The sequence below is a fragment of the Magnolia sinica genome, chromosome 10 (assembly GCF_029962835.1).
Source record: "Magnolia sinica isolate HGM2019 chromosome 10, MsV1, whole genome shotgun sequence".
Lineage (NCBI taxonomy): Eukaryota > Viridiplantae > Streptophyta > Magnoliopsida > Magnoliales > Magnoliaceae > Magnolia > Magnolia sinica.
Genome location: NC_080582.1, coordinates 31,816,768 through 31,937,977, shown reverse-complemented (window position 1 = coordinate 31,937,977; position 121,210 = coordinate 31,816,768). Strand labels below are relative to the sequence as shown.

Genomic DNA, 121,210 nt, shown 5'->3' with positions numbered 1-121,210 from the left:
TATAGATATATTTGTATATGTATGTATGTATATGTGTGTGTGTGTGTGTGTGTGTGTGCGTGCGCACGTATATGTAACATATATATATATATATATATATATATATATATGTATATGTGTGTGTGTGCGCGCATGTGTGCATATGTATATGTGTGTGTATATGTATGTATACATATACACTCATACAAGTACATACATATGCATATGCATACACATATATATACACATACATATACATATACATATATATATATATATATATATATATATATATATATATATATATATATATATATATTATATATATATATATCTTGCTTGCTCTATATTGGGCTAACAAAATTCCCCATCGCTGAATCCGGCACCGACAAATAGGGCCAAAAGTTGGGCGGGTTCAACCCGACCGACCCGACATTGGGTTGGGCTCGGGCAAGATATTTCGGGTCCGATCTTAAGCTTGGGCTATATAAACACCAACCCGATAAAACTTGGGTTGGGCTCGGGTTGCCCGACCCAACCCGAACCTGATCAACATATAAGTTACTTATAAATTATAATTGAGTGTGGATCGTTTGTGTCGAAGGCACACTAGTGATGTCGAGTCTCATTTATCCACGTCATTTCTAAGGACTCAAGCTAACAAGATATGCCAGATTTCTCTCTCCCAAATAGACTTCATGCTATGTTACATGACTTTTAAAGGAGTAGTTGTCTTATATTTTAGCTTGTTTTTTAAAGGAAAAAAATGAAGTTCTTTATAATGAATTATCACATATATAATTAATAAAATTATAGATACAAAAAATAAGTCCTATATTGAAATATAATAAACTAATGTAATAACGAAAATATTAGCATGTATATACCCGATCAACCCGACTGAGCCTGCTTGGGTTGGGCATGGGTTGAGAATTCCCAACCCGAGATTGGGTTGGGTTGGGTTAGGGTTGAGGTATAGGAAACTTGGGCTTGGTCAGGGTTGAGCACCAACCCGACCCAACCTGCCCGACTTTCAGCCCTACCGACAGCCTCCGTAGTACCCCATTCTCGGCTCCTAGTACCCATACGCCAGATTTCTGATCCTGGGATCCTATAAGGAGATTTTTTAGTGTAAAATTTTCGTAAAGGAGTATAACCACAAATGTACCTAAATCACAAGAGCAACATCATCATCACATATCCACTAATATAAATCGTTGATTACAATGATGTAAGGAAATACATGTATATAATAAAATCTCCACAAAGCTCCGCCACACGCTCCTGCCTCAGCGCTACTGTGTCCTGGTGTCACCTGCACATATCTATCGTGCATAAGCTTATAGAAAGCCTAGAGGGTGATGTACGTGTATGCGTAATGCAGATAGCAAGTATTCAATACAAGTCCACAATTCATACAATATCAGAAATACTAGCAAGTTCATGGGTTATAAGATATCAGAGTAAGCAGAAATACTGACAAGTCCATGAGTCATACATTATCAGAGTAAGCAGAAATAATGACAAGTCCATGAGTCATATAATATCAGAGTATGCAATGCAGATCGTCTATGTAATGCAGGGTCGTGGTAAATCAAATGACCTGTGCTGGGGATGCAATGCAATATGCGGTGCGAAAGAAATGACCAAGCTAGGGCATGAAGTTGGGATGATAGTACATAGTATCGCAAGCTGTGGGGTCCATCACAAGGGACTTCTATCCAAACTAGTGCCGTACCTAAATTTGGATAGCTAGACTCAATGTGATAAACTCCTTATCTCAGGTTGGTCGCATGCCCCAATTAAAATCCTTGCCACTGCGAAGGTACACATAATGATTTGATTGCGCACCACCAGCCTGAGTGGATAACGAATGAATGAATCAATCAAATGCTGAGTATGCAATCTCCTGCTCAGTAGGTCCATATATTAGTACCCTACATCTCTGGGATCATCACTGGTGTTACGCCCCAAACTCAGAAACTGGGCTCACAAAATTCCTGATCGCCGAATTTGGCACCGATAGCCTCCATAGTACCCCATTCTTGGCTTCCGCACCCATATGCCAGGTTCCAATCCTGGAATCCTACAAGGAGGATTCTAAATATGAATTCATTTCATAATAAACATAACCATAGCATAACTCACGAACAATAACCATAAGAACACCATCACAAAATCTACTGATAAAAAACTTTTGAGTACAAGGTGCATAAAAGGAAATACAATGATAATAATAACCAAAAACTCCTGAAGCTCCGCGGCACGCTCTTGCTCTTGCTCAGCTAAGGCCTAGCGTCACCTGCACGCATAAATCATGTATAAGCTAATAGCATCAATCATGTATAAGCTAATAAAAAGCTTAGAAGGTAGTGTAAGTGTGTCCATGATATAAGCATGCTCAAAATGCAATGTCAGAGTGGTGCGGAATATGTTGGCAAATCCATGAATACTGTTAGCCGTACCAAGGATATGCGATACATGGCATGAATGCTATCAGCCATACCAAGGCTATGATGCGATGCAAGGCATGAATGCTATCGGCCATACCAAGGATATGATGCGATGCAAGGCATGAATGCTATCGGCCATACCAAGGCCATGCGATGTGAGATGTAACTCAAGTATACCAATCCTCATCAAAATTCACATAATCATACAGCTCATTTCTGGGATATCACCGGGGTCTAATACACTATACACCACATTGCCGCCCTACAGTGGATGTTCAACCGTGCAAGTGGAAGAGACCTCATTATAAGCATGTCCAATAGTCAGCCAATATCTATCCGGCACATCGATAGCGGACCCATTTACGAGCTGGTCAGACTCAGCCTAGCATTGCCCCCTCCCCTCGGGCAGGTAAGGCCACATCCCCCTACAAACCGACCACGATACAATGGGAGATGCGGCCTCCTGATATTCGACCATCATGTGCACATACATCCACTCGGTCTAGGCATTAGAGCATCTTTCATGGTACCATAACGGTTTGAGGACTTTCACCCTTGGACATCCTATGTGCTCCCGTGCTTAAACAATATTTTCAGTATCTTACCATTCATGCTATATCTGCGGAGGCTACAACCCTGATACCGTGCACTCATGTGGGACAACTTCGCCTATTAGGGAGTCCCACAAATAACCTACCCAACAGCATATGCAATGGTCAATCATATCTCATAATAAGCATGCAGATGGTCTGATGGGCATGTATTATGATGTTTTGCTGTCACATACTCATAATTGGCATCAATAATTGGGGTCGATAACCAGCATTGATAATCAGCCTCGATAATCGGCCTAACTGTAGGGCGGGATCTATAGATGAACCGCCAATCTAAACCACAATATAAAGATTGGCCCTCTGTAACGCCCTGAAAATCGGGGGTCGAGCATAACTCAGCTCCCGAGTTCCAACACATTACTTATGCAACATATTTAATGATGGATGTATATTGTTTGTATGAGTACATAAAACCTGGAATAGATTAAGCCAAACTGCAATATAATTCAGGGATAAGTGAAAGAACGCAAGCGGAAGACTTAAAGGAATATAAGTGCACATGTGCAAATCCCTGAAATACATATACATACCAGGTCATACTTACAAGTATTACAAGTGTTACTATCAAAATTACAAGTATTAAATACATCATCTATTTCCAAAAAGAAATTCCAGAATCCCACGCATCAGAACAAGGCTCACTAGAACCCGCCTGAAAACTGCATGAAAGAAAATGCAGCCTCATCATCATCGAAATCCTGCTCTACCTCAGGAGTCGAATCAATATCTGTATCTAAGACAGAGTCTGGTGGGTGTTTAAACACCGCCCCAGAACGTGAGAGTGAGTGATCAACTTAGTGGAACAATAATGCAAAGGTTAACATGTTATCAATTCAATTAAGCAATAATGATAAAGCAGAATAATCAAACATGTCCTAAGTACTCTTGTTAGTGCAAGGATGTATGTAAAATGATGCGTGCCGTTGCGCGTACACCCTCAGCGTCTTCATCTTACGTTACGCATGACATTGCCTCAAAGTGCGCCACCTCTTCCAGGCACATGCAAATGCGGTGCATGAATATGATTACCAATTGTTATTAGTCCTTTTCATACAGCAGGATTGGGAAGCTAAGGTACCTTCCTTATATCAACGTCTAAACAGTGATCCATTCTAGGGTCGTCAGTCCTAGATCATCTCACACGGTCATATGGTTTAGGTCGTTGCAAATGGCTCGTCACCAATCAATGCACGCTTATCATACCTTCGTTACTATACTAAGGCTCGTCACCTCAGTGCGGTATCCAGGTATGCTCGAGGTTACTACAAAGGGCTCGTCACCAATCATTGTAGGCCGACAGCACGAATATAGTATCCCATACTACCATAATTGGCTCACGAGTTTGGTTGCTCACTGGTCACTACGGGGAGGTTTGTCACCCCAGCGTAGGTCGACAGCTCGACCACGGTGTCCCATACCACCATGTCCGGCTCATGAGTCTTAGCGGATCGAGGTACAATGGTTAACAGGATTTGCACTGGTAAGTTTGGTACCTTAGATTCAAACAATAGCGTCCATACATGGTGAACATACATCGGACAATCGGGTTACTTGACGAATTTGACTAGCACGAGCGCACGTTGGGTTGAACGACATAGAGTGCGCAAACACTCCGTGTGGCCAAACCACTGCCGACAACTCTAATACGACTCGGGTTCGTCAAATTACGTCCTATGTGGCGAAAGCAACCTCAGCCACGAACTCAAGGCCGATTACCGATTTCCTGGACTATTCATAGTCCCAAACACATTCCCCTACAACAGATATTCATATCAACAATTTAGAATAGTAATGGAACAACAACTCAAATCATGTGGTACGTAAGCATTTGAAGAATATCAACTTAACGTGAATTTAAACGTAAATAATACTGGAAGTTAAACAACAACGAATGTGACTTGCATATAGGAAATCATACACACCAAGAAGAGAGATAAGAATCACTTCTCAACACCAATACTAGGTTGATATATCACATATCAGATCATTCAGACATTTCTACAAACACTTAGACTACAAGGTTCAACATACATGACGAATGTTGAAATACACGCATTTGGACAATTCCTTTTGCCAAGGAGTCGTCACACATACATCTATCACAAATACACGACAGATAATCATGACAATCACATGTTCATATTTTATACGTATACGGTACTTTATACATATACAAAGAATACACAAATCTCAATATAGCACATGCATATCAGGAACGCATAATAAACATAGCATTAGGCATGTGAAATCTCATCCATAACAAGAATAAACCATTAGCTGACATTGAAAGCCTTGAAAACCATAACCTATACAATTAAAGTCCGCACCTTAAACCAGAAATAGAGCACCGAACTGATTCAGACGATATGTCTTCGTCAACGGCGACAGGATAACCTAAGGCAAGAATAGAAATGAGCTAAAACAACACATAGACTATTCTAAGCTCTAAAACAGATTAGGGTTAGGTTAACTTACCTAAGGATGAACTCAGAATCGCCGGAATAACGATTCCAAAGTGAAGGTTTAAGGATGTAGAGTAATAGGAAAGAATATGAAGATGATTCACCAACTTCTCTCTCTCTCTCTCTCTCTCTCTCTTTTCCTCTCTCTTTCTTAGCTAGGGTTAGGAAATTCGTATGAAAAAGAGAGCTAGGGTTTTAAGGTCTATATATAGGGCTAACATTGATGAAAATAACCCCAGGGCCAAGGTATACTTAGGTTATAACCAAAACAGGCCTCTCTCGATCCAACGAAGCACTTCTGGTGGGCCTTTTTTCACATGCGGTCGGACTTAAGCTCATTAACCATAGATCTAGGTCAGACTGAGTTTTCGTACCGATCGGCCTTACAGATCAGACGTGGTGGACCACACACAATTCAACGGTCACCGAAACTCGATCAGGTCCACAAGCATCATGATATGCCTGGGCCACCTTCCCTGATCAGAGGGTGAAATTGGGTCAAAATCCAACGGTCAGATTGCTTAAAATCATCGCGTAAGCGACACGACTCAGATTTCATAAAAGTACATTTAATTTCTCACCGTTCTCACACTCTTCACTCCGGACTCAATCAAATTGACCCAGAACATCATCTGGACTTGATTTTTGAGGTGATGACCAAGTCCAACATGGTGACCAATACTGCCTAAGATCATCACTATCAGACTTTCGACGCACGGTCCAAGTCCGATCCAAAGTTTCCAAAAATTCCCAAGAACAATTGGATTTAGTGATGGATCCCAGATTTCAGAGTAACGTAGCGCTAATGATTCTACAAGTTTTGAGTCATACAGATCAAATTTAAAGTTCTTGATGCTAATTTCACAAGCAATCAAACTTAGCGCTAATTAACTCACAAATAACTTCTAAGGAAAATAGAGGTAGTACTCGAGTCTTGGCATAAAATTTTTCGGGTCATTACAATCTACCCCCCTTAAAGAAAATTTCATCCTCAAAATTCATACCTTCTCATATTCCTCAAGGATCTGAGGGTAGCTCTTTCTAACCTCAGCATTAGTTTCTCAGGTAGCCTCTTCCTCACCATGATGTGTCCATAGAACTTTCACAAGAAGGATGATCTTGCTACGCAATACCTGTTCCTTTCTGTTTAGAATACGCGTCGGTTGCAGTGCATATGTGGCATCCTCCCTCAACTGCACCTGCTCCCAACTGATAATATGCAAAGGATCAGGAACGTACTTCTTCAGCACAGAAACATGAAATACGTTATGCACGCCCGCAAGTGGTGTGGGCAAAGCAAGACGGTATGCTACCGCTCCCACTCAATCTAGAATCTGAAATGGACCAATAAATCGCGGTGTGAGCTTTCCTTTCTTACCGAACTGCAGAACTCCCTTCATAGGAAAAACCTTAAGAAATACATGGTCTCTAACCTCAAACTCAAGCGGTCGCCGCCTCGTATCATCGTAACTCTTCTGCCTACTCTGGGCTGTCAGAAGTCGACGTCGAATAATGTCGACTTTCTTTGAGGTCGACTGCACCGACTTCGGGCCAATCAAACTACACTCGCCAACTTTTGCCCAGCAATGCAGTGCTCTGCACAGGCGACCATATAATGCCTCGTAGGGAGCCATGCCAATACTTGCCTGGAAACTGTTATTATACACGAACTCTGCATACTGGAGACAATCATCCCAACTGTCATTGAAATCCAAAACGCAAGCTCGCAACATGTCTTCCAGGATCTGATTCACACGTTCCGTCTGCCCATCTGTCTGCGGATGAAACGCGGTGCTAAACTTCAATTTCACACCCATCGCTTCCTGTATACGAGTCCAGAAGATAGAAGTGAAACGTGTGTCTCTATCAGATATAATCTCCAAGGGAACTCCATGCAGACGTACAATCTCTTTGATGTACAACCTAGCCAACTCGTCTGCAGAGTTTGTGACTTTGATCGGTAAGAAATGAGCCGACTTTGTCAATCGGTCGACAATCACCCAAATAGAGTCATGTCCCTTCTTCGTTCTCGGCAACCCAGAAATGAAATCCATAAAGATGAAGTCCCATTCCATTCTGCTATGGGCATGGGTTGAAGCAGCCCAGGGGTTGGCGATGCTCTGCCTGGACCTGCTGGCACGTGAGACAACGAGATACAAACTCAGCAATATGGACCTTCATGTTGTCCCACCAATGAAATTTTCTCATATCCTGATACATCTTTGTGCTACCTGGATGCATCGCAAGCTTAGAACTATGGGCTAACTCGAGAACCTCCCGTCTTAAGTCAGGAATGTCTGGGACACATAACCGCCCACGAAGTTATAGGCCCCCATCTGAATTAATACTCCACTTGGAGTTCTCATCTGTACCAACCTGCTTTCTCATATTTACCAAAAAATCATCATCTGCTTGAGCTGCAACGATTCTCTCATCGATGAGGGGTTGTACACAAATGTGTGCGATAACCTCATACGGCTCTTCCACCGTAAGTTTCTGCTCAAATTCTCGCACAAACTCCAACATGTCCCATTCTGTTATCATTAGCGAGCTGCAAACTCTATAGTCTTTTTGCGACTCAACGTGTCTGCCATAAGGTTCGCCTTGTCCGGATGGTAAGAAACATCGAACTTAAAGTCTTTCAATGTTTCCATCCATCTGCGTTGCCTCATATTCAAGTCACGCTGCATGAAGATATACTTAAGGCTCTTGTGGTTGCAAAAGAGCTCGAACTCCTCTCCATAGAGGTAATGTCTCCAGAGCTTTAATGAGAAAATGACAGCTGCCAACTCCAGGTCGTGTGTAGGGTAATTTTCTTCGTGTTTCCTCAACTGTCTCGAAGCATAAGCAATCACCCTGTCCTTCTACATAAGGACACAACCCAGGCCAACGCGAGAGGCGTCAGTATATATCGTATACTTAGCCCCTGCTCTGGCAACACTAGCATAGGGGCAAACGTCAACTTGTCCTTCAGCTCTTGAAAAGCTATCTCCGCCCTCTCATTCCAAGCAAACTTCAAATCTTTCTGCGTCAACTGAGGCAACGGTCTGGCTATCCTTGAGAAGTCTCGAATGAAGCGTCGATAATAGCATGCTAGACCTAGAAAACTCTTCACCTTAGTAACTAAACCAGGCTGCTTCCAATCCTGAATTACAGCTACCTTGGCAAGATCGACAACTATCCCTTCCTTGGACACCACACGTCCCAGGAACTTGACTTCCTCTTTCCAGAAATTGCATTTCTTGAACTGTGCAAAAAGCTGATTCTTCCTAAGAGTATCCAAGACCGTTCTCAAGTGCTCCTCGTGCTCTTCACGACTCGCAGAATAAATCAAAATGTCATCTATAAAGACAATGACGAATCGGAACAAGAATGGCCGAAATACCCTGTTCATCAGATCCATGAACATGGCCGGTGCGTTCGTAAGACCCAACGATATCACAAGGAACTCATAATGACTAAAGCTAGTCCTGAAAGCGGTCTTCTGCACGTCCTCATTCTTGACGCGCAACTGGTGATACCCTGATTGCAGATCAACCTTCGAGAAGTACCATGCCCCTTTCAACTGGTCAAACAAATCATCGATCCTAGGCAAAGGGTACTTATTCTTCACAGTTACTTGATTCAACTTACGATAATCAATACATAATCGCAATGAACCATCTTTCTTCTTCACAAACAAGACAGGTGCTCTCCAAGGAGACACACTAGGCCAAATAAAATCCAAATTCAGCAAACCATCTATCTGCTTCCTCAATTTCTCCATTTCACTCGGAGGCATACGATAGGTGGGCAAAGAAATGGGCACTGCACCAGGCATGAGATCGATAGTAAAGCCAATCTCACGCTGAGGAGGTAATCCAGGAATCGACTCAAATACATCTTCAAACTCCCGAACTACAAGAGTGCTTTCAAACGCCGATCTAGCCATACTCTCCAATAGAGAAGTATAATAACCAAGACAAAAAGGGTAACTGAGCTGAGCTGGAAAAGTAATTATCTCGCCCTCAGGTCCATGGATTATCACCGACCTTGCTTCACAATCAATCTCTGCTCGCATCCTTGTGAGCCAATCCATACCCATAATAACATTGTAATGGTAAAGAGGTGCAACAAAAAGGTCAACAAGAATCCATCCACACAGCATTCTCAGCACAACTTCAACAATAAACAACATGCATTCCATTTAACAAAATTTCTCGCAATACAAGTAGTGCAGCATTACATGAATCACGACAGGGAAAGCATGTAAACTAAAACATCTAAAACTTCAAACCACAAACAAGTACCAACAACTATGCCAACAACGACAAACACAACAAAACAAAGCAAAGGATGACTACAACTGCAGCTACTTATCAAAATCAGGAGATGGAGGCGGGGCACCCTTATCCTGCAAGTAACACAGGATAGACTTCAGAGTTCAAGTCACCTTCTTGAACTTATGCTTCACAAGGCCTCGAAGATCCACAATATCCTGGTGTAGAACAGCCTGCCCTTCCTCAAGCTGAGCAATACGGGCATCCCTGACAGCCTGATCTGCGCTCTGCTCTGGTGCCACATGAGGAGAACTCTCACTCGTATCCTGTGCCTCATCCTCTTCCTCGTCCTGCTCTATTTCTTCTTCAATTTCAGCTCCACCTTCGCCATAACTCTCTTCATCATCGTTCTCTGTCTCATCCTCACTTTCTGAGGCTTGTCGACCAGAACCAATTTCCATATGCTTAAGGGTCGTCAGATTAATGTGGCGAACAGGTACCGGCTTTTCTGCCCCAAGCCTATAGCCAAACTCATGTGCAAGCTTACAGATAAGTCGGCCAAATGGGAGCGATTCGGTCCTCCTAGTCGAACAAGCGATGAGAATAATCTAGCGTAAAATGTACGTCGGCACACATAACTTCGCTCCTTGCCCCACTTGAAACAGAAAATCTACCATCAGGCACATACACTCGCTGCGGTTGTTCCACCTTGGATATACATTGAATGTACACATGTGGTGAAACAAGTGAAAGTCGTCCGTCATGTTGGTAGCTAGAAGACTTCTATTAGGCTGCTATTCGACCAGACGACCACACAGGAGCCGGGTGCGACGATCCCTCTCGTGCATACTGTTCAAATTCTTCTCATTGGCATGCACTTCACCAAGTGGCACATTCAGGAGTCGGGATATTAAAGCGACGTTGACCGTGGCCTCCCGACCGCTACCATAAGGAATCTTGAATTGCAGAGGCTCCAGCGAAGGATCACGAATATTAGCATAAAAAGCTCGAACAGTTCTTGCATTAGCGCGATACTCGCCCTCAAACAAGGGACACCAACCAGCCCCTTCCACACGCTCCAGCAACAGAAATTTTCCATATAGACGCGGATCAACATAAGCCTCAAAAAGGACCCTACGGCCTTCATAGACTCCATGCGATAACTCCGCCAACAAGGTTCTTCCAATGAGAGCTTGAGGATCAAGGTCCCGCTTGGTCTGAAATTCATGGGTGGCGGTCGTGCTCACGGTGGCACCTCTCGGCCTCCGTGCACGGGTTGGACGGCTAGGCCCGGCTTCATCCATGGGCGCTCTCTTCTTCCCCATCAAAGAAAGAAGAGTAGAGATGGAAAAGATGGCCATGATAAACTCAAAGAAGGCCATGGAAAATGAGAGAAAAAGGAGAAGTGGGAAGGATGGTGGAGCTTCCACACACTTGAGATCCCAAAGAGGGATTTGAGAGCCCAAATGAGAAGAAAAGAGAGTGAAATCAGCAATGGGGTGAGGTTTTGAGTTGGGTTGAATGGGTGTGCATGAAAATGGAAGAAGAAGGAGTTTGGGGAGAGAGTTTGGTGGAGTTTTGAGAGAAACTTGGAGAAAAGGAGAGCTTGGGAGGGTGTTTTGTGAAGGGAATAGGGTTTAGGAAGGGTTTTAATCAGCAAACCATGGAGGGGTGGGCCACACTAGGCCAAAAAGTCATCGGCCCGAGCTGGCTTGCTGATCGGCGAGGGCTCACCGAACCGGCAAGGACATCGCCGGTCTCTGGACCGTCCGGTGATGGCTCGCCATTTGGACGAGGTCCTCCTGGCCCCTTAGCTCTAAAATGATGTGGGTCCCCCCTGGGCCCCACTGAAAATGCCCCGATCGGCCCCTTTGTTCGATTCGACGCCTATCGGGCCATTCGGGTTAAAATCTGATACAAATACAGATTTACTGACAGTTGAAGGGTTAAGATGGAAAGATAAACCATACAGACTCATTACTAGATGGTCTAGAAGAGATTTTGGGTCGCTGTGTGTGATCAGGAGTGAGCACAGACTCGATCTCGGTGATTGTTTTTAGTAAACTTTCGCCGATAGAAGCAACGGAACGCATATAGAAATTCTACGATAAAATCGTACCCAAATACACTAAAGTGACGACAGCGTGCGGTGTGTGACCATAACCTAGGTCTGGTTTAATCCAATTCATGCTTTGATACCAACTTATAATGCCCTGAAAATCGGGGGTCGAGCATAACTCAGCTCCCGAGTTCCAACACATCACTTATGCAACATATTTAATGATGGATGTATGTTTTCTGTATGAGTACATAAAATATAGAATAGATTAAGCCAAACTGCAATATAATTCAGGGATAAGTGAAAGAACGCAAGCAGAAGACTTAAAGGAATATAAGTGCACATGTGCAAATCCCTGAAGTACATATACATACCAGGTCATACTTACAAGTGTTACAAGTGTTACTATCAAAATTACAAGTATTAAATACATCATCTATTTCCAAAAAGAAATTCCAGAAGCCCACGCATCAGACCAAGGCTCACTAGAACCCGCCTGAAAACTGCATGAAAGAAAATGCAGCCTCATCATCATCGAAATCCTGCTCTGCCTTAGGAGCCACATCAATATCTGCATCTAAGACAGAGTCTGGTGGGTGTTTAAACACCATCCCAGAACGTGGGAGTGAGTGATCAACTCAGTGGAACAATAAAGCAAAGGTTAACATGTTATCAATTCAATTAAGCAGTAATGATAAAGAAGAATAATTAAACATGTCCTAAGTACTCTTGTTAGTGCAAGGATGTATGTAAAATGATGCGTGTCCTCGCGCGTACACCCTCAGCGTCTTCATCTTACGTTACGCATGACATCGCCTCAAAGTGCGCCACCTCTTCCAAGCACATGCAAATGCGGTGCATGAATATGATTACCAGTTGTTATTAGTCCTTTTCATACAGCAGGATTGGGAAGCTAAGGTACCTTCCTCATATCAACGTCCAAACAGTAATCCATTCTAGGGTCATCAGTCCTAGATCATCTCATACGGTCATATGGTTTAGGTCGTTGCAAAGGGCTGGTCACCAATCAATGCATGCCTATCATACCTTCGTTACTACACTAAGGCTCGTCACCTCAATGCGTATCCAGGTATGCTCAAGGTCACTACAAAGGGCTCGTCACCAATCAATGTAGGCCGACAACACGAATATAGTATCCCATACCACCATAATCGGCTCACGAGTTTGGTTGCTCACTGGTCACTACGGGGAGGTTCGTCACCCCAGCGTAGGTCGACAGCTCGACTATGGTGTCCCATACCACCATGTCCGGCTCATGAGTCTTAGCGGATCGAGGTACAATGGTTAACAGGATTTGCACTGGTAAGTTTGGTACCTTAGATTCAAACAATAGCGTCCATACATGGTGAACATACATCGAACAATCGGGTTACTTGACGAATTTGACTAGCACGAGCGCACGTTGGGTTGAACGACATAGAGTGCGCAAACACTCCGTGTGGCCAAACCACTGCCGACAACTCTAATACGACTCGGGCTCATCAAATTACGTCCTACGTGGCGAAAGCAACCTCATGCACGAACTCAAGGCCGATTACCGATTTCCTGAACTATTCATAGTCCCAAACACATTCCCCTACAACAGATATTCATATCAACAATTTAGAATAGTAATAGAACAACAACTCAAATCATGTGGTACATAAGCATTTGAAGAATATCAACTTAATGTGAATTTAAACGTAAATAATACTGGAAGTTAAACAACAACAAATGTGACTTGCATATAGGAAATCATACACACCAAGAAGAGAGATGAGAATCACTTCTCAACGCCAATACTAGGTTGATATATCACATATTAGATCATTCAGACATTTCTACAAACACTTAGACTATAAGGTTCAACATACATGACGAATGTTGAAATACACGTATTTGGACAATTCCTTTTGCCAAAGAATCGTCACACATACATCTATCACAAATACATGACAGATAATCATGGCAATCACATGTTCATATTTTATACGTATACGGTACTTTATACATATACAAAGAATACACAAATCTCAATATAGCACATGCATATCAGGAACACATAATAAACATAGCATTAGGCATGTGAAATCTCATCCATAACAAGAATAAACCATTAGCTGACATTGAAAGCCTTGAAAACCATAACCTATATAATTAAAGTCCGCACCTTAAACCAGAAATAGAGCACCGAACTGATTCAGACGATATGTCTTCGTCAACGGCGACATGATAACCTAAGGCAAGAATAGAAATGAGCTACAACAACACATAGACTAGTGTAAGCTCTAAAACAGATTATAGTTAGGTTAAATTACCCAAGGATGAACTCAGAATCGCCGGAATAACGATTCCAAAGTGAAGGTTTAAGGATGTAGAGTAATAGGAAAGAATATGAAGATGATTCACCAACTTCTCTCTCTCTTTCTCTCTCTTTTCCTCTCTCGTTCTTAGCTAGGGTTAGGAAATTCGTATGGAAAAGAGAGCTAGGGTTTTAAGGTCTATATATAGGGCTAACATTGATGAAAATAACCCCAGGGCCAAGGTATACTTAGGTTATAACCAAAACAAGCCTCTCTCGATCCAACGAAGCACTTCTGGTGGGCCTTTTTACACGTGCGGTCAGACTTAAGCTCATTGACCATGGATCTAGGTCAGACTGAGTTTTCGTACTGATCGGCCTTACAGATCAGATGTGGCAGACCACATACAATTCAACGGTCACCGAAACTCGATCAGGTCCACAAGCATCATGATATGCTTGGGCCACCTTCCCTGATCAGAGGGTGAAATTGGGTCAAAATCCAATGGTCAGATTGCTTAAAATCATTGCACAAGCGACACGACTTAGATTTCATAAAAGTACATTTAATTTCTCACCGTTCTCATACTCTTCACTCCGGACTCAATCAAATCGACACAGAACATCATTTGGACTTGATTTTTGAGGTGATGACCAAGTCCAACATGGTGACCAATACTGCCTAAGATCATCGCTATCGAACTTTCGACGTGCGGTCCAAGTCCGATCCAAAGTTTCCAAAAATTTCCAAGAACAACTGGATTTAGCGATGGATCCCAGATTTCAGAGTAACGTAGCGCTAATGATTCTACAAGTTTTGAGTCATGCAGATTAAATTTAAAGTGCTTGATGCTAATTTCACAAGTAATCAAACTTAGCGTTAATTAACTCACAAATAACTTCTAAGGAAAATAGAGGCAGTACTCGGGTCTTGGCACAAAATTTTTCGGGTCATTACACCCTTAGCCGTGGATATACTAAATCCGATAGCATGTATCCATCTGTTTATGGTGATGATGGACTATGCAACATTTATGGGGCCCAATGATTTGTGTTAACCCACTAAGAGAATGATGAGAATGGGCTTAATAAGGTCTGAGGGAAGGTCACAATGTGGACATTTAACCATCATTGTCCATCTATGTAGACATTTAACCAACATTGCTCCCTAGTAATGGCCCACATAGAGCCAAACATATAGTGGGCCCATGACCTCTCAGAAGGGCATCTTACACAACATAGTGGGCCTCACACATGGGCTACATATACATCACATTGGACCTCATTATACGGGCCTCATATACATCTCATTGGGTCTCACATACATCACATTGGCCTCATCATACAGGCCTGGTATACATCACAATGGACCTCACATATGGGCCATATACACGTCACATTAGGCCCCACCAAATGGGTCACAAATGCATCACATGTGTGGTCCACGGGCTAGACATAGAATACTTACATCAATGTGGGTCCCACCTATTTAGAATGGATGGACGGCTGGATACACAATACATGTGTCAAGGTGGGTCCCATTTCACACATGCAGCACGTGTGGGATGGGCCCCACACGAGCGGGAATGGATGGACGGTTTTGATATAACACATACATCGTGGTGGGGCCACCTAACTTGATGATGTCGGACAGTAGTGGGACCCACTTGGTAGATGGATGGTGTGGGTACATCGCATCTTCAAGGTGGGCCACACGTGTGGCCCACAGTTTTGGATAGAGCTGAGATATGTGTTTTCTCCTTGTCCAGGTCTGCTGGACGGTACCAATAGCGCTAGTTCGTCCAGCCACCTACTGAACGTCAGCAAGGTGGGCCCCACGGATGGCCGACATGAATATAAAATACACACATCATGGAGGTCCATTAGGGTGGGCCACACAGCCCCGGAATTAGGCTGATACTTGTGGTTTACCTTCATTCAAATGGGCCGGGAAATGGACAGCAAGGTGGCCCCAAAAATCTGAACATCCAAAAAAAATCTGGATGGTGTGGATACCTCATACATGCAACAATAGGTGGGCCACACACACATCACCATCATTATCAAAGGAAAGGGAGAGAGAGAAAGAGAGAGAAGAAGAGATAGACAATGTGATGGAGGGGCCCCGCCACTATGGGCCCCTCTAGAACCCACAACATACATCAATGGGGCCCAAAATAGGTGGGCCATACATAAAAAAATCTCGTGGGGGAAAATCCTATTCCCACCACATAAATCCGGCCTAGGTGGCTTTCATGCATTAGAAGATCAAATCAAACATCATAGTGAGGTCCATGGAGAATGGCCCCACCATGGATTCATGCATGCAAGCCAAGGTGGGCCATTGGCCACACCTAGAGGTCAAGGTAGGATCCTCACCATTGGTTGATGGGTCCTAGTTGCCTTATGCTAGAAAAATTAGAAAATCCATGCAAGAAAACACAATCCAATCTTAGAAAAAGCACTCACCTTCAAATCTTCTTGTTCTTCTTCCACCAATGTCTTCTAATGCTCCAAGGGGTGAGATTGAATGGTTAGGATTGATTTTTAAGGGTTGGATTGATGAGGAGGATGGGTGAAATGGGCTGGAATTTTGGAGCTCTCACGGAGGGTTGGAGGTTGCTAGCAATGGAGAAATGAGAAGGAAAGGAGAGGGAGAGAGTGATAGGTAGTTTATAGGCAATAATGATGGTAGGGTCATCATGACTTGTAAGAGGCTTACTCATGGGGAAGAAAAATAATCATTTATGGGCTAGGGACTAGGGTGGCTATGATAGGGTAGGTAGGGTGGCTAGCTGTAGGGGTGAAGTCACCCTCATAATGACTTCGGGAAGTGTGTCATGGGATAGGTGGGTCCCGCAACGTGCCATATCTCATGATCTAGATGTTGGATCGGTGCATGAGATGTGGCGTCGGAACCACAGCGACGGCGTGGTCGCAATGGTGTAGGTCTCGGGTCGAGCCGACTCGGGTTTACAGGATGGGACTCAGGGTTGCGCAAAAGTGAAATTTATGGGTCATGGGTCACCGAAATTTGATCGGGATGACCGCGGGATCCTATAGAACAGAACGGACACTAGGACATGGGCCTGACAACTGGGGTCTAGTACACTCTATGCCAGCTTACTTCCCCATCAAGCGTACAACTGGGTAAGTGGAAAAGACCTCACTATCTGCCTGCTAATATCAGCCCGACTCATCAATAATGGACCCATTCCTCAAGCTGGGTCAGACTCAACCTAGTCATTGCCTACTTCCTCGGGCGGGTAAGGCCACACCCCCTTTCAACCGACCATGACACAGTAGGAAGCGCGGGCTCCTGGTATTCGACACTCGGCGCTCAGGCATCCACTTGGTCTAGACATTGAAGCATCCTTAGGTACCATGAGGGTTTATGAAATTTTACCCAAGGACATCTATCGCGCCCCATGTAAAAAAAAGGATTTTCGGTGTCCCATCTGACCATCCATGATATGCCTGTAGAGGCCACGACCCTGATGTCGCTAGAGTGTATGGTGGTTATATCACAAAATACAAAATGCATGAGTTATACCATCCAGTCATGCATCAAACCTACGCATACCACGTGCTCATATGGGGCAACTTCGTCTCACAAAGAGTCTCATAATAAACCAACCCAATGGCATATGCTATGTCAATCACTCCTTATAACAAGCATACAGATGATGCGTATGGGCATGTATCATGATGTAATAAAGTACATAGGCATGATTATCTGATAGGGCAGACAACAATAATCCACAATCGACCATCACCGGCATACCACATACAAAGAGCAGGGGCTAAACGACATGCCCCTTTTACAACTATAGGAGTCCATGTGATATGTCCTTTGTTAGACTAACATTAGCCTCCCAAAGCACTAATATATCATATATCCCAAGACGGGGTCCACTGGAAGGACGACGGGTCTAACCCATACATCGAGATAGTTCTACACAATGGATATACTAAATCTAGTGCCACATATTCTCCAAATTACGGCAAGAGGTGATGGTGTACTAGCGTCAAAGATAGGCCTCACACTGGTCCCAAAGAAGTAAATTGACGGTGTGGATGATATATACGTGACACCGAGGTCCTATGTAACACCTGGTCCATTCGGTACTATTTTCTATGCATATGTGCATGATGATCGATGCCCTTAGCTAGACCTGGATTGGCTGTTCATAGTACACACCCAACTGACCGGAACCCCTAGACCTCGAAACCTATCTCATATTGACCGCCCCGTCGCCGCGATCGTGGAGGTACCACCCGTGCGTCGGTATGATACTCCGTTAGTGAGATACGCCGTGAAGAATAATAAGTGTATCATGTGCGCATGGCACCATGTATTTCATTCCACACATGTGCACAACACATGTCAAGCACATATGTACATGCCACACATGGTTGAGAGAATCTCTACCCATGTGTGTGATGTCACATACCCATACCTCTTCTCTCTCCTGTGCATGAAAAGTCAACCTTTCCCCATGCCATACACTATGCATGACATCACCACACCATGCCATCCCATGCTCCTTTAATCCACCATTAATTGCAAAGCATGAATTAAGTACCATAATCCTAGCCTAAGCTAATATTAATCACATTAGCTTAACTTAACCAAAATTTTATCCATTTCTTTATAAATACCCCTCCATCCCTTAGCATTTCACCATTTTTCCATGAGAGAGAGAGAGAGAGGAGTGATCTTAGTGGGCCATCAACTCCATCAATCCCATCCCTTCCATCCATCTCAACCATTAATTCCATCCCTTCCATCCATCTCAACCATCCATCTAATTCATCAAGGTGAGTACACCCACTCCACTCTTAGTTTGTTTCTTTTTTTATTATTTGTGGTGACGATTTGATATGATCAATGGTGTGGATACATAAGGAGAATGATGTGTTTAATAGTGTGTTTAATGGGGTGGATACATAAGGAGAATGATGTGTTTAATAGTGTGTTTAATGGTGTGGATCCATGAGAGAATGGTGATGATACATACAATAGTGATGATAATGTGATAATGATGTGTTTAATGGTGTGGATTCATGGGAGAATACATATATAAAAATAAATAAATAAATAATAATAATGAATAATAAAAATAATTTCATAAAGAAATGATTTTTATAGACTTTGTGTGAGACCCACTGATTGTAGGCCCCACTAGAATTTTTGTAGGCTATCCAAACCATCCCAAAGTATGGCCCATTGGGCTGGCCAAATACACACACATGCCCATGCACACACGTGCACACAACACAAAAATAAAAAAAAAATAAAAAAATAAAAATAGAATACACTGGACGCTGCTGCCAGCGTCCAGAAGCAGGCAGCGCCTGGCTGCTTAAATAAAGGGGTTTGGACCGTGGGTCCACAGCAGGCCCCACCCATGATGTATGTATTAAATCCACACCGTCCATTCAATTTTTTAGATCATTTTAGGCGTTGAGCTAAAAAATGAAGCCAATCCATTTCTCTAGTAGGCCACACCATCAAAAATCATGTGAAGACATGCTAAAACATATAAAAGTACTTGCTGGGGCCAATTGAAATTTTTATGCATTTGAAAGTTGGATTGAATGCTCCACCACGTGGGACACACACAACAGATGGACTGGATCGTCCTGTTGTGGGCCCCATATATGAGAAAAAAAATAAAAAAAAAATAAAACAGCACTCTGACGCTGCAGCAAGTAGCGTCTCTGTTGACGCTGGAAAGAGGTGGGCCCCACCACAGGCCCTACCTTGATGTATGTCGAACATCAGCACCGTGCATTTGACAGGTCCCCTCTTAAAAATGGGTCACACCAAAAATCAACCGTACAAAGAACTTAGGTGGCCCACACCATCTAAAATAATGTGTAGACATGGCTAAAACATATAAAAGCACTTGTTGGGCCACACCTGAAATTTGGATGAATCTGAAACTTGGACTGACCCCTCCATCAAGTGGGGCACACATAATGAATGGACTAGATCTCTCAATTGACACACCTTATTAGAAATATAAAAATACTAATAATAATAATAATAATAAAATAAAATAATGGGTGTGAAGGCGGTGGCGTCATCCCTGGAAGTCCACATTTGGGGTAAAATTTTATGGGCCGATCATGGCCACACCATGATGTATGCGCTAGATCAACACCATTCATTCATCTTACTAGCCCCATTTATTGCATGGTCCCAGAAATCAGGCCGATTAGAAGTTCATGTAGGTCATGCCAATTGGACAGTGGAAATTGTACTTAAAATACTTAGATTTTTCTGAGGCCACCATGGAGATGAAAAGTATATTTGGGCTATTCATCCACTCCTTCAGACCATTTTAAGTCATGAGTAAAAGAATGAGGCAGATCCATACTTTAGGTGGACCACATTATAAGAAATAGTGAGAATAAAAAATCCCTACTGTTAAATCCTTTGAGTTCTACGGTGATGTGTGACTGCCACCAAAGTTGGGTCAGCCATTAGACTGTGGAGCCAACTCGTTATATGTATTTTACATCTAAGTCGTCCATCATTGAGACCATCCATATGTTATGAGCCCCACTCGACGTATGTACCTTATATCCATGTCATTCATCTAGTGGGTGGTATCAGATATGATGTTGTTTGTTATATGAACTGTTCATGGGGTGAACCCCACCATGTCAATGAGACCCACAATTATACAAAATATAATAATAATAATAATAAGGAAAGGGAATTGCATGCTTACCAATGAAAGCTTCCCTGGACATAATGTGATGCATGTGAAGCCCACCTAGGTGCATGTGTTGTATACCCACACTGCCTATATATATTTTCCAGTCACTTAGGAAGTGAGCCCACCTCCTGCCCGTGGACACAAGATGAAGTAGAACTCAATTTTAGGTGGGCCAGGCCATGCCATAAGTAGAAACAGTGTAATAACCATTGGAAATTCTTAGGCTCTAGCATGCCCTTATATGTTGGGATGCTTCCTTGGCCATGGACTCCACTTTGTAGTATGATGTAGATCTATGCCTTTCATCGGTTTATCCTCATCATTTTAAGGTATGGTTCCATAAACTAGTCAGATCCAAATCTCATGCCACGGGAGCAATATTGATCACTTGTCTACCATTAAATATTTCCTAGAGTTACAATAATGTTTGTGAGAAATCTATCCATCTATTCCTTTTAATCGATCATGCACCACCTAATATACATGTTTTACTAGTCATTCATCTATTTTGATTAGTTCATTTTAGAGTGTGGGCCTGCCTATATATTTACGGCATTCTAAGTCATTTTCATGGTGCCTATTGTGATAGTTTTTCCTCATTTAGTCCGCCAGTTGGTAGGAATCATGTGGATCACTACACTATAGGAATTTGGGATCTTGGGTGGCCCAACTAGTAGTGTGGATTGGTGGAAGTTGTGTGGACTACCACATGTGAGTGCTTGATTTTTATAGCCCACCTAATTGTATGAAAATTGGGGCAATCGTGTGACTACTTGTTTAAGTAGATTTATGATTGTTGTGACCATTAACCATATGATCACTGATGGGATGAGTGATAACTAGATTTGACAAAATTGTGCCAAATATGTAGCTCATAAATCTTGTGATCATGCGTGATGTGGATAGCCATAAATCATGTGGGTATGTGGGGAATGTGTAGCCCAACCATATAATCAAGTAGTGCTTTGGTGACTACTAAACTATGTGAAATTGTGGTACTGGCGGCCCGGCTACGTGAAAATTTAGTAAAGCGGTTGCCCCATTATATGAAATATGGTATAATAATAATAATAATAAGTAACCATCTCACCTTAAGTCCCTTATTATGACAAAGTAGAGTGACATTTGTGTGGCCACTCAACCATACGGACTTCTGATAATGGAGTGGCCATAAGACCATGTGGACATATGAGAAATTATGTGATTACTCAGACTCATGGACTATGCCGATGGTGTAACTTCCTGGGTACATGAACTTAGGACTTGTGACAGATTGATCATAGGCCCATTGAGATATATTTTCGGCCCATATGATGAGGCTCATTGTGATGTATTTCCTGCCCATGTGATATGAATTAGGCCCAGGTATGTGGCGTACTTGTGAAATAGATTTAAGGCCACTTGCAATGTATTTGAGGCCCATGGGCGAGGCCCAATGTGATGTATTTGAGACCCATGGGCCTGGCTCATTGAGATGTATTTTAGGCCCATGGGTTGTGGCTCATTACGATGTATTTGAGGCCCATGTGTAGGGCCCACCTCTTGTGTATTTGAAGCCCATGGGTCGTGAAGCCTGATGTGAAGTATTCATGCCCCATGAGCCGAGGCCCATTGCGATGTGTAGTGTACATATGATACAGCCCAATGTGATGTATACGCGGCCCATGAGTGAGGCCCAATGCGATGAATGTGCGGCCCTTATGTGAGACCCAAAGCGATGTATCTGAGGACCGATGTGAGGTGTGATTTCACCATGATGTATGTATTGATGTTTATGTGGACCATTCCTTGGGGGTAATGTTGGTTAAATGTCCAAATTGTAGAAGCTGATTGTTGAGGCTGGTTATTGATACTGATTATGAGTATGTGACAGCATAACATCATTATATATGCCCATACACATCATCTGCATGTTTGTTATGAGATGTGGTTGACCATTGCATATGTCATTGGGCAGATTATTATGAGACTCCCTGATAGGCGGAGGTTATCTCACATGAGTACACGGTATGCGTAGGATTGATGCATGACTGTATTGTATGACTCATGCATTTTGCATTGTGTGCCCTAGCGACATCAGGGCCGTAGCCTCCACAGGCATATCGTGGATGGCCAGATGGGACACCAGAAATATTTGGTTCTAGCATACGGGCGCTATAGATGTCCTTGGGTGAAAATTCCTAAACCTCCGAGGCCAGGAGATGCCCCAACGTCGAGACTGAGTGGATACATGAGCGCCCGAGTGCCGAATACCAGGAGGCCGCGTCTCTCACTGTGTCGTGGTCGGTTGGGAGGGGATGTGGCCTTACCCGCCCAAGGGTAGGGGCATTACTAGGCTAAGTTTGACCAGCTCGTGAATGAGTCTTCTATCGACGTGCCGGATAGGTATTGGCAGACTATTGGCTAGGCGGATAGTGAGATTTCTTACGCTCACTTGGACTGTGTTGCTAGGAGAGAGACAGTGCCATTTGGAGTGTACTAAACCCCGGTGATGATCCCAGAGATGAACTGTAATGATATGTGGACTTATTGAGCAGGAGTTGCATACTCGTTCATTCATTCATTCACGATCCACTCGGGCTGGTGGTGCGCAACTATTTGTTACGTGTATCTTCGTAATGGTCAGGATTTCGGTTGGGGCACGCGACTAACCTGAGATCAGGAGTTTACCACATTGAGTCTGACTATCCAAATTAGGTATGAGACTAGTTTGGATAGAAGTCCTTTGTGATAGACCCCATAGTCTGCGATACTACGTACTATCATCCCGACTTCACTCCGGCATAGTCATTTCATTCGCACCACATATTGCATTGCATTAGTAACATTTAGAATTTCAGGTTACTATGTTTCAGTATTTATATATGGCTGACGGTATTCATGAACTTATCCAGAATTGTATATTACATTGCATCCTCGACATCTGATATTTGGCTCTTTATAACTCTTCATTGGTATAGCTAATTTATATTGCATACTCTGATATTGTTTGACTCATGGACTTGTCGGTATTTTTGATATTGTATAATTATGGCATAACAATATGATGATGATGATGTGATTACGGATGCATGTAATATGGTTATGGCTGTGGTATGATTTCCTTGTAGCATATTTATCTTGCTTACATGTAGGACACACTGCACACACTTGTGTACTCACTAGGCTTTTTGCCTAAGCCTCCTATTTCTCTTTTTTTTTCAGGGCTGGAGTAGCTTGGAAGACTTTGCTTTCTCGATGCGTTGCATCTATTTTTCGATTTGGCAATGTTGACGTTGTGTACTTTTGGAAGGCATTTTACTTGTAACAATCAGGATTTCTATTGGAGAGTGTTGCTTGGTAATTTGATCATGGATCTTTATGCTCAGGTATTACTATGTATATAAAAAAAATTCAGTCAAAAATCTTCCTTGTGGTGCGCCGAACTCGGGACTTGGTGTATGAAAGTCGAGTGCCGAATTCGGGGCATCACGGAAGCTGTCCGTCCTCGGATTTGAGGCGTGACATCCTAGCACTAGATACAAGGATAAGATACGTCTCATGGGGCAAGTCAAGTGGGTATACAAAAAATGGGCTTTCCTTTCTCATGGGGCCCAATATGAATACAAGGTGGGCCTCGGTAGGGTCCATACATCTAGGACTATATGTCCTTCCAAATGATCTGGGTAGCCCACTCAATGTCTAACTGGGCCTCAGGTTTGGTCTCTAAACTTGGGCAAACACATGTACTTAGGCGGGCCACATTTCCAATGGGAGGCCTGGTATGAATGCAAGATGGGCTCCAAGGTCTGGGTAGTCCTATAAGGTGAGGTAAAAAGCAACAACATCAATGGGGGCCCAACGGTTTAGGTTAGCCTACTAAGGAAGGATGGGAAATTACTATCATTGATAGGGGCCCAATGATTTGGTATAAACCCAATAAGGAAGGACGGGTATCGCTAGCACCAATGGGGGCCCAATGATTTGAGTAGCCCACTAAGGCTAAATAGGTAACACTATGGGGGCCCAATAGATGAGAATGGGCATGACAAAGGGCTCTAGGGAGACTTACAATGTGGACATTTAACCATCATTGCTTCTAAGACATGGCTCATTTAGAACCTATCCTATCATTGGGGCCATGGTCTTTATACTAACTAGGAAAATGAATGGATATCATAAACATCATCATATACATCATGGTGGAATCACACATCACAATTGGGCCTCATCACATAGGCCTCATATGCACTACAATGGGCCATACATCACATTAGGCCTCACTCAAGGGCCTCATATACATCACATTGAGCCTTATCACATGGGCCTTACATACGTCACATTGGGCCTCATGCAAGGGCCTCATCACATGGGCCTCATATGCATTACATTGGGCCATACATACATCGCATTGGGCCTTACTAAAGGGCCTCATATACATCACATTGGACCTCATCACATGGGCCTCACATACATCACATTGGGCCTCATACAAGGGTCTCATATACATCACCTGGGCCTTACTACTTGGGCCTCATATACATCAAGTGGGTTGCATCACGGGGCCTCATATACATCAAGTGGGCCGCATCACATGGGCCTCTTACGTACAACAAGTGGGCCACATCGCAATGGGCCGCATCACATGGGCCTATATACATCTCAATGGGCCTCACACATGGCCTTATACATTAGGTCGGCCCTGCACATACGGTAGGTGGGCCTTGCACGTACAACAGGTGGGCCTATGTCCAGCAAAGTGGACAGATGCGTGGATATAAAACACAGACATCGCAGGGGTCCCCACCGTCCAGACCACTGGACGGTGTGGATATAAGACACATGCATCACATGTGGGCCCCACAGATGGACGGTGTGTATACAACACATACATCATGTGTGGGGTCCACGTCCATGGACTGGACAGAGTGGATAAAATATATAATGGTGGGTCCCACTTGAAATTTAGATCTATCTCATTCTCTTTGTAATGCCATAAAATGATATCTACAAATGATTGGACGGTATGGATACAACATGTACATCTAGTGGGTCCCACCGTCAGGACCAGATGGTGCAGATAAAGAGTCCCACCGTCCAGATGGACGGTGCTGATGCATTACGTGTAACGCCCCAACTTTTCAGGACCCAAGTATATGACTCGTTTCCCAGAAACCCGAGTGTTAACTTTAAAGGATGGTCAAATTCGAGTATATATATTTTTCAATTATCAGAGTAAGCAGATGAGCGTAGAATGGACAAGTAAGCATAAAGGAAAAATTACAATTATATTTAAAATAATACAAGAGGTTGCCCATAATGACTTATACAAACTAATGTCTCAACATTAACAATTACAAGATTTACATACATGAGAAGTATAAAAGAAAATATATAAACGAAAGTACGCAAGATCGCGTAGCTTCCTTGACAAGTACAACCATGCATCCTTGACCATCATAATAGCTCCTCATCATTTTGAACCTACACATCACTTAAGCCACCTGTACTACCTGTACGTTCGTATATTTGATGGATGAGTGACCAACTCAATGTGAATTCCCCTCAAGATTATACATTGCCACATTAGGTAAGCATAATTATAAAACAAAGCATACAAAATATTACATAATGCAGGTCTTGTTAGATGCATGGATGCGTGAATGCAGTCATCGCCCCGGGGATGCACATCCGTACGAAAGTTGGGCTCGTCACCTATGTAATCATCGACCTGGGAAAAACATCCAGTCGGACAGAGGCTAGTCGTTAGCGAAAGCATACTACGTGCAGCGTAACGACTGCTTATCGTACATCACATATGTTAGCGATAGAAGCTGGTCTGTGCCATGTATGCATGATTAGCAGAACCATTATTAGTCCAGTTACAATCGGCCAGTTTTAAATAAGCTCAAGGTCACTATGGGGGCTCGTCACTAGCGTAGGCCGACAGCTCGGGCATAGGTCCCATACCACCATCCCTGGCTCATGAGACTACCATCTTAGGATGTTTAATGGAAACTCGTCGACTAGTGGTCAATCATATTACAGTATATGGGGCTTACCACCGCAAGATTGTATAAAATAAAATGTCAAACCCATCTAAGGCAAGTACCAAAACAAAACCAATAGGGCGAATATCCAAAACTAAGTCATATAGGGCGATTAGTAAAACTAAGCCATGTAGGGCCAATATTGAAACCATGCGATAAGAAACCATTCTTAAAACCATTGGACATAACAACCTTAGATGGCAGGCCCATATCATTGATTAATTTAAACCACCACTCAATAACCACTAAGCCGAAGGTCCATTACAATCACAACCAGTCGGGTTACATCCCAAGTATGGGTGTACATTTATAAGTAGGGGTTTCCCATTGATGTACCAGTTTAAGTTCTATAAATAATTCACAAATAGTCCAAAAGCATAAGGAAATATGCAAGATAAATATTTAAGCATGTGATCTAGCAATTCAATCCCAACAATTTGCACATGTGATTGTAAGATAAAGATATCAAATATCAATCAAAATTAAATTAAAACTATCACTTAAGCTAATGGGAAATGGAAAGCTCAAGGGGAAGAATCATCACCTCGTAGTTTGCATCACCTACTGGCATCGTTAGGAAGTGTGCGTTCCCTTAAAATCAACTCCTACCATGAATCAGGATATACAATTAGATCCAAGTTCTACATACTACCTAGGGTTTAAGATCATAGCCTAGGGTTATCTTTTAGGGTTTTAGTGTAGAATTTGGGTTTCCATCCTAGGGTTTAGTCCTAAACTTAGATTCTAGGATTTGATTATAGAATTTGGACTCTAATTGGTGTGACCATTAATGATATTGTTAATGAGAGTAATAATTGAGTAAAATTAATAAATAAATTAGTTATTAATTTTAGGAATATTACAACGGCTAATATTATATTAAATTATCTAACAACCCGCGAGTAATGATACTAATAGTGACTCATAATAGTAATGACATAGTAAAGGAACCTGTAGTGGTACCATAGGGAATAACTTATCAATTACGATCATAATTTATGGTTTAGGTTACTTAGATTTAGGGTTTTATCTACTAATCTAACTTTAGGCTTTGGCGTAGAGTTTTGAAATCAAATCCCTGTAATTAATTTAAAACGATACTAGCAGTGGTGACAATTATCGGTTAAAACTATCAACATAAATTTTAAGATGAATAATTTACTAATCATAATGCTAACCGCTAGTATCGAGTATCCATAATCGCTAATTCTAGCAATTTAACCTACTAATGGATTACCACCACTAAGTGGGCTTATGAACTTGGGCTCAACTTATGCAAACTAGGCCTGAACCAAGCCTCAAACTGGGCCTTTGTTTTGGCCCAAGTGTTGGGTCCAATACAAGCCCAAAAATGGAGTAGGGTAGCCCCATTGCTGCCCCCACCTCAGGCCCATTCATATGGCCCTACATGGGTTGCTGGGCTGAGCTCGTCCCGGCCAATAGCACGGTTGAAAGGCGCTGGTCCACTGTGATTTTTATGGCGAGGCCCACTATGTGGCCCGCATGAAGGCCCACTGCTGGGCCGTTTTCAGATGGAATTCTAGCCCAACAGAGGCCTATTTTCTGGGGTGTTTCCCAGCCCAAAACGCCATCCAATGCAAGGCTTGTTTGAGGCCTGAACCTAGCCAACATCAAGGCCCATTATTGGCTGATTCTGGGCCAATTCTAGAGGCCATTTTCAGTCCAAACGAAAGTCTTGTTGAGGGATGGTTTCAACTTAGTTTGGGGACTCAAGGAGATGGAGGCTAGGGATTACCTGACTCGGCCCAACTCGGCTCGGTTGAGCTGCTGCAACGACGCATCCACCCCGTTCCTATCTCCCTCACTTTCTCCTTTCTTCTCTCCTTTTTCCTGCTGGAGGTCCAGCAACTGTTGACTTAGACAGGGCCCGCCAAACGCGCCCAAATGCATTGACTCAGGCGGCATCTCGGTCGGGTTGAGCTGGTCGCAGCAGAGCTCTCCTCTTTTCTTTTTTTTTTCTCTTTCTTCTTCTCTTTCATTTTTATGCTCTCTTTCTACTTCTCCTGCTATGTTGGAACGTCCAGTAGTGGACATCTACCACGTCCTTACTTGGGTCGGACTTGGCTGACTCGGCAGTGAGTCAAGGTGCAGCAACGCACCATCTCTTTCTCTCTATTCTTCTTCTCTCCTCCTTTCCTTCTTCTTTCTTTCATTTTATTTCCTTTATTCCCTATTTCCCTGAAAACTCAGTCGTTTCTGGCTTGAACCAAGTCGAGTCGTGTCAACAAGCCATCGGCTCTGTGCAGCCAAAAACCGCACTCTTCCCTCTCCTCTCGCACCCTGTTTTCTTCCTTTGTCTTTTCGTCCTTCTGTTTTCCTTCTCTTTTTTTTTTCAGTTGAGAACGTCCAGCAAGGGACGTTTGGGCCTGACTCAAGCTCGGTCGAGTTGAGTCGCGCTGGTGTGCAGCAGAAGGGCAAGGGAGAAGACGACTGCCATAAATGATGTCCTTGCCATCACCACATCTCCTTTAAATCCGACCCGAGCAGGCTGTCCGTGAGGTCCCTAGAGAGCTTGCCACCGAGCTTCATCGGAGCTTGGAGGGAATTTGAGTGGTGGGTTCTCATGGAGCTCTCAGCAGGTTTCCTTTCTCTCTCTTATTCTCTTTTTTTTTTCTTTTATTCACACATCTGGATCAGCTGGCATTGGAAGGCCAGGATCTTCTTCTCATGGAGAGCTGAGATCTGAGGATGAGAGCACACGCAGATTGCTCAGCTAGCAATGGACAATTTCCTTTTTTTTGAAACTTTGTGTTTCTCGGTCCTGTTTGCGCCGGTGTTTGTGTGCATGAGTGGTTGCACGGATGCGTATGGAAGAAATGGTTTTGGTTAGAATGAACTTCTCGACATGATGGACAGTTGGGATCATGAACGTGGGCCCCATGGTGGGCCACAGTGCAATCAAAACGGGCATCCTCCATTCAAAATTTTACTGGCGGGAGAAAAGCGTAAGACGCTTTTGCCTCTTTCAGCTAGACATGGGTCAGACTGAATTTGACCAGGCCCTTGGTCTGGTGCACCTGCAGTACACCACTCTTGGTGCTCACACATAATAGGTGTGGGGTCCACAGTGATGTTTGGATGAAATCCACTCCGTCCATTAGGTTCTAGGGGTCCATTTAGGGCCTTTAGCCAAATATCAAGCAGATCAAATGCCTAGGTGGGGCCCACAACCTGATTTGGGCCCCATTTATGGATTTCCCGCCGATCTGTCGGTCGGATCATTCTGAATTTGAATATAAGCAGTTAAAAGGTTCTAATGGCTCATTTCATAACAGGTTATTAACCAGTTACTAATATTAATATAACTTTATTATTATCACTATCTATTACTATCCTTGTTTTATATTAATAAAATTACATTAATTAACAAGTAAGAATGAAATTTGTTACATATAATTTATATTATCACTGATTGTTAATATGTTTTATTTATATGAATATTAGTGAGAAAGAACGAAGATTAATATGTATTATTTGGGTGTTATTCGTATAGTCGTATATGTTTTAAGTTTTAATTTTTATGTAAAATGTTAAGTCGTTTGAAATATGTCATTTATCACACCTATATGTAAGATGTGGGCTCCTTATTGTGCGTTAGTTAGCTATATACCCTAATATTTGGGTTATTTGCATCAAAGTGGGCCATGCCATATGAATGTTTGGATATTAGTTCTTGGTTCCCTGGCCATTCTAAGAATCCGACGGTTGGATTGACTCTTACTTAGCCATCGGTAACCTTAGGGATCCTAAAGAATGTTTAGGTGTGATTTGGTGAATGGTGGACTTCATGATTTAGGGTTGTAAATCCAAAATGGTTGGCTAGATTTGTCCAGTAATGAGATTTGGATCCTAAGGATAGGTCTCTCTAGTGGCAAGATGATCCATCTTGGAAATCGTCGGATGGATAACTTAATATACGGATGGAAATTGCTCCTGATGGTTGGATTTAGCCTAGAATGAGGGTGAACATTCAAGTAAGCTAGGTTATTATTCATACTAAGTTGGGTGACACGGTAACACCCGAGTACCGAAAAGTACGGGGTGTTACATCACGTCAGGGCCCCACCATTTTAGACGGTCTGGATGAAACACAAGCACTAAGGTGGGGCCACGTCCAGCAGAACGGATGGACGGTGTGAATACAATACCTACATCATGTGGGTCCCACTATCCATGTGTGGACAAACCCATACATCACAGCAGGCCCTACTGTCTTACACATTTGGACGGCAGGGATGAAACACATATATTAGTGGGTCCCACCATCCCATCTGCTGGACGGTGTAAATATAGCACATACCTCATGGTCAGCCCTACAGAACTTGCTGACGTCAAAACAACAGCTATATAGCTGGGGTAAGGTACTCCAGCCAATCCGGTTCCACATCAGGTAGGTCCCATGTGTGGCCCACAAGTATATATAATATTATATATATATATATATATATATATATATATTATCTGACCTGCTCCAATGTCCATGCCTGCTAGACGGTCTGGACAGTAGCCGTCCAGCAGCTCTTGGCCCATCTGGCTGTCAAGTCTGGACAGTGTGGATGCATCACATGCATACAGCAAGGTTAGGTCCACATAAGTGCGGCCCACCAGCTGTTAGATCAAGCTGATATTTGTATTTTCCCTTCATTTAGATCGGCCCAAAAACGGGCAGCGAGGTGGCCCCCGATTTGGACAGCGTAGATAAAATTCATGCATCATGATGGTGGGCCATCAATAGGGAAAAAGAGATAGGGAGAGAACGTGCGATGGAGGGGAGGGACTCCGCGACTATGATCCCTCGCTAGGTGGGCCATGTAAATACAATACATATATCAAAATGAGACTCAAATCATATGGGCCCTAAATCATAAAAAATCAATGGTGGAGATCCCTTCCCTCCAAGAGATGCAAGGTCTAGATGACCTTTCCATAAATGAGAGAAATAAACATCATGATGGGGTCCATGGATAATGGCCCCATCATGGGATGATCATAGGAATCGTGGTGGGCCATTGGCCACACCTAAGGTCCAAAGTGAGATCCATACCATCAATCGGTAGGCCCCACTTGGCCTATCATCAAAATATAAATCTAATCCTACAAAAACACCCACCGATTGTCTTCTTCTGGGTTCTATGGCTTCCTTAGCTCCTTGGCTTCAACTTTGATGGAGGTTGATGAAGATTGAAGGGTGGAGATGAGAGATGAGGGGGTAGGAAGTGGGCCACACTTTGGGTTTTTTCTCCTTGGAATGCTTCAACGTCCACTCCTTTTGGGTTGCTTGGGGAATGGGTGGAGAATGAGAGAGAGAGGGTGATTATAAGAGAGAGGTGATGGGTGATGGGTGGAGTGATGGGTGTGAGTGATGGGTTTGAGTGACATGAGAGTTGACTTTAGGGATGACTTGTGTGAGAGAGGGATGTGTTGTGATGGGATGTGTACTTGACTTGACTTGATTGATTGATTTGATGGATGGTAGAGAATCTCGCGGGATTCGCAACGCGCTGCACTTTTCTTGAATTAAACGCAGGCCCACAACTCCTAGCCCGGGTATAGCATTGGTGTGCAAGACGCGGCGTTGGAATCGAGGTGACGGTGCGGTCGCACTGGTATAAGTCTTGGGTCGAGTTGACTCAGATCTACGGGATGTAACTTAGGGTCGCGCATAAATGCCAATTATAGGCCACGAGTTGTCGAAATTTGATGGGGAGTATTGTGGGAGTCTAAGGAATGATACGGACTAGGATACAGGCCTTATATATCCTGATGCAGATCGTTGTCCTTCCAATCGGGAAGTTCATGGCATCTTCCCTCCCCACCAGGCAATACAAGCTAATGGGATGGAGATTCCCCCTCAATCCTGGACCGTTTAATATGAAAGAGCACGTGATCATCACCATCTTCGCCAATTGTGGCATATCCTACGGTGGTGGGGACACCTACTCGATCGGCACTATCACAGTCATGAAGGCCTATTACAAGCAGAGATTGGGTTTTTTCCTTACCCTCTTGATTGTCTTAACTACACAGGTTCTCTCTCTCTCTCTCTCTCTCTCTCTCTCTCTCTTTTTGAGATGGGTATGAAGATAGAAGTAGAAGGGCATGAGTGGGGCCCACTTTTTATTAGGTAATCCTGTCCATTGGTTTGTTGGGTGACTTTAGCGGTGTTTGGATGCCTGTAAGTTTTTTAAGTTGTAACTAAGTTACAAGTAACCTACTTACATGTGAAAGAAAGTTACTGGTAAACCTGTTTGGGTGTAAGTTGTAACTGACTTACAGGTAACTTAGTTTCTGTGTTTAGATAACCTGTAACTTAGTTACATGTAAGATGTTTTATATTCACACCAATCGAAGTTTAAAGTATGGAATTATTAAAAAATCAAATTGTCACATAGAAAAGTTCAGATAAAAGTATGTAATTTTATTGAAACCATTTCGATGAATAGTTGGACTGATTTTAAAGTTAAACTAATCATTATGTGAGAAAATTATATTTATTATAGAATATATGTCACATCCTAAACTCGAAAACCGAGCTCACAAAATTTCTGATCCCCAAATCCGGCGCCGACAGCTCCGTAGTACCCCATTCTCGGCTCCTTGTGCCCAGTCACTAGGTTCCGATCCTGGGATCCTATAAGGAGGATTTCTAAATCACAAGTCTGTTTCATAATTAACATAACCAAGATCTTAACCACAAAAAATAACTACAGGAACACTATTACAAAATCCACTAGGAATAAAACCTTTTACAATATAAGGCGCATAAAGGGAAAGGTACAATGACTATAATAAAACTCCAAAAGAAAGCTCCACTGTATGCTCTTGTTCCTACACTACTACTGCCTAGCGTCACTTGCATGCATCTATCATGCATAAGCTTATAGAAAGCTTAGAGGGTGGTGTAAGTGTGTGCACAATATAAGGGTGCTTAGGGTGCAATATCAAAGTAATACGAAAGTATACTGGTAAGTCCATAAATACCATATAATGTAGAATCATAACAACCTAAATGTCATATACCGAGGGTGCAATACAATATGCAATGCAAAGGAATAACGATACTGGAGTGTGTAGTCGGGATGATAGTACATGGTATCGCAAGTTGTGGGGTTCATCACAAGGGACTTCTATCCAAACCAGTCCCATACCAAAATTTAGATAGCCAGACTCAATGTGGTAAACTCCTGATCTTAGGTTGGTCGCGTGCCCCAACCGAAATCCTGGCCATTGCGAAGGTACGTATAATGATTTGGTTGCATACCACCAGCCCGAGTGGATAGTGGATGAATGAATGAATGAGTCAAATGCTGAGTATGCAAACCCCTGCGCAGTAGCCTACCAGCACAGTAGCCTGTCAACCACTTATAGCTCGCCCAGGCCCTTAGGCCCCACCCACATTAGAGTCCGCCCACATGTGCAATAGTGACGGGGTGTCATAATACCAGTACCGAACATCTCTGGGATCATCACCGAGATTTAGTACAATGTTGTCAGCCATACTAGGGCTATGCGATGCCGGGCCTATATAGCTAAATGCTATATGCAATATGCAATGCGATCATGCCATTCCTCATATCAAGTCCACATATCAGTACAGTTCCTTTCTGAGAAATCACCGGGGTCAAATACACTCCACACAGACTGCCGCTCTCCTAGCCGTACAGCCCAGTGAGCGGAAGAGACCTCACTACCTGCTTGTGGTCAGCCAACACCTACAAGGCTCGTCGGTAGAGGACCCATTTCATGAGCTAGTCAAACTCAGCCCAGCTTATAGCCCTCTCACTCAAGTGAGTAAGGCCACACCCCCTTCCAACTGACCACGACACAGTGGGAGACATGGTCTCATAGTATAGGCATCGGTGCTCATATTTCCACTCGGTCTAGACATTGGAGCATCTCCTGGTATAAAGAAGGTTGTGAAACTTTCACCCAAGGACATCCTATGTGCCCACAATGCCAGAACTAAATATTTTTGGTGTCTAAATCTGACCATCCACGATGTGCCTGTGGAGGCTACGGCCCTGATGATGTTAGGGCGAATAATAATCGTGTCATGAAAATGTGAGATGCATGAATCATACCATCAACCATGCATCAGTCCTGCGTATACAGTGCGCTCATGTGGGACATTCCCGTCTATCAGGGAGTCCCATAAACAATCAACCCAATGGCACATGCTATGCTCAATCACTCCTCATAATAAGCATGCAGATGATGCGTATGGGCATGTATCATAAGTGTACCAAGCATGAATATAATCACATGCATCATGGTGGGCCTGTATAAGGCAGCCCATGGCCCGTAATAATGAATGGGTGGTGTGCACATAATCACACACATTTGGTGGGCCTCACGTGTCACAATTAGGCCTCACCCATACAATGGGCCTCACGCATATGATGGGTCTCACACAAGGGTCTCATACATCACAAGGGGCCTAATCACATGGGCCTTGTACAACTAAGATGGGCCTCATATAATCACAATGGGCCTCGTACAATCCCAATGAGCCTCATACAATCACAATGTGTCTCATACAATCACGATGGGCCTCATACAATCACAATGGGTCTCATACAATTGCGATGTGCCTCATACAATCACAATAGGCCGCATATAATCACAATGGGCCTCATACAATCCCAATGGGCCACATATAATCACAATGGGTCTTACACAATTCTAATGGGCCTTATAAGATCATAATGCTACGCTACCACATACTCAGTGCGTGTACTAACATAGTCGTAATCGATAATCGGCCTATATAAATGGCGGGGTCCATAGGAGAACAATAGATCTAATCCATAACATGAGGAACGGTCCTCAACAGTGGATATACCAAATCCGATACCACTGATCCTTCCATCTACGGTGATGATGTACTCTCCTCATATCAAGGTTGGGCCTAGGTAGCCTACCTATAATCCTAAGGATCCGGAACGGGCTTCCTTCACCATACTATTATATGGCTCGTTAGATGCCCTAGGGGGCCCAAATAAGTCCTAGATGGACTCCAAGATTAAAACAATCCTACTAGCAACCAATGGGGGCCCAACATCTTGGGTTAGCCCAATATGAATAAATGAATCATGTAATTATCAATGGAGTCCAATGATTAGGGTCAACCCACTTAGAGAAGGATGAGAATGGGCCTAACAAAGGCCTAGGGAAGGTCATAATCTGCACATCTAACCATCATTGCCCATCAATGTGGACATTTAACCAACATTGCTCCCAAGGAGTGACCCACATAGAGCCAAACCTACAGTGGGCCCATGGTCTCACACATGGACCTCATACATAACATAATGGGCCTCGCATAAGGGCCTAATGAAACAGCCCATAGCCCTCAAATGGCTGGGAATAATATGGACTTCTCTCATGTTATCTATACATTATTACGACCTCACCACTTGGGCCTCTCATGTATGACAGTGGGCCTCATCATATGGGCCTCTAAAACATTACAATGGACCACACATATGGGTCTCACATAATCATATTGGGCCGCACATATGGGCCACACAAACTTCATACTGGGCCGCACATAAGGGTCACACATATATCTCATTGGGTCACATATCATGGGCTTCACATACATCACATTGGGCTCATCACATAGGCCTCATGGGATAGCCCATGGCCGAGAAAAATAGATGGGTAGCATGCACTGAATCACATACATCATAATGGGCCTCATGGGGGCAACCCATGGCCCAAAAAAATAGATGGGCAGCATGCATATACACATAAATCACGGTGGGCCTCACAAGGCAATGGGGCCCACGGCCTTAAGGATAAATGGACAGTGTGTGTAACACACATTTATCATGGTGGGGTCTAGGTACTTAGACAATTTTACATGGAATGAAAGGAGCACAACTACTAGTGGGGGCCAACAATTTAGGGTAGCCTACTAGGACTAAACAAGCAATACCATGGGCCTAAATAATAAGAATTGGCCTAATAAAGGGTCTCGGGTGGACATTCAACCACCAATAGATGAGAATGGGCTTAACAAATGGGCCTAGAGGGGTCCACAATGGAGACACTCAACCACCATTGTCTCTTAGAAGGCGGCCCAACTAAAATCTACCTATAAGAAAGGCCCAAGGTCCAAGTACTACTATAAAAATAAAATGGGCAACAACATGCATATATGTTATCCCACATAATGGGCCTCAAGGAACATCCCAAAGCCCTCGTACAACATTATGGGCCCATAGGGGAAACTATGGCCCAAGAACAAACCCACCGAATCCATGCATTATGTTGGACTTAGTGGGTAGCCCATGAGCGTAAGTACATAGGCAAACACATATCTAAGATGGGCCAAATGGGCCTTACAACATCAACCCAAAACTGGGTAATTAGGTGGGCAATCAAGGACCCAATCACACATATAAATCAGCCCACAAGTCCAGCATGATGATGAAAACAACCCACATACACAAACGGGCCAAGGCTGGACGTCCCCAGCCCATCTGGGCCTGCTGGACATCCCAAAATCTGGTCTATTTATTTGAGGCCAAACAATCAACTAAAAGGTAGGCCTTACTTGGCACTAATGAAGCCTAAAAAGCCTTAGAATAAAAAAAATATAGTATATGCACACAATACTTCTCCATTTGGTGGGCCCCACTTCCTTCAAATATTCAGCCACACACAATTTCTTTCTTAATACCTTGCTGGACTTTTAGCCCACCCAGCTTCCTGGGCCTGCTGAGGTCCAACATATAATAATTTTTGGGTAAAAATATATTTTATAGTGGTCCCTGGTCATCATGGTGGGCCCCAACAAATGGAGAGGGTGGATACAACACACAAAATCAAGTGGACCTGTCCCAGGTGGGCCTGGACGGCCAGTAAAATACACATCAAGGTGGGCTCTAAAGGTGGATGTCCCACCAGGGAACGGTCCACATATCAGTGGGCCACACCAAGGAGGACGGTCTGGAGGAAATACATACATCAAGGTGGGCCAGGGAGGGGAGGACGGCTAGCCCAGCTAGGCGTCCAGCATGGTGCTGCTGTTCCAACCCCTTAAACCCCCCCCCCCCCCAAAAGAAATAATAATAATAATAATAAAAATAAAAAATTTGCAAGTTCAAGTGGCCCACATGTATCTGAGATGAGTCCCCACAAGGTGGGCTACAAAATATGTAAGGAGTAAGGCCATAAACTCAATTAAACACATTTTATAAAAATGGACAATAAGGTCTAGAAATAAATTTCTGTAGAAACAATGTTGTTGTCCCCCAACTTGTACACCTCATTAGAGTGGGTCTAGGTCTGCCAAAAATTAGGAAAATATGGGGCCAACCTCCCTCTACTAGTATACATCAAAGTGGGGTCCACAAAAGTGGTCCACCAACTTAAGATCAAACTGATATTTTAATTTTCACAACATGTAGAGTCTCTGGACAGTCCAGAAAATCAGAACCGTCCACCCCTCTCGGCCCACTCTTTTGGGTGATCAAATAGGGATGGATGGAAGTGAAATTTAACATACTTCTAGGTGGGGTCCACACCTCTAGAAATAATTTAACAATGGGGGTAAAACATCCCTCTAATCAGTCCATAATCCATGCCAATAACAACCCAAAAATAGTCCAGAATTTTTCTGGATAGCAAGGTATGTCTGAAAATAACTGAATATAACTACTGAGTAAAGGGGGAAATACCCCAATTTTTTTTTGTTATGGGCCACCTTAGTGGGCCCTACAAACATCCAGGCCATACCCCCTTCATAAAACCTATTACATGTATCCAATATGGAGCAAATGGGATGCCAATGTCCATATAATGGACAGCAATAGGTGTCCACCTTGCTTGGACGGTCTGGATATTCCAGGGCCACTAAGTGGGCCACACACATCAAAAATCAAGAATAAAATAAGGGGAAAATAAAAATCTAGCCACAAGAGAGGGTCTCCGCCACTATTGAGGCTCTCCCTTCATCACACACATACATATCATCCATTATATCATTTACAACCTAGATCTAGCACATGCATGCATCGAAAGAATCAAATCTAAGGTGGGGATGCCATCCCCACCGAGATCTAGGGTCTAGATGACCCCAAAATGACATGCATCAAAGAAAAAAACCATGATGGGGTCCATGGAGAATGGCCCCATCCATGGAACATGCATGCAAAAGGGGTGGGCCATTGGCCACACACATGGAGACTTGGAGAACTCCATCATCATTTAATGGGCCCCACAAGCTCCTAGAGATGAGATGAGGAAGATCTACAAATAAAAATCAGAAAACCTAAGCTAAGTGTGCACCCACCTCAAGGGATCTTCAAGATTCTCCTAGCAATGGACTCCTTAGGCTCGAAGGTGCATGGATCTATGGTTGAGATTAAAAGTTGAGGGTTAGATGAGGAGGGAAATGAGGGAAATGGTGCTGGAATTTTCAGCTAGGGTGCGACGGCCATGGGTGCTCTAGCAAAGGAGAAGGAGAGAAATGAGGGAGAGAAAGAGACATGGAAGACTTGTAGCATGGGAGCAATGATTTGTTTTCTAGAGAAGGCAAGTAATGATGGCCTAGATAAAAGAAAAGTCATGATTTACTTGGGAGAGATCTCCCATGCCTTGCTAGGGGCTAGAGCCTAGGCTAGCTATAGGGTAGCTAGGCAATTATGGATGGATGATGTCATGTATGCATGGGAAAATGTGCCAAGCTAGGTAGGTCCCACCAAAACACAATCAATGGTTCGAATAGAGAGTGACCTATATCTTTTGATGTACACGTCGGATTTACGCACGAGACGTGGCGTTGGAACCACGGCGTCGATGCAGTCGCAACGGTATAGGTTTCGGATTGATCCAGGTTGGGTTTACATGATGGGACTTAAGGATGATTGCAAACGAAATTTACAGGTCGCGGGTCGCCAAAATTTAACCGGTAGGACCGTGGGACCTATCGGAATAGAATGGATACTAGATTATGGGTCTGACAATATAAGTCTGAATAAAAGCTTTCATACATGCTAGGTATTATATACTTAGGTGTTTTATGCTATACCTGGAGGATTTGAGTTTCCACGCAAGCGGGTATATTTATGTATGTATATATACATATGTGTTTGTATAAGCATGTATATGTATATGTGTGTGTATGTATGTATATGTATTTATATATATATATATATGTATACGTGTGTGTGTATGTGTGTGTGTGTGTGTGTGTGTGTGTGTGTGTGTGTGCGTGTATATGTGTGTATACATATACACACACATACGTATATGTATATGTATGTGTATGTGTGTGTATATGTATACACATATACATACATATATACACACACATACATAATATATATATATATATGTATATATATATATATATATGTATGTATGTATGTATGTATCCTGATGCAGATCACCGTCCTTCCGATCGGGAAGTTCATGGCATCTTCCCTCCCCACCAGGCAATACAAGCTAATGGGATGGGGATTCTCCCTCAATCCTGGACCGTTCAATATGAAAGAGCACATGATCATCACCATCTTCGCCAATTGTGGTGTATCCTACGGTGGTGGGGACACCTCCTCGAACGGCGCTATCACAGTCATGAAGGCCTATTACAAGTAGAGATTGGGTTTTCTCCTTGACCTCTTGATCCTCCTGACTACACAGGTTCTCTCTCTCTCTCTCTCTCTCTCTCTCTCTCTTCGAGATGGGTTTGAAGATTGAAGTAGAAGGGCATGAGTGGGGCCCACTTTTTATTAGTTAATCCTGTCCATTGGTTTGTTGGGTAACTTTGGCTATGTTTGGATGCCTGTAAGTTTTTTAAGTTGTAACTAAGTTATAGGTAACCTACTTACCACATGAAAGAAAGTTATTGGTAATCCTGTTTGGGTGTAAGTTGTAACTGACTTACAGGTGACTTAGTTTCTGTGTTTGGATAACCTGTAACTTAGTTACATGTAAGATGTTTTATATTCACACCAACCGGAGTTTAGAGTATGAAATTGTTAAAAACTCAAATTGTTACATAGAAAAGTTTGGATAAAAGTACGTAATTTTATTGAGCCCATTTAGATGTCTAGTTGGACTGATTCTAAAGCTAAACTAATCATTATGTGAGAAACATTATTTTTATTATAGAATATAACAATAAATAAAAGCTTTCATACATGTTTAGGTGTTTTATGCTATACATGGAGGATTTGAGTTTCCCCACAAGCGGGTATATTTGTGTGTGTATATATGTATATGTGTGTGTATGTATGTATATGTATATTTATATGTATATGTATACGTGTGTGTGTGTACACACACACACACACGTATATGTGTGTATGTGTGTGTGTGTGTGTGTGTATACATGTATATGTATATATATATATGTATATGTATATGTATATATGTGTATGTATTTATATGTATATATGTATATGTATTTATATGTATATGTATTTGTGTATCTGTATATATATGTATGTATACATGTATATGCATATGTATATATGTATATATGTGTATATATATGTATATGTGTATACATATGTATATGTGTGTGTATATGTCTGTATATTTGTGTGTGCATGTGTGTGTATATGTGTGTGTATATGTATGTATACATATACACTCATACATGTACACACATATACATATGCATACACATATATATACACATACATATATACATAGATACATATACATATATATGCACACATATACATATATGTGTGTGTGTGTACACATATACATACATATACATATACATATATATATATATATACATATATACATACACATATATATATATAATATATATGTATACATATACATATATACATTCATATATATACATATATATTCATATATACAACCATGTATGTTAGTTCATCTTATAGGAATCATGACCGTTAAGAAGACGCGTGGTGTTCATGATTTAATATCCTCTACAAGTGCACTTCTTTCAGATAATTCTTTATCAAATCCTCATATTGCCGAAGAATCTGTAACAACTCTTAACGAGCAAGATGAGAATGAAGTCAATGAAGTAGGGCAAGCTGTTCCACCACCACCACCTCCAATTAACATGGCGGATGCTGGACATAGCACGCAACTCCCATTTATCACAACCACTATTTGAGCTAACATCGCAGGACCAAATGTTCAGTCATGGGACGCTGCCTTTGTGTTAGTAGTGCAGATGGCAGCAATGCTAAAACAACAGCATGATTAGTTCGCCGTTCAGTGGGACATGTTAGCCACCTTGAACCAGACATCCCAACACCACCGGAACACATCTCCACTAAGGTTTGATCAGCCTCATGAGGTAGACTTAATTGAAAGGTTTATGAAGCTGCGACGACCGGTATTCAATGATGCATCTCACCTATCAATAGCAGAAGATTGGTTGAAGCAGATTGAGTAAGTTGATGTACTGATTTGAATGTTTTGTTGTAATATTTTATGATGTAGTAAATTATACGGTAATCTGTGCCAAATCGTAAAAAATTATAATTGTACGTTAAATTTATTTGTCAAGACAACTATATATAGCAGTTATGAAAATGATACGTTCATAGATCATCTCTCATTCATTGCTTTTACGTAATGATGGTTGATCCTAGGGGCCCTCCCTGGAAGAAATATCGATCCTGGTAGAGCGTTACTAGATGAGGGCTATGCCCAAGCCTACCGAAAAGTGGAAGCCTACCCAACGGGTGGATGTGGATTGGCGACCTCTAATCCAAGTTTAAAATCAAATTAATATTTTTTTCCCCTTCATCTAGGTCTTTATGTCCTAATCATGAGGTAAGACATTAAATAAACATTATAGTCGGCACTAGGAAGTTTTTAATCATGAACACCTAAGATTGAGATCTGCCTATGCTTGATCATTTTGGGATCAAACCCTAAAATGATATGAAAAAATTGATGAATAACATGGATAAAACACATGCAACATGGTGAGAACTACAAAGCACCAACTAGTAGTGATATAGTTATTGTCACACCCCGAACTCGGATACTACGCTCACAAAATTCTCAATTGCCGAATTCAGCGCTGATAGCCTGAATAGAACCCCATTCTTGACTCCCAGCGCCCATACACCAAATTTCGATCTAGGGATCCTACAAGGAGGATTTTAAAATAAAATTTCATGAAGAGAAGCATAACCAAAAGCATAACCCATGACAATAACAAGAAAAATCATGATGAGTTTGGGAGGAGAAACCAATGTGTTAGGGGTCTAGGAGTTAGAGCCTAGGCTAGCTATAGGGGCTAGGTTTTCTAGGTGATGATGTCATGGATTGCATGAAAAATTGTACATGAAAAATCATACAAGCTAGGTGGGTCCCATCAAAATGCGATCAACGGTCCAAAAAGAGCGCGACCTACATTTTTTGATGTACATATCGGATTTATGCACATGACGCGGCGTTGGAACCGCGGCGACGATGCGGTTGCAATGGCATAGGTCTTGGATCAATCCAAGTCGGGTCTACTTGACCGAACTCAAGGATGACCGTAAACACTTCCCGAGGGCTGTGGGTCACCGAAATTTGATTGGTAGGACTACAGGACCAAAATGAACGAGATGCATACTCACACACACATGTGAACTCGGGTCAGGTCTCACAATTCTTCCCACCAACAAAGAAATTTTGTTCTCGAAATTGACAAAACCGAAACAATAAAATGCATAACATCATCATATATATATATATATATCGCAATCATCAATCACAATAGAAGGCAATACAAGTAATCAATCATTGAACAAATGTGGATAACGCTCCCTAATCTTGGCCTTGCATTCCTAAGACGCCTTGGCCTCCGAATGATGACCCCATTGCACCTTCACCAAGGCAATGACCTTGGTCCTGAGGTAAGCCTCCTCACGGACCTCGAGTAGCTACCAATTGATCATGGGAATAGTGTCCGACTCACATTTCCACAACATAGAAACATGAAACACGTCATGGATCGCAAACAACTCAGAAGGTAAGGCAAGCCTATAGGCCATAGCGCCCACGTGCTCAGTAATCTCAAAAGGTCTAATAAATCTCGGGGCAAGCTTTTCCTTCACACCAAAGTGAACCACGCCCTTCATAGGCGAGACCTTAAGATATATCATATCCTCGACTGCGAAATCGAGGGGTCGACGTCGACGATCAGTAAAACTCTTCTGCCGGCTCTGAGCTATGCCCATCCTTTGCCTGATAACATCAGTAACTTCTAACGTCTGCTACACAAGCGCAAGACCTAAGAGATGACGCTCTCTAACCTCGGTCCAGCAACTAAGAGATCTGTACGATCTACCATAAAGTGCCTTAAAAGGAGCCATGCCGATAGTCGCCTGATAGCTGTTGTTGTATGTGAACTCGGCGAGGTGCATATGTTTATCCCAACTGCCTGTAAAGTCAATCACACAAGCTCTGAGCATATTCTCAAGGATCTTGACCCTTTCGGTCTGCCCATCTGTCTGCGGATGATAAGCGGTGCGGAGATGTGAAGTGACCCCCAGCGCCTGTTGAAAAATCCTCCAAAACTGAGTCGTAAATCTGGAGTCTCAGTCTGAAACGATCGAAACTGGGACGTCACGCAGTCTCACTGTCTCTTTAATAAACACATTTGCAAGCTAGTCCATAGACCAGGAAGCACGCATTAGAATGAAATGAGCCGAATTCGTCAGACGATCAACGATAACCCAGATTGTATCGTGACCGGGCTGAGTCCTCGGTAAACCTACGAAGAATTCCATCGATACGTGCTCCCACTTCCACTCTGGAACGGTTAACGGCTGCAAGGGACCAGGGGGTCTCTGATGATCAGCGTTGACATGCTGGCATGTGTCACACTCGACCATAAAACTTGTAATCTGGCACTTCATCCCCTGCCAGAAGTATTGCCTCCACATATCATGATACATCTTCGTGGAGCCCGAGTGAATAGTAAGTCTTGATCGGTGTGCCTCGATCATCAGATCACGACGCAACTCTGGCACGTCCGGGACACACAATCGGCCTCTAAAGCGTAATCCACCATCAGAACCAATTTGCCAGTCTGACTGCTTCATGGATGTGGCCTCTACTCAGTACTCCTGAATTGACTCGTCCGTCTGCCAAGCCTTGATCACCCTGACCACCAAAGAGGGTTGAATCGACAAGCTCGAAAGCTAAACAATGGAAGACTGCAGACTGAAATCAAAGTCATACTCTAAAACATCCTCAAGCATCTGCCACTCATGCACTATCATCTCCGCCACCACGTTCGCCTTGCCCAGGTGGTACTGAAGGTCAAAATCATAGTCTTTCAACAGCTCCATCCATCGCCTTTGACTCAGGTTTAACTCGGATTACGAAAATAGATACTTCAAGCTCTTATGATCTGAGAAGAGCTCGAACCTGACCCCATATAGATAATGCCTCCACACCTTCAGTGCGAAGACAACTGCTGCAAGCTCCAAATCATGATTGGGGTAGTTTAGCTCATAGTCCTTAAGCTGGCATGAGGCATACGCCACTGGCTTCCCGTGCTGCATCAGTACAACACCCAAGCCAACTCTAGAGGCATCGGTGAAAACAATAAAACCCTCAATCCCATCAGGAAGAGTGAGAACATGAGCGGACGTGAGACGATACTTCAACTCTGTAAATGCCTCCTCATAGGCGTCACTCCAGACAAAATCGACGCCCTTCCGCGTCAACTGGGTCAGCGGTGCTACAATACGGGAGAAACCCTCGATAAATCGTCAATAATCCCCACTAGACCAAGGAAACTACAGATCTCGGACACGTTTGTGGGCTGGCCCCACTGACGCACTGCATCAACCTTCGAGGGGTCCATAACAACACCCTCCCTTGTCACCACGTGACCAAGGAACTTCATCTCCTCCCACCAAAAATCGTACTTCTCCAGCTTTGCATATAGCTGGTGGGTACGAAGGGTCTTCAGCACAATTTGCAAGTGCTCAGTATGGTCCTCTCGAGTCCTTGAATATACAAGAATATCATCAATGAATACCACCACGAACTGATCAAGGAACGACGGAAAAACCTTGTTCATTAGCTGTATGAATATGGTAGGCGCATTGGTCAGTCCGAACGACATGACCAGGAACTCGAAGTGATCATAGCGTGTCCGAAAAGCCGTCTTCAGAATGTCCTCCTCTTGGACCCAAATCTGATGGTAACCGGAGCGCAAGTCTATCTTGGAAAAATACTGTGCACCCTGCAACTGATCGAACAGATCATCAATATAGGGAAGTGGGTATCGGTTCTTAATGGTGACTTTTTTAAGCTCACGATAGTCCACACAGAGCCGCAACGAACCATCCTTCTTCTTCACAAACAATACCGGGGCTCCCAAGGTGAACTGCTGGGACGAATGAAACCTAACTCCTAGAGCTCATCTAACTGCTCTTGTAGTTCCCTCAACTCCAATGGTGCCATCCAGTATGGGGCCTTCAAGATAGGTGGAGTACCGGGCACCAGATTAATCTGAAACACCATCTCTCGACGCGGTGGCAAACCCGGGATCTCGTAGAACACATCCAGGTACTCACAAACAACTGGCACCTGCTCAATACACTATGTCACAGAATCCTTGATGACCAAAGCCAAGAAACTAGATAACGTCTCTCCTTTGGGCTCGGCGACGAACTGGAATACTGGCAAGCCTGGAATGTAAAACATAACTATCATCGCAGTACAGTCTAAGACGACACCATACTCCGTAAGCCAGTCCATATCCAGAATAACGTCAAATCCTGTCATCGGCATCACGAATAGATCAGAAGGAAGGAACATCTCACCCACTAACACCGGGCAAGAAGGTTAGTGACGGGTTAATACCACAGACTTCCTCATGGGAGTCGAAACAGCTAAGGTCTCAGACACGGACTTTGACGGAATACCGGTCGATTGACAAAACTGCTCGGTCACAAAAGAATGGGAGGCACCAGAATCAAATAAAACATGAGCAATGCAGGTAGAAAAGATAAGAATACCCTCGATGATTCCACCAGTCGATGACTACGGGTCCTGGCTTGGCGCCTGTTGCGCTGGATAAATTGGCCCTGAGCTGGTAGAGGAAGCAAACCGGAAGACTGTGGATCCGGAGTATGTGCCTGCTAGGCTGCAATACACACTCAACCCAAGTACTGGACATACAAATATCCCCTCTGCTGGTGTTATGGCTGCTGTTGTCTCTACTGAGGGGGTTTGCTTGGCTGCCTCTACTGCTGAGGAGGAGCCCTAGGAGCAGCAGGTGGAGGCTGTGCTCTTTGCTACTGCTGAGGAGGACAAGGAGGAGGCAACTGCAGTGGCCTCTACTACTGCTAAGGAAGACGAGGAGGAGCCAACTGCGGTGGCCTTTATTGCTGTATGGGGAGAGGGCACTCACGCCTCCGATGCCCGGCCTGTCCACAACCGAAGCAAACACTGGAAAAGGGGCCAAAATATGAAGCGGCTGGCAGTGCTGATGATGATGAAGAAGCTACTGACTAAGCCATAGGCCGTTGATACCCTGATCTGCCCCTCCATCTTTACTAATGGTGCTGCAAGGAACTGATGTAATGCCCTGAAATTCGGGGATCGAGCATAACTCAGTTCCCGAGCTTCAGAACATCACTTATGCAACATATGAAATGATGAATGTATGTTGTCTATATTAGTACATAAAACATGGAGTAGATTAAGCCAAAATGCAAACATAATCCAGGGACAGATGAAAATAAGCAAGTGGAAGACTGAAGAAACATGTATGTATATATTTAAGTCCCTGAGATATGTATGCTCTGCCAGGTCATAATTACAAGAGTTTATTTCAAAATATAAGTATCAAAATGAAATAAACCATTACAATAATAACCCTGAATCCCCGTAGCTTAGGACACGGCTTACATGAACCCGCTTGAGAATTGCATAAAGGAGAACACCTCCTCATCATCCTCATACTCCTGCTCTGCCTCGTGGGTCGCATCATGATCTGCATCTAAGACAGAGTCTAGTTGGTGTTTAAACACCATCCTAGAACGTGGGAGTGAGTGATCAACTCAGTGGAACTATACAGTAAAAGTTAACATGTTATCAATTCAATCAAGCAGTAATGATAAGGAAATATAATCAAACATATCCTAATTGCTCTTGTTAATGCAAGGATGTATGTAGAAATGATGCATGCCCTCGCCTGCACTCCCTCAGCGTCTTCATCTTACGGTACGCATGACAACCTCCGACAGTGCTCCACAACACCAAGGCATATGCAATGTGGTGCATGAACATGATTATCAAGTTATTATTAGTCCTTTTCATACAGCAGGATTGGGAAGCTAAGGTACCTTCCTTATATCAATTCCCAAACGGTGATCCATTCTAGGGTCGTCAGTCCTAGACAATCTCATACGATGTTATGGTTCTAGGTCGCTGCAAAGGGCTCGTCACCAATCAATGAAGGCCTTATCATACCTTAGTTGCCACAAAAAGGCTCATCACCTCGATGCAGTATTATGGTATGCTCGAGGTCACTACAATGGGCTCGTCACCAATCAATGTAGGCCGACAGCACGAATATAGTATCCCATACCACCATAATCGGCTCACGAGTCTGGATTGCTCACTGGTCACTACGGGGAGGCTCGTCACCCCAGCGTAGGCCGACAACTTGACCACGGTGTCCTATTCCACCATGCCCGGCTCATGAGTCTTAGCAGATCGAGGTACCATAGTTAACGGGATTGCACTGGTAAGTTTGGTACCCTAGATTCAAACAGTAGCGTCCATACATGATGAACATCCACCGGGACAATCGGGTTACTTGACGAGCTCGACTAGCATGAGCGCACGTTGAGTTGAACGACATGAAGTGCGCAAACACTCCGTGTGGCCAAACCACTGCCGACAACCCTAATACAACTCGGGTTTGTCAAACACGTCTTACGTGGTGAAACGACCTCAGCCACTAACTCAAAGCTCGTTACTGATTTTCTAGACTATTTCATAGTCCCAAACACCTTCAATTATAATAGATATTCATACCAGCAATTCAGAACAGTAATGAAACAACAATTCTAATCATACAAACATGTGAGCATTTGATGGATTTCAACTTAACATGAATTCACACCTAAGTAGTGCCTGAATTTAAACAAACAAAGAATGTAAATTGCACGTAGGAAATCATACACATCAATAAGATAGTTGAGAATCTCTTCTCAACGCCCATAAACAGGACAATATATTACCCACTTGATCATTCAGACATTTCTACAAACACTTAGACTACACATTCCAACATACATGACGTATGTTGGTGATAACACACATTAGGACAATTCCTTTCGCTAAGGAGTTGATACACGTACAACTAGCACAAACACACGACAATTAATCATGGCAAACACATGCTCATATTTCATACGTATACGATACTTTCTACCTATACATGGAATACACAAATCTCGATAAAGTTCATATATATCAGAAACGCAATATAAACATCGCATTTGGCATGTGAAATTTCACCCACAACAATAATAAACCATTAACTGACATTAAAAGCCTTGAAAACCATAACCTATACGAATATAGTCCTCACCTTTAACCAGATATGGTGCAATGGATTCGATTTAGATGATAAGTCTTCGTCGACGGTGAATAGGTAACCTAAGGCATGAATTAGATTAGCTACATCAATACTTAAGCTATTCTAACTTCCAAAACAGGTTAGGGTTTAATTGACTTACCCAAAAATGAGATTAGAACTGCCGGAATAACGATTCAGATGCGATGGATTAGGTACGTCGGGTAATTGGAAAGAATTCCAAGATGATCCACCAACTTCTCTCTCCTTTCCTCTCTCTCTCTTAGCTAGGGTTTGGAAAATTCGTATGGAATGTGAGAGTGAGGATTTAAGGTCTTTATATAGGCCTAAAATTGATGGAATTAGCCCCATGGCCAAGGTATACTTAGGTTATAACCAAATCGGGTCTATTTCGGTCCAACGGAGCACTTTTGGTGGCCCCTTTTCCACGTGCGGTTGGACTTAAGTTCCCTGACCATGGATCGAGGTCAGGCTGAGTTTTCGTTCCGATCGAATCTACAGATCAGCCGTGGTGGACCAGTTTCAGTTCAACGGTCAGGGTCACTCGATCAGGGCCACAAGTACATCGACATGTGAGGGACATTTCTCCTGATTCGAGGGTGTATTTGGGTCAAATTTTGACGGTCTGAATCCTTATATTTGGTCGGCAAGTGACACGACTCAGTTTACTTAAATTTGAATTTTATTTCTAAATATTTTCACGTTTCTCACACTCTTCGCTCCTGGCTCAAGTTGTGCATTTCTAGACACAGTTTGGAATTGATTTCCGAGGGGGTTGTCAAGTCCAGTAATGTGGTCATAACTGTATAGTTTCGGGGTAATCAGACTTTCGACGTGTGGTCCAGGTCCGATACGGAGTTTCAAGATGCTCCCGAGAGCAACTGGGTTTAAAGATGGATTCTAGATTTCAGGGTAATGTAGCATCAATGATTCTGCACGTCTTGGGCCATGCAGATCAAATTTAAACTGATTAGTGCTAATTTCATAAGCACTCTAGTTTAGCACTTGCTAATATTAACCTAATTTCTAAAGGATTTGGTCTTGGGTGATTTCTACCTAAGGTGATACTCGGGTCTTTGTACGGATTTTTCCGAGACGTTACAACTGCCAAATGAAGCTCTCCTCTTCTGATCTCCATCAGAATTCTGCTCTCTTAATCTCTCGGTCATAGCCCAGTCCTCCTTATAAACTAGTACCAGATGCACAACCTGGTCGAACGTCTCCAAGCAATGCCCTACTACACGGCTGCGAAGGGTAGGATGCAAACCAGTCACAAAATGATGGGCCCTCATCTTCTCATCGCTGGTGAGATGAGGAGCAAATCTAGATAAGGCCAAGAAACGGGCCTCATACTGAGATACAGAAAAATCACCCTGCATTAGGGTCTCAAACTCGATCGCCCGCTGGATCTGAACATGCTCAGGGAAGAACTTCTGGTCGAAATAGACCACGAAATCCTCCCATGTCCAAATGAACTGAGGCCTGACCATCCTGGATACGAATGACCACCAATGACGGGCCTCATCCTGAAGAAGATAGGTCACAAGGGATACTCTCTGATCCGCAGGACACTGTATAGTGTCAAAAATCCTCGCAACCTCAGTACACCAAGCCTCGGCGGTAGAGGGGTTAGGGTCACCGCTAAACCTCAGTGGATCATGCTGCCGAAACTCTCGAGCTATCGCGCTAGCACCTGGTAAGTTAAACTGCCTAGAAACCTCAATCGTAGCAGGCTGATGGGTCTGCAATGCAGTGGCAACAAGCTGCATCAGTTGTTAGAAATGGTCGGCTCTTCTAGGTACTGTCGAAAAGGCCGGAGCGGCACTCACCTCGGGCGGAGGTACGAGTGCTGCCGACGGGGTAGGAGCCTCTATAACAGGAACAAAATGCTGAGGAGGGGGAATCGGCGGGGTAGCTGGAGTAACTGAAGGAGTGGGCGCTACATGCTCAACAGGAAGAATAAGAGCTATAGGAGGAATAGGCTGGATCGGGACCTCAGGAATTGGATCTTCAACAATGGGAGCTGGATGTGCTCGAGTAGAACGGGTATCTCGAGTGCCTCACCCACGGGCACCACGACCATGGGCATCACGGCTACGGGTGCCATGACCTCGGGTGCCACGTCTAGGCGGCATCGTCTACAAAATAACGACGACGCAAGGAATCAGAGCAATTACAGGCTCAATATGGAGAGAAAGGAAGGTCTCGGGACACTACTTGTCCTATGCACTAAGAAGACATACGATATTATCCTGAGTTATTCCAGAATTACTTGTCATGCTTTGATATCAACTCTTGTCATGCTCCAGACTCGGTAATCGGACTCATAAGGAACCCGATGATCGGTTCTGACTGCAACAGCCTCCATAGTATACTATTCTCGGCTCTTGAGGCAGGTTTCGATCCTGGGATCCTATAACGAGGATTTCCATAATAGTATAATCATTTCTGATACGAGCATACCCAAGATCACAACAAGTACATCTGAGAATAACTAAGGGCACACGTCACAAAATCCACTAAGAATTTGAACTATTACAAATTTACACCAGGTTCAAAAGGACATCCGGAAGATAATAAAAAAGGGGAGAAAGTCAGCAACACTGGGTCCTCGAGCTCAGCTCTAATCCACGCTTTACCGCTTTATGGAACCTGCCTAGGATCACTTGCACGCATCAATCGTGCATAAGCTTATAGAAGCTTAGAGGGTGGTGAAAGTGTGTGACAGCTGTGCATAAAATAATAGTAGGATATGTAAGAAGAGAATCATGCTCAATGAGAATATCACTAGCCTTATCACGGTTTACAATGAATACGATGCAATGAGCACTGGGCGACATACCAAGGCAATGCATGGAGGAGCTTATACTGCCAATGCTAATATGATGCAAGTAATGCTAGTGCTCATATCCAAACCACATGTCAAATACATTTCCAATCATAAGGAAATCACTGGGGTCCATTACATTGCAGAATGACCGCAGCTCTACAGACCTGCATAGTCAAACGAGCGCAAGAGACCTCACTACCCGCCCGTGAATAGCCAATCACTAACGAGGCTCGATGGTAGCGGACCCATTTCACAAGCTGGTCAGACTCAACCTATTACTGCCCTCCCTTACAGGCGGATAAGGCCACATCCCTACCCAACCAACTATACGATAGTGAAAGTTGCGGCCTAACGGTACAAGGCCCTCGTACGCTCATAGTTTTCACTCGGTCATGGTGTTAGGGCAGTCCCTTGGTACCATGGAAGTTTTGAGAATTTCACCCATGGGCATCTTATGCACCTGATATGCTTAAGTATCATTTCGGGTGTCCACACATCCAGCCATCCACGAATATCCCTGTGGAGGCGAGGCTCTGATAAAGCAAGGGTGATATCATCATGAAATGCGATGCCAATGCATGAGTCACACATACAGATCATGCACAAGCTTCAGGTGCTCAACGTGCGCAAGGGGAGAAACTTTGTCCCTTTATGACCACCACACAATGCAATCAATTCACATAATGATGTGTTTGGGTCACAACGACGTAAGTGCATTACCTGTAGAATATGTATTCCTCCTTCCCAAGGAGGGACAATGATAAGATATAAATATAGGCAGGTACTCTAAGGAGAATGAAGTTCTCTTAGTGGGGGCCCAACAGTTTGGGATGGCCCACAAGCTAGGGAGTCCTAAGCCTCAAAAAAAGAAACGGGCCTAACAAGGTCCAAGGTGGGCCTTCAACCACCTATAAGGGCCTTAGGGGCCTACCTTAATGCCACCAGGGAGGACATCTAATCTCAACTAGGTCCCAAATGGTAGCCTGCTATGTATGTAAAGTAAGGTCTAAGGCCCAAAGCAAAGCATGGCCTAATGGGCTATACATAAAGCCCAACTCATCGGCAATATAGTGGGCCCTGAAGTAAGGTTTGGGCTCAACCATAAAGGTCATAAATCCATATATTGTGGTGGGCTTCATGGGCAACCCAGTAATTCATCTACATGGGCAAATTTCACATTTTTCACAAGTGAGTTAGACCCCATTTTTTAGCCTAAGTACAGGGTCAATTTAGTGGGTAGCCAGGGGCCCAACTTCTTACATATTATTGCTCATAAGCCCATCACAATAGATAGGAGAGTATAGGCCCAAGATTAATGGGCATATTTAAAGGGACTTAGTCCTTAAGGCCTAACTACCAACACAAAAAGGGGTAGCCATATATATCATATCACATAATGGGCCCTAAGGAAATGGCCCAAAACCCTCTCACAACATCATGGGCCCCAAAGGGCAAACTATGGCCCAAAAAAAAAAAACAAAAGCCACCAAACTTATGCATTGTAGTGGACTTAGAGGGCAGCTCATAAACCCAAGAATACATATGGGAAGGCCTAAACCGACAGTGTGGACCTTACCACATCACCCCCAAAGACTTAGCAAGGCCCTCCACAATATGCATCAATGTGGGCATTGCAAGTCAGCCCATAATTAAGCACTTCATGAGGGCATCAAGGATCATTAATACACATGATCAGCTTATGGATAGCCCATTGGGCCCGTGAATCAATAAGGTTAGCCCTTGCACAAACTTAGGCTCAAGGAAGAGTTTTCCAGCCCATTTGGGCCTATTAAACTATCTAAAAAAAATCTAGTTAATGCTAGCCCACAAGATCACCACAAAGGTGGGCCTCAAGGGACACTCATTAAGCCCAAAATGTCTAAAGAAAGAAGGCAAAGAGTGTGTGCAACACTCCCTTAAGTCTGGTGGGCCACAACGACTCCAAAAAAATCAACTATGCAGCAAATTTGGGCTCCTTGCTATAATTCCAGCCCACCCACTCCCTGGGCCTGCTGGAAATCTAGAAATTAATTAATCTAGATGGGTTACTGACCCATAGTGACCCACACATATCACAATGGGCCCCACCAGATGAACGGAGTGAAAACAACACATATAACAAGGTGGGTCTACTCTGGACTATAAGTCTAGCAGCACCCAGAAAGTTCTGGACGTCCCAGGTGGGCCTGGGCGTCCCAAGAGGGCCTGGATGGCTGGCCCTCTACAAACCTCAAGGTGGGCCTCACTTGTGGACATCCCTCAAGGGGATGGACCGCATCTAAGGGGGGCCACATAAGGGAGGATGGTTGGAGAAACACATACATCAAGGTGGGCCACACACATGGGACGGCCAGCCAATCCTTGGGCGCCCCCAAGGGTGGGACACCTAGCCCATTACAACACTAAGGTGGGCCCCAAAAACTCCCAAAATTTAACGATCCAAGTGGTCCACATGCACCTAAGATGGGCCCCTACAAGGTGGGCTACAGAATGGTAAAGGGGGAGGCCATAAACATTTTTAATTAATTTTTTATACAAGTGGACAGCGAGGTCCAGAAATAATTTCTGCTGAAACAATGCTGCTGCCTTGACTTGTGCACCCCATTAGAGTGGGCCTAGGTCTGCCAATATTTGGGAAAATATAGGGCTAACATCCCCGTACAAGTATACAACAAGGTGGGGTCCAAAAAGGTGGCCCACCGTTTCAGAAACAAGCTGATATTTATGTTTTTACAACATGCAGAGTGGCTGGACAGTCTAGAAAATCTGGACTGACCAACCTTCTTGGCCCACCTTTTTGAGTGATCAATCAAGGGCGAATGGAGGTGTGATTTAACACACATCAAGGTGGTGTCCACACCTCTAAGAATCATCTATCAATGGGGGTGAAACATCCCTCTTATTAATACATAATCCTTAACCAAAAACCATCCAGCAACTGTCAAGAAAATTTTTGGACAGCAACACATATATGAAATGAACTGAGCATGGGAACCACAATAAGGGGAATCACCCCATGAAATCAGTGTTGTGGTCCACCTTTGTGGGCCCATAAACATCCAGGCCAATTCCCCTTCATAAAAATCCATTGCATGCATCCGATATAGAGCAATTAGGGTGTTAATGTCCAAGGAATGGACAGCCATGGGCGTCCACCTTGCTTGGACGGTCTGGATATTCCAGGGCCCCCAAGTGGGCCACACACATCAGAAATGAAAGATAGAATAAGGGGAAAAAAATGAAGGTCCAGCCACAAGAGAGGATCTCCGCCACTATTGAGATCCTCCCTTCATCACAACACATTCATGTCATCCATTAGATCATATACAATCTAGATCTAGCACATGCATGGACTTAGGAATCAGTAAAATGGTAGGAATGCCTTTCCCACCTAAATCTATGGTCTAGATGACCCCTAAAGGACATGCATCAAGGAAAAATGCCATGATGGGGTCCATGGAGAATGGCCCCATCCATGGAACTTGCATGTAAAGGAATGGACCATAAGCCTCAATCATGGAGACATGGGGTACCTCCATCATCACTCGATGGGCCCCACAAGTTTCTAAGGATGAGATGAAGGAGAATCTACCACAAGAAAATCAGAAAATCTTAAGCTAAGTGCACTTACCTTAATGGATCTTCAAGATTCTTATAGCATTAGACTCCTTAGGCTCCAAGGATCATGGATGTAGGGTTAAGATTGAAAGTAGAGCGTTAGATGAGGAAGGAGATGAAGGAGAAGGTGTTGAAATTTCTACCAAAGTGGGACGTTTTGGGTGTTCTTGCAAGGATAAGGAGAGAAAATGAAAAGAAAAGAGAGAAGAGAGAGAGAGAGAGATGTAGCAAGAGGGAAATGATGAGTTTTCTAGGAAAGAGAAGGCATACTTGTCTTGGCAAGAGAAATTCATGATGAGTTTGGGAGGAGAAACCAATGTGCTAGGGGTCTAGGAGCTAGAGCCTAGGTTAGCTATAGGGGCTAGGTTTTCTAGGTGACGATGTCATGGATTGCATGGGAAATTGTACATGAAAAATTGTGCAAGCCATGTGGGTCCCATCAAAATGCGATCAACGGTTCAAAAAGAGCGTAGCCTACATCTTTTGATGTACATATCAGATTTACGCACGAGACACGGCGTTGGAACTGGGGTGACGATGTGGTCGTAATGGCATAGGTCTTGGATTAATCTAAGTCGGGTCTATGAGACTGAACTCAAGGATGATCGCAAATACTACCCGAGGGTCGCAGGTTGCCGGAATTTGATCGGTAGGACCGCAGGACCAAAATGAATAAGATGCATACTCACACATAAACACACATGCGAACTCGAGTCGGGTCTCACAACTTAACACTAAGAACCAAAGGCTTATGGTAGGACAACCTTACTAGAACGTTTGTAAGTATTGAAAACCCAAACCAATAAAGAGGCAAGGAAAATAAATTAAGTTATTACAACATTCACCACAAGTGCATAAAATAAATTACACCATTCACCACAAATGCTCAAAATAAATTACAATATTCACAAACATAAGCATAAGCACATTCAATCATCCACCACAACTCTAGGAATTATAGTGGTTCGTTTGTGTGTACATCAACTGTTAGAAAACAGCCACACATCTACTCCACTCTTAATATCCACTGCCTCGGGATGTTAGCGTTCACTATGAAAAAGGTTTTCCAAGGTTCATCTTAAAACCTTCACAATTATGTCTTTAGTTAGGCTTACACAATTATAAAAACCTCACACTGAGATTTTCTGGATTACCTCAGGTAAAACCGAAATGAGATTTTCTAGCTCAGCCTCACAAACCTAACCATAAAAGATGTACAAAATGTAAATGGTACTTATCTTGAAATTCTCCTTCTAAAGAAGCTCGGTAGAACCAATCCGATGTAGACAAAGATGTTCATTGTCTAGTCTCACAGATGGAAAGGTTCTAGTTTGAAATGATTTTTAATTAAATCAACTCGGGCTACCTTGATTTGATTTTGATTTTAAGAAAGGGTAAAACACAAATCCCTTCTTAATAAAAGATTGGAATGAAGATCACAAAATCAAATTACAAAAGTTAATAAAGAGAATTTAAAATGAGCACAATATATCTTAATAAATTTACAAACTTATCTCTCAGAGTGGTGTCTTTATTTTTCTTAGAATGAATGAATAAACTCTGAAATTTGTGCTCTATTTATAGGTAAAAATACTATTCACTTGACTGGTATAGGGGTCGGTTCAACTAGTTGAACGACCAACCAAATTTTAAAATTTCTAGCGCGATAAGATAAGATCGTTACTCGACTGGTCGAGTGGCCTGCACAACTGGTCGAGTAGGACCAGAAAAGCTTGCTGGACTTTGAGTCAAGCCTGCACGACCAGTCAACACTGTTCACTCGACTGGTCGAGCAGTCTCCAGGACTGGTCGAGAGTCCAACAGAAAATTTTAAAAAATTGTAACAAACCTTGGACTGGTCGAGAAAACTCTTAGATTGGTCGAGCCAGTACTTGGACTAGTCGAACATGGTCTAAGACTAGTCGAGAAAATGACCTATAAACTTATGAAATAACCCACATAAAATATACAATGAATATGACTCAACCTATGGTCAATCTAGGGTCATCTATACCTTGTTTGTGAGTTGGAAGAATTGAAACATCATTTGCTTTAGAACATTGAATTCTTGTGATACGAGAAGATTGAGTTTGATCTCTTGAACTTGAATTTGAGTTACACTTGAGTTCTTGAGTCTTTAGCGTACAGTATTTGAACTTCAAGCTTGAACTTGAGTTCTTGAGCCTTATTTCTTGAATTTGATCTTGAAACTATCAACTTCAACAATCTTCTCTTCAACTTGAAAATGTAGACAAGTTCAAAAAAGATGCAGACAACTTTGAAATGCACAGACCTGATCAATTCAACTCAAAGTATGATACAAATTCTAAATGGTTTGGCACAACAAAATTTGACAATACTTCGGGTGCTAGATTTACACTATAGCACTTACAATCTCCCCCTTTGTCAAATTTGTGACAAAACAAAATAAAGAATCATGCACAATAAAGAAGCCTGCACCAGTTATACACATAATAACGAATCATGCACAACAAATGATCAATAGTCTCGACTCCCCCTCATTCCATTACTCCCCATTAATCCAAGAGAGGAGATTCACAGAACCTGTAAAAAAAAATTCCATACATCCCTACATTCCATATTCCACAATCATCTCCACAATTTCTCCCCCCTTTTATCACAATATGACAAAGGAAAGACATATGAAGATAAGGGAAGTAAATGAAATAAGAGTAGAAAGAGCATCACCATGACAATCATAATATCAACTTAAGGCATAATATCATGTCCACATAGTTAGAAGTAAGAGTATAAGACCAAGAATTATCCAAACACACAAAGAGTAGAAAGAGTTAATAAATGTCCAGAATAAAATAAAAACCTAGTCAGATCCAGATGATGGAGAAGAAATAGATGGATCTATTTGATGTAGTCTCTTGTTAATGCACTAAAGATATTTGCGCATGTTTTTGAATTAATTTTCCTGGGACACATGCAGACCTTCCACCTTTTCCTTTAGGGATCGCAATCACTCATCAAAATCAGAAGGTTGAAAATTTGGATCAGCAGTGGAATCTGAATCTATCTCATCAAATAAGTCATCCATATTAACATCATCAGGAGGCAAAACATCTTCCTCTCCAGTTTCTTCAGTAATTCCACCAACACCTCCATCAACTTGGCTAGGAGCCAACCTTCGATTCATCTTATTAATGTTTGAATTGTTGAAGGGTAAATGGTTAATAGGAGTTTCTCTAACAGGCATAACCACAAGACTATGAAGTGTGGTCATCAGAAATGCAAAGGGAATATCACTATGACTAGGATGGAGATGAAACTGAATGATAATATAACAAATAAGAGATGGAAGACATACAAGAACACCAGTAACAACTAAATGAAGGATGCGAACCATGAAAGAAGTTAGCTCAGTTTTGTTACCAGACCTAGGATACACATTAGAGATGAAAATACGATGAAGAATCGTGTATCTGGGTAACATATATTTGGAGCTAAGCGCAATACCAGACTTCCAATCAGCATCCAAGTTGCATAATACTCAAGTTAGCATTCATTTTTCAGATTCAGAAGGTCTTGCCACTAAAGTAGAATTAGGAATACCTTCATCATTCACTGGAATATCCATTAATTCAGATATTAAGTGACGGTCTACATCAATAGGACCTTCTCTAGTTGAAATAGTAAAAGTTAAATTCTTAGTAGAAAAGTCACTTATACAAGCAAACATGGCCTGCACAATGTAACGACAGCAAGACTGCCTCAATTTAATATGTTAGCCCATCTTACAGTTTGAAGGAGGGGAACAATGCCGAATGGTTCCAAATAATTTGAGTTAATAGTCTGCTCAACAATTACATTACAGAGATGAATATCCCACACATATTCGGGATCTTCTTTGGGTGAACGAATTTGACACACTGTGATTGAAGCGAAATGGGAAGAAGAGGGACCACGAGAGGCTCTCTTCTTATTTCTACCTTCCATAGCACAAAGCATACAAGAAATATAAGGAATGCAAGAAAGGAAAGATGGGTCTCAATGAAATCAGATTTTTTGTTAGAAACCCCAATAAATCACTAAAAACCTTGAAATAAACTATGAAATCAAGGAAATGGAAGTGCAAAGAATCTAAATCTATATGAAAAATGAAAAAGATGCACTAACCATGAATGAATCAAAGGTGAGTTCGAACGGTCATGGTAGGGCTGGTTGGGGAAGATGAAAAAATGGGAGAAAAAGTGCTTTTTGCACAATAAAAAGTCCCAAACCTGAGCAGCTCGACTGGTCAAGTACATACTCGACCGGTCGTGCCATGACTGGTCGAGTGTATACTCGACTGGTCGTGCACCTAATAAATTTTACATTTTCTCATATTTTTGATAATTTAAAAATTTGTAAAAAATAAAAACATGCAATATAGTACAAATAAACACAAGCAATTCAGATCATATTGCACATACCCATATCTAATTTTAATTTAGTAAACCTATTTCTGTTAAGCGATTTTGTAAAGATGTCTGCAAGTTGATTTTCAGTTTGAATATAATCCAAAGAAATAATCTTATCTTCTACTAATTCACGAATATAATGATATCTAATATCAATATGCTTAGTTCGTGAATGCTGAATTGGATTTTTAGAAATGTTAATTGCGCTAGAATTGTCGCAATACAACACCATAGAATCTTGTGTACATCCGTAATCACTTAACATCCTCTTCATCCGCACAAGCTGGGTGCATGCATTACCAGCTGCAATATACTCAGCCTCAGCTGTGGAAAGTGATATGGAACTCTGTTTCTTACTATGCCATGAAACTAGACAGTTTCCGACATAAAAACATGCACCATTGGTAGACTAGCGGTCATCAATATTACTAGCCCAATCAACATCCGAATAACTAGCTAATTGAACATTATTATCATAAGGATACCAAAGGCTGAGTTTGGCCGAACTTGCGACATATCTCAAAATGCACTTTACAGTAATCAGGTCAGACACTTTAGGGTCCGATTGATATCTAGCATAGATTCCTACGCTGAATGCAATATCAGGTCAGCTCGCAGTTAAATATAATAAACTACCTATCATGCTGTGATACAACTTAAGATCTACTCTTTCACCTGCCAAATCCTTAGAGAGTTTAAGTGTCGTATTCATAGGAGTATCGAAATTTTTACCGCTCTCAAAACTAAACTTTTTCACTAAGTTTAGAGAGTATTTGGTCTGAGAGATAAAGAACCCATCAACAAGTTGTTTTACTTGCAAACCTAAGAAATAGTTCAATTCTCCAACCATGCTCATTTCAAATTTGGACTTCATTAAATCTACAAACTCAATAGTCATGTTAGAACAGGTAGATCCATAGATAATGTCATCAACATTATTTATACTATCAGTATATCATCATTGTGTTTCTTTATAAAAAGTGTCTTATCAACACTCCCCATTATAAAGTTATGACTTAGTAAAAACTTAGTCAATTTCTCGTACCATGCCCTGGGAGCTTGTTTTAATCCATACAGTTCCTTTTTCAGGTGATAAACATGATTAGTATGTTTAGGGTCTTCAAAACCAGTAGGTTGTTCTACATATACTTCTTCATGTAGATCACCGTTTAAGAAAGCACTCTTAACATCCATTTGATAAATTTTGAATTTTTTGTAACAAGAAATGGATATAAACAGTCTGATATATTCAAGACGAGCTACTGGGGTAAAGGTTTCATCATAATCGTTGCCTTCTATCTAAGTGTATCCTTGTACAACTAGTTTAGCCTTATTTCTTATAATATTACCGAGTTCATCAGACTTATTTTTAAAAATCTATTTAGTTCTAATAATATGTTTATCATCAGGTCTAGGAACTAAGTACCAAACATCATTCCTTACAAATTGATTAAGTTTTCCTTGCATTACTACTATCCAGTTTTCATCAGCAAGTGCTTCTTTTATGTTGGCCGGCTCAGTTGGATGGTCTTTAACTGATCACAATTCAGTTTTATTTTGACTAGATGAAGAGTCTGGTTTGTCAAATAAAGAGACTTCATCATCTTCTGAACTTGAGATGGGTGTATACAGGTAATCTTCTATAACCACATTAATGGACTCCTAAATTACACCGGCCCTCTTATTGAGAACATGATACACTCGACTATTTAGCGCATATCATAGGAAAATACCCTCGTCACTTTTAATGTCGAATTTTCTCAAAATTTTCCAGTCACGTAGAATATAACATTTATTGCCAAAAACTCGAAAGTATTTGACTGTTGGATTCTTATCGAACCACAATTCATAAGAAATCTTATTATTTGACTTTCTAGTATAAACACGGTTAATGATATAAAATTCGTGTTCACTGCTTCAGCCCAAAGATTTTTAGGAAGTTTCGTGATATTTAACATCACATTAGCCATTTCTTAAAGTAATCGATTTTTTCTTTCAACTACCCCATTTTGTTAAGGTGTCTTGGCTATAGAATACTCATACGATATTCCATGATTGCTACAAAACTTCTCAAAACTAGTATTATCAAATTTGGAACCATGATCACTACGGATTTTAGAGATATGTGATTCCTTCTCAGTTTGGATACACTTGAGTATCCTTTTCACTTCATCAAGAGTTTCTGATTTCTCTCTCATGAAAACTACCCATGTATATCTAGTAAAGTCATCTACTATAACTAGAATATATTTCTTACCTGCTCGACTCTCCATTCTAGTCGATCCAATGAGATTCATGTAGAGGAGTTTAAGGGGTTTGGATGTGGCATTGAAGTTCACTTTCTTGTGAGCACTCCTAGTTTGTTTTTCAATCTGACATTCACCATAAATTTTATCCAATTTATTAATCTTGGGTAGACCTCTTATTACTTCACCTTTGCTCAGTCTATAAAGACTACGGTAGTATACATGTCCTAGGCATTTATGCCATAGTTCGGTCTCATCGGTTTGGACCATGTAACACGATAACTTAGACGATCTTGAATCACTGACTATATAACAGTTCTCAGATGTTCTGCAACTAGTTAATATCATAGAACCATTCTCATTAGAAATTTCGCACCCTTGGTTGGTGAATTTTATGCTATGCTTATTATCACAAATTTGAGAAATGCTTAAGTGATTATGTTTAAGACCTTCTACAAATAAGACATTCTCAAATGGAGGAAGATTAAAGAGTTAAACCGTACCTTGGCCAACAATTCTACAGTTGCTACCATCACCAAATGTGACCGAACCATTAATCATATCTTTGAGATTGGTGAAGAAATCTTTGTCACTTGTAGAGCTGGGAATTGGTCCAGTCCGGATCGGATTGGGTCCAACACAATCCGATCCGAAATCATAATGGCATGACCCGAACGTGATTCGATCCGGGACCAGGTCTAGGTCACCTAACTCGGACGATCCAAAAGGTACATTGCTTGATCCGATCTAAGTTCGACTCGGTCAGGAAAACTGAGTCGGATCAGATTGGACACGGTTCAGATTGGCCCGCACCACCCGACACATACGTGTGGGTTTGCTTGATCAGGTCTTTTGGGGATGATGACAGGGACAAAAATGTCCATTTTGACTTTCTGGTGGACTGTCGAGCTCAGCTTGTACCACCGATACCCACCGTTCAGTATCAGTGCAATGTAAAGGGGAACGATTTGGTGACGGAAGACAGGTTGGGTCTCGCATCGAAGGTCATTGAGAGACTTTCTATTGTAGTTTCATGGGAGCGTTTGGGATCCGTTGTTGGGTCCTCCAAGTTTCGGGTCTATGATACGGATTTCGGATGGGGAAAGCCTGTAAATGTGGAAGTGTTGTCGATTCAAGAAACGAGGTTAGGATTTTTCAACTAATCTGATCTTGGGATTGTAACTTATTGACATTGTGTTACACAATTTGGTCAGTTTGATTTGAGCTAATATCTTCTAATAGTAAAATTTCTGAGTGCCTACGTATCAAGCATCATACGCAACCTGAGCATCATACTATTTATCACTATAGACGTCACCTTTTACTCAGCTTTTTTTTTCACCGATGTACGGACAGGGGGTTTTAACGACGAAAATACCACTACTTTTCAACTGCCTTTTGTTGAAAAGTAGGGGCATCTCCGTCCTCAAGGTCTAACTTGGTACGTAAGGTTTGGGATGTTAACAAACAAGCTGGATAAATGGTAGCGCCTACAGTCACAATTACTTCCCAAAATTTTGGTTTTCTTCGTACATTCCCACTTATTGCCATTTTCACATCGGCATTATAGTCGTTGGATTTGGGGTTATTTTCAAATGATCTAAACCATTTGTAATGTTCCTAGATGATTCCCACCTAAAAAGAAAAAGAAAAAAAAGAAAAATCACATTGGAATCTTTCAACCCTTTAATCATTTAACTCTTTTCGAATATGAACTATCTTCCTTAACCGTTGTTTTGTGGATTATTTAAAGGACATTTCTGATGAATGTTTTCACATCTCTTATCAACATTGAAGGAAAGAAAATATAAACGGTTTGGATCATTGCAACATGTTCAAGGATCAATGGATGAAGTTCAAATGTAAAAAATAAGCAATATGTAAGGGATGTATTGTAGCAAACCTCTTTCTTCTTTAAATGGCAAGTGAGGCTTTGACCTATAAGCGTTGAGACCATGGGTCCCACTCACTTTGGGAAAATAGCTTCACTGAATAATCCGAGTCTAGTGACAAAAAAACATACTTCCACATTCAAGAAACAAGTACTGCTTGTTGCCATCCATCGTAGCTCTAGAAGACGCTTTCTCCTCATCCTTCTCTCCACCACCATTCGCATCTCCACTGGCACACATCTCACCCATTCCAATCTGACCTACCTCTCGGAATCTTGGCATAGAGCTTTTCCAGTACCACATAACAGTGTTGTTGGTGCTGTGTGCTTCACTACATAATCTGAGTCAGGTGCAAAAAAAAAAACATACTTCCACAGTCTACTGCAGCGATTGTGGTTGCCCTGCCCAAATGCGAAATAGACCGATTTACTTCTCTGTTTGAAAAAGGTCCGAGAAAAAATCCATAGCTAAGGGTAAAATCAATGTTCCAGATTCATCTTCGAGGCTTAGTATTTGAGATTATAGTCAAAAGGTACATATATACTACCCGACTCCGGATCGGGTCGGATCGGATCGGTTCAGATCTATTCAGATCCACCACGATCTGAACTTGATCCGAAATATATTTGGACCTGAATTGCCCAACTTGACCCTGACCGATCCAGGTCATTGGTTCGTATCGGATCTGTTTTGCCCAGCTCTAGTCACTTGTCATGTGTTTAGAGCAACCACTGTCTAGGTACCCCTTTGATTGACTCGAAGCCTTAAAAGCGATGTGGGCAACTAGACAAGCAACCTTAGGGACTCATTTCATTACTGTTTTGGGTTTTGGAGCATAGTCGATTGTTGTAGTTGTTATATATTCTACCATTCGAGTTAGATTTTAAAAGCTCCTTGAGTAAATCAATAATTTTCTTAGATAAAGGGTTATGATTCTGATTTCTATAGTTGATATCATTGTTTTTAGGTTTCATAGCCTGAAAAGTTTTAGGATTTTTGAAAGTATTTTGATTCAGACTTTTCCCTTTTGAGTTAGAGGACTCCCCTTTAATAAATTTTGGAGGAGTGTTCTTCTAGTTAGGAGGCATATTCTTATCGTAGCCTAGACTAGATCTATCGCCACATTTTCTTGATCCGGTTAGTAGTCTTTTTAGTTTAGGATCACCTTGGGCATACCTCCAAGTATCCTTCATACTCAATAGAGAAAAGACTTCTAGTTTTAGTTTTTCATTTTCAGATTTTAAGTTTTCAACTTGGGAAGTTTTGAAATCTAAATCACACTTGATTTTTTCAAAACAATCTGAAAGGGGCGATTTTTCTAAAACTAAGTTATTGAAATTTTCTTTTAACTTTAAAAACTTTTCTTTTTGAAGTTTTAGTTTTACAGCTATCTTGCAACTTTCCCTGTATAGGGCATCATAGGCATCTTGTAAATCCTCATCATTTTCAGGATCACTTCTTAGAGTTTCATCACAAGTTGAATCACAACTGTCTAAGTGACTTTGGCTAGAGTCATTAAGGCTTTAACCTCATTAGCAGACTCAGGTTCAGAATCTTCATACTCATAAGAGGCTTCAGAGCAAGACGATTCATCCCATGTAGCCAACATGCCTTTCTTTTTAGATTTATCCCTCTTCTGGCATTTGTTTGTCAGATGCCAGTATTCATGGCAGTTGAAACATTGGTTGTCTTTAATATATTTTCAATTTTTAGATCTAGTTCTTTTCTTTTCTGAAGGTTTTTGAAAATCTACCCTCTTTTTACTTTTGAAAATTTTATAAAACTTCTTGGCTAATAATGTCATAGCATCTTCAGAGTTTTCATAATCATAATTACTAGCATTTTCATGAGAAATTTTTTTAGAAGACTTAAAGGCGATGGACTTACCTTTAGGAGCCTTAAAGTTTAACTCGTAGGTTTGTAAAGAACCAACCGGCTCTTCAACCCTCATATTATCTGTATCACGAAGTTCCTGGATCGCAGTTACCTTAGAATTGAACCTATCAGGTAATGAGCACAGTATCTTTGCACGGACTTTACTTTTTGGGATGTCATCACCAAGACCCCACATAGAGTTGACTATGTCATTTAACTTAATATAGAAGTCCATGAAAGTTTAACTTTCTTCCATATGTATCTCCTTAAACCGAGTGGTGAGGATTTGAAATTTAGATTTCTTGACAATAGTCGTACCCTCGTGTGTCATTTCTAGAATGTCCCATGCTTGCTTTGCAGTATCACAAGATATAATTCTTTTGAATTCATCCGGTGATAGTGTACAAGTAATTACATTTAAAGCCTTTCCATTGGCACTACTCTCATTTTTCTGAAGAGTGGTCCAAGAAAAATATGGTATAACTTTTATAGTTTTGATCCATCAGTGCCAGTCACTTCAGTGGTAGGAGGGGTACATTTAGTCACTGTAGCTTGCCACATGCTCTCATCTATGGACCTTAAAAAGATCCTCATTTTAGCTTTCCAATAGGCATAATTGGAGCCATCAAAAGGTGGAGGCTTAGTGATTGAGAGGCTATCAAAATTTGACATCTTATAAGCTTAAATCGGTTAGCTCAGGAAATAAATCCAAATAAAAAAGAGCTATTAGGCTCTGATACCACTTGAAAAGGCCGAGCTAAACATCCTAGAGGGAGGGTGAATAGGACTATGCCAAATTAAAAAATAAAAGCGGAATAGAAAGAAAGATAGCACAATTAAATAATAAAGAAACACAAGTAAATAACAACCTTAAATGTACTAGTCTTGAGAGGTTGATACAAACTTAGTTCTAAGGACAATGTAACACCAAAATCCAAAGGCTTATGGTAGGACAACCTTACTAGAACGTTTGTAAGATCAAAAACCCAAACCAATAAAGAGGCAAAGAAAATAAACTAAGTTATTACAACATTAACCACAAGTGCATAAAATAAATTACACCATTCACCACAAATGCTCAAAATAAATTACAAAATTCACACATATAAGCACATTCAATCATCCACCACAACTCTAGGAATTGTAGTGGTTCGTTTGTGTGCACACCAACTGTTATAAAATAGCCACACAACTACTCCACTCTTAATATCCACTCCTTCGGGATATTAGCATTCACTATGAAAAAAGTTTTCCAAGTTTCACCTTAAAACCTTCACAATTGTGTCTTTAGTTGGGCTTAGACAATTACAAAAACCCCACACTCTGTGATTTTCTGGATTACCTCAGACAAAACCAAAATGAGATTTTCTAGCACAACCTCACAAACCAAACCACAAAAGATGTACAAAATGTAAATGGTACTTATTTGAAAATTCTCCTTCTGAAGAAGCCCGGTAGAACCAATCCAATGTAGACGAAGATGTTCAATGTCCAGTCTCACAGATGAAAAGGTTCTAGTTCTAAATAATTTTTAATTAAATCAACCTGGGCTAGCTTGATTTGATTTTGATCTCAATAAAGGGTAAAACACAAATCCCTTCTTAATATAAGATTGGAATGAAGATCAAAAATTCAAATTACAAAAGCTAATAAAGAGAATCTAAAATGATCACAATATAGCTTAATAAATTCACAAACTTATCTCTCAGAGTGGTGTCCTGATTTTTCTTAGAATGAATGAATAAACTCTAAAATTTGTGCTCTATTTATAGGTGAAAATATTGTTCACTCGACTGGTCTAAGGGTTGGTTTGACTGGTCGAAAGACTAACCAAAATTTAAATTTTCTGGCGTGATAAGATAAGATCGTTACTCGACTGGTCAAGTGGCCTACTCAACCGGTCAAGCAATGCACTCGACTGGTCGAGTGGGACCAGAAAAGCTTGCTGGACTTTGAGTTGAGCTTGCATGGCCGATCGAACATTATTCACTCGACTACTCGAGCAGTCTCCAGGACTGGTCGAGAGTCCAATAGAAAATTTTAAAAAATGGCAACAAACCTTGGATTGGTCAAGAAAACTCTTAGACTGATCGAGCCAGTACTTAGACTAGTTGAACAAGGTCTAAGATTAGTCGAGAAAATGACCTATAAACTTTTGAAATGACCCACATAAAATATGCAATGAATATGACTCAACCTATGGTCAATCTAGGGTCATCCATACCTGGTTTGTGAGTTTGAACAATTTAAACATCATTTGCTTCAGAATATTGAATTCTTATGATATGAAAAGATTGAGTTCGATCTCTTGAACTTGAGCTTGAGTTATGTTTGAGTTCTTGAGTCTTTAGCGTATAGTATTTGAACTTCAAACTTGAACTTGAGTTTTTGAGCCTTATTTCTTGAATTTGAGCTTAAAACCATGAACTTCAACAATCTTCTCTTCAACTTGAAAATGTAGACAAGTTCGAAGAAGATGCAGAGAACTTTAAAATGCACAAACTTGATCAATTCAACTTAAAGCATGATACAAATTCTAAATGGTTTGGCACAACAAAGTTTGACAACACTTCGGGTGCTAGATTTACACTATAACACTTACAGGGTGGTGTTAGTGTGTGCGCAATATAAGCATGCTTAGAATGAAAATATCAGAGTAATGCGGAAACATGCTGGCAAGTCCATAAATACCAATAGCCTTATTCAGGCTATGCGATATAAAAACATAATAGGCTAATGACATGCCTAGGCCGTGAAATGCTGAATCATAGAAACCTGAATGTCATATACCGAGGGTGCAAAGAAATGTGTAATGCAAAGGAATGATGAAGCTGGGGTGTGCAGTCGGAATGATAGTATGTGGTATTGCAAGCTATGGGGTTCATCACAAGGGACTTCTATACAAACCAGTCTCATACCTAAATTTGGATAGCTAGACTCAATGTGGTAAACTCCTGATCTCAGGTTGGTCTCGCTCCCCAACAAAAATCCTGGCCATTGCAAAGGTACACATAATAATTTGGTTGCGCACCATCAGCTCGAGTAAATAGTGGATGAATGAATGAATGAGTCAAATGTTGAGTATAAAACCCCTGCACAATAGCCTTCCAACCACTGGTAGCTCGCCCAAGCCCTTAGGCCCCACCCACATCAGCGTTCGCCCACGTGTGCCCGTCCACGTGTGTAACAGTGACGGGGTGTCATCATATCAATACCATACATCCCTGGGATCATCACCGGGCTCTAGTATAATGCTGTCAACTATACCGAGGCTATGCGGTGCAAGGCCTACATGGCAGTGTCATATGTAAGATGCAATCACATGTCATGCCAGTCCTCATCTAAATCCACATATCAACACAGTTCTTCTCTGGACAATCACCGGGGTCTAGTACACTCCAAATGGCACTGCCCCTCCCCCAGGCATGTGGTCAAGTGAGTGTAAGAGATATCACTATCTGCTTGTCTAATAGCCTGCTAATACCTATCTGGCACGTCAATAACAGACCCATTTACGAGCTGGTTAGACTCGGCCTAGCATTGCCCCCTACCCTCGGGCAGGTAAGGCTGCACCCCCTTCCAACCAACCACGACACAGTGGGAGACATGGCCTAATGGTATTCAGCACTCTTGCGCTCATACATCCACCCAGTCTCGACGATAGAGCATCCTCTTGGTACCATAAGTGTAAGGCCTGTTTCCTAAACTATACCATTCCGTACACTCCCGCGATCCTCTTTGTCAAATTCTGACAACCTATAACCTGTAATCGGCTTTTGCGCATAACCTAAGTCACATCTCTTAAATCAGAGTCAACTCGTCTCGAGACTTGTACCATTGCGACCACGCCATCGCCGTGTTTCCAACGCTGCGTCTTGCGCACTGATGCGATACCCATGGACCCGCATTTATTTTGAGGAAAACATTGTACGTTGTGAATCCCTAAAGAATCTCTACCTAATCCATCACATCAATCAATCAATCACAAGTCAAGTACAATCCATACCTCTCTCTTCATCAAGTCAAATGAACCCATGCCTATCCCATACCTTTCTTACCAACAAGTCAAGGCAACCCATACCCTATGCCACCTCATGCCCCCATAAGTCAACAAAGCCCATGCCCTTCATGTCACCTCTTCTTACAACACGCTCTCCTCTCTCATTCTCTCTACCATTTCCAAGCAACTCAAAGAGAGGGTGGACGTGCAAGCTTTCCAAGAGAGAAAGATCCTAGTGTGTGGCCCACTTCCTACCCCTAAACTCCCATCTCCACCCTTCAATCCTCATCTTCCACCATCAAAGTTGAAGTCAATGAGCTTAGCATTCCAAGGAGCCTAGAAGAAGTAGAATTGGTTGGTGATATTAGGATTTCCACCCTCAATTTCTATTTGAGGGCCCACTTGTGGTGGGACCCATTTTGATGTATGTGTTGTAAACTGAGAGGAGCTCATAGTGGCGGAGCTCCTCCCTTCACCACACCATCTCTCTCTCTCTCTATCCCTATCTCTATCTCTATCTCTCTCTCTCTCTTTTATGATGGAGTGTGGCCCACCTGACCTAGACCATCCATGTGTTATGCCCCACCTCGCTGTTTGTCCATTTGGACAGGCCTGGATGAAGGAAAAACACAAATATCAACTGATCCAGAGCTATGGTGGGCCACCATGTGGACCCACCTTGATGTGTTGTATTTGATGTCATCCATCCAGGCCTAGCCTAGTGAATGAGGCAGATTCAAATCTCTGGTGGAGCACACCACCGTCCAGCACGTGGGACTGTGGGTACCACCCATGGTGTATGTGCTTTATCAACACCTTCCATCTGTGGGACCCATCCAATTATGTATATGTTGCTCCCACACCATCCAACAAAAGAAGATGCTAGGGCACCTTGATGTAAGTGTTTTATCAAACTGTCCATTTGCTCGAGACCCCATCTATATAGCTACTGGATTGATGTCAGCAAGAGGGTCTGATCATGAGGTATGTGTTATATCTAAACCGTCCATCTGTATTGATGTCATCAGTTCTGTGGGTCTGATCACGAGGTATGTGTTGTATCTACACCGTTCACGTGGGGCCACCTTGATGTTTGTGGTCTATTTAGACCATCCATCCATGGGTCCCACATGATGTACGTGTTTTCTCCAAGCCGTCCACGTGGGGGTGGGCCCACCTGGATGTATTATTGTATTTGCACCATCCAGATGGATGGTGGGCCCTGGATGATGTATGTGTTGTCCATCGTCCAGTAGAGGACGATGGAACCCACATGATGTTTGTGTTTTGTCCACGTCCTCCATCCCTGGACGTGGGCCCCATGTAATGTATGCATCCATATCGTCTAGACATTGGGACGGTGCTGCTGCACCGCGATGCATGTGTTGTATCAGTGTCGTCCATCAGATGGGACCCACATGCGATGCATGTGTCTTATATCTACACCGTCCAGTGGTCTGGACAGTGGGGACCACCGTAATGTATTTGTTTTAAATCCACGCTGCATGTCCATTTGCAGGGTCACCTGCTATACACATAGGGCCCACCTGTTGTATGTGCAGGGCTCGTCTGTCATATGTGAGGCCCATTGTGATGTATATATGGCCCATTTGATGAGGCCCACTATGATGTATGTGTGGCCCATATGTGCGGCCCAATGTGATGTATTTGTGGCCCATTTGTGTGAAGCCCAATATGATGTATATTAGGTCTATGAGTGAGGCCCAATGTGATGTATATGGTGCCCATGAGTGAGGCCAATGTGATGTATTTGAGGCCCATGAAACGTAGCCCATTGTGATGTATTTGAGGCCCATGAGATGTAGCCCATTGTGATGTATTTGAGGCCCATGGGTGAGGCCCAATGTGATGTGTATGAGGCCCATGAGTGAGGCCCTTGTATGAGGCCCAACATGATGTATGTGAGGCCTTTGTGCGAGGCCCAATATGATGTATATGAGGCCCATTGTGATGTGTGATTCTACCATGATGTATGTAATGATGTTTATAATGCCCATTCATCTTCCTAGTTGGTTTTAAATGAGCCATGCCTTGGAAGCAATGATAGTTTAATGTCCACATTGTAAGACCAATGATGGTTAAATGTCCGCATTGTAACCCTTCCTAAGGCCCATTGTTATGCCCATTCTCATCCTCCCTTAGTGGGCTAACCCAAATCACTGGGCCCCCATAATTTTTAAGCCCATTCTGGATATGAGTAGGCTGTCTAGGCCCATCTTTGATATGAGGAGAGTACATCATCATCATATAACATGCTCAGTATGACTTTATGATACATGCACATACGCATCATATATATGCTTGATACGAGGAGTGACTGATCATAGCATATGCCCTTGTGCTGATTGTTTATAGGACTCCCTGATATGTGGAGTTGACCCACATGATTGCACGGTACACGCAGGATTGTTGCATGACTAATAATGTGAATCATGCATCTCGCATTTGTATGACATGATTACTATACACCTTAGCGATATCAGGGCCGTAGCCTCCACGGGCATATTGTGGATGGCAGGATTGGACACCGAAAATCTCTTTCTCTACATGGGGTGTGATAGATGTCCCTAAGTGAAATTTCCTAAACCCTTATGGTACCAGGATATTGCTCCAACATCTAGACTAAGTGAATTTATGAACGCCAAGTGCCAAATACCAGGAGGTTGCGCTTCCCACCGTGTCGTGGTCGGTTGGCAGGGGGTGCGGCCTTACTCGTCCAAGAGGAGAGGGCAAAGCTAGGCTAAGTTTGACCAGCTTGAGGAATGGGTCCGCTATTGATGAGCCAGACCCAATATTGGCAGGCGGATAGTGAGATCTCTTCCGCTCACCTTGTTGCGTGCGATGGGCGGCAATCTAGTTTGGAGTGTCTAGACCCCAGTGATATCCCAAAGATGAGTTGTATTTATATGTGGATTCATATGAGAACTGGCATGCTTGTATTGCATCTCGCATATGACATTTGGCTATGTAAGCTTTGCATCGCATGGCCTCGATATGGCCGATAACATTCATGCCTTGCATCGCATGGCCTCAGTATGGCGGATAGCATTCATGCCTTCCATCGCATAGTCTTGGTATGGCTGATAGCATTCATGTACTTACCAACACGTTTCCGCATTACTTTGATATTGCATATTTGACACTTACCTTGTACACACACTTAAACCACCCTCTAAGCTTTTTATAAGCTTATGCACGACCGTTGTGTGCAGGTAACGTTGGATCGCAGAAGCGTTGAGGCAGGAGTGTGTGGCAGATCATCTTGGAGCTTTTGACTATCTTTGTATTTCCCTTTCTGCATTGTACTCAAATGATTTATTAAAGTGGATATGTGGTGATGTTATTTTGTGACTTGGTTATGCTTGTGGTTATGCTCCATTACAAAAAAAAATAATTAATATTGAAAATCCTCATTGTAGGGTCCCGGGATCGGAATCTGGTATATGGGTGCCGGAAGCCGAGAATGGGGCACTATGGAGGCTTTCGGCGCCGGATTCGGATTTGTGAGCCTGGTTTTTGAGTCTAGGGCGTGATAATAAGGGTTTAAGGACTTTCACCTAGGGACATCTATAGTGCCCCATGTAGAACCAAAACATTTTCGGTGTCCAATCTTGTCATCCATGATATGCCTATGGAGGCCTCAGCGTCGGAGTCACTAGGGTGAATAGAAATCATATCACACAAATGTAAGATGCATGAGTCATACAATTTAGTCATGCATCAGTCCTGCGCGTACTGCGCACTCATGTGGGGCAACTCCTCTTAGAGAGTCCTGAAAACAACTAGCCCAATGGCATATGTTATGGTCTTCACTCCTCATAAAAAGCATGCAAATAATGCGTATAGCATGTGTCATGATGCATGTTATGCATGATTATCAAACATAACAATGATCGACACAATCATAATGGGTCTCACACATCGTAATGGGCCTCATACAATCACAATGGGCCTCATACCATCACAATGGGCCTCATACCATCACAATGGGCCTCATACAATCACAATGGGCCTCGCACAATTACAATGGACCTCGCGCAATTACAATGGGCCTCATACCATCACAATGTGCCTCATAACATCATAATGGGCCTTATACAATCACAATGGGCCTCATACCATTACAATGAGCCTTATACAATCACAATGAGCCTTATACCATCACAATGGACCTCATACAATTACAATGGGCCTCATACCATCACAATGAGACTTATACAATTACAATGGGCCTCATACCATCACAATGAGCCTCATAAAATCACAATGGGTATCGCACAATTTGCCTCATCATGGCCACAAGATGGGTTCTAAAGTTTGAGTAGTACTGCAGGGTATGGTGGGAAGCATTATTCTCAATGAGGGCCCAATAATGGAAAAATGGAAACAGGCTTAACAATGGGTCCTAGGGAGTATGCAACGTGGACTTTTAACCATCATTGCTCCTAAAATACGGTCCGCCTTAGATTCTAACTTACAATGGGTGTCAGACCCATGTCCTAGTAACCATGCCTGTGTCCTAGTGTCCATTCCATTCCTTAGGATCCCGCGGTCCTCCCAGTCAAATTCCAGCGACCCGCGACCCGTAGATTGTATTTACGTGTGATCCTAAGTCATCCTATAAACCCAAATCAACTTAGCCCGAGACCTGTGCCATTGCGACCGCACCCTCGCCACGTCTCGTGCGCCAATCCGACGTCTAGATCATAAGATGTGGACCGCGCATTATTCTGACCATTAATCACGTGATTGTGGGACCCATCTATCCAGATTATACATTTCCCTAGCAACTATCATCACGAGGATGATGTCACCCTAGGGGTGACATCACCTTAGCTATAGGCCCTAGCCCATAGCCATAAGCATGCTCTTACCACTCATGATTGCTAGCCACCCATGCCTCTTACACAAGTCATCATTGCTTACCTAAGCTACTCCCTCTCTCTCTTATCTCTCTCCCTCCTTTCTTTCTCATTTCCTAGCAAGAGAGAGCTCCCAACGTCCATGAGAGCTCTCCATTTCTAGCCCTTTGTAAGCTCTCCACCCTCAAATCCAACCCTCCAAAATCAATCTCAACCGTTAAATCTTTTTCCCTTAGAGCATTGGAAGTCATTGGTGGAAGAAGAAGTCTAAGATCTAAGGTGGGTGCTTCTTAGTATTTGATTCTTTGCATGGATATTCCTCCTTTTTAGTATAGGGCAAGTGGGACCCACCAATCAATGGTGGAGATCCCCCATCTTGGTCCCTAGATGTGGCTAAAGGCCCATCACACCTTATATGTATGTATCCATGGTGGGACCATTCTCCATGGATCCCACCACGAGGTCTCTATGTTATGTACTTGGTGTGGCCACTTAGGCTCCAATTTGTGGTGGAAATGGGATTTTCACCCTTAATATTTTTGTGATCATGGGCCCACACAAGGATGGGACCCATCTTGATGTATGCATGTACATGGAGGAGCTTATAGTGGCAGAGCTCCTCCCATCTCCGCCGTTTCTTTCTCTCTCTTTTAATGGTGTTGATGATATGTACGGCCCACCTGATGATGCATGCATGGGACATCCATTGTCTAGAATTTTCTGGACAATCTAGATGGGCTGGATGTCCAGCTAGTGGAGCCCACCTTGCTGTCCATTTCGGGCTAACCATGGATGGGGGAAAAACTCAATGATTGGCCTGATCCCTGGCCGTGTGGCCCACCTTGATGGACCCCACCATGAAGTATGTATCCTAAATCCACACCGTCTGACCGTGGGGCCCACCCTGCTGCCAATCCAGCGGCAGGCCCATTGGCCTGACCGTCTGGACAAGCCCAGATGAAGAGAAAATGAAAATATCAGCTTATTCAAAGCTGAGGTGGGCCACACATGTGGACCCACCTGGATGCATGTGCTGGATCCACACCGTCCAGACCCTAGACAGTGGGTCCCACATAGCTCAAAGCTGCTATTGACGTCAGTAAGTTCATTAGCCTAATCACAAGGTATGTGTTATGTCCATACTGTCTATCCATTTGGCAATTGTGTGGGGCCCACCCCACATGTGCTGCACGTGTGGGATGGTACCCACCTTGCTGTACGTATTCTATATCCACGCCATCCATTTCTGGACGGTGCCGTGTGAGGCCGACCGTGATGTTTGGGTCTTATCCACACCCATCTGTTTGTTGGATGGGTGGGGCCCACCTTGATGTATTATTTTATCTAGCCATCTATCTGTGGGACCCACATGATGGATCTGTTTTATTCACACCGTCCATCCCTGCGACATGTGAACCCCTCGTGACATATGTGTTTATATCCAGCCACGCCGCCCATCTGATTTCTGGACGGGTGGGGCCCACTTTGTGATGTGTTGTATATTCACACTGTCCATTCACGTGGCCCCCATGTGATGTACGTGTTTGATCCTAGCTGTCCATCTGGTGGTGCCCATTTGGAATGTGCAGGGCACACCCCAATGTGATGTATTTGCGGCCCATTTGATGAGGCCTAATGTGATATATTTATGGCCCATTGATGAGGCCCAATGTGATGTATTTGCTACCTATTCGATGAGGCCCAATGTGATGTATTTGTGGCCCATTGCTGAGGCCTAATGTGATGTATTTATGGCCCATTTGATGAGGCCTAATGTGATGTATTTATGGCCCATTTGATGAGGCCTAATGTAATGTATTTGTGGTCCATTTGATGAGGCCCGATGTGATGATATGAGGCCCATATGATGAGGTTCGATGTGATGTATATATGACCCATTATGATTATGAGAGGCCCATTTGGTGAGGCCCAATGTAATGTGTATAAGGCCTTTGTGTGAGGCCTAATGGGATGTGTATTAGGCCCTTATGTGAGGCCATGGGCCCCACTATATTTTTGGCTCTATGTGGGCCACTCTTTGGGAGCAATGTTGGTTAAATGTCCACATTGATGGGCAATGATAGTTAAATGTCCACATTGTGACCTTCCCTTAGGCCTTTGATAGGCCCATTCTCATCCTTCTCTAAGTGGGTTGACCCTAGTCATTAGACCCCATTGATATTTGCATGATCCATCTATTCGTATCGGGCTAACCCAAAATGTTGGGCCCCGCATTAGTTGCTTGTAGGATTATTTCTTATTAATCTTGGAGTCCATATAGGACTTATTTGAGCCCCATAGGGCATCTAGCGAGCCATATAATAGTATGGTGAAGGAAGCCCATTCTGGATCCTTAGGATTATAGGTAGGCCACCTAGGCCCAACCTTAATATGAGGAAAGTTCATCATCGCCATAGACAGAGGGATCCATGCTATGAGATTTGGTATATCCACAGTTGAGGACCGATCTTTATGTTATGGTTTAGATCGGTTGTCCATCTGTGGACCCCGCCTTGTATATAAGCCGGTTATCGATACCGACTATGAGTATGTGATAGCATAGCATCATGATACATGCCCATACGTATCATTTGCATGCTTGTTGTGAGATGTGTTTGATCATTGCATATGCCATTAGGCAGGTTATTTATAGGACTCCCTGATAGGCGGAGTTGTCCCACATGAGTGCACGGTATGCGCAGGATTGATGCTTCATTAGACTATGTGACTCATGCATCTTGCATTGTGTGGTAATGATTACTGTACGCCCTAGCGACATCAAGGATATAGCCTCTGCAGATATAGCGTGGATGATAGGATTGGATAACAAAAATTCTTGTTAAGCACGGAGGCGCGAAGGATGTCCCAAGGTAAAAGTCCCCAAACCCTTATGATAACATGGAGGATGCTCCAATGCCTAAACCGAGTGGATGTATGAGCGCATGAGGGCCGAATACTAGGAGGCTGCATCTCTCACTATGTCGTGGTTGGTTGGAAGGGGGTGTGGACTTACCCGCCTGAGGGTAGGGGGCAACTGCTAGGCTGAGTATGATCGGCTCGTAAATGGATCTGTTATCGACATGCCAGATAGATACTGGTTAACTATTGCCTAGTGGATAGTGAGGTCTCTTCTGCTTGCAAGGTTGTGTGTCCAGTGTAGGGCGGCAATGTGGTGTATAGTTTATTAGACCCCGTTGATTATCTAGAGAGAACAGTACTAATATATGATACTCCAGAGATGAGGTAGAATGGTATGTGGATTGGTATGCTTGAGCTGCATCTTGCACATGACATTGGCTATGTAGGCCTTGCATCGTATGGCATTGTGTGGCTGATAGCATTCTTGCATTGCATCACATAGCCTTGGTAAGACCGATAGTATTCATAGACTTACTAGCATGTTTCCGCATTACTCTGATATTATATTCCTACATTGCTACCTTACACACACACTTTCACCACCATCTAAGCTTTCTAAAAGCTTATGCATGATTGATACGTGTAGGTGACGCTAGACCTTAGCTGAGCAGGAGCAGGAGTGTGCCGTAGAGCTTCTAGAGCTTTGTTATTATTATCATTGTATTTCCCTTTATGCGTATTGTATCTTAAAGTTTTTTATCATACAGGATTTTGTGATGGTGTTTTAATTATTGTTCGTGAGTTATGCTTGTGGTTATGCTTATTGTGAATCGAATTTATATCAAAAATCCTCCTTATAGGATCTTAGGATCGGAACCTGGTATATGGGTGCCAGGAACCGAGAATGGGGTACTATGGAGGCTGTCGGCGCTAGATTCAATGATCATGAAATTTGTGAGCCCGGTTTCCAAGTTTGGGGTGTGACAATTTCGTTCCGTAGGATCCCACAGTCCTCCGGGTAGAATTCCGGTGACTTACGACCCGTAGATTGCATTCCCGCGTGACCCGAAGTCACATCCTATAAACTAGAGTCTACTCAGCCTGAGACCTATGCCATTGTGACCGTGGTTCCGACGCCATGTCTCGTGCGTCAATCCGACGCTTAGTTCATAAGTTGTACCCCGCCCATTATTATGGTCGTGGACCACGCGTTGCGGGACCCACCTATTCTAGATCGCACATTTTCCTATGAAATCCATCATTAGGATGATGTTACCCTAGGGGTGACATCACCCTACCTGTAGCCTATCTCTTACAACTAATGATTACCTTACACCCCTCTTCCCCAAACCACTCATTGCCTAACTAGAGAAGTTATCTCTCTCTCTGTCACGCCCCAAAATCGGAAATCGGGCACACAAAATTTCTAATTGCCGAATCCGGTGCCGACAGCTTCCGTAGTACCCCATTCTCAGCTCCCAGCGTATATACGCTAGATTTCGATCCTGGGATCCTATAAGGAGGATTTTCCAATGTACATTTATCTCATAAGAAGCATAACCACAAGTTTACCCAAAACACAAAAGCAACAACATTATCATCACATATCCACTAATATAAACTTTGAATACAATGCTAAAAGGGAAATACATATGTCAAAATTAAAGCTCCATAAGTTAGCTGCACGCTCCATGCTCAACGCCGTTGCAACCTAACATCACCTGCACGCATCTATCATGCATAAGCTTATAGAAAGCTTAGAGGGTGGTGTAAGTGTATGCAATGCATGTGCCAAGCATATAAATATCAGAGAAAGTAGAAATACTGGAAAATACTGGCAAGTCCATGAACCATACAATATCAAAGTAAGCATAAGTACTGACAAGTCCTATAAAAATATCATCAGCCTAATCCAAGATATGCAATGAAAAGACATAACAAGCCAATGTCATATACTGAGAAAGTAATGTAGGTCAGTTATGCAATGCAGAGACATAATGAGTTAAATATCAGATACCGATGATACAATACCATATGCAATTTTGAAGAGCTACGATTACTATCAGCTTCATCTAAGTCATATGAATATAGCAACCCAAAATGCCATATGCCAAGGATGTAATGCAATATGTAATTTATGGTGCAAATGAAATGACCAAGCTACAGTGTGAAGTCAGGATGATAGTACGTGGTATCACAGGCTATGGAGCCTATCACAAAGGACTTCTATCCAAACTAGTTTCATACCTAAATTTGGATAGATATACTTAATGTGATAAGCTCTTGATCTCAAGTTAGTTGTGTGCCCCAACCGAAATCCTGGCCATTGCGAAAGTACACATTACAATTAGTTACGCACCACCAACTCGAGTGGATAGTGAATGAATGAATGAATGAGTATAATGCTGAGTATACAATTCCTGCCCAGTCAATCCACAAATCAGTATTGTGCATCTATGGGATCATCACGAGGGTCTAGTAAACTCTACATGCAATCACCGCACACTGACGTGCGACCACGTAAGTAGAAAAGAGCTTACCATCCGCCTGACCAGTAGTTAGCCAATATCTATAGGGCACGTCGATGGTGAACCCAATCACGAGCTAGTCAAACTCAGCCTAGCTATGCCGCCTACTGTTGGGCGGGTAAGGCCACACCCCCTACCAACTGACCACGATACAGTGGGAGACATGGCCTACTAGTATTCGGCACTCGGGTACTCATGTATCCACTCGGTCTCAACGTTAGGGCGTCTCCTGGCCAGGGAAGTTTAAGAACTTTCACCCACGGTCATTCAAAGTACCCAGATGCTAGAACCAAATATTTCTAGTGTCCCATCTAGCGATCCACGACATGCTTGTGGAGGCTACGACCCTGATGTCGCTAGAGCGTACAATAATCACAACACACAATGCAAGATGCATGAGTCATACAATCCAGTCATGCATCAATCTTACGCATACCGTGTGCTCATGTGAGATAACCTCCGCCTATCAGGGAGTCTCATAACAACCTGCCCAATGACATATGCAATGGTCAACCACATCTCATAATAAATATGCAGATGATGCGTGTGGGTATGTATCATGATGCTATGCTGTCACATACTCATAATCAGCATCGATAATTGGTCTTGATATCACATACTCATAATCGGTATCGGTAACTAGCATCGATGATCGGCCTCGACAATCGAAATCGGCCTCAACTATTGAAATCGGCCTCAATAATTGAAATCGGCCTCGATAATCGAAATTGGCCTCAACAATCAGAATCGACAATCAGAAGCAGCCTCGACAATAGGCCTCAACAAATGGAATCGGCCTTGACAATCGGACTCTGCCTCGACAATCGAAATCGGCCTCATCAATCGGACTCAGCCTTAACAATCAGAATCGACGATCGAAATCAATGATCAAAATCGACAATCGAAATCGGCCTCGACTAACGAAATCGATGATCGAAATCAACCTTGGCAATTTGGCCTCGACAATCAGAATCAACAATCGGAATCGGCCTCGACAATCGAAATCAATAATTGGAATCAGCCTTGACAATCAAAATCGACAATCAGAATCAACCTCGACAATCAGAATCATCAATCGGAATTGGCTTCGACAATCGGAACAGCCTCGACAATCGGCCTCGATAATTGGAATCGTCAATCGAAATCAGCCTTGACAATTGGAATCGACAATCAGAATCGACAATCGACAATCGGCCTTGACATTTGGAATCGGCCTTAACAATCAAAATCGGCCTTGATACTCGAAATCGGCCTCGATAATCGGAATCGACCTTGATAATCAAAATCGGCCTCAATAATCGAATCGGCCTTGATACTTGGAATTAGTGAGAATGGGTCTAACAAGGTCTAAAGGAAGATCACAATGTGACGTTCAACCATCATGGCCCATCAATGTGGACATTTAACCAACATTGCTCCCAAGGAGTGGCCCACATAGGGCCAAACAAATAGTGGGCCCATGTCCTCACACAAGGGCCTAATATACATCATTATGGGCCTCACTTAAGGGCTTAATACACATCATATTGGGCCTCATACCGGGCCTAAAATACATCACAACGGGCCTTGCCAAATAGGCCATGAATACACAAGTCTAATATATATTACAATGGGCTTCACCATGGGCTTCAAATATGCAATAGGTGGGCCCCATCACATTGGCCATTAATACATCTCAATGGGCCATGACCCATGGGCCTCGATTACATCACAATGGGCTGTAACCCATGGGCCTCAAATACAACAAGTGGGCCGCATTAATGGGCCACACCAATGGGCCTCATATATCACATCGAGCCTCACATATGGGCCGAAATTACATCAAGTGGGCCACATCAATGGGCCATAAATACATCACGTGGGCCGATTCAAAGGCCATAAATACATCACGATGGGCCTTACACAAGGGCCTCATAAACATCAAATGGGCCTGCACATGGGCCTCAAATACATCACACGTGGGCCCTCCACATGGGTCTCATATGCATTAAATGGGCCACGTATTTCTGGGCCTCAAATGCATCAAATGGGCCACACATCGTGGGCCTAATACATATCACAATGGATCTTGCCCATGGGCCATGAACACATCACAATGGGTCTTACCCATGGGCCTCGATTCAAGCAGGTGGGCCCCATCATATGGGCCTTAAATACAAGGCAGGTGGGCCCTATCACATGGGCCTCAAATATACATTATCAGTGGGCCTCAAATATGCATCACAGGTGGGCCTCAAATGGGCTTGGACCACACCAAAAATCATTTCTCTAATTGTAGGTGTAACATGTGTATCATTGTACACTGTCATTCCATGGGGCACATGGCCCACTAATGATGATCAGCACTGTCCAAACATTGTCTAGGTAAATCAGCACCATCTAACATTACCCATGTAATTCTGCACCATCCAAACATTGTCTAGCACCATCCAGATATGTGGACGGTGTGGATGAGATGCATACAACATGGTGGGGTCCCACAGAACCGTCCTGGCACGGATGGCCTGGAATACAAAACATACATTATGGCGGCCCCCATCTGCACTATCCAGAAATGGACGGTGTGGATATATGATACATATATAAGGTGGGTTCCCACCGTCCCAATGGACGGTGAATAAAACAGGTACATCACGGTGGTGGCCCACGTCCAAATGGACGGCGCGAGATCAAAACATACATTATAAGCGCGTCTCACAAGGCACCATCTAGAGATGGACGATGCATATACAAAATACATTCACTAATGTAGGCCCCACACGTGTGGATGCAAGGCATCCACCAAGGTGGGTCCTCGTCCAGGCAGATGGATGGCTTGATAAACACATGCATTATGTGGAGTCCACACGTGTGTGGGTCCCATGGCTGTTATGCAACATATATCATGGTGTGGCCCACGATTACACTGTGTGGATATAACACGTACCACATGATCAGACCTACTGATCATGCGGACGTTAATACAACATCTACATAGCTGGTGTATACATACACTAACTAATCTCTTCACAGGTGGGTCCCACGTGGGCCCACTATAACATTATATTAATATATATTATCATATTATATATATATACATACTACAATATAGTCTAGCGTCCAGTGGGATGGGATGTCCGTCCAATGGATGGTCTGGATTACGTCCCTCTAAATAAGGCCCCACATGGCATCGTTCAGATGGACGGTGCGGATATACAACACAACATAAAGGTGGGTCCACATGTGTGGCCCACCAATGGCTTTGAATCAAGTTGATCTTTGTGTTCTTCCTTCATCAAGGCCGGCCCAAATAGACCGGTAGCAGGGTGAGCCCCAAAAGTGGACTGTGGTGTGGTCCACTAAATGGACAGTATGGATAAAATATGTAATCATAGGATGGGCCATCAACAATGAAAGAGAGAGAGATAGAGAGACGTGTGAAGGGGAGGGACCCCGCCACTATAGGCCCCCCTATATAATGCATACATCAAGTGGGTCCCATTACTTGTAGGCTCACTGATCAAAATCACCGGTGGAGATCCCTTCTCCACCAAAAAAGCAAGGTCTATATGACCTTTATACATACAAGAAAATTAAACATCATGATGGGGCCATACCATCAATTTGTAGGCCCCACTTGGCCCATCATGAAAAAAAAGAATTCTAGGCCTATAGAAGCACCCACCTTTGATCTCCATCTCCTTCTTCCGCCTATAGCCTCTAGAGCTCCAATGAAACAAATTCAATGGTCAAGATGAAGGTAGGAAGGTGGGCCACACTAGCTCTCTCATCGGAAGCTTGGAGGATTCCTCTCTTTAGTAGCATGGAATGGAGTGAGAAAATGAGAGAGAGAGGAGTGGTGAGATGGAGTGATGGGATGAGAGGGCATGGTGCTTGTTGACTTGTGGTAAGAATGAATGGGATGGGTATGGGTTGTGTAAGAGAGAGTTGACTTGGGGAATAGGAGAGGGATGGGCTAGGTAAGGTTGTGTACTTGACATTGATTGATGGATTGATGTGATGTATTGTAGAGATTCTCTCGGTATTCGCAACATGCAGCATTTTCCTCGAACTGAACATAGGCCCGCATCTCCTGGCCTGGGTATCACCTCGACACGTAATATGCGGCGTCGGAACCGAGGCGATGGCGCGGTCGCTAGGGTACAAGTTTTGGGTCAAGCTGACTCTAGAATACAGGATACAACTCATGATCGCGCGCAACTGTTGTCTATGCATCGTGGGTTGTCATAATTCGACCAGGAGGACCGCGGAAGCCTACGGAATAATATAGGCTAGGATACAGGCCTTACACTCTCCATCTTATCTCTCTCTCCCTCCCTCTTTCTTCCATTCTCCATTGCTAGGAAGCTTGGGACGTACAAGTAACTTAAAAAATCCAGCCATATCCCAAGCTCATTTCCCCCAATCCAACCCTCCAAACTTCATCTTAACCATTGAATCTTATTCCCTTGGAGCTCTAAAATATAATGGTGGAAGAAGGAGATCTAGATCCAAGGTGGGTGCCCTCTAGAACTAGATTTCATCCTCTCCCTTAGATTTCTTTCTTGCATTTGTATAGGGACTTGAAGGGCCCACCAATCCATGGTGGAGATCCTCCATGATCCCCTTGATGTGGCCTTTGGCCCATCTTCTTACATGTATGAGCCATGGAGGGTCCATTCTCCATGGACCCCACCATGATGGGTTTTTCTTTAGTCTATGCCTTCTTAGGGTCATTTAGACCCCTCATTTGCATGGTGGGGATGGCATTCCCCACCTCAAATTTTTTATTTCGTTATGATAGGCCCATGCATGCATGAGACCCATCTTGATGTATGTATTGATGCATGTAATAGAGGGGTCCATAGTGGTGGGGGCCCTCCATCTCTCTCTCTCTCTCTCTCTCTCTCTCTCTCTCTCTCCCTCCTTATTTCATTTTTTATGATGATGATGTGTGTGGCCTACCTGATGTGATCAACAATTCGGACTGTCCAGAAATTTCTGGATGTCCAGTTTATGGAGCCCACCTTGCTGTCCATTCCGGGCCAACCATGGATGAGGGAAAATGCAAATGTTGGCCTGATCCCAAGGCCATGTGGCCCACCCTGACGGACACACCATGAAGTATGTATCATATCCATGCTGCCCATATGTTGGGCCCATTTTGCTCAACCGTCTAGTGGGAGACCCACTGGCCTGTCCATCTAGACGGGCCCAAATGAAGAGAAAACATAAATATTAGCTGATCTGGTGAGTCCCACACGTGTGGACCCACCTCAATGCATGTGTTATATCTGACCGTCCATCTAATGTGGGTCTCACACAGCAACAGCAACTGCTCCATTGATGTCAGCAAGTTCTGGGTCTAATCATGAGGTATGTGGTATATCCCAACCATCCATCCATTTTCTGGACGTGTGGGGGGTGGGGCCCACCTTGATGTATGTATTTTGTATCCACACCATCCATTCCTAGATGGTGCTGGTGGGGCTAACCGTGATGTATCTGTTATCTAAGTCATTCGTCCCTTTTTTTCAGGACGGTGGGACCCACCCACACGTGCTACATGTGTGGGGTGGGGCCTTACCTTGATATATGTATTCTGTACCCACACTGTCCAAATCTGGATGGTGCTATGTGGGCTGACCATGATGTATGGGTCTGATCCACACCGTCCAGTACTCTGGACGGTGGGACCCACCTTATATATGTGTTGTATATCCAGTCTGTCCATTCCATCTGGATGTGGGACCCCCACCTTTGATGTATGTATTTCAGCCATGTTGTCCATCTGATTACTGGACAGGTGGGGCCCACCTTGTGATGTGTTGTATATTCACACTGTCCATCCTCGTGGTCCCTGCATGATGTACGTGTTTTATCAGCGCCGTCCAGCCCATGAACCCCACATGTGATGTATTTATGGCCCATTGATAAGGCCCGATGTGATGTATTTATGGCCCATTGATGAGGCCCAATGTGATGTATTTAAGGCCCATCTTGAAGGCCTACCTTAAGGTATATGTTGTACATGTGGCCCATCTATTTTGCTAGATTATGGGCCGCCCCATAAGGCCCATTGTGATGTATATGAGGCCCATATGATGAGGCCTGATGTGATGTATATATGGCCCATATGATGAGGCCCATTATGATGTATGAGAGGCCCATTTGGTGAGGCCCAAAGTGATGTATATAAGGCCTTTGTGTGAGGCCCAATGAGAAGTGTATTAGGCCCTTATGTGAGGCCATGGGCCCACTATATGTTTGGCTCTATGTGGGCCACTCCTTGGGAGCAATGTTGGTTAAATGTCCACATTGATGGGCAATGATGGTTAAATGTCCACATTGTGACCTTCCCTTAGGCCTTGTTAGGCCCATTCTCATCCTTCTCTAAGTGGGTTGACCCTAACCATTGGACTCCATTGATGTTTGCATGACCCATCTATTCAAATTGGGCTAACCCATAATGTTGTCTCTTATTGGTTGTTAGTAGGATTATTTTTTTTTTATCTTGGAGTCCATCTAGGACTTATTTGGGCTCCTCTAGGGCATCTAGCGGGCTATATGATAGTATGGAGAAGAAACCCTTTTCGGATCCTTAGGATTATAGGTAGGACACCTAGGCCCAACCTTAATATGAGAAAAGTTCTATATCATCATAGACGAAGGGATCCGTGCTATCAGATTTGGTATATCCTCCTTTAAGGATGATCTTTATGTTATAGTTTAGATCGACTGTCCATCTATAGCCCCGCCCTGAATATAGGCTGGTTATCGATACCGATTATGAGTATGTGATAGCATAGCATCATGATACATGCCCATACGCATCATTTGCATGCTTGTTGTGAGATGTGTTTAATCATTGCATATGCCATTGGGCAGGTTGTTTATAGGACTCCTTGATAGGCGGAGTTGTCCCACATGAGCGCATGGTATGTGCAGGATTGATGCATGATTGGACTATGAAACTCATGCATCTTACATTGTGTGGTTATGATTACTGTACGCCCTAGCGACATTAGGGCTGTAGTCTCCGTAGATATAGCATGGATGGCAAGATTGGATACCAAAAATTCTTGTTAAGCACGGGTCGTGAAGGATGTCCCAGGGTGAAAGTCTCCAAACCCTTATGGCACCATAGAGGATACTCCAATGCTTAGACCAAGTGGTTGTATGAGCACATGATGGTCGAATACTAGGAGGTCGTGTCTCCCACTGTGCCGTGGTCGGTTAGAAGGGGGTATGGCCTTGCCCGCCCGAGGGTAGGGGGCAATTACTAAGCAAAGTATGACCAGCTCGTAAATGGGTCCGCTATTGACATGCCGGATAGCTATTCGCTAACTATTGGCCAGGCAGATGGTGAGGTCTCTTCCGCTTGCACGATTATGCATCCAGTGTAGGGCGGTAATGTGGTGTAGTGTATTAGACCTCGGTGTTTATCTAGAGAGAATTGTACTGATATATGTTGATCCAGAGATGAGTTGAATTGATATGTGGATTGGTATGCTTGAGTTATATCTTGCACATGACATTGGCTATGTAGGCCTTACATCGTTTGGCTTTAGTGTGGCCGATAGCATTCATGCCTTGCATTGTATAGCCTTGGTATGGCTGATAGCATTCATGGACTTACTTGCATATTTTTGCATTACTCTGATATTACATTCTTGCATTGCTACCTTGCGCACACACTTTCACCACACTCTAAGCTTTCTATAAGCTTACTCACGATTGATGCATGTAGGTGAGGCTAGGCCGGAGCTGAGTAAGAGCAGGAGTGTGCCACAGAGCTTCTGGAGTTTTGTTATTATTATCATTCTATTTCCCTTTATGCGTGTTGTATCTTAAAGTTTTTGATCATAGTGGATTTTTTGATGGAGTTCTGGTTATTATTCATGGGTTATGCTTATGGTTATGCTTGTTACGAAATGAACTTGTGTTGAAAATTCCTCTTTATAGGATCTCAGGATCAGAATCTGGTATATGGGTGCCGGGAGTCGAGAATGGGGTACTACAGAGGTTGTCGGTGATCGAAAATTTTATGAGTCCGATTTCTGAGTTTGGGGCATGACAATGGGGAATGGGCTAACTATGGGCCCTAGGGGGTTTCAATTGTAGACTTTTAACCACCATTATCTCCTAGAATGCGGCCCACTATAGAGACTATCACACAATGGGACCCATGGTCCTTAAACTATCTAGAAAAATGGATGGGCATCATAAACATTATCACATGTTTCGTGCTGGAATCAACATCACAATTGGGCCTCGCACCAGGTTCTCATATATATCACAGTGGACCTCACCACATAGGCCTCAAATACATTGCAACGGGCCTCACCACATAGGCCTTATATACATCACAATGGCCTCATCATATGGGCCCTACATACATCACATTGGGCCACATCTCATGGGCTTCACATACATCACATTGGGCCACATCTCATGGGCTCATGTCCATCACCATGGGCCTCATACAAGGGTCTCATTAAAATAGCCCATGGCCCATACAATAGCTAGAAAATAATTGGGCATCATCCACAATATTCCACACATCATGTTGGGCCTCAAGCAATGCCCCAAAGCCTAAATACATCAAAATGGGCTACACAAGGGGGTAGCCCATGGCCCAAAAACATCATGGCCAAAAAGAATATCCTACTCATGCATTATGTTAGGCCTCATGGGCAAACCATATGCCTTAATTAAATGGCCAAGGTATAACCAATGCCCACCAATGTGGGCTTTACAAACCAGCCCAAAACTAGACAAGTTGGATGGGCGGCAAGGATTCAATCACATACATCATATTGGGCTTACAATCAGCCCACAAGGCTCAGTACAATGGATGGGCAGCACTAGCATGTGGAGAGACACTAAGGCTGGATGTCCAGCCCATCTAGGCCTGCCTAGAGGTCCAAAAATCTGGATAGCAAGGTCCTCATACAATGAGATGGTTAGTGGGCCGCACAAGGCATAAACGGAGCCCACAATCACACAGAAACACAGGCATAGAGAATACTCAAAACACCCTCAATCTGGTGAGCCATACTACTTCAAAACAATCAACTAGATGCAGAATTTTCTAGGCCTTTGCTGGACATCCAGCCCACCCAACTTCCTGGGCCTACTAAGGTCCAGTAATTACATTATTTGGGCAAAACAATTAATCCATGGTGGCCCATAACTATCGCAGTGGGCCCCGCTAGATGGAAACATGGACAGAACTCATAAAAACAAGGTGGGCCTGCTACTGGACTGCGGGTCCAACAACACCCCAATCAATCTGGACGTCCATAGGGCCTGGACGGCTAGCCCATAACAAGCACATGGTGGGCCCCAACACTGGACGCCCCACCAGGGTTAGGCCACGTCCAAGTGGGCCACACAAAATGTGGAAAATGGTTAGGCACAACACATCATCAAAGTGGGCTATATGGGATAGCCCTTAACTTAGAAAATAAATGGGCAGCAAGGTCAATATACACATCAAGGTGGGCCTCGTCGATCAGCCTTATGGTAAAAAAAAAATAAGTGGCAGAGTGCCTACAATACATGCATCAAAGTGGGCCTGTTGCAACACGAAATGGGCCTCACACAAGGGCCTAATGAAACAACCCATAGCCCTCACAATGGCTGGAAAATAAATGGGTTCCACTCATATTATCTCATACATCAATATTGGGCCTCTTGGGTAGTACATAGCTCACATACATCAAGGTGGGCCATATGGAGCAGCCCAAAGTCCAGAAAAATGCTAAGGTAAGCTGTGTCTAGTACATCTAACATGGTGGGCCTCTTTGGGTGGCACATAGGCTCCAAAAAATATAGTTGGGCCAAGTGTACAATATACCCAATATAGTGGTTTATAACTTAGCCCATGAAGTCCACCATAATGGATGGATAACACCTCAGCAATAGGAAATTTTAAGGCTAGATATTCAACCCATCTGGTCCACTAAACATTTAGAAAATCTGGGCAATCTGGCCCTTATACAATCAGGTGGAAGGTGGGCCTAACAAGGCATCTAAGGGGCCTAAATACTGTTTAACAAAGAGGTATATATCATACAAGGAGATGGGCCTACTGCTGGACTTTTGGGCCAGCAGCAGTCCAATCAATCTGGATGTCCAAGGGTTGGATGGCTGAGATTAAAAGACACATCAAATGGGTCCCACATCCAGGGGGATGGATTGCATAGATACAACACATCAAGGTGGGCCTCACATTCAAGGGACGGATGGCATGGAGGTAAACATGCATCATGGTGAAATCCCACCGCCCCAACTAGTGGACGGCGAGGATATAGAATACACATATCAAGGTGGGCCCCACCCCCACATGTGCAGCATGTGTGGGGTGGGCCCCACACTAGAAATGGATGGACGGCGTGGTGAAACAAATACATCATAGTGTGTCCCACAACATCGTCCATGGACGGACGATGTGGATACAAAATACGTACATCAAAGTGGGTCCCACCTGCCCACACGTACAACACATGTGGGGTGGGCCCCACCCACTGCCAGGTGGACGAACTGTTGGATATAACACTACCTCATGATCAGACCCAGAACTTGCTAACGTTAACAACAGCTTTGAGTTGTGTGGGCCCCACCATCCAGGGTCTGGATGGTGTGGATCCATCACATCATCAAGGTGGGCCACACGTGTGGGCCACAGTTTTGGATAAAGCTGATATTTGTGATTTCTCTATGGCCTGGGCCAGCCTAGAATGGATAGCCATGATAGGCCCCAGACATGACGGCGAGGTGGGCCCCGCTTGGTGGACGGCATGGATAAAAATACATGTACCATGGTAGGGTCCATAGGGGTAGGCCACACAGCCCTGGATCAAGTCGGTATTTGCATTTTCCCCACCATCCAAGCTTGCCCAGAAACAAGCAGCAAGATGGCCCTAGACAGTGGCAGCAAGGCTGTCCCATTATTTGGACGGTCTGGATCATCAATCATCAATGGTGGGCCATCAAACCAGAGAGAGAGAGAGAGAGAGAGAGAGAGAGAGAGAGAGAGAGAGAGAGAGACCCACCTAAACTTCTTCTTCTTCCCTATGCTCCAATGCTTAAAGGAAGCTCTTTCAACGGCGGAGATGATGATCTAAAGGTTGGATTGGTGGGGATCTAAGGTGGGAGAGGGCTGGATTTTGGGGTTGCTTGGACGTCCATGGGTCTAGCAATGGAAAAATGATGAAGAAAGAGAGAGGGAGGGAGAGATAGGTGTAGCTTCCTAGGTAATGATGATGGGTGTAAGATAATAATTAATTTTATAAGAGGTGTGGCTCATGGGGAAGAGAAAGGTAATCATGGGCTAGGGGCTAGGGTAGTCATAGCTAAGGTGATGTCATCACCCTCATAATTAATTGCTAGGAAAAAATGACATCTGGGATAGGTGGGTCCCGCAACGTGCGGTCCACGACCATGATAATGCACGATCCACATCTTATGATCTAAGCATCGGATTGGTGCACGAGATGTGGCGTCGGAACCGCGACGACGGTGCGGTCGTAATGGCATAGGTCTCGGGTTGAGTCAGCTCGGGTCTACATGATGTGACTTAGGGTCACGCGCAAATGAAATCTATGGGTCGCGAGTTGCCAGAATTTGAACGGGAGGACCAACGGATCCTACGGAACGACGAGATGCTAGGACACAGGCCTAACAGTTATTGGTTAACGTAGCTAGTCAAACTTGAGTAGATCCATCAAGGTGTGTGAGATCCCAAATTATGGACCCATTGTGATGTATTTTTCTCACATCCACATCGTTCATCCGTGTTGAAAGCTCATTTTAGAACATGATATAAAAAATAAGAAGATTTGAATCTCATGTGGATCATAACATAGGAAACATTAGTAATTGACCATTAAAAACTTCTTGTGGGCACAAAAATTTTAGATCAAGATGATATTTGTTTGGTATCTTCGTCTAAGTCTTTGTTACCTTATCAACGGAAGCGGATTGTGTGCTCAGTAAACTCTTTAAGACTCACCATGATTTATGTATTGTATCCAATCCGTCCATCCATTTACCACATAATTTTAGTCTTGATCCCAAAAATGACGAATATCCAAATATCAAATGAACCACACCACAAGAAACAATGGGAATTGAACTTCTACCGTTGAAAAATTCTTGGGGGCCATAGAAGTTTTGGATCAAGCTTATATTTGATTTTTCCCTTCATCAATGTTTGCATGATCTTACGAACATGTTGGATGACAAATAAACATCACCGTGAGGCCTAGTAAGGTTTCGATGGAAGAAATCATTATTCCCATTGTTTCCCGTGGTATGATCCACTTGAGCTCTGGATTTGCTTCAATTTGGTCTCAACCCCTTAAATAAGCTGGAAAAATGGATGGACGGCATGAATAAATCATATACATTCACCGTGGGCCCAACCGAGTTTACTCGGTAGGATAAGAGATTCGATTTCCTTGTCAATAGGTTGGATGAGAAATCGGATTGCATACTGAGTTACTCAGTATGCTCTTATCGTACTGAGTAAACTTAGTTAGGCCCACCTTGAATGTATGCGGTCTATCCACACCATCCATCTGTTTTTCCATCTAATTTAAGGGGTTAAGCTCAAAATTGAAGCATATACAAAGATGAAGTGGATCACACCTCGGGACAGTTAGGATAATGATTTCCAACTATGAAACCTTTATAGGCCCCACAGTAATGTTTATTTGTCATCCAACCAGTTTATAAGATTATATAGACATGGATGAACGGGAAACAAAAATATAAGCTTGATCCAAAACTTCTGTGGCCCTAAGAAATTTTCAATGGTAGAAGTTCAAGTCAGTTGTTTCCTGTGGTGTGGTCCATTTGAAAATTATATATGCTTCATTTTTGGGCTCAAGTCCTAAAATTACCTGGGAAAATGGATGGATGGAGCGGATGAAATACATGAATCATGGTGGACTACCAGCATAGTGAGTTACTCACTAGGCAAACCGCTTCCGTTGGATGGAAAATTAATATTTTAGTGGATCCATGATGTTTTTAATAGTAGGAATTTAGTTAAAATTGTTTCTTGTGGTGTGGCCCACTGGAGATATGGATCAACTTCATTTTTTGGATCATATCCTAAAATGAGCTTTCAATACGGATGGATGGTGTGGATGTAAGGAAAGTACCTCAGTGTGGGCCCCACTGTTAGGCATCCGAAACTGCCCTGCCAAACAGCCCCGTTCCGCACTTACACAAAAGAAAAAAAAATGAAGGAGAGGAAAAAATAAAAAAGAAAATCAATAAGGGTTAGGGCTTCCCTTGCCACAGCAGAGAGAGGGAAGGAGACGCTGAGAGAGAGAGAGAGAGAGAGAGAGAGAGAGAGAGAGAGGAAAGGAGACGTTGAGAGAGGGAGAAGGAGTCGTTGGGTCAAAGCAGGTAGGTGCACTTTCAATGCAGCTATGTTTCCACCACCCTCTCCCAAATTCGAAATGGATAGTCGTTGCCTATAACAAGGTAACCTGTGACTTGAAAAACACCTAATTTCTCTGTTACATTTCTTGCAATCTTACCTGATACAAAGTTACAGGTTGAGACTTTGTTAGACTTTGTTACCTGTAACATTTCTCCCTCAAACCCAAAATATAAGAAAGTCACCTGTAACTTTCTTACATTTTACAGAAGTTACAAGCATCCAAACGGCCCTTTGAGTCTTACTGTTTGGATGGAGTAAGAGTGACTGAGGTTTTTTTAGTTGAACTTCTGAAATCTTTTTGCATTTCTCTTCTTATCCGTCCATCTATGTAAAGTGCTAATCGAACGGTTAAGATTGGATCCTCTTAAGGTTACTTTTTATTTTGTAGTCTATCCATGGTGGGAAACAACAGAACACCGGTCTGGATTACTGATATGTCGGACCCAAATGTCGGAACTGAGAAAGCGTGTGTACGGTACAAATAGGTGGGCCACACGAAATGCATGCAGTACAAACCTGAGGAGATGGGTTTTTTCGAGTGGGAAGAATTATGTGGGGCCCACTGTTTTTAGGTAATACAGGCCGTTGATCTGTTGGGTGACTCAAGTCCTATTGCTTGAACGGAGCGTGTCTCTATAAATCCATTAGTTGAACTTTCGGACCGTTGTTGTATTTCTCCTTTTACCCATCCACCTGCAAGTTGCTAATTGAACGGTTTTCGTTCATATTGAGGAAATTTTTATTTTTAGTACATTCATGGTGGGACATAACAGAACAAGAGTCTGGATTACCAATTGGTGGGCCCAACATTGCAGAACTGAGAATGCGATGTCGGTTTCTTTTAACCGTTCATTTTTCTCACTCATGTGGGGTAACTGATGACTGGACCAGATTGGTTTTGGGTGCCAGCTGATGAACGGATCGGATCTCATACATGTTGAGTGTGCTATGTGTGGGCATGCCCTTGAGTATGTTTATTTTCGAGAAATTTATGACTGTGGACCGCACCTTTTATCCAACGGTTTTATGAAGCAATACAAACTTAACATACGAACTTAGACCTGCTCTTATGGACAACGAATTTGAGGACGAAACTACCCCTCCTTTTTAAGTAAGTCGGTCTATGGCTGCGGATTTGGCAGCCCTCTATGGCTATGGATTATAACCATAGCCATAGGTGCCGTAGCCGATCTAGCAGCTGACCCCGACAGTGGGACAAGACATTGAATTGGGGTCGACCGGGTTAGTGGGACAGTGACTCGGGGTCAACCAGGTCAACTCGATCGACCGGGTCAATGGGATGTGGCTTTTCAAGGCAAAATCAGATGATTAGCATCATCTTCTCAATGTAATTTTTGAGTTATCCTCCATAATCAATTATCCATGCACCACTCATGTTTTTTTTTTTTTTTTTTTTTTTAATTAGCCATTTTCTTGGATTTTGGAATGAGAAAACTAGTTTGGTTCCTTGTCTCTAAATTTAGATTGATCATATAATCCTAACCATCCAATTGATGGACATCAAATGGAGGGTTATAGTAAAATAGCTAGTGGTCCAAAATCTGACTATTAATATCACCATCTCAATGCGATATTTGGGTTATGCATCATCAGCAATTGTGCATGCATTATGTAGCTATCAAATTCCTATGTTGGTTGTCTCATTTTGGAGTGGTTATACTGAAAAATCTACATCCCTGATAATCCATGAGTACATAAGCAATGTTGACATGTAGTTGGTGATTAAGGTGGATGATTGCAACATTTTATATCGAATGCATTTGTACTAGCACCTTTTACCTGGATAAAATGATGGTCCATCTCGATGTGTTTTATCCTTATTCTACAGCTAAGATATGGATGCAAGTTAATGATCCATCTCAATGTGTTTTGTCCTTTCTCTATACATGAGATATTGATGCAAACAGTCACATCGTTATTGAACATTCAAATTGGTTAATGGACCGTCCTTCAACCTTAACGATCAAGACTAATTTGCTCAAGAAAACTCAGTTTAACTGTATGTTTTAAAGTCATTGTGATATCTTAAGTATCTGATTGTAATTTGAGGAGTATGCATGAACTGACTAACCACTCTATTTATCTAATCGAGGAATTGCTTATTGGTTGGTAGTGAGATAAGAATCTTTTTATTTCTTACCAAACAATTCCGAGCAAAAATTCTTTAATTTTTGAATATAAACATTATATCTAGGCTATTGTTTATTGTTTATTGGTATGTTCTCGAGTCATCATTCCTAATGGATTATCATAGACAAAACCCATGTGCTAAATGATATCGAAAATGGAGTTTCTGTAAAAATCGAAAGAGAATTTAACCACTTTTGAAGAAAATCTTGGATTCTTCAATTTTCTATTTCGCAATAAAAGTATATTGAGATCATACTTATAAAATACAAATTCGACTCAAACCCTGTCAAGTTGAGTCAACTAAAACAAAAACTTAGGCAAGTTTCTTGAAAACTCACACTAGTTAAATTAAGTGGGGCAAACATGAAATTCAACTGGGCAAACTGAAATTTGAGCGGGGCAAGCATAACATTGAGCGGGGAAAACATGAAATTGAGCAGGGCAAACTGAAAATTCAGCGGGGCAAACATGAAATTCAGCGGGGCAAACTGAAATTTGAGCGGAGCAAGCATGAAATTGAGTGGGGTGAACATGAAATTGAGTGGGGTAAACATGAAATTCAGTGGGGGAAACTAGAAATTGAGCGAGGCAAACTAGAAATTTAGTAGGGCAAACATGGAATTCAGTGGGGCGAACATGAAATTGAGTGAGGTAAACATGAAATTCAGCGGGGCGAAACTAGAATTTCAGCGGGGCAAACTTGAATTTCAGCGGGGCAAACTTGAATTTCAGCGGGGCAAACATAAAATTGAGCGGGTCAAACATGAAATTCAGCAGGGCAAACATGATATTCAGCGGGGGAAATTGGAAATTGAGTGGGGCAAACTAGAAATTCAGCGAGGTAAACTGGAATTGCATGTGTAGAATGTGCTGAATTCAAGGAAACCATTTAAATCATGAGACGCACTACGGATAAGTGATTAACATATTAGATTGGTTGACCGATCAATGGTGATTAGTGAACATTGTTTGTTGAATCCGAACAATTAAGCTAATTTTTAAGTTCGTTAGGTGTCTAAACAACCGGCCAATAAAAAAACATGTTTCTTATGAAACGTCTAAAGTAGATCCACGATTTTGACGGTTTGTTTTGAGCCACATGTATTTCATGTGTACAATTTTGAGTGCAGACTTATGAACCATCAATCTCTATCTGAGTATTAAAGTTCTCTCAGCGCGATGATTTACATAGGAGAAATTTACGACTGTGGACCCCACCTTTTATTCAGTGGTTTTTTATGAAGCAAACTAAACTCAACATACCAACTTAGACTTCCACGTACGGACAGTGAACTTGAGGACGAAAATACCCCACCTTTTCAAAGTAGACCTATGGCTACGGATTATAACCATAGCCATAGGTACAACTAATCTGTAGCCATAGGCACCGTGGTCCAGGGACCCGATCGACTAGGTCTGCTAGTTGGGGTTGACCGGGTTAGGACCCGGTCGACTGGATCAATTGTCTTGCCCACTTGTTTTTTAGATTTGTCTTATTTTTTGTCTTATATCATAATGAGAGTGGTCAATTCATTTTTTTAGATTTGTCTCATTTTTTGTCTTATATCATAACAAGAGTAGTCAAAATGAATTGACGTGAGACCCACGTAACTTTCAATAGTAAGGAGTTCCTACCCTAAATTGTTGTGGGCAATCTACATCCCTTTGGATTATAGGGAATTCATATAACCCTAGGTTACAGGCAAGTTGCATAACTCTTAGACAATTTAGTTTGCATATAGCTCAATTGAGTTTCAAAACTCCCTATTTGAGTAACTTACTTAAAGTCGATCAGTTCTATTAGGGGCTTTTATAAAGCTCGCTATAATATGTGTGTTTTATTTAAGTTGTTCATTCATTTTGAAAATCATTTTAGAACACAAGCTTAAAAAGAAAGCAGATAAAAAACACAAGTAAATCACACTCACATCACATGAATCAGTAATGATGATGATATTGCTATTGAAACCTTCTTACAAGTGTTGAGACTTAAATAATGCACAATTTTTTTCATTTATATCTTGGTTTTATGAACATGAATCAGCTTAATATTCTATTTTACTCATGTATGTGTTGCAAGGTGAATTTAAGAGCTTGGATTGAAAAATGGTGCTAAAAAGTATAGATTTGATGCTCAAGAATCACCAAGGCAATGGATGGATCTTAGGAGATCAAGATTGAAGAATTTATATGCCAAAGATCTAAGAAAACCAAGTGAGGATTGAAAAGAATCAAAGATTTGAAGTGAAGAATCCTGAAATCGTCCTGAAAAAGTGCATTCTTAAGTTCTGAAGTCTATTTTGGGAAACTATGCAGCGGAAAATCTATTTTAAACAAACAGTGCAGCAAGAATTCTATTTTAAAAAACTGCATAAATTTGAGGCAGTTTCTAGAGTTTTTCAACTTTGTACGAAAATTAGAGTTCCCCACTTATAAATAGGGTTTCCCAGGGCATTCTTAAGCATCATTCAAGGCATCCTAAAGCAAAATTTAGAGTTTTTAAAGAGTTTTTAATTTTATTAAAGTTTATAAGTTTTTTTTTTTTTTTTTTAGATCTTTTTGTTTTGCATTTATTTTTTTCTTGTTGCTTTTTATTTCTACAATTTAATTATATTTTTCTAAGTTCCTTCTAGCCCAAGATAGAAGGGAAGCACATGGGTTTTATTTTCCGATTAGGCTGACCATAGTGCTCAAATCCCAGTTGTGTTATCCAAGTCATCATGATTTTGGAACATTAACTTATGTGTGGAACTTTGAAGCTTGGGTGTTATTTTAATTTAGTTGAATTACATCCATTCAAAAATCCCAAAAATCAAATCATCAGTTTTATTTTTTATTACTTAGTTTGTTTTACATTTGATTTTTTCCTTCTCACAATTCATCTCCCTGTGGGATCGACCCTGTATTCACGGGATATTACTTACAAACCTTTACACTTGGAGGCAAGTAATCAACAGGCCATCGTGATATATATTTTTCATTAAACCTATTCATGAAATAATGTAAACCTGGTTAAAAGGAAAATATAAAAATATCAGCTTAATCCAAAACTCCTTGAGCCCCTAAAAGAGGTTTTTGGCAAGTTGTGTTCAAGCCACACCATGTGGTGTGATCTACTTTAGCACTAGAGCTTCTTCATTTATTTTATCATCAAAACCTTCCTAGTAATTGAGCGAGGGAACCTAGGAATCGACCGAGGCAACTTAAGAATTGAGCGAGGGAACCTTGAAATTCAGCGAGGCAACTTAGAACTTGCACGAGGCAACGTAGAAATTGAGCTTGGGTTTGGGATTACAACAGAATATTCATCACCTTTTCAAACCACCATTTCAGTGTATACTTAGAGCTTGGGTTTGGGATTACAGCAGAATATTCATCACCTGCAAAGATGAATTAAAAAACATATCAAACATAAAATTCACAAGATAATTATAGTGTACAAAATCAAAAATAATTGAAAACAATGTACCATTTCATGAATTTGAACAAGCTTCATATGAAATTAAGATAGAAATTGAGGGAGGAAATACCAGAAATTGAGCGAGATAAACTATAAAAATAAGTGAGGTAAACTATAATTTGAGTGGGGCAAACTGAAAATTAAGCGGGGCAAACTGGATATTGAGCGGGGCAAACTAGATATTCAGCGGGGCAAACTAGAAATCAAGCGGGGCAAACATGAAATTGAGCAGGATAAACTAGAAATTTAGCGGGGCAAACATGAAATTGAGCGGGGCAAACATGAAATTCGGCGGGGTAAACTGGAAATTAAGCGGGGGAATCTAGAAAATCAGCGGGGCAAACTAAAAATTAAGCTTAGCAAACATGAAATTGAGTGGGGAAAATTGGAAATTGAGTGGGGCAAACTGAAAATTGAGCAGGACAAACATGAAATTGAGCAGGGCAAACTGGAAATTGATCGAGGCAAACTAGAAATTCAGCGACGCAAACCGAAAATTGAGCGGGGCAAACTAGAAATTCAGCGAGGCAAACATGAAATTCAGCGGGGCAAACATGAACTTGAGCGGGGAAAAGATACCTACATTCAATTTGAATGCAATGGATCAAGATAGCTGGTGTGTATATAGAATACCTCGTAGACCTGATGCAATGGATAAAATAGTGTCAATAAGGGGAGTTTGGATTGTAAGTAACTTGATATAAGCTACCTATGCGTTAAGTAGCTTATCTTGGTTCCTACTTCTCTAACTAAAGTGATTAAGTAGCTTTAAGTAAAAAAAAGTTACTTATAATTGATCTTAAACCGACCCTACATTCAGCAGAACACTTTCTCTAGTTACAATAGATAGAGCTTCAGGAAATGTGAAATTATCTGCAGTCAATTTGTACACCTCTTCCATATCTATCACAACTCCCAACAAATTGAACTCAATGGTATAACAACCAAACTTATTTCTGTAGAATGTGTCATCGATGCAGGAAGGTTTGTTATTTGTAAAAGAGCTCCTGTAATGGATGGAAGGAAAATCGACCCAAATGGAGTTACATACCCTTTAGAGCTCTTCATCCATTCCCCCTTTTTTAGAGTTCTCAAAAAATCATCATCGACTTTCCCCCTCTTCTTTAAGTACCTAATAAACTGCAGCAGTAAAATTCCATGTTTGCTAGTAATTCTTGATGAAGGAAGACATGTAACATGATTGATTATTAGTCTACATATGTGCACTGACCCAAACCACACCCCAATCAATTTCAACTTATCCATGATTGATTATTAGTCTATATACATGATTGATTATTAGTCTACATACATGATTGTTAGTAATTCTTGTACCTCTATTTTATTGGTAGGACGGATAGGAAGGGATTGGAAGGTAAAATCCCAGAATATGACGGGCATGCCAAACAGACTCGGTGAACTTGTCTCGGCATATAGCAATCCCATGGAGGTCCCGATCTCTGATCCAAGTATTGAGAAGGTCCCGACCTTTCCTCAAATCAATCTGCATCCCTGATATGGCCCAGATATCTAGTCCGGATAACTGGATAGTCCAAATCTTCAACAAAGATGGTTGGAACTTAAGGCAGGATCCTCGTGCTCTTCAATCTACCAACATGGAACTCTCTTCTTAAAAGCATGGAAGTAGAGAGTTATAATCACATTTACAATCTGGAAGGATTGAAATGATAATCGAAGTTCAGTCCTTGGCTGATTAGCTCATATGGTGGTATCCAAACTCTAGGCACAATAGCAGTAAGAAACATAAATTGAAATCACACTAATAATAACCCATGCCATGTATTGAAACTATAAAACTCTACTCACAATAATAGTAAGAAGCATCATATCTAAAGTACCTGAAGCTCCATCATGCTTGCAGCAGTAGCACCATGGTTGTTAAGGTTATGATGTGCCTCCAATAGCTCAAGGACTAAAGAGTTTCAGTAATCCAAGCATACATATCCATGCATTTGACGCAAACAAGGTAAGACTCTATGCAAACTCAATTACAAAGAAAAGAAGGCATGCAGTTAACATGGCTACCTTAAAAACCTCAGTGTCATCAACATAAGAAATGCCAATTAGATATTCAAGACCCATTAGAAGTACAAATCTATTCTCTGAAGTGGATTCAAGTACTCAGATATGGGACTGCATAAGAAAAACACTATCAGAGTCATTAAGAAAGTTTCATTCAACTACATGTCCAGCAAACCGATAAACATAAAAATGGGATATAATATTAAATCCAGTATGTTTGTCACTCTACGAACAGTAATGAACACAACATCCATAATTTGACAGACAAATGCAGGTTTTCGATTGAACACCAAGCTTTAAAACCAAAGGCCATAGGAATGCATATCACTTCATATTTATCATACACTATTACCTTTGCAACTAGAAAATGAGCAGGGCAAACATGAAATTGAGTGGGGCAAAGTAGAAAATCAGTGGGACAAACATGAAATTGAGCGGGGCAAACTAGAAAATCAGTGGGGCAAACATGAAATTGAGCGGGGCAAACTAAAAATTGAGTGGGGGAAACATGAAATTGAGCGAGGGAAACATAAAATTCAGTAGGGAAAACATGAAATTCAGCGGGGGAAGCATGAAATTGAATGAGGGAAACATGATATTCAGCGGGGCAAACATGAAATTAAGCGGGGCAAACATGAAATTGAGCGGGGCAAACTAGAAATTCGGCGAGACAAACATGAAATTGAGCGGGGCAAGCTAGAAATTCAGCGGGGGAAACATGAAATTCCGTGGGGGAAACATGAAATTGAGCGGGGGAAATATGAAATTAAGCGGGGCAAACATGAATTTTAGTGGGGCAAATGTGAAATTGAGCAGGGCAAAGTAGAAAATCAGCGGGATAAACATGAAATTCAGTGGGGCAAATTAGAAAATCAGCGAGGCAAACATGAAATTGAGTGGGGCAAACTTAAATGATAATTTCATGATGGACAACACCACATGATAATTTAAACATATCTAATGTTCAAATGGACAACACCACATGAAATTTTGAATTGAACTTCTACTATTGATCATTTCTTAAAGGCCACAGAAGTTTTGGATCAAGCTTATAATTGTGTTTTCTATTAATCCATGTTTGTATGATCTTATGAACAAGTTTGATAACAAACAAACATCACTGTTAGGCCTACTATGGTTTCAACGGTGGAAATCATTATCCCCACTGTTTCTTGTGGTATGATCCACTTGATCTTTTGATATACTTCAGTTTGGGGCTCAACCCCTTAAATTAGAAGGAAAAACTGATGGACGGTGTGGATATACTATATACATTCAATGTGGGCCCAATAGAGTTTACTCAATACGATAGAAGCGTACTGAGTAACTCAGTATGCAATCCGATTTCGCTTGTTACGCCCCATAATGATGTTTTATTTGTAATCCATCATGTTCATCGGATGATGTATACATAGATGAACCAAAAGCCCAGATACAAGCTTAAAATATACCTGTTGTATGTGCTTTCTTCACTGGACCAACCATTTTCAGAAGAAGACAAAATGCTGATATACGGAGAGGATGCAATCCAATGGTGATAAGGAAGGGGCTCCAGTAAATGGGTTTTTTGTCTTTCTTAGGGCTTGTTTGGCCGGACCGATCCCATGGTATTAGGAGGGATGGGATCACGATATCCCGGGATATGCATGATGAGCCAAATAGACCCGGTGAACTTGTCTCGGGATATAAGCAGTCCCATGGATCTTAAAATAATCCACTGACATCACCATCATTACCTTAAAATTGATCCCATCCCTTGGTTGGACGGATTGGAAGGTAAAATCTCGGGATATGCCGGGCGTGCCAAACAGACCCGTGAACTTGTCCTAGGATATAGCAATCCCATGGATCTTTTTCCAATCCACTAACACCACCATCATTACCTTAAAATCCATCCCATCCCTAATCCCATGGGATTCGCCCAGCCAAACAGGCCACTGGAACGGAGTGAAGAAAGGGGGTGAAAATGGCAGTGAAATCAACAGTGAAAGCAACGCAATGGAAAGAGGTGAAAGAAACAGGACTGAAAGCAACACAGTGGAGAGGAGGGGTAGTTTCATCCTCAAAATCATTGTCCGTACGAGCAGGTATAAGTTCGTATGTTAAGTTTGTATTGCTTCATAAAAACCGTTGGATAAAAGGTGGAGTCCACAGTCGTAAATTTCTCTTTATTTCCTACTGTGCGAGTAACCGTAGAAATGTTCGTATGAATAACATCGATCGTCATTTTTTCTTATGGGGTTTTATTATTTTTAATCTCTTCTATGATTACACCCAGATCCATAGCTCAACTGGCAGACTAAGTGGAAATACTTCGTTTCAATACTTGAGGTCTTGGTATCGATCCCTAGCGGGGGTGGCTAACATGGAGTGTGTGTACTGACATGGGTGTGTACTAACAAGCTAACCCAAAAAAAAAATAAAAAAAAAAAAATAAAAAAAAAAATCTCTTCTATGATTTGATTTTGAATTTAGATAGATTAGGAGATGTGAAGATTTATATTCTCATTTCTTGGGTTTTTTCGGGTGTGATATTTTGTTATTTTTAATTATTTTTTTGGGTTTTTAATCTTTAAAAGCTTCATGATTTTCAATTTTTGTGGAGATTTCATTAATTCTTTATATAATATTTTTATCAATTATTATTATTTTTTCTTTTTGAGGAGAAGTGGAAAAAGGATTAAATTTGGAAGATTAGAAGAACGAAGGAATGAGTTGGGTAGAGGATGAAGATATATTTATATAATTTTGTTTTTTCATTTTTGGGTATTCGGGATATATGTTTTATAGTGTAATCTATGTTTGAAAATTTGTATTTCTAGATGTGATTTTTGTTTTCTAGGTGTGATTTTCTCGGCTTTTGTATTTGGGTGTGCAGATATATGTGACCGTCCATTTTTTTTTAATTATTTAATGTAACATTTTTATTTTGTTAGTTTTTCTTATTTAATAAATTCAGGTAGCTTAGTGCATAAAAATTGCATGCTTTTGCTGTTTTTCTTTTTTAATCTTTTTTTTTTCCTATTAGATACCAGTTGATAAAGCAGATTTAGAGTATATTTTTTAAAGATGAAGAAACTGGATATAATTTGCATTATCCCATCAGTTTTCTGTTTTTTTTTTTAATCATGTGTTTTTTTGGAGTTTTCATAATTTCCCCTTTTGTCTTTTTGGTGGGTTTTTTACTTTTTATTTGTTTGCTGTAAAAGTTGCTAAAAATCTCCTGCAAAAGCAGGCATTTGAGAGTGTGTTTTTCTTCTTGTTTTCTTGCAATACGTTCTTGTGGTTTTTATATAGGTCTGATTTTTTTAAAAAATTATTATTATTAAATATCTGGATTTCCTCTTGAAGATTTGAATGGTTCTGTTGCAGATTTTGGGGTATGGATGGGCTGCAATGCTTAGGAAATATTTGGTTGAGCCTGCTGAGATGTGGTGGCCGTCCAACCTTGCTCAGGTCTCTCTGTTCAGGTCTGTATTTTTCCGCTTTCTTTTTCTTGAAATCAGACGCATGCCCATATGGTCCATCATCCAGACCATCAGGTGGGTCCCACTGTGGATTGGGCACAGTGGTAACATCTCACTGCTCGGGCTATCATAATCGTATGACTTGTCACTTACAGATGGATGGTAGAAAAAATATGAACAAATGTTAGCCTAGGTTGGGAAAAAGGTCTGCTACTCAAATTGATAGGACCATCCACTCTATGTCATTTGCCTGAAACTGGTCCATCCATGCTTAGCACAATTTGCAGAAAGTGGTCCATTGATGGGATCTGCTTAATGAATGGGTCCGGTGGACCATTGCTCCACCTGTCCAATTTTGAGTGGAGCAATGTGGGTAAGGAAATGGGTTAGCCTAGATTCGCCTAATTTAAATTCTGCTGTCGAAATTTTATTTATTTTTTCTCGCTGTAATGGTAGTGCTGAAAAGGTTCTTTACCTGACAGCTTTCATGGGTTGAAAAGAAGAGGGAAGAAAATCAATCTGGGGGTGGTATTTGTTATGTGGGTTTATTAATGATGGCGTTTGAATTTTGAGTCGAAAAGCTTTCTTGATTTGAAGCTTTTGTGTTAAAAGTGAAAAGAAGGAAATCAGGAAAGTGAAAAGGAAATGTTGGGTGCTTGATTCCTTGGTTGTGGGTGCCATACCGTTTACTAATTATGAGTAAAAAAAAAACCAATCATACTCAGATAAACTCTACATGTGGATATCTGTCTTCGGGACAAAAGGCATAAACAAAGGCAGAAAAAAATGGAGATGGGAAACTCTCTCTAGTTTGTTTTTGGTTTTAATGGAGAATTTTGGCCAAGAATTTAAATAGCGGTTGCCGAGTTTGACTCACTTGGTGACCAGAACTGTTGCGACTCACCTTGACTCATTCAGTTTCATCCCCAGATGGGTCTGGTGACTCGTTCTGTAACCATGATTTGGATACCGTTTCATATTTTCAAAGAATATGAATAAAGTGAAAATATTCTTGATTGATTGTTCTGTCACTCATAGAAAAAAAAAAAAAAAAAAAGCTCAGGAATGCAAAAGGAACCGACAATGCCAAAGAATCTCACATGTGCCAATCACTTGTGCACAAGATCTGTTCAGTTCATCAGGCAGGTCCGGATCGAAGTGCTCCAGCCCAAAATCCAGCCAGTCCACCAACTGGGTAGGCTACATATGTGGCTTGAATATGGATCATTGGATTTCTTTTTTCTAAGCATCACTTTTTTGGTACATGTGATGAACTGAAGGATGCACTTGTGTGATTTGAGGGCTAAGGGAAAATTAACAGTGGACCCCTCCTGATGAACCTTCTAGATCTCCCACAAATTTGCCATGTTGGTATGTGTGGGGCGCTCGTCGTTGGCTTTTACAGATTGAAGCATGCAACTACCATTCCTCTTAATATACTTTTCATTTCACTCATCATAGATGCTGTGTTGCAGAGCGCTCCATGAGAAGGATTCTCGATCGAAAGGTCTCACCCGGATGCACTTCTTCCTTATCTTCCTGGTGGCAAGCTTCGCTTACTATGCTTTACCCGGCTATATGTTCCCTATCCTGACATTCTTTTCATGGGTTTGTTGGGCATGGCCCCGCAGCTTCACAGCCCAGCAGATTGGATCTAGGTACCATGGGCTTGGAGTGGGTGCATTCACTCTCGACTGGGCAGGGAAATCGGCCTACCACGGCAGCCCGTTGGTGACACCTTGGTTCTCCATTGTCAACGTTGGAGTCGGATTCATCATGTTTATCTACATAATCATCCCTTTATGTTACTAAAAATACAATACTTTTGATTCAGGGAAATTTCCAATATTTTCGAGTAACCTCTTCACTTCAAGTGGGGATACTTATGATACTACCAAGGTCTTGACCCCTCAGTATGACCTCAATATTGCCGCATATAATAGTTATGGGAAGCTCTACCTCAGTCCCCTTTTTGCACTCTCGATAGGATCGGGATTCGCAAGGATTGCTCTAACCATCACCCATGTTGCTCTCTTCCACGGCAGGTAAGGCCCTTGAACTATTGTTGAACACTAGGGACATTTCAAACTAGATTAATGATGAATATACCATTGAAAGTAGTGTTGTCAAATGCCTTTAATCTGGCGCTGCTCGACCAGTTGAGAGCCTGGCTCGACTGGTCAAGTGAGCCGCTCAACTAGTCGAGCACTGTTCAACTCAAAGTCCAGCATGCTATTATTTTTGGTGTCCGGGCCGCTCAACCGGGATGGCTCGACCGGTCGAGGGGGACCCTCGACCAGTCGAGGTTACGTAGATCCTGCGTGGACTGCGTAAATTTAATGTGGTTTCCGGACTTTTCCAAAGGAGGTGCGTAAGTAGAGTTTCCTAAACGATAAATAGGAGTCTCTAGGGCTATTCTAAAGTATACTAAGGCTTCCTAAAGGTATTCTAAAGAGTTCTAGGGTTATCAAAGGGTGTAGCAAGGGTGAGATTCGAGGTTGTTCGAATCGGGTAAGTCCTCTCTCTTTGTAATTTCTACTTTCATAGTGGAGATCTGTCGCTTTGTGCTGTAGTTTTTTCCTACAAGGGTTTTCCACGTTGAATCTTTGTGTTCTCTTGTGTGTGCTTGGTGCCATTGGATTTTTATCCTACATCTAGATCTGTGTGATTCCGCAGCTCAAATCCCCAACAAGTGGTATCAGAGAAATTGTTGGGACATAGATCTAAATCTGAGGGATTAGTAATAATGGGAAGCACTAGGTATGAAATTGAGAAGTACTCAGGGAAAAATAATTTTGAGTTATAAAAGATCCAGATGATCAGTTCCTTAATCAAGCAAGTCGAAGATGGTGCTCTTGAGGAGCGAAAGTCTACTATGACTGATGATGAATGGAATACTCTTGATAAAAAGGCTTTATCATCGATCCGTTTATGTCTCACGGATGAGGTTCTCTACAACGTCATGAGGGAGAAAACTGCGGCTAAGTTATTTGCAAAGTTAGAGGATGTCTATGCGAAAAAATCCTCTGAAAATCACCTATACTTGAAGTAGTAGTGGTATAACTTCAAGATGGCAGAGGGTGGAGATCTGGAGGCTCACATCACAAATTTTAATAAATTAGTTTACAAATTGCTGGATACGGAGGAAGTGATGAAAGATGAAGAACAATCATGTATGTTGTTGAATTCTCTTCCGGCATCATATGAGTCATTTAAGGACACTATGTGTAGCACGAATCAAACCCTGAGTGTCGACACCATTATCTCAGCCCTTCAAAGGAAGGCCATGAGAAAGCTTAACGTCGACATTGAGATATCTTCTGAGGCATTGATTCCGAGGGGTAGGAATTCTGAATAAGGTACAGGTTCTTCAGGTTCTAGATCCAAATTTAGGGGCAAGGGCAAAGGAAAAGTAAAGTGCTGGAATTATTGGATGAAAGGACATGTGAAGAAGGATTGTGAAAATTCTAGATCTACGAGAGAAGATTCTGAAGCTTCGTATAGGTAGGCTAATGTTGCCACGTCAGATGGATCGAGTGGATGTAATGGTAATGTTTTGTTTGTGTCTACGATTAGGCAGCCATACGATAATCGTAAGGACCAGTGGATGCTAGACACAAGGGCATCTTTTCACATGACTCCTCATAGGAGTTGGTTCATGTAAGACCCGTGTCCTAATCCGTACCATTCCGTTGGCTTCCGCGGTTCTTCCGGTCAAATTTCGGCAACCTTCGCACCGTATCCGGTGTCTGCCCACGATCCTAAGCCAGGTCCCGCGTACCGACGTCGGCTTGATCTGAAAGTTATATCATAGCGACCGCGTCGTCGCCGCGGTTCCAACGCCGTGACTTGCGCATCGAACCGATACCCAGGCAAGAAGATGCCGATCTGCGTTTATTCCGAAGAAACACCGCGCGTTACGGATTTCGAGGGAATCTCTACACTATTAGTCCCATCAATCAACCATTAAATGCAACCTTATCTCAAGTACAACAACCCATACCTCTTTCTCCACAAAGTCAACTCTCTCTCTCTTCACCCATCCCTCTTTTACTCACTTTTCAAACAAACCCATGCTTCATTAATTACACCCATCACTCCATCACCTCATATCACTCCCATCCTCTCATTTTCTCTCTCATTTTCTCAAATCTCTCCAAGCAACCAAGCCTCTCACGTCCAACACTTCTCTCCCAAACTACAAGTGTGGTCCACCTTCCATCTTCCATCTAAACCCTCTCATCTCCAATCTCAACCATTCATCTTTCATCAACCTCCATTAAAAGTGAAGGTAAGGAGCTAAGGAGTCCAAGGGACCAAGAAGAAGGAAGATAAGGTGGGTGTTTTGCCATTATTTTAAATTTTAGGGCCCACTTGTTGGTGGGACCCATTTGGATGTATGTGATTTAATCAAGAGGGCCCATAGTGGCGGGGTTCCTCTATCTCACCGTGTATCTCTCTCTCTATCTCTCTCTTTCTTTCTTTGTTATGGTGTGGATCCCACCAATATGTATTACATCTCCCCCGTCCATCTACATCAGACGGTGTGGTCCACTCTATTACAGGTGATGATCCACACCATCCACTATTTAGGTGGGCTAAATGCTTTATATATATATGTTATATTTTATATAATATATATAATATATATAATATATTATGTATTATATATATAATATAATATATATATTATATGTATATAGGTTGGTGGGCCACATCTACGTGGGACCCACCCCAATAATATACTTATGTATGCCGTCCAGCGTCCCTGGACGCTGGACGTTGGCAAGAGGAGTGTATGCACAGGCAATGGGTGTGTACGTAAAAAAAAAAAAAAAAAAAAAAGAGAAGGGAGAGGTGGGCCACTCATGTAGGCCCCACCTTGATGCTTTTATGTAATCCAAGCCGTCCATCCTCTTCTTCAGATCATTTTAGGCGTTGAGCCGAAAAATGATCTCAATATGAGCTGATAGTGGGCCATAGCATAGTGAACAAGTTTTCTACCATTGAAATGCATCCCGATGCTACTGTACGTCAGAAAACTACTCAATATTGGTCTCAATAGACTTGTATCGAGCCACAGGGGCCAATGAATGGTGTGGATCTTGCTGATGCGGGCCCCGTCTATGAAATACCGCAGAAAAACAATTTTATTCAAAAAAAAAAACTCAAGAGCAGCAGCGACTGCTGCCGCCCCTGACAGAACGCGCAGGCAGCGCTTGCGCTGGGCTGCTGACGGACGAACCGTGCAGGCCCTCACGGCTCGACTGTGGGTCCCACCTTGGTCCCTTTCGACCATCAACACCGTGCATTTGATGGGTCCCCATGGACTGACCGTCCATCCCAAAAATCGGGTTTATACGGAACTCATGTGGGCCATACCATCTAAAATCATGTGAAGACATGCCTAAAACATACAAAATCGTTGGTGGGGCCTACCTGAGTTTTGGATGCAAATGAAACTTGATTTGGACCCTTAAAATTGTGGGACACACACAATGAATGGGCTGGATTTGTGAACCACATTTCGGTGGGCCCCAGTTTCCCAAAGTCTAATGACCTTACCAACAGGTTGGACGTTAAATGAACATTACAGTGGGCTGCCTGCCCACGTAACCTGCTCAACAGGTTAGATGAAAATAAATATTACCGTGGGCCCTATTCCAGTGGGCCCTACTCCAGGTGCACGTGACCAACGGGTTGTGTGGTAAATATGTATTAATGTGGGCCCAGGTCACGTGTGACCTTATTAAAAGGTCGGGTAGGAAATAAATATTACAGTGGGCCTTACCTGGCCCAAATGACCTTATGAGGAATTGGATGGCAAATAAACATTACAATGGGCCCAGGTTGGTTAGAAAATAAACATTTCAGTGGGCCAGGTTGGGGTGGAAAATAAACATTATTGTGGCCCCAAGTTTGAGTGACCTTATCAATGGGTTGGATGGGAAATAAACATTATGGTAGGCCCCACACGGGACCCACTTATATATGTATGATAATCCACACCCTCCTTTAGTGTGGGCTCCACCATGATACATGTGTTTCATCCAAATCATTCAATCATCTTGAAAATTATTTTTTTTAGGCCCATTATTGAGGCCCACCTTAAATTGCATAAGCCTCTGTGATGTATGCAAGGCCCGTGTGACTAGGCCCATGTTGATGCAATTGTGGCCCGTCATGGAGGCCCACCCTGATATATGTAAGACCCATGTATGAGGCCATTTGATGTATTAGAGGCCCATGGGTCAAGGCCCAATAAGATGTACAAAAGGCCCATTGAAATGTGTGATTCTTGGAAGGCCATCCCTTGGGAGCAATGTTGGTTTGATGTCCACATTGTGAGGATAATGTTGGTTAAATGTCCGCATTACGATTCTCCCTAAGGTCCATTAATAGGCCCATGCCTGTAGCATATAGGCCGTTCAGGCCCATCTTCCTTTTGAACAGAGCCCATTACCACATAACATGTTTAGTATAGATCCATGATTCATGATCATTCGCATCATATGTATGCCTGATGTGAGGAGTGACCGATCATAGCATATACCTTTGGATAGACTATTTATGGGCTCACTGATAGGCGGAGTTGCCCCATATAAGTGCATGGTACATACGGGACTGTTGCATGACTGATAATGTGACTCATGCACTTGCATTTGTGTGATTGTAGTTACTGTATGCCCTAGCGACATCAGGGCCATAGCCTCCATAGACATATCATGGATGGCTGGGTTGGATACCGGAAATGTTTGGTTCTAGCATACGGGCGCCATAGACGTCCCTAGGTGAAAATCCCTAAACCCGATGGTACCAGAGGATTTGGCATTGTCCTATTCACCCCCCCTCTAGGACATATAGCTTGGCCTTTTCAAGTGGTATCAGAGCCTAATAGCTCCTTTTAATTCTTGGATTTAATTCCTGAGCTAACGATTTAAGCTATTCAGATGTCAAATTTTGATAGCCTTTCAGTCACTAGGCCTCCACCCTTTGATGGCTCCAACTATGCTTATTGGAAAGCCAGAATGAGGATCTTCCTCAAATCAATGGATGAAAATGTGTGGCAAGCCACAGTGACTGAATGGAATCCTCCTATCATGGAAGTTACTGGGGTTGATGGTTCAAAGTCTATGAAAACCACACCATATTACCAATGGACCACCCTTCAGAAAAGTGAGAGTAGTGCAAATGCTAAAGCACTAAATGCAATTACTTGCACACTATCACCGGATGAGTTCAAAAGAATCATTTCCTGTGATACTGCAAAGCAAGCTTGGGATACATTAGAAATGACACACGAGGGTACTACAATTGTCAAAAAATCTAAAGTCCAACTCCTCACAACCAGATTTGAAGAAATTCATATGGAGGAAAATGAGATGTTTATGGACTTTTACACTAGATTGAATGACATTGTAAACTCAATGTGGGGTCTTGGCGATAAAATCCCAAAAAGTAAAGTATGTGCAAAAATATTACGCTCACTTCCTGAACGGTTCAATTCTAAAGTAACCGCAATTCAGGAACTTCGTGATACGGATAATATGAGGGTTGAAGAACTAGTTGGTTCTCTACAAACCTACGAGTTAAACTTTAAAGCTCCTAAAGGTAAATCTATCGCTCTAAAATCTTTTAAATGTAGTTCAGAAGAAAATTCTGATTCAGAAGATGACATGGCTCTTTTAGATTAAAATTTTTACAAAATTTTCAAAAGCAAGATAAGAGTTGATTTTCAAAAATAAAATGACAAAATGATGTTTAGACCCAAATCTCGAAAATCTTTGAAAGATAGTCAATGTTACAACCTGTCTAGAATATGGGCACTTAGCAAATAGATGTCCTAAAAGGGACAAACCCAAGAAGAAGGGTATGTTGGCTACATGGGATGAATCATCCGATTCTGAAGGTTCTTCTGAATGATTCTGAAACTGAGTCGTGCAATGAGGTCAAAGCTCTTATGACTCTAGCCAAATTCACATTTTCGGATAATGACTCTACAAGTGAAGAAAATCAATAGTGAATGTGAAAATGAAGATGATCTTCAAGACGCTTACAATGCCCTATATAAGGAAAGTTGTAAAATTGCTGTCAAACTTAAACTTCAAAAAGAAAAGTTTTCTAAACTCAAAAATTGTTTTGAATCGCTTGTCTTAGAAAAATCACAAATTTCAGATAATTTTGAAAAATCAAAATGCGATTTGGAATTTAAAAACTCTCAAATTGTTGATTTAAAATCTGAAATTGAGAAACTTAAAACTGAAGTTTCCTCTCTTCTGAGTTTAAAGGACACATGGAAATATGCCCAAGGTGATCCAAAGTTAGAAAAATTGTTATCCGGATCAAGAAAATGTGGCGATCGATCCGGGTTGGGCTATGATAAAAATCAACCTCCTAAACAAAAGTATACTCCTCCTATGTTTGTTAAAGGAGAGTCCTCAAACTCAAAAGGGAAAAGTACTTATCAAGATTTTTCTAAAAATTCAAAAACTTTTCAAAAACCTAGAAACAGCCATATCAACTTCAATCAGAATCGAAATTCACTAGTTGAAAAGATAGTTGATTTACTCAAGGAGCTATTAAAATCTAACTCTATAGGTCATTCCTACAAATATACACAAAAGAAGACCAACTATGTTCCTAAACCCAAAACAGTTATGAAATGGATTCCTAAAGTCACCTGCTTGGTTGCTCACACCGCTTTCAAAGCAACAAGTCATTCAAAGTGGTACCTAGACAGTGGATGCTCCAGGCATATGACAGGTGACAAAGCCTTATTCACCGATCTGAAAGATATGACTGATGGGTCAGTCACATTTGGTGATGGAAGCAACTGCAAGATTTTAGGCCAAGGTACGGTTCAACTTTTTAATCTTCCAGTGTTTAAAAATGTTTTATATGTTGAAGGCCTAAAGCACAACTTGCTTAGTATATCACAAATATGTGATAATAACCATAATGTTCGGTTTTCTAATCAAAGCTGTGAGATATTAAATAATAAGGGTTCTGTAATATTAACTGGACGTAGAACGTCTGAAAATTGCTATATTATTAGTGAATCCAGCTCATCTAATCAAACATGTTACATGGTCCATACAGACGAGACTGATTTATGGCACAAACGTCTTGGACATGTACATTATCGAAATTTATATCGATTGAGCAAACGAGAACTTGTAAGAGGTTTACCCAAACTTCAGAAATTAGATAAAATATGTGGTGCGTGCCAAATAGGCAAACAAACAAAGAACTCACACAAAAAGGTGAATTCAAATACCACATCAAGACCACTCGAACTTCTCCACATGGATCTGATAGGACCTACCAGAACAGAAAGTCATGGTGGGAAAAAGTATATCCTAGTAATAGTTGATGACTTTACCAGATTCACTTGGGTAGTCTTCTTAAGGGATAAATCAAACCCTTGAAGAAGTAAGAAAAGTTCTCAAAAGGATTCAAACTGAAAAATCTTCTCAAATCAATAAAATTCGTAGTGATCATGGATCTGAATTTGAGAATAGCAATTTTGAGAAGTTCTGTACCGACCAAGGAATATTACATGAATTCTCTGCTCCCAAAACTCCACAACAAAATGGAATTGTAGAAAGGAAGAATAGGGTGCTTCAAGAAATGGCTAATGTCATGTTGAATAGCATGAAGCTCTCTAAAAATCTTTGGTCTGAAGCAGTCAACACAGCTTGCTATCTTACTACCCCCGTCTACACAAAAAAGATAATAATAAGACGGCTTACGAATTGTGGTTCAATAAAAAGCCTACTGTTAAATATTTTCGAGTTTTTGGCAGGAAGTGCTATATTTTACGTGATCGTGAAAATTTGGGAAAGTTCGATACGAAGAGTGATGAAGGTATTTTTCTAGGATACTCTTTAAACAATCGAGCTTATAGGGTCTGAACAAAAGGACTGGTGTGATTCAAGAATCCATCAATGTTGTCATTGATGATCATTTAAACACACCAACTTCTAATTCGATAATGATGAAGTACTAATCATTGATAAACCCGATACTTCATCAAATCAAACTGATTCTGAGTTGAGGACTGATAAAGATCATCCAACCACACACATTCTCGGAAACCCTCGCACTGGTGGTCGCACCCGTAGACAACTTGAGGATAGATGTTATTATGTAGGTTTTACATCCCAAATTGAACCATCTAACGTAAAAGATGCGCTGACTGATGAGAAACCGGATTGTTGCGATGCAAGATGAACTCAACCAATTCATAAGAAATGATGTTTGGTATCTCGTACCAAGACCTAAAGATAAACACATCATTGGAACAAAATGGATTTTCAAAAATAAGTCGATGAACGTGGAAATATAATTAGAAACAAGGCTAGACTGGTGGTACAAGGTTATACTCAAATTGAAGGGATTGATTTCGATGAAACCTTTGCACCAATGCACGTCTTGAATCTATCGGACTATTTATATCCATTGCATGTTTTAAAAAGATAAAGATCTATCGATGGATGTGAAAAGTGCTTTTCTAAATGGCGATTTACATGAAGAAGTCTATGTTGAACAGCTAATGGGTTTTGAAGATTCCAAAAATACTGATTATGTGTATCGGCTTAAAAGGCACTTTATGGATTAAAACAAGCACCTAGGGCATGGTATGAGAAACTAACGAAATTTCTTTTAACTCATAATTTTCAAATGGGATCTGTTGATAAAACTCGTTTGTTAAAAAACAAAATGATCATATCTTAATGGTATGCATTTATGTTGATGATATCATTTATGGATCAACTTGTACCGACTTAACTACTGAGTTTGTCGATTTGATGAAATCACAGTTTGAAATGAGCATGGTTGGGGAATTGACTTATTTCCTTGGATTGCAAGTAAAGCAACAATCAAGGATTATTCTTTTCTCAATCTAAGTATGCCTTGAATCTAATCAAGAGATTTGGATTTGAGAATGGCAAGAATTTCGATACTCCTATGAGTACTACCTCGAAACTATCAAAAGACTCTAATGGTAAAAATGTTGACTCAAAACTTTATCGGAGTATGATTGGTAGTTTGTTATATCTAACTGCTAGTAGACCCGATATTTCTCTAAGTGTTGGTATTTGCGCAAGATATCAATCGATCCAAAAGAATCTCACTTGATTGTAGAGTTAATTATTAGATATGTCGCAAGCAGTTAATCTCGGTCTCGGTATCCTCATGAAACCAATGTTCAATTAGTTGGGTACTCTGACTGGATTGGTAATCTAGATGATAGAAAATCAACCGTGGTGGTTGTTTTTTCATTGGAAATTGTCTAGTTTCTGGTTTAGTAAGAAACAAAATTCTATATCACTTTCAACAACTGAAGCTGAGTATATTTCAAGATTGAGCTACACTTGTTTGGATGCAACGAATGCTAAGTGATTATGGAATTAAACAGATTCTATGTTATTACATTGTGATAATTCCAGTGCGATAAATATTTCAAAAATCCTATTCAGGATTCTCGTACTAAGCACATTGACATTAGATTTCATTATATAAGGGAATTAGTAGAAGAAAAAGTTATATCTCTAGAATATATTCCTATCGAAGATCAACGAGCTGACATTTTCACAAAACCTCTTGATAAAAGCAAGTTCAAAAAGATGAAATTTGATCTTGGCATGTGCATTTTAAATTGATAATTTATGCCTTCTTGTATATTATTGTATATATTTGCTAGATTAAATTTCAATTTTTGTGTAAATTGCAAGATATTGAATTTTTGGGTTTACGACGATCATGAGTATACACGACGTCATATGACCGTCGTAGATACCCACGACCTCGTGGAGCAAGGGTTTCACTTCAAATGGTATCTATGCTATCTCAAATGGTACTCGATTTGTTTACCTTCCTTAATCTGTCATTTCATTCTTCGATTTCGCCTCCATCCTGGTCATAGTGACATTCCATTTGCATACTTTATGATGTATTGGCTACTCATATGTTAGTCGATATGCTGTTGATGAAGCACCAATCCATCATCTCGATCTTCAACAATACAAATATTAATAAGATGAAGTTGGATCCGCTTCCCGAACAAGGTGGTGGTGTTGATGGTGGTCTTGAAGAAGTGGTGTTGATATTAATATGGATGATATTTTTGAGGAACTGGATTCGACTGCTAATGATCCAGATTTTGTACCATCTGATGTTGATGCACGTTTGAGTGCATTAGAAGATAAAGTTGAGAATATTAATGTTAAGTTGGAGAACATGTCTATTGCTCATGATTTGCAATTCAAATACATGCGCAAATATCTTAGGCGCCTGAACAAAGGCATGCACCAACTTGATCCTTCTATTCCTGCTCCATCTTCAAGTTCTAATTCTGACTAGTTTCTATGAGACTTTTGGTATGTAATAACTTTATTACTTTGCTCTTGTTTGATTGAGTTTGAGTTGGATTCTATGCTGGATATTTGTTTTTCATGTAATATTTATGCTGGATATCTGTGATGCTATCTTGAGTATCTCTATGACTCTTTTGCTATACTCTATTTCTTCCTCATATTTCCTCTCATTCCTTTATTTAGTTCTCCTTTGTCATCTTGTGACAAAAAGGGGGAGAATGGTTTATTGTTAATGTGATTGTGAGAGGAGTAGCATTGGTTATGTTATGTTACTCAGGGGGAGTGTTACTCAGGGGGAGTGGGGTGTCAAGAAGAATATATGTTTGATCTTGTTTCTTGTTGAATGTTGAAACTGGTTGAATGTTAAATGTTGATTTGCATGTATTAACCAGTTGTTTTACTTTTGTTTGGTTATGTGTTTTGTCACTAATTTGACAAAGGGGGAGATTGTAAGTGCTATACTTTATATCCCTGTTTGTTGTCAAATTTGTGATGCCAAAATCACTGTTATGTTATATATAACCTGCTTAAGTGAAGCTCTCTCAAGGATCAACATACATGAACAAGCTAAGCTCACATCAAGCAAAGCTCTCAAGTACAAGACTCAAGATCTTGAATGACTCAGGATCTTGAATGAAAGAACTGATCACAAGACAAGACTCTTGAATGCAAGAACTGCTCACAAGACTCAAGCTGAAAAGAAAAAGAAAGTACAAGGCAAGACTCAAGCTGAACTCAAGACTCAAGTTGAAACTCAAGCCACTTTCATGATTGAGCTACTTCAAGGTTTACTCTACATCAAGACTTCAAGGCTCATTCTTCATGGTCTCTTGTTTCAATGTCCATACTTCATGATTGAGGTTTGTTTGACCATAGGATGACCTTAGAAGTAGGTCATTTCGGATACATAAGTCGAATGTTATTTTACATGTGATTGGTCTGTTTCGACCAGCCTTAGGTCTGCTTCGACTAGTCCTAGACTTGCTTCAACCAGTCTAAGATTTCCTGGATCGATCGTAAGTTTGTTACAAATTCCTGGATAAAATCTAGCCTTCGACTAGTCCACGGAACTGCTCGACCACCGTAGGAACAAGAGCCGCATCTTCGACCGATCGTAGAATCTATGACTCAAGTCCAATGGTTCAGGACCTACGACTCCGAAGGAAACCTACGACCAGTCGTAGGTGACCTACGACGAGTCGTAGGAGAGCTACGACCAGTCGTAGAACGGCCAAAGCATATCCCGCCGGATTTTTCAAATATCTCATTAGAGCTTCGACTAGTCGTAGAGCACTCTAGACAACGAAGACCCGATCTTTTCACTTATAAATAGAGCACGAATCTCAAGAAATCATCGATTTAATTATAGTATTCAAGCCAATCCTCGTCGAACTTCGAGAGATAATTTTGTGCTCCATCTAAGCTAAGTGTGCTTATTTAATATCTTCTTTCCTTAGCTTTATTTTAATTGATTTTGTTTCGTATATTCCAATCTGATTTGAAAAGAGGAATTGTTATTCCCTTTCTTTGGAATCAAAATCAATTAAGGCAAGCCCTATTTGGTTTAATTTAAAATCAATTAGAACTAGAACCATTGTAATCGAGTCTGGATATTGAACTTGGACATTCAATCATCTACTTTGATTTGGTTCTACCGGTCGCTACAACGAAGGAGATATTCGTATTTTACATATTGTAAATTCCTTTCTATTATTTTGGTTTCTTTCAAGATTTGCTTAAAAATCTTGTTATATTGGTTATCCGAGGAGAGCCAGGAAAACTCGAAGTGGGGGTTTTTTTAATTGTGTAAGCCCACATACAAAGACACAATTGTAAGGGTTTTGGGTGAACCTGGGAAAACCTATCTTTAGTGAACGCTAATATCCACTGTGTGAGGATATTAGGAGTGGAGTAGCTTTTTGTGTGGCTGTTGGATAACAGTTGGTGAACACACAGGCGAACCACTATAAATCCTTTGAGTTGTGGTTGATTGATTTATTCTTTTAATTATTTTTATTCTTTTTGTGGGATGTATGTATGGTGGTGAATGTTGTAATTATTTCAAGCTTTGTGAGAATGTTGTAATAGCTTAGAATTTACTTTCTGCTATTCCTTTATAAGTTTGTTTTTCAATTTCATTTTGAAAGTTGTTCCAGCAAGGTTGCCCTGCCATTTTTATGGTGTATGGCTGTCCCTAGAACAATACATCTTTAATTACAAGTTATTTCAATTCAGTTCATATTTGTTTTTGTATTCCTCTTCGATTTGAGACTTGATACAAAGACCTTTCTAGAAATAAGGTTGTCCTACCATAAACTCTGTTTTTGGTGTAAGGTTGTCCTTAGAATAACGTTTGTATCAACCTCTCAAGATCTGAATTTTGAGGTTGTTTTTCTTTCCTGCATTATTATTTAATTTGGCTATCATTTTCTTTATTATTCCGCTGTTATAAGTTTTTATTTGGCATTGTCCTATTCACCCCCCCTAGCTTGGCCTTTTCAATGGGCCTAATAATGGGCCCTAGGGAGAGTTAGAAAGTGGACATTTAACCATCATTGGTCTTACAATGTAGACATCAAACCATCATTGCTCCCAAGGCATGACCAATCATAAACATCATTACATACATCATGGTGGAATCATACATCACATCGGTCCTCATATACATCTCTTTGGGCCTCACACAAGGGCCTTACATACATCGCATTGGGCCTCACTCATGGGCCTCACATGCATCACATTGGGCCTCATACAAGGGCCTCATATACATTGCATTGGCCCACATCCCATGGGCCACATCCCACGGGCCTCGAATACATCACAATGGGCCACATCCATAAGCCACTCATACATCACATCGGGCCTCACTCATGGACCTCACATACATCTCATTGGGCCTCACTCATGGGCCCCATATACATCACATCGGGCTTCATCATATGGGCCTTATATACATGACATCGGGCCTCACTCATGGGCTACATATACATCACATCGAGCCTCACATAGAGGCCTTATATACGTCACATCGGGCCACACAAATATCATATCGAAATATCATCTGGACCGCACCACAAATAGTAGTGGAGATAATGATTTCACTGTTAAACATTTCACAGGGCCCATCATAACGTTTATTTTCCGTCCAATCTGCTCATAAGGTCACAAAGACCTGAATTAAGAGGAAAACAAATCTCTTATTGATCCACAGTTTCTGTGACCCCAAATAGTTTCAATGGTGGATGTTCAATCCTCCACTAATTTTTACAGTGTGGTCCACCTGATAGACAGATCTGCGGCATAGATGGACGGTGTGGATGTAACACACCTCATAATCAGACCCACCAAACTTGCTAGCGTCCATACTGATGAACGGTTTAGATATAACACATATTTCATGATTGGACCCTCAGAATTGCGGATGTCCAAACAGATGTGCAGTTGGGATAAAACACGTGCCTCATGATCAGGCCCATAAGCTTGCTGATGTAAATACATCAGCCATATAGCTGGTGTGAGGATTGCTGGCCCACCCTCTAAATGATGGAAGGTTGGGATATAACACATACCTCATGTGTGGGATCCACCGTTAAATGGACGGTGTTGATAAAACACT

The 121,210-nt window shown here is 42.0% G+C and overlaps 1 protein-coding gene across 1 annotated transcript; it reads left to right on the top strand.

The window, feature by feature from the left end:
* Positions 1–40,536: 40,536 nt before the first annotated feature.
* Positions 40,537–107,041, top strand: LOC131258264 (oligopeptide transporter 3-like). Its single transcript, XM_058259466.1, has 3 exons — positions 40,537–40,562; positions 105,120–105,217; positions 106,690–107,041. Exons 2-3 carry the CDS (start codon positions 105,144–105,146, stop codon positions 107,024–107,026), a joined length of 411 nt encoding a protein of 136 aa, XP_058115449.1. The 5' UTR covers positions 40,537–40,562; positions 105,120–105,143; the 3' UTR covers positions 107,027–107,041.
* The last annotated feature ends 14,169 nt before the right edge of the window (positions 107,042–121,210 follow it).

Excerpts from the sequence above, each read along its gene's own strand:
- LOC131258264 (XM_058259466.1), top strand. The coding sequence starts at position 105,144 with ATGCTTAGGAAATATTTGGTTGAGCCTGCTGAGATGTGGTGGCCGTCC. Across the intron at positions 105,218-106,689 it reads GCTCAGGTCTCTCTGTTCAG|AGCGCTCCATGAGAAGGATT; the intron begins GTCTGTATTTTT and ends GCTGTGTTGCAG.